This window comes from Embiotoca jacksoni, unplaced genomic scaffold (genome assembly GCF_022577435.1).
Source record: "Embiotoca jacksoni isolate LCO1_2020_lvr unplaced genomic scaffold, fEmbJac1.0.p SCAF_12, whole genome shotgun sequence".
Lineage (NCBI taxonomy): Eukaryota > Metazoa > Chordata > Actinopteri > Embiotocidae > Embiotoca > Embiotoca jacksoni.
Genome location: NW_027185252.1, coordinates 2,178,657 through 2,302,500, shown reverse-complemented (window position 1 = coordinate 2,302,500; position 123,844 = coordinate 2,178,657). Strand labels below are relative to the sequence as shown.

Below are 123,844 nucleotides of genomic sequence, written 5' to 3'. Positions count from 1 at the left end.
AAAATCAAATTCCTTTTATGCATAGTATAATAACATTATTCCGTTTTCTCTATGTGGTGATTTCAGCCCATTCTTGTCAGTGTTTTTAGGTCTAATTTGTCATTGTTGTACATTAATGCAGCAGCAAACTCAAATCATCACAAAAATATTTTTGGGGCGGAAGTGTTGTTACGATAAACTCAGACCCACTTGTATAGAAATGTGTCTATTCGGCCCGTTGCCACAGTAACGTTTTGGTGCAGTACCTGGATTACAGGTTTATTTTCAGAACATCATTTTCTTCAATCCTGAAGGGAAAGTCGTCTGAAATGTGATCTGAATGGAACGACGGTCATAATACGACATATCAAATTTCCAATTTTGGGAAGCAAGAGCGTCTCGCAAAACGTAGAATCTCTTGCAAAACTTTGAGCCTTTAGCTGCTGAGGCCACGACTGGATGAAAAGGAAGGAGGTGCCAGCGACTACCAGAAGCTTTTTAGGTGCTCTAAAAGTCTTTAGTTGGTCCGAGTTTAAGAACTGCTTCAGCTGAAGATGTCACACGTACCCAACAGTAAAATACCGAAGAGGAGCTTCGTACAACAACCGAGTGCACGTGACGCTGATTCGCGATCACTTCGATGACTAATTTGGGTTTAATGAGGCTGAATGAGGAGTTCCAAAGGACTGAGACTGTATGAACATGAAATACATCAATCTACACAGAGAATAAACACAAAATATCATCAAAAAAACGTGTGTTTGCAGCTTCTGGTTTTATACGTGTTTAAAAAGTGACCTGTCAAGTTATCAAAACCCCGCAGCGATTTAGACAGAAGGTATTCTTTTATGAAGTGTTTTTTTTTTTTTAGTAGCCATGCAATTTAACGAAGGCGAAGATTACATCAGAAACAATGGAAAAAGGAAAGCGTCTGCCTTCCTCTTCTCTGATCTTATGAGAGAAGATAGATCTGAGTCTGAAGAAACAGCAGCATCATTAACAGTCACCAGTGCAATGTTGGTATGCAGTAACAGCACAGATTGGAAAAAGATTAAAAAAATAAAAAAGATTTACACTTAAATGATGCTCCACCTCCGAATGTATCGTTTGATAATGAAACGCTGTAAAGAAGAAGAAAAAAACCAAAAAAAGTTTGTCGTCTTCATGTGGCTGAAATCGGAGGCTGGGACTCATTCACGGCGGTCACGCTGAATTCCACGAGTGTCGAGCTTTCGCGGTGGAGTCGGATTTAAAAACCGCTCATACAGCGTGATCCGCTTCCCTGTCAGTCAACTGTGTACTCGTTAGCGTCCAAACGCTCATATTTTTTATTTTTTTTATTTGTGTAATTATTTGCCAGAATTTGACAACAACAAAGAAAAAAAAGCACGCCGCTCTCATCTCGGCTTACACGCACGACCCCGCAGCTCCGTTACTGATTGTTCTGTAAACCAGACAGAGACGCACGTAAATGGGCCGTATGGACTCCGAGAGGCACCGCCAGGCCTTCACAGAAACAAGAGGAATAATTGCCGTCTCGACCACAAAACTCATCATAAATCACCAGCGGAGTCACTGACTCACAGGACGGTAACGGTATAGTTTTCTAAACGTTGGCAGGAAACCATCAGATAGCTTAGTACTCTTAGAAAGTGGATTAAAGTGGATTTAAAATGTTTTGGAAGCAGAAACCTTTCAGCTATGATGGAAAATATCCAAAACTGAGACTTCTTTTTTTTTTTTTTTTTTTGGTTTGTACCTAATTACTACACACGCACGTTCATATTGTGATCAGTGAGAACTGGCACACGCAACAATCCTATTATTCATACAGAGGAAGAGTATGAACACTTTGTACTTTTACTCCCAGACATTTAATATGAACCAAACTGAGCCAGTTATTACATTCCTCTCATTTACAAAAGCTGAAGAGCACCGAGGTGCAATATTTTACCTCACGTGAAAAGAGACACCTGTGTGAAGGAGAGAGGGGGGGGAGGGCGGGCATTTAGCATTTATTTTCAGTGGCTGTCGCTGACGCCGGCACGCCGAGAATAAAACATGAGTTGATCTGCATGTAAAACTGGGACTTTCTCTAAGACAAGCAAGAGAATATGAGAATGTAAAACCCTGAAATGTTTAAGCCTATTACAGAAAACAGCAGCAACCTTCCCTGAGACAAATCACAGTTATTGTGTTTGTTGTTGTTGTTGTTGTTGTTTTTTTTCGCGGGGGGTGGGGGGGGTTCAACATGTAAATTCTGACTTTAAGTCGGCTGCAGCGAAGCGAGTTTATCAGCGTGAACTGTGGAGGATGAGGATGAACAGGAGAAACAGCACGGCTGATGAGAGCAGACAGACACATCATGAAGGAACAAAGTCATAAAACGTTACTCTCTCTGTGTGTGTGTGTGTGTGTGTGTGTGTGTGTGTGTGTGTGTGTGTGTGTGTGTCTTAGTATGATGGAGCAGACTGTGAGAAGAGGAGAGGATTATTGACACTCTGCTAATCTCTTTATTCCACTCAGATCGACATCGCCTCATCACAAAAAAACAAACACTTTCTCACCAACCAACTTGTCCTCACACTTAAAGTGACTACACACACACACACACACACACACACACACACACACACACACACACACACACACACATAAATATCCATGAGCACCTGGACACATGGTGGACACAAGATGGGCCTTCTGCAAGGCAACGTTGGCCCAACGAAGTTATCAGGATGTAATACTCACACCTGACCACTAGAGGGAAGCATATCACCACCACAATATTACCTTGTCAGCGTCACAAGCTTTAGGAAGTCAAAACCATTTGGAAACCTACGAGGTTCGGGTTCATTAAAACAAATCCACTCTTCCTCTACGGGGTGAAAATCATCAGCAGCTAATGTACTTTGTCTTATTACCTAATGTATCTAATTATAGACTTTATATAAAAGTGGACGTAGCTTCCAGGTCTGGAAAGTGAGGCAGATCTGGAAGTGCTTTAATTTGCAATACCACCGAGGGGCCACTAGAGGTCGGTTCCAAAAAGCCTCCGGCTCCATAGACTCCCATTCAATTTCTCTCATGAAATATAAAGTCAATCAAGTTTTTCCACAAGTCCTTATGGTGTCATTTGCTACAGTCGCTCCATCTTATTAGTTTTCTGGTTGTCCATCTGAAAATATTGCCATCATTACATCGATATTAGGGCTCAAAAAACACCTTGCTGCAATCCGGTTTCCATGAAAGTAAGAATTTCTGCCTAATCTTTTATTTTTGTACAAATTCAACAACTGGAATGTTTTTGCAGCCTGAGTTTTTCCATCTTCAGATTTTTAGCTGCTGCTTTAATCATGATCAACACACCAAAGATTCACTGTCGCACTTCTGCAAAGTTTGAGGTTTTCACAAAAGACAGATTAAAAGCGGTTGAGATAGATTTTAGTACTTTTAATACGCAGGCATTCTGAAGAACTGAACAGTCAGTTCTGCTTACAACTCAAAAGTTTGTTCCCGTCCACTCTTTTAAAACCAAATTTGTAACAGCAGCTGTTATTCAAAACCATTAAATCTCAAGCCAAATCTGAAACAACCCCCAAAAACAATATATTTTTGTTTCTTTAGCTTTTAAAGAGCATCTCTTGATAAATAATCCAAACATCGTGTCTCAAATCAGAGAAGTGCTCCTTTAATGTCATAGCCAATAAATAAAGTATATAAAAAAATGTGCTTTTCATTCACATTGAATTCAACTTCTTCGAAGTGAAACTCCACCTGTCATTTTAAGCATACATGTCTTTACTTTCACAAAATGATTGATATGTGTAATTTAGACACTTCTTGTTTGGTCTTTGTTCACTGAACATATCCGGATGTGAGCAGAGAAGGTGTCGGGTTTTTCCTGCAGCGCCGTTATGCCACCGAGTCCTGGCAGAGTGCCGCAGCATCCCAGTGGATGTGGGGGACTGTGTCACGTCGCATTTTGCAAAGTCAGCCGCTAAACCTCGGTGAAAGTATTATTTCAAGAGTGGGATGATTTTGTCACGTAGAAATGTATTATATGCAGTTTTTTTTTTTCCTGTGCTTGTGTAGCACACACACGCACGCGCACACACACACACACACACACACACACACACACACACACACACACACACACACACACACACACACACACACACACAGACCAACAGGCCGTCACCTCAGTGTGGATCTGCCCTCGGGCGTCCAAGTCACTTAAACCGCCACTGAGCTTTGACACCTGAGAAGTCGCTCTGATCCGGTTTTAGGTGAATGAGATTAGAGATGTACTGGGTCACAGCAGCAGATAAGAGGTACTGCGTTGGTTTGATCAAATTAAGAAACACACACACACACACACACACCTCCTCATCCACACACTAGATGTAATTAAACTGAGTGGAAAAAAAAAAAATCTACACACACTCAGAAAGTCCAGATTATGTAGCATGACTCACTGCGATAATCAAGCTGTGTAATTATCAGCCTCGAGACATCTTGTCTAATCTGACACTTCACATCACAGCACATACAGTACACAGATGCACACTCACGTGGACCAACACACAAAAAAACTCTTGTAAGGCACTTTAACACCCTCCCTCACACACACACACACACACACACACACACACACACACACTGATGACACACTTATTCTACTACTTTAATGAGGACCTCTATCTTTAATACCAAAAGACCTGGGAAAAAAAAAAAAAAAAAACGAATCTCTTACAAATTTAATAACTCATTTTGTCTTTAAACAAAAACACACTCTGGTACAATTGTTTTGTATGTTTAACACACTATCATCTTATCACACTTGTCTACATTATTACATCATATTTTGTTCCATTGGGAAATAAATGCTGTCAGACTGAATTAACAAACCCTTACTATGACTCACTTTAATTTAATTTCCTCCCTTAAAGTGAGCGTTTGAGTGGTCAGACGGAAAGAATGCAGGAAAATGGATTAAAATCAAAACAGCCAAATAATAAATGTAGTTTCTGTTAAATGAAATGAAATATGCAGAGCAGAAGAAGTGAAATAATTATTCTGAGTGCATTCACACTCTGCAGCTCCACCCTTTTAAATTCCTGCTGGTTTTTTTTTTTTTTTTTTTTTTGCATTTTGTTGCATCATGATCCAGCATGCATGCAAGAAGCAGATTGATAACCAGTGAAACCAGCAAGGGCTGCAATGAAGACAGAAGCCAGTCCACCCACTACACAAGCTAATCTCATAAAAGTAACAGGGGCTCTGAACTGTCACAGTTTCTGTCACATGAAATTTGACCAGAACTGAAAATAATGTTTATTTATTTTTAAATCATTTTGTTTACACAAATTTTGGTCACTTTTTTTCTCCAATTTTCCAAATCCCAACACATCATAGCACAAATGAACCAGCTGGATGGTAAACCTTCATGGATCGGCAGCAGCAAGATACTTTTTGTATGTCCTCATGCTGCCCCCTTCTGGAGGAGATCTGCCATTACAATTTATAGATTTGATGTCAATAAATCTGCTCTAACAGTGAATCTCTGCTATGTTTAAAAATGTTATTAAGAGTGATTAAATTATTTTAAAAAAAGACAGAAAGGAGTGCAGGGGGAAAAAAAACAACTCCTGACCCCATGTTAGTCCAACTTCCTGTACCTTTTATATGCGGTTATATATTTGTACATGCTGAAATTATAAAGCCATAAAAGCTAGAATCAAAATCTCTTTATAAAAACAATATATATAAGAAGGGGCCCTTGGATAGGAATAACGCAAGTGTTCCCTTAAGAACTTACCATTTAATAAAATATCCTTTATGTATACAGTGATAATAAATACATTTGAAGGAAATGAAATTAACTCAAACTCATTTACCACATGTTGAAGCTGAAGCCTTTAGCGCCCCAAATGGCTCCAGGACAAATGTGCTGAGTTGGCGAGCCTGAAAAATGTAGGATGTCTATCAAAACAAGAGTCTGGACAGAGAATAAAGGACTTTGCAGCAGTCTTGTTAAAGCAGGGACGATGCTGCAAGTTACATAATAAAGACGACAGACAGGTCAGAGAGTCGGAGGATGATAACACAGACTTCCAGCAGGAGGAGAGTTGAGGGCAGTCGGTGAAAATTCAGCTCCTCTTATTTCGCTGTTTCCTACGTGCAGTGAAGTCGCGTCAGTCAGTCTGTTTCTATCTCTGCACCATAATGTCAATTATTTTATTACAAAGTCATTTTATAATGGCCATCAGCTGAGAGTCGAGAGCAGCGAGCAGGAAACACACGAGGTTTTAAAAGTTTTGATTCAGTGCAGGAGTTGGACAGTGTGGCTGTGAGTGTTCATATCGTTCTGCCTGTTCTGGGATGGATTTCTCCCCTAGCAGTTCAACAGTGTAAAATAGAGGCTAAACAATGAAGCCCTCTCTCCGTGGACACCAAATGCACTGGAGCTGCTGGGTTGATATCTCAGCACTATTCCACATTATCTGTGTTTTATTCGTTGCCTTCCAGAATTTGAAAAATACTCATATCAACCAAAAATGTTCTTAAAATGCGACAATACTTTGAGATTTAAGATTATCAATATATCTTGAACTAAATATAGAAACTGTGGTCATGTGGCTGTCGGTCACCCACCAGGTCGTTGGGTTTGAACACATCTGCAGACTTCCTCCTTCAATAAGATGAACCTTTGTGTTTATTTCTCTCTGTCTGCTGTCTGGCTGATGACCTATAATTGTGCTGAGTTAGCTCACTGCAGGTCATCACTCATGATGTCACAGCTCCTGGAAGTTCGAAGGTCAAAGCCTGACCTCGCAGGAAACCTGGAAGACAGACGCTCTGCTCTGTCTGTCACTCACACACTCTCACACACACACACACACACACACACACACGCGCACACACAACTTCGACCACGGGGCAATCAGAGGTGATCAGACGTTAGCATTGAGCTTGTATGAGACCCAGAAACACTCAGCCCGGTGTGAATCCAGCTACTTACGAAGTCCAAAATATAGATTTCAAGCACTTTTTTTCTTATAGTATGAAGCCGTGCTACTAATTACAGCTGTTAGATGTATTTACATTTTGCAGTGTTTTGTAACTTTCATTGATATTTGATTTGAGTTTAATGCCAGAACATTTTCCAGGTGTACCTAATAAAGTGGCTCCTAGTGGTGTGCAGTTCTTATAAATCCAAATATCGAAGAAAGAACTTGGGCAAACTGCCTGTTGAGTTCAATGTCTTTTATTATGTAGGCACTTTTCATTCACACAAATAAAACAATGTGGAAAAACTAAGGAATAAATCACATCATCTTCATTATGTTCACGTGGTTTTTTTTGTTTTGTACAGAAGAAAAAGAAAGCCGAGGACTTTCAGGGTTACGACAAACACCGTTTCACATTTCTCTGAAGCTTCTGAAGTCGGCGGGAGGAAAAAAAAAACACACACACACTCACACACTCACACACACACACACACACACTCTCTCACACACACAGCGAGCCGTATGACCTCGAGCCGAGGTCAAGTGGAGCTCTGCCTTGTGAGAGGCGTCCGGGACACTCGGCTATGAAGTTCACACACTTTCCAGAGAGGCTGCGGGCGAATGAATGAGCACAATGACACACGGAAAAGTGGGGAAATATTCCTGTGGATCAGAGTGCGAACAAATGGAACGGCAAAGTGTCAATAAATAACGTCTAAACCGGTAAAGAGGACGTGTCCAGTTGACTCGAGTGCCCGACGCTAAATCGCTTTTTGAGAAGGTATCCGCTGCGTTCAACCCTGACCTTTGACCTTTTTATAGAATTTATTTTCACTCCTATTTTTTTTTTTATTTAATTCCCATAATAGTAGAAACGTAAAGGCTCTGTGATGCGTTGAAAACTCCCCGGAAGCAGTTTCAGCTCAAAATGAACGTGACCGACGAGTGCTTTGTGACGTTTCTTGTTCGCTTTGAAAATCTCCTCTGACGTTTGATTACATATATGTTCTTAGTACGTTTACTGCGACTTCAGGCTACTCTGGCGCTGGGCGTGCCTCGGATTACCGCAGAGACCTTCCCAGCCTTTACTTATGTGCAGCTGACGCACCTTAAATTCTGAAAATAATCTTCTAGCAGCAGCATGCAGCAAATGTACAAGCAGGAAGCAGAAGGAAGGAGAGGGAGAGAGAGAAAAAAGAAAGAGTCCAGAAGGGGCAGGCGAGCGAAATATAAGCCGCTTCTCGATGCTACGGTCTGGGGAATAAAGGGAGAGACAGAATGTAGAGAGATGAGACAACACGGGAGGCGGAGAGCTTTTCCCCCCCGCGAGTCCTTCAGGAGCTCTTGTTCTCGAAGTAGTTCTGTTCGATGCGCCTGCAGAAGGACAGCAGGTTGTCGTGGCTCTTGATCCTCTCCGCCAGCTCGCCGCTGGTCAGCCGGGTGGTCAGGATGGTGAACAGGTGACCGAACACCAGCGCGTCCAGCTCTGTGGGCCTAAAACACACACGAACACACACACACACACACACACACACACACACACAAACACACACACTGTGTTTGTTAGAGCTAGAATCAAACCACCTGATACTTTTTCACCCAAAGGTGTATTTTATTTAATTTTGGGTATATAGCGTGTGTGTGCGTGTATTTATACATTAGTCTTTTCTCCTTTTTTTTGTTGCACTTTTCAAAAAAAAAAATCTATTTTTATTGTGTGTATTTGTAACTTTTTCTGACCTGTATTCTTAAGCTGCTGTGACGACTAAATTTCCTCACTGAAGTCTTATCGTATCGAAATGCAGATATGGTCAGCAATGATGCTGCTTAATTTGTTGTAGTGCACAAATTGCTGTTATTAATAACACGCTGGTCTTTATTTATATTCCCAGTGTATCACATACATTTATTTACCTCAGATTTAAATGAGAATTTGGAATTACTGGTAAAAAATAAGTCATTAAATCCACATATGAGACTTTATAAAGACAGGCTGTGGTTTTAACAATCTGTTTTAAGACATACTATATATTCTTAGGAGGTACTTAAAGAAGTTATTTTAGATGATTATTACGTCAGTACAGTATTAAACCACTAGGTGGCACTGCCGGATTTTCCCTTTCTGGCTCAGCAGCTATAGATCACAACCTGCAACAGATTCAGCACGTTGATGAAGTGCAGAATTACATCACCTCACTGGACACTAATACAGTTTTGTTTTTTTTTGGTTAATATCAACACATCAGTCTGGAATCAGTAAAACATACAATACTCACTGTTTGTTAAAGAAGTAGGACTGAGTTCCCAGCCTCTGAGAGAGAGCCTGGCAGCACTGACTCACATCGTCATAAACCTACGAACACACAAGAGGACAGAGTCAAAAACCTCGGAAAGTCTCACGTCTGCGATGAACTGAAAACTCTGATCATTTTTGTTGTTTTTTTCCCCTAAATTTGCGAGTAAAAGACCGTTTGAGGAGGAAACTGGAACGCAAACCCAGCGACCTCGGAACAATCGTTTCAAACTGCTCTGGGAATTTGGTTTTGAAACATTTTACTATTAAAAAAAAAAAAATAAAGTATCTGTGAAAGGATGAAAATACTTGTGGAAATGGTAAAATGTCATTTGCTCACCTGCTCCAGAGATTTCCCTCCCCAGCCGATGGCGTTCATCTTCCTGCGGACCTCCCACTGCTTCTGATAGGCCAGGACGTTACTGAGAGGCCACGAGTACGGACTGCTGAACCTGGGACGAGAAATCTACAAAAAAAAAAACATACATGTTAACGAGGAGACAATAAAAGACTTCAGCGAAAATATCTGTTCTTAAAAAAATCAAAAGACTCACACACCTCAGCGGCTGTCGCGTCATCGCACCACTGGATGTACAGCTGGAGAGAGGAGACCACACATGATTTTTGATTGTTTCAGATGTGTGTGTGTGTGTGTGTGTGTGTGTGTGTGTTTGTGTGTGTGTTTTGTACCTCAGCGGTCAGCAGCATGTTGTTGACCAGCTCCATGTACGCTTTCATCTCGGCTCTCTGAATGTCGTCTAAGCCGTCGCTCAGCGAGTGACCCTGAAAAACCCCAAAACAAACAAACACTCCGAAATTCAGTAAAAAAAAAAAAAAAAAAAAAAAAGAGTAAAAAATAATGCCAATAATGGGCAAAAATTAAGGTGTAATACAAAACAAAAATCTTTTACAAGTTTGATATCTGTCCCACGGTACCTTAGCTTTGGTGAATTGCACTATCGGTCCCAGTTCTGACACCACCTGGTTCCCTACGTGGATGAAGGGAATTTTGCCTGCAGGGGAGAAATCATGACATTAACTGTTAAAAGAGAAACTGCAGCTGCCCGAAGTGCAAAAAGTCGTTTCCAGTTACGACTACTGTCTGTAATTTTTTTATTGTTTATTTGATGTTCATTGTCGACACGTTGTAACCTTTCATTACTCAAAGGCTGAGATATAAATATCAGAATCTGCTTCATAAACGGTCAGATATTCAGCTTCTTTTTTTTGTTACTGGAAATTCGTGATCTGCCCCTCTGCAAAACTAATCGTGTTCACTTTGTATCTGCAGGTAAAACAGACAGTCGTTGACAAAATGTATTATTATTATTATTAAATTATGAGGAAATTGCTGGATCTGAAAATTGAAAGGTATATGAAGATTTTTAATTTTTTTTTTTTATCCCTTGTTGGGAGCGGCTACAGCACAAAACACGAAGGAGCAGGACAACAGAGGAGAGAATAAAAGTCTCTGCAGCAGCATGTGTACGAACCGGACGGTGACATGTATTCGGCGTTCGCTCTGCAGACCACCTCCACCGGCAGAGCGCACATCCTGAGGTAGGCCTGCACGGGAGAGAAAACATCAACAACAACATTAAATGATGATAGCGTTTGGTGACCATTAGATATGCAAGTCACACTTTAGAAACATAGACCGACATGTTGGCCGACAAGATACAGAGAACAAAATTCTACCTGAACAGCAAGAGACGAGGCGCAGTCCGACAGCAGAATCTGATCCTCTGTAAAAAACAACAACAACAACAACAAACCATTGTAAACAACTACATTAACAGCTATAGTGACAATTCATGAGGGGTGGAAGAAAAACAGCAGTCAAAACTTGATTTAAATAAAAGCCTGTATTCTTAGCAAAATGTTATATATAGTTATATATGATGTTTTCAGATGATTAATATCATTAATATCAGTTACTTTTAACTAATATTTCCTCACACCATCACTCCATATTATTTCTGCATCTGACTGACTTACCCTTCAGCTGTTGGTACAAGGTTGCATTTTCAGGCCAAGGCTCAGCAGCTGTCAGCATCACACACACACACACACACACACACACACACACGCGCGCGAGGTAAAACATTGGCTTATCAATATGTTATCTTGCAGTAGAAATTCCTTTATTTAAGTGTGTGATTAATGTAAATTTAAACCAGTGTAACCTTAATTATAATCTGTGATGACAGACACGCCCACATAGAGACGCAGACACGCCCCCTGTGCATCCTCCTGTTTACCTTCGTCTACATGAAGGCCCTCGTCAGCATTTTGACTCTAATGAAGCTGCTTATCGGCAAACTATTGATCATGTAAAAACGTTCAGGGTCTTTTTTTTTTTTTTAGACGTTCAGGAAGATTAATGTAAAGGTGAGACGCAGGTAGAGCAAAGAAAACACGACTCCCCCCCCCCCGCCCCCCCCCCCGATGTAATCCGGGTTATAACTCTATTAACTTGTAAATAACCCGTGTGAAATCCAATCATTTCTTCTCTCCTTAAAGACAGGTGCTCACTGCTCCCACTCATTGGGTTTGGAGGCTCATTTTCACGTCCTTATGGGTCTACCCGTCATTGAGCGTTGTAGTTACACCTCCCGGCCAGCAGTGGCGCCGATGAGCACGAACGGGAGGGAGGGGGGCGCCGAGCAGCAAATCTAACGGTTCAGAAGAAGAAGACGTCCGTGGATAAATTAAATAGGAAATTAGCTGCACTTCAGCGCGTAAACGTTGACACCTCCTGAACTGTTCCCCGCGTGAATCCGCTGCTTTACATGTTTTAAAAAAAAAATCAAACAACAAAAATCATCTTTATTTGGATTAAAAGTCCTTCAGTTCCTGTTAAAGTTCAGTTGAACCGTCGAGGACAGACAGGCATGCTAAAGGCTAGGCTAGTCTCCGAAGAAGCAGACAGGCGGACAAAGATTAACCCTGAACTCTCCTGCTTCGTTACGCGGCCAAAGTCACTTAAATGTAAGTAAATATATATATTTATATTTATTTTTATTTTTTTTAGGAAATGCTACATCACCGTCAACCTTTAAGATGACGTGGGCTCGCTGGCTGAAGCGAGCTCGATAAACAACAATAGAAGCGGGCGGCAAAGTCGACACGTTACCTGCAATCTGCGACACGAAGGCCTCCGCCGCAAGAGACATGGCGCCCTCGGAGTAATCGTACTGAAGAAATAGGAACTATAATGAGAGTTTTGGTCAGTGGTGCTGCATGTATGTTTAAGGGCAAGCGCTTGTTCCGCAGTCACCGACTTGGTCCGCCCGCGATTAATGTCCCCCTCCCTCCCCACTCCTCTCTGAGAAACTGTGACTCCAATTCTTTAGTTCCACTTTACGCCCGCGGCGGTTCTGTGTGCGTGTGTCTCCAACTCTCAATCCTGTGCGAATATACAGGCAGATAGGAAGCTGTATAGGTGTAGTGCAGTCTGGTGTGGCCACAGTTTAGATGGACAAAATAACAGGAACACCTATAATAATAATACTAATAATAATAATGTCTGACAATGACACATTTTTGCCCTAAAATGTTGATTGTTAATAGTTTTGAATCAGATTTGTTCCGACAAATAATTGTAACCTTTCCAAACGTTTACATGGGTTTTTTTTTTATTATTTTTATTTGCATAATTAAATACAGGTCTGTATTTACTCTAATTTAGTGTTGCATGTATTACATCACACATTTTTGTTAACCCAGTGGACTGCAAAACTATTTGTAATCAATTTTCATAATTAAGTTGCTTTTCTCTAACTGAGAACATTTCATAGAAATCTTACCAATGTCTGACAGATTTCTTCCATTGTCCTTTTATTTGTCCTCCTTCCGGCTGCAGTACTCGGTGCTACCAGCTGGGAGCGTTCCTGCTTCATCACAGTCAAACTGCAGGTTAGTGTGATATACAGTAAGTACCCTTTAACGTCCACCAAGCGCAAATGCATGGATCTCTACAAAATATAAAATATTTGTCATGGTATGCAATAAAAGGGACAAAATATAATGTTTAGTTTAAATCCATTAATAAAAAGAAGAAGAAATATGGCTTGTTTTCTATAGATAGATAGATAGATAGATAGTTACTTACTTTATTAATCCCCAAGGGGAAATTATTTCGCTACAGCAGCATTTATAGATACAGGAAAGAAATAAAATAACAGCAAAAAAATATACTGACAACATTTATTGTTGGGTTTATTTCCAATATTTCCTTTGGAATATATATTTTTTTTTAAAAAGATATATTGCTGGTGTTAATAATCACGCGTGTACACAGAATAGAATCAGATATCAAATTCAGGATTTATTGTTGACATTTATTTCTCAGAGCAGAGTGAGTCTTCTTCCTCTTTGACTATGATCTCAAACTGCTGACATGCAGAACTTCAAAAGCATTTTGTTGAGTGAATATCTGGGACATTTGTCGACCTGACGGTTGGTGTTTGTGGTGGATCTCCATGCATGTGATTGATATTCCAGGTTGCTCTCTGTCAGCCCCGTCCTGCCTCTCCTGCACATGTAACCCCGTCTCCACCGGATGCCACCAATTAATAGCTCTCAGCGCTCATTTATCTTAACACACACACACACACACACACACACACACACACACACACACACACACTCAGTCGTGTTTCCAGCACTTCAGAGGACTTTACATTGACTTACATTCATTTCCTTGCGGCTATTGTTTCTGTAAAGCTAAATCCCTCTCTAAACCTTTAAATCTTAAATCTTCATGCTGATAATTTATGTTATAAAGACTGTAAAGCATGATTTGGTTTCCCCCTCGCAGCATGGGTAATAAAAGTAGGCTACTCGGACACACACACACACACACACACACACACACACACACACACATAAAGGGTATTCCTTTAACCCTAAAATTACCTATGATGTTCCGGAGCTGTGCGCAAACGGTGCATACAAAGTGCATAATCACCCTGCAGAATTTTATATGCCAGATGTATATACATCCAAAAAAATCACAACAGGAACTAATACATTTACTGTCACAATATTTTACATTCCAGTACTTAAGAAAAAAACACACATGGCACCTCGAGTTTTAAATGTTTTACCACAATGCTTAATTTTGAGCTTTAATCAATGTTCCTACAACTGTAAAGATCACCTTTTATAATTTGCAACACAGTTTAGCCTAAATCCACCCACGAAGGACAATCCTCGCGTTTTAAATGCTCCTCAGCTGAACGATGACGCACGAGGTTTTTTTTTTTGTTTTTGTGTGTTGTCTCACGTCCTGACGTCCTATTAAATTCTGACTGGAGCCAAACAAAGATAATATATCCTTGAATGTTTACCACCTATATTAATATAGATAGTAAATAGGGTTTATTTTTCTTTTTTTTTATACATAGTGGCTTTCTTTGTTTAAGGTGCAGATGAAGAGCGTCAATTTGCCTTTCATTCATAAACGACGCTCGTAGTAATTGACGTCACTTCCGCTGACCCTCTCGCACCACCCCTTCCAGCCTCGAACAGAACAATAATCTATCCTCCGCTAAAATACGACCACGACACACACAAATATTCCGTTTTTCAGTTTGAAATATTTTTTTTTTAATTTTTCTCATCTATTGTATCAAAACATTTCCACATATAAAAATTCTTACACGAAGTTTTTTTTTTCTTTTAAAAAAATGAACACATAGTTACAAAAAGATCAGAGATGATGCTCGCTACAAAAGAATAAAATATGCCTCTAAATAATACAAATACAAAATAAGTACTGGCGAAGGCTATAATAGATATCAATAGCATATTAAACTGGAGTCAAAGAGAGAACATGTTTTATGGTGTTTCAGAGAGTTTAAACTTTTTGGTGCTGAATTAAACAACGAAACGTGTCAGAAAAGGTTTTTTTTTTTGTTTTTTTTGTTTTTTTTGTAAAACCCTGTAACCCTGAGAAAATAAGTTGGATTTACAGTCAGTGTTGTGCATTCAAAAGCTGTACCTCCAATTTGGTTGTTTTATTATTATTCCTTTGTACCTATAAATGCAGCTATTAACCTAATCATCGAAGGAAGAAAAAAAAAATCTGCACAATATGGCTACTTTCCTACCAAGTACGTGTTTTTTTTTCGAGCCAATTTTGGTGTTTCTGTTCTTCTGTTTATCTTTTTATTCCCTTTAAGCGCCAGTTTGTGGAACATTTTGGTAATGTGCATATTAATAAATTAGGCTATTTCATCTTTTTTTTTTTTTTTTAGGTAGCTATAATAAAAACCCTGTATTTGTTTACCCTGTAAAAATAAAAACCCTGTTATCTCCACCGAAGGACACAGTCGTTCATCGTGGGGGAAGGAGGGGGAAGGGGAGGGGAGGGGAAGGGGGACGACGACTCGGCACTGCAAGGCAACGTGCTTTTGCGCCATTTAATATCCGATGTCAAAATATGAAACAATTCCCTAATTGCACCAGAGAGATGTCAGACCATCTGCGACCTTGAATGTCAGACTTTCAGAGACATCCAGAATTAAATATCAGAAATTGTATGCAACATTTCAAAGTAAAACATCAAATATAAGATCATTAATAAAGCCTCGTGTTCGTCTATGGATGTCTGGCCTATTATTTTCAAGCAGTTTAGAATTGTTTCAGGACTGCTGTCAACCCTGGATGAGGTTGTTTTTTTTTTGTTTTTGTTTTTTTTGGAGAGTGAAGGTGCTAACGTGGCTACTACATTGTGCTTTCACACCGTTACGTTCACGTTATCGCTGCCGCTTCCGCTTCCGCTGCTGCTACTGCTGCTGCTACTGTTGTTGTTGTTGTTGTTGTTGTTGTTGTCCGTGGCTTTCTTGTTTTTGCTCCTTCCTTTGGTGTTCGGCAGCTTGTTGTCCTTCTTCCAGCGCATGCGCCGGTTCTGGAACCACACTTTCACCTGCCGCTCGGACAGGCAGAGCGCGTGGGCCACCTCGACGCGGCGGCGGCGCGTGAGGTAGCGGCTGAAGTGGAATTCCTTCTCGAGCTCCAGAACCTGCTGTCGCGTGTAGGCCGTCCGCAACCGCTTTGGCTCCGGGCCCACGTGGTTCGGATTAACTAAATAAGAACAGACGGAAAGATAGGTCGAATCAAAACCATGAGCCAATTTTGCATTTATGTATTCAATTACGTACATCTAATTTTGCTGCTTCTATTTTATTTCACTGCTTTTATTTATAGTTTTAAATGTAATATTAATATCGGGGTTTACATGCAATGTATATAACGTAGCCTATATTCAGTACATTTTTCAAAATAAAACTGAACGATCCTTAAAATTTAGCCTTTTAAATTCCTATTTAAACATTATTGCAGTTAATAATATTGTGGCTTCTTTTTTTTTTTTTGTGGTAACCTTCATTTGTGGTTGACCGGGAAGAGCTCCAAGAAACGATTTTTTTTTACTTTTAACTTGCAGCTTTTTGTTCAGCCTTTTTGCACACCAGATACACACCATTTTGTCCGTATGCACACACTCACACACACACACACACACACAAACACGCTGTAGCAGGGCCATAAAACTTTATAGGGGTTGTAATTCTCGCTGACTCTCACTGAGATCGTAAATAACGACCAAAAAAAAAAAAAAAAAAAACAAAAAAACGGCGCTCACAAATGGACAAAACACAAGACAGACAGACAGAAAGACAGACAGACATGAAGGGAGTGCGGCTGGCAGATGAAGACATAAACAAAGGAATTAGAAAGACAGAAATGATGGAGAAATGAAATCTCGAGTGTGAAGTAGACATGGACAGATTGAAATCTTCAGGTCTCCCTCACCATGAGCGATGTGCACTTTCTTCATCCACGGGTAGACAACAATAGGCGGCTTGTCCTTGTTCTGGCAGGCCGTTTTCCTCTGCACCTGAGCGGGCTTTGCACAGGTCATCCAGGCCTGGCAGTGCAGGTCAGAGACCCTCTCCTTACCGGGGCCGTCTGCCTCTTTGTAGACCGGGTAGGTCGCACCTTGGTGCTGCGAGTGGTCCTCTCCATCCTCCCGGTGATGCCCCTGCAACGAGTGTTGATAGCCGGTTTGTTGTGGTGTGTATGGAGGCGGAAGGGGCTGCACTGGCTGATAGCCCCCTCCATAACTACCACTGTCCTGGGGGTTGTTGTAATACCCCCCTTGGTCACTAAAATTACTGTAATCTTCTTCACATGGCGGGAACTGCGGCTCAGCATATTTACAGCTCACCACGTAGGACTCCATGATTGATTTATAGCGAGGCTGGTAGGAGAATACTAATTTTTCTTTCTCTCCCCTCTCTCTGTCTCTTTTTCCCCCTCTGGCATCAAGCCATCCTGCGGCTGTCAAATAGACGGACGGCCGCGCGGGCCACGTGACCCAGCGGCCAGCCAATGAGAGGCGACACTTTGGGTTGTTTATGTCAGACGTAATGGGATAAATTGGAGGAAAAAAGAAAAAGTTCATTATGGGGCTAATGAAGATTTGCCGGCTGGGAGAAATGACCATACAATTAGACGTTTGTGGACACTGAAAAATAACCTTAAAAATCTAACAAATTGTTATTCTGTAAAGTGTAATTGAAAGAAAAATTCGAATTCTAGAAATTCTAGAAAAATTATAATATCTATCTATCTATCTATCTATCTATCTATCTATCTATCTATCTATCTATCTATCTATCTATCTATCTATCTATCTATCAATCTGTCTATCTGTCTATCTATCTATTTTCTACCAATCTTTTAAATCTATCTATCTCTTTTTTTTCTATCTATCCTTTCTATCTCTATCTACCCTTTCTATCTCTATCTATCTATCTATCTATCTATCCTTTCTATCTCCATCTATCTACCCTTTCTATCTATTCTACATCCCCACCCCCTCCCACACCCAGCACCTATTCAGAACCCATAGACTGTAGATTTATGACTTTTAGCTGACTGACTTTTACCCCCACAGATGGCCGGGCTGAAAAATTAATCTCACCCATATTGAAGGACGGCGGGGCCATATTTGGCCTTGTGGCGAGTCAAAGGGACGGACAACAAAACGTGGCCGGTCAGAAAGGCCTCCGATAAAAAGAATGGGAATAAAAGGTTCCCAGACAGTGACTAGTAGTTGGCTTTGTTAGGGCTGGGGGTCAGGTCGAGGTGTCCCGTTCACCACCACCATCAACTCTGCTTTTTAAAGGAGGGGTGGCTAAATGCATTGCTTGGCTTAAAAAATGATGCTAAAGCATGCTGGACCAAAGAAGATGTGACAGGGGTTAAAAAAAAAAAAATGAAGCTGAATTAAGTTGGATGCCCCACCTGACAAAAGTGAAAGAGATTAGTTAGAAAGACGTTAAATTTAAGCCCTCACAGGAAGAAAGTCACTCGTATTAAGTTTATTTTTGGTCTTTCGGTAACGCTTTTCTGTTCAAAATGCCAAAGTCTTAAAAAAAAAAAACCTCATCTTTCCACTTGGGAATAGACAACAAATCCGTTATATCCTTCAGAATTTCATGAGGATTTCTTCTTTGGCTGCAGCTGCTCTCTAAGGTCTGAAGCTCAGCCAAAAACCTCTTTACATCTCCTGCCATGTACTTGTATTTCTGCCCTAGAAACTAGCTGGAATTAAAACTCCTACAAAGAGCAGAGGATATAAAAAAAAAAAAAAATGTTTTGGCTCGGCCGGGCCATCAGAAGAGCTCCTGTGGAGGTTGTAATGGGTTTGAAAGGTTCTGGCATGGCTGACAGAACATGTGAACTAATGAATATATGGCCTTAATCTATCCCATCTAATGACTCATTTGTTCAAACTAGCTCATAATGAATGACTGATAAGCCACCGGATAGGTCATAAATCTCATTTTTGTGGCAGTTTAAAGAACATTTCCATCCGTTTCAAAGCTTCTTTTTTCTTTTTTTTTTAACATAAAATAAGCAAAAGACAAAACTCTTTGAGGTGCCCTGAAGAAAAAGGCACTTTATTGGGAAGTGTGAAGTTTACATCATTTACTGGCAAACAAAACCTTTAGTTTCTTATCAGGCAGTTATCAACGTCATTACTGCAGCTAAGATAAAGCCAGATTAATTTTTTTTAAAGGCATTCACGTGCACAGATCTATGCAGAAAAATTACAGCCCGCGGAAGATGCAGCGGATTTTGAGTGAAATCTGGATCAGGTTTACGCGCACTTCCAGGACACACGGATCAATATTGTGTTAAGGTGCTGCAGCCAAATTGATGTTTTGCTTTTGAAACGAGACTTAACTGAGCAAAACCTTAAATGGATCCAGGGGGGATTAGACCCAGTGGCATCGTCCCATTTTATAGCGTTGAAAGAGGGACGACGTGACGGCTTTAACTTTCACCTCGCTGAAGCTACTCTGCGCACAAACCAAACACCCAAAGCAGCAAAGCGAAGGGCAGTGTTAGAATACAAAAGAAACAGAACCGAAAAGAGACTTGATCCTTTGGCAAAGGAAAAAGCACGAAAAGCAGCCATTCGGGTTTTTTTTTTTTTTTTTTTCCCCTTTCCCATGTCTCGGATTTTGACGGATGGTTAGTCATCGCCCATAGACTCCCCTAGAACCCAATCTGTGACCGAGGCAGCTCCACACACATTCGGTTCTACAGGGTATATATAGGCGAAGGTTCACGTCACGGCCGGCTGCTGATGACTTCTTTTTTGTTGTCGACAGAGATTTACACTCATAACGTCCTCGCTCGCATTTCTTTCTTTTTTTTTTTTTTTTCTTTCCCCTCCCACCGCAGAGGACATTGTATTGACTAATGCTCTGCCTAGAAATAATTACAGTACTTAAAAGCACTAGTCAACCTTCATTTTTAAGATGTGCGTGTTCCCTGTTGTTCGGCGTGTCATTGTATAATTTATTGAAACCATTAATGGATGCTGTAGCATGTAGCTCTCGACATCAATAACTCATTACAGGGCGTAGGCGCGTTAATTTTGATACATATGTGTAATTACTGTAAAGCAGTGAGATCATCATCGGGGAGACTGGCAGCCCCGGTAGCGCACCGCGCTGGATACAAGGTGGATATCGGGTTTTGGGGGGGATCTGTCCGGCGGCGCAGTAGGAGAGGGATTTACAGCAGGAGGGGAAGCTCATCTTCGTCATGTTAGACATGGCGACATGATGGGTAACAAAGTCCTTTCATAAATAACGAGTGGACAAGTGACGTGAAATGAAATGTCTCTTTGTTACTAGTAATTGAACTACACCGAGGTGTTAGAAATACGTTGAAATCCCGTATGGATGTTTTAAAACCGTCTCCATGATGAGACGTCGATCAGCACAGTGCAGTTTTCAAGTCTGACCTTGGTCGTAATGAGCATTCATTGCTCTTCCAATGAGCGCCAAGCCTTTTATTTGACGTATATGTACTTTAACCGGGGTCGGAAAAAGAGGTGTTATATCTAGAAACATGAAAATGAATGACTTGCTTTAGAAATCTGACTTGGTTGAACAGATCTTGGGACACAATGTCTGTGTCCCGATATGCTACGATACTATTAAGTATGCCAGAGAAAGATTTAGTGCCTCCCCAATACCTAGTGTGTGAAATGTAGTATGCCAAAAGTACCAGGATGTCCTACTACATCCGTTTTGTATTTTGCAGTGTGCAGGCCAGCATGCTACTCTGACCCACAATCCTTTGCGCAGGAGAAAGATACCTCACATCAACTGAGCCACAAAGAGTTGGAAAAAAAACAAAAACAAGAAAAGAAAAGGCATTAAAAAGAAGCTTACTCATTCCAAATCGCATCCTTTTCTCTTTTTACATCAAATGTAAGACCAAGAGGGGTCAAAAATTCAAGTCGCATTTTTATGAATTCATATTTCCCAATTGTATACGTACTTACATGCAAGAGTACATACTTTTTAAGTGTTGGTATTAAAAGTAGAAGGAAAAGTATGCGATTTGGGACGCAGGGTTTAATTTAGATGTTTGATAACAGCCATGCAGAAAACAACCTATTTTACAGGCGGTCAGCAGCGGATAGCTCGAACTCTCTTACAGTTTCAGCACAGCGCAGTCCAGCTTTACAGCTTTGAAGATGACAGCTGGTCACCTGCCAAAACTTTGCTGGTAAACAAGCAGCCGCAGTGCAAACGTGAGCAGCATTTGAAGCTCATAGTGGGTCCTTTCTGGCCTGGACCTCCAAATTGGACTAAAAAAAAAAAACAAGGATCGCAGGAGAAGATTTCCCTGCAGAGTAAATCAAAATTTCCCATTTCAGTTCCTACTGAAATACATTAACGATGGTCCCCAGCCCCCTTTTACAATTTTACTGTTCAACATCTGCTGTCAACAGCCGGCGAAAGCACCTACAAGTCCCATCCAAGGACGTTTGAATTCAAGTGACAGCGTAGACATGATTTGGTTATTGTTGTTATGGTGAAGACTGTTAACGGCGGGATATATTTTAAAGAATAACATACAGGATGAGATATGTTATTGCTTTATACCCCTTGTAAGTGCCACGCTTTACTGAAGGCCTCATTATCCTCGTCGTTTTCCATTCCCACACCTCAACGTCTTTATTCAAACAGCGTAATGTATTACCATGAATATTGCTGACATTTGTTGTGCATGTGTAAATTATTCGGTCAAGATGCCACAGGGAGTTTCTGTTTCCATTTCTTGCCTCGGGGCTGTTTTTTGTGTTCTGGCAGACGCTCATTCCTCCTGTTTACATGTACTAAATTCCCATGGCTGGCTGAATGAGTGGTTGGTGAAAAGTCAGAACCATTTGTTAACACAAAAAAAAAAAAAAAGAAGAAGCTGTGTGTGTGTGTGTGTGTGTGTGTGTGTGTGTGTGTGTGTGTGTGTGTGTGTGTGTGTGTGTGTGTGTGTGTGTGTGAGAGAGAGAGAGAGAGAGAGAAAAGAGCAGCAAAAAGTTTGTGTGTAGCTTGATTGGTTTCACATGAAACAGTGGGTAAGACAAATACAAAAGAGCTTTAAATCCTGAACAGTTCAGATCGATTTGGTTGACTAATGAAACTGAACCTTTCTGCAGATCCCAAACCTTTTCAGTTTAAACTATTAATCCACACCGCCTGGAAAAAATAAAAAAAATAAAAAAAAAATAAAAAAGGACTTTGACCTAAAACTTTCATTTTTCACAATTATTCCAGCCTTTAGATTCCTCTGCTAAATAGGAGTCAAAAACAGGAGTCATTAGCTCTCGCCTCTTGAATGGGGGCCTCCCCAGCTCTGAACTTTGGTGGACTTTTCTTTTTTTTTTTTTAAAGAGGCAGCAACAACAACAACGGAGTGATGTTTCGCTTTTTTGAAAGAGCATTCTTCTTTTAAGAATGTAGCCTAGCTGCCGTCGGGTCGCGGGGGGGTCAATCAGAATCGTTGACCGCTGGTTCACCGTTTCATTAGTCCTCGCGCTGGACAGGCCAACGCAGGGGCTCGAGCTGGGGACCATCCAGAGTTCACGCGGCCTGCGGGAGTCGCGAGCCCATTGTTCCGCGCGGTTCTCCCTCTCCTTCTCCTTCTCCCTCTCTCTCTGTTGTGTGTGTAGATAGATTATTGTTGTGCAAAGGCGAACGCTGCTCCGACATCAAAGGTTAAAGGTCCGTTTTTATATCCAAATATTGTCCACAAATTTGAATTTGAACAGATTGGACTGTTTTGCCTTTTTTTTTTTTTTTTTTTTTTTTTTTCTGCTGCTGTCATATATCAATTTTTAATCATTGGGAAAGTATTGATTGACGTCAGCCCCGGTGTATGTTTAATTACTCATTTTCACCCCATGTTGTCTCTTTGAAAATTCAAGCTGCAGACCGATGTTTTATATTGGATGCTTTTCAATTCATACATTTTCCTCCCAAGCTCGTTTTCCAGGTTTAATTTCATCACTCGGGTCTGCAGCTCGTATAACAGGCAGGTTATCTATACACCGCTTTTAAAAGAGACTCATAAATAAATTCGCCTTCTCATCGCGAGTTGGGTCTGTGGGATAAAGCCATTCAAGTTGTGGCTTTTCTTTCTTGGGGTCGTTTCACTTTTTCATCTTAGACAGGCTGACCGCCGGCTCACCCCTCCACCCCCGGCCCTCTGCCGGGTCAAAGCCGAGCTGAGAGCTGCTTTAACCCGGTTTAGACATTAACTGCGACCTCCAGCCCATCATGGGAACCCCTGTGCGCACCGTCTCGGACTGGGACCGCAAAATACACGACTGTAAACGGAGCAGATTATATGCACGATGAGGGTTTTTAAATCAAATCAGATGCTGCGCAAAGACTCACTGCAACCACAAAACCTATTCATTTTTAATGGAGCCATATTAGCCGCTCGTTAAAATCGCAGGTTCATCGTTTTATCGCTCTTATTAAAGTTTAATCATTCAACTATTCAGCTCCATTTAATGGCTCTGAAACTGATATTGCATTTTTTTTTTTTTTTATCAAAATACCGGATACCAAAATTAATTTAGCTTGCCTGGTTTCCAGAATATTATAAACTAAGTGTTTGACATTTAAAAAAAAAAAAATGCACTGCGAGGTATATACAACACAAATCATACAGCCTCTATACATAACAATAACTGTAGCTCATGAAAACCTTTAAAAGTCTGTGTAGAGCCTGCACAGTTGCACCAATTATACCTAATGCAGCTTGCCGTTTTCATCAAAAATAAAGAAATAAAAGACTTTACTGCAGTAACCTAAAAAGAATAAATACAATTTGAAAAATTATATTTTGACATTAACAAGTCAAATCCCAAATTTAAGAGATTTATTTCTTCGAATGTTTGCCTATAATATTAGAACATTTGCTGCAGCGTGCAGCTTGAGTCTCTGCTCTGGTGTTCTGCAGCCCTCAACATGATTTAGTCAGCGGTTGTTTCAAAGATTAATGTCACTCTTTTAATGCAGTGTATTTGTGTGTGTGTGTGTGTGTGTGTGTGTGTGTGTGTGTGTGTGTGTGTGTGTGTGTGTGTGTGTGCTTGTCATGCGGTTATGGAACCGAGTCCCCAGCTGTGACTGTAATCCAAATTTTCTCCCTGCCATAAACTGCTGCTTTATTCTCTCCTCGCTTCTGTTTACAGCATGTAGAGGAGTCCCAGAGATAGCTGCAATATTTAACGTCACAACAAAGGGCCATAACTCGTGTTAACGCGAACTGCGTTCAGATATAATCCACACAAACATCCAGCAATGCGGCGAGAACAGGACATCATTCTGAATGCGACAAAACATCCTCCAACCTGCAGACATGAACGGACCAAATGTCGCGCTTCGTCTCTGTTCCTATTATTATTATTATTATTATTATTAATATTAATATTATTATTAGGAATATTATAGTCCTAAATGGGAGATTATCATGTCAAAACGAGCATTAGCCTGATAATCCTCAACATCTGGAATAAGGTTTTGCCCGACTGAAGAACACGCGTGCCACATCGAAATCCTGCACACACACACACACACACACACACACACACACACACACACACACACACACACACACACACACACACACACACACCCCACACACACATACATGTACAAGTATACCGATATTATTGCACGTACAATGATTTTCTACAAAACATGTTAAAACACAAACCCCATAGACATTTAAAAACGAAATAAAAACAACCAAAGGAATTACAAAGAGTAGGTTGTTGGCATCGTGAGTAAAATGCAGATAAAAAAAAAAATTAAAGCTGACTCTAAACAGTCCTCCTTTAAATGAGAGTTCCCACGAAAGAGCCTTGAAAAATCCTAGACCTTAAAAAAAAAAAAAGATGCTTTAAACAAAATTATTATAATTATTTAGTGAATTGCCTCATGTATATTTTTAAGGATATTAAATGTTTATTAAAAGCACTAAAAACTCTTTCATAATTCTGCATCTCTGACAATTTGTATCCCTCCTGAACAGTTTTACAAATAATTTTTTGACTTTATAAACTCGAGATAAATAAGCAGAAATCTCTTAAAAGAGTTCAGTTCTTACCCTGAAACACGTCTTGAATTTATCCGCGATAACTCCGTGAAATTCACCGAATTTGATGTCCGGAATTCCAAAGACTGACTTGTACTCTCAGTTAATTAGATTATATATTGGACTACAGGTGGATCTCTCGACCCCTCACTCACTCCACCAAGGGCCTTTAGGTGGTCCCCCGACCACCGCTTTAATTCGGGGTACACTTCCCCCCCACCCCACCCCTCGTCCCTTTTGCCTCCCCCCTCCCCTTCCCCCCCCCTCTGCCCCTTTTTACAGTCATAACTTCATATCTGTGCCAAATATGAAAACAAGACGCACTTACTTTCTGCTCTGCTCTCGCGTTAAAACCCGATGTTTTGGAGTAAAATCCCCCGCGCGCAGCGGATCAAAACGGATTATTGGACGCGTCGCCGCGGTTCCTCTCAGCCTCACAAAGAGCATTCTGTTGATTTCGGACAAATATCAGCTACCAATCCCATCTGGCCGCCTGTCGGCTATTCTCTCTGAGTTATATTTTGGGGCTTGTCAAACCGCCGGCAATAAAACACACTTTATTACCGTCACGTGCTCAGCTTTTTTTTTTTTTTTTTTTTCTTCTTCTTCTTCTTCACTCCCACAAGGGTTCATAAATTATTAGGCCCCTGAACCGAGAGCCACTTTATTCGATAATGGCGCCAAAGAAAAAAAAAAGAAAAAAAAAAAAAAACTTTAATCTGTGGGGGTTTGTGCTGTTAAGAGATTTTTTTTTTTTTTTCTTTTAAATGAACCGTTTTGTGGTCGTTTCGGTTGCATTGTATTTGTCCACTTTTCGATTTTAATTTTTAGCAAGAGTTTCTCACTTTTTGAGGATACTAAAATAAGACTATTTCCTTCTAATTTACGAAGTTTTAATCGAATTATTTTCAGTTTTCTTTCATTGTGAACGGAATAAAAAAAACAACAACAACTCGTGCGTAATTTCGTGTGTGCGTAAAACAGGGAGTCCCGCATGCACGTTGGGGACCTCCCTGTCTTTTGCACTGCAGCACTTTCCTCCAAAACAAACTGAGTGAGAGAGAGAGAGAGAGAGAGAGAGAGACTGAACGCTGCTTTGCATTTTTCCGGATGTGTCTGGAATGCTGTTTGGAGCATTTGTTTCCTGCTTTGATTTCCGTAAATGGGGAGCAATAAAGCCATAAACCGGCCCTGTGAAAACACACCGCGGCTCCGCGTGTGTGTGTCTTTGTGTCAAGCTGGACACCGCTTTGCTTGCTTTAGCGGCTCTGCGGCTGCTGAGGACGTTTAAGTGTCAAAACAAGACGTTAAACCAAAAGTTACACATAAATATCTTTGAAAAAGACGCTTCGAATGACTCGCAACAAAACACGGGCCTGCTGCTGCAAATACAAAACCGCTGGCCTATCACTGAGAAGAAGAAGATTAATAAACTAAAATGTTTGCATTTCAATTTAATCAACGCGCATTATTGAGCATCTATCCACTGAAATGTAACACGTAATTCACCTTATTTTAATGTTCAACAGAATAACAGGCTTCTCTTGTATTTTTTTTTTGTTGTTTGTCTTTTTCAGAATTTTTGGAGAAATTCCCCCCAAACGCTCAGCAACCGCCTGACTCTTAAATATATGATTAAACGTTATTAATAATGTTGAGGCAGATGTTCATTGTTTAAGTACTTCACAGTGCAGAACATCTTTTCTTTAGAACAAAGCGTCAGCGCCGTTTTTTTTTTTTAAACCACAAACCAATTGACTGGATGATTTACTGCGCCTCGGCTTGGCGTCCTGCCTAATGACGCCTCCTAGCTGCTGTAACTGAAAATCACAACCAGACCGGCCAAAAAAAACAAACAAAAAAAACCAAAAAGGTCCCGGGACACAGAGAGAGAAAGAGTCCTTCTGGTCGAGGTGCAATTTAAAGCACAAGTAATCTAATGACCTCCAAACTGACCGAACTGGAGATGATGTCTGTACCTGAGTCTGGACGGACTGAGGCTGATTTAAAAGAGCTCCAATCTGTGCTCATGCAGTGCTGTAAAATGTCTCTACTGAGTCTGTAGCGCCATCTAGTGTTCAAAAGATACTGCGAGAAGCCAACAAAAGATGCAGCATTTTTCCCTTATCTTAAAAAAAAAAAGAAAAGAAATAAAAATGTTGGCCTCTTTGGCAGAACTAGTAGTATTTTCATTGGGAGCTTCCAGCGACAGTTTTTCTTATCGACAGTATAGAAACGAGTTTTGTTTTGTCTCGTATTCTCATGCAGATGTTTCTCCATGCAGGTGGATGCAGGGTTTGTTCTCTGAGTTTCTAGCAGCATCTGCAGTGTGCATCACATGTTTCTTGACTGTTACCGCCCCCTGGTGGCTCATAGTAACAACAGCACCCCTAGCCTAATGACTGAAGATATGTACATCTATTACCTGATTTATCAACAGTTACATCCTGTTTTTGTTTTTTGTTTTAATTTTCTGTTTCTTAAATCCACTTGGAAATTTGTTAATTTGTCAGAATATGAAAAAAAACCCGGATATTATCGAGTTAAATCATTGTTGATAGATAATGAAATACATTTTCACTCTTTTGTTTTCTTTAGTTTTACCTGAATCCGGTGAAAATTGCCAACTTCCTCGAGCCCTTCGGGATCTGAAAAAGATGGGTTTTTTTAAAAGAAAGAATCAGTTCAATGCAAAACGTTGAGCTTCTGAAAATGTGACGGTGTCAAAGAAGAGAGGCTTTTAAAAACCAGAAATGATCCTCGTGGATTCTCAAAATTCGATTGTAGTTTATTTTGCAGTTGTTTGCTAAAATCAAAACTCTTCAGGACAAACCTGCAGGTCGTTTTCAAGCTTCGTGTTTGTCTGTCTGAGTCTGAAGTCTTTTGCACCGTCCTGCAAGGAACAAAAAAAAGAGACGAGCTGTGTTTTATCTCGAACACACACAAACACATCTCACACCAACACGTCTTTGTTCCCGCCTGCCTGTCTTGTCTCTTTTCTGTCGGTCACCGCCTTTAATTTAATGTTTGCCTCATTCTCTACGTCACCGTCTTCCCTATCTCCTTTTGTCTCTTTGTTTCTCTGCTACACACACTGACATAAAAACACGCACACACACACACACACACACAGATTCCCTGCCGCATTGCAGTAGGTTGTAAATACTGAGTGCCAGCTGAGCTCGACTGAGCAGCACCGGTGAAATACTGTCTTTGTTTCTCCGTATCTCTCAAACACCCCCGCCCGCTGCCCTCGCCAAGAAAGAAAAAAAGAAACATCAAATTTGAGAAAAGGGAGAATATACTGTCTTTCTGCCGTCTTTGTCGCTCTGACACTTGGGCTGCCCTCATAAAGAAAGAAACGTCAGTGAAAACAAAAACATGGGGGGAGAGGAGAGGATTCCTTCTGTCCGCTTCTGTCCATCTGTCCAAGTCCGTTTTATGGTGGAGGGACGAGGAATTCAGTCTTTGGGGGCCTCGAAAGAATTCGGCGTGAGCGAAGATAACGGGACAAAGAGAATATAGATATTTTCTGATATCATACGTGCAATCAGAAAGCAGATTATCTCTGTGGAAACCTCATGGCTCTTAAAAAAAAAAAAAAACACTTTAAAACAAAAAGAAAATAATTTGCATAGTTTGCATTGAACTAATCATAAAGTTGTTGTTTTTTTTCCCACCTGAAGGACATATAAAGCTACACTGTGTCATAAATGTAGTATTGATAAGTGAAACGGACACACATTTATGAAAATGACCAAATTTGCACGCATGTGCGTTTTGAAGATATTTGGTAAAGTGTCTCCTTTAATGAGAACTGCTGAAGGCTGCAGGAAGCAGTTGGTATCATCCTTCTGCAATATGAAGTTGGACTGATTACCTCTCCAATGCATGCAGATATTGCACTACTATGGCATTTTTGACTCATAAACAGACATAAATGTAGGTATAGGTGAAGGTTTTCTGCAGCAGGTGTGGTAATTGTACCGACTTATTAGTAGAGGATGGTGTTGCTTCCTGCCTGTTTTTCCTTGTAACATTTTTACAGTACCCTGATGACTTCAACAGGATTCCTCTCATTTCTTCTGTGTGCAGACACATTAGAAGTCGTATTCATCTTTGCAATTATACGTTCTGATATTCAGTAATATGCAGCACACTGTACAGTCTGTAGAAAAAGCCTGCTTGTGGTTGAATTCTCCTATTTTGCAACATGATATTAAATCTCACCGGTCCATGGACCTTCAGAAAATACGTCATTAATGGATTCAATTTATCGTTTTCACGCCATTACAGCTGTTCAATAACAGTTTAATGTTTAGGGCTCAGTGTTGTTGGTACCTGTCAGTCTGCCGGACTAAATTTTTCTCTGCAGCATTCCCAAGATCAACAGACAAAAAAAAAAAAAAAAACGGAAATCAAATCAAATAATCGAAATTTCAGCCAGAAATCAGTAGAAATCCATTCTGTTTACAAAAATAAGTTTAGAAGAAAAGATTTAGACAATGGAAACATGCACAAGAAAAAAATGTGGGTATGTTTTTCACCACTTTCTTTTTTTTTTTTTTTTTTTTTTACAGCCATTTGGTAACCAACTAATTTTATATCCGATGTGTGTCAACAAATGAAGCCCATGTTACAGATTTTTACATGAAAACACAAAATTGAACGAATAAATGAAAAAAAAAAAAAATCGGATTTTACAGCGAAACAATGTAGTAGAGACCAAAAAAAACACACAAAAAAAAAAAAACCTGGAGGGAAACTGTTTACCTACCGATCATGGAGGCGCGCGGGGTGCCGTGGAGCAGCTCTGTGCTGACGAGAGCGCGCGAGGCGAGGTTCCCCGTGAGGGTGCGCACTGCACGCGCACACATGACAGTCAGCGGCCAATGGCGGCGGGCGTCGCCTCGTAAAACCCGTTTTTATGACCCGTGTGTGTGTGTGTGTGTGTGAGAGAGAGAGAGAGAGAGTTTGCAGACAACAACAAAAAAGGGAATCCGTAGCAGCTGGATTCAGGAGAAAGCTGCGGCATTTACAAATAAACAAACACTACGCAGACACACACACATACACACACACGCACGCACGTACGCACACGCACGTACGCACGCACACGCACACACACGAACAAGACCTCGATAAATCCATTGTAAGCAAAACAAATTAAAAAAAAAAGGCCCTTTATAATCCTTCTGCATTTTTATCAGGTGATAGTTTTCTTTTCGACCACAACGATGTCAGAATTTTTTTATGTAAACATAAAGCCAAATAAATGTCAAGCTGTGTCTGTTATTTATTGCAAGGAAGCAAAACGAAAACGGCATATACATTATAAATTCGATGCAGGCCTCAAACCTCCCCTCCCCACCCCCCTACCCCCCAAAAAAACAAAACAAACAAAAAACGAAATAAACGAAGTTACTCAACAGAAAATGTGTGTAATTTATAGAACAAACGGACTGTATTGGAAAATATCCAACTATCAAATTTCTGAGATCTTTTTGTGAGGTTATGCCTATTTTCTGCTTCTTTGTTTCGGTATATTATCAGTGTGTGAATAGTGGGACTAAAAATAATCGAAAAGTGGTTTACATTGTTTTTATGAGAATAAATTCAACAATCAACTATTACTTCAACTATTAAATGAAATCGGTCCTTTAGTTTTTGATTCTTTATTTAATTTTTTTCTGAACGGTATCAATAGGCTTGCTCATCTAATCTAAAATTCCTGCTTGATGTTGAAATATTGTCACAGAAGTACAGTATTCTTACTAAACTATTTTTTTTTTCAATTTAAACACAAATAATAAACTTTAAACCTATAATTTCATTTTATTTCTTATTTATTTTGACTGAGATTTTATTAAAGGGTAATCTGGGATATGTTGGACGACCTGAGTGGTGCAGTGATTATTACAGCCCTCTAACATTTGCTGCATGAAAAACTCCCTGTTAAGATTTGATCTGATTTTCCAGTTAGTGGTTCAGCCTATTTGTAGCTCAACTTTTTTTTCAATCCAATAAAATGAGCTAAATGTCCCAGTTCATAACGTAGGCCCATTTTAGGCTGATATGAAATTTAATTTTTTTGTATTTGGTTTTTTTTGAGTGAATTTTCCAGCCAATCATTTGTCTGCCCCCAGTGGCCATTTTGTGCTTTATAGCAATAAATATAAACACTGGTTGTGCTGTTTATGCTGCAGTCCTGTCACTTCACTTATTTTTTATTCAACCGAAATTTAAATAACTATAACCAGATTTGAGTGACTTAAAATTATACAAAACATCCAACATTATAGGTAAAAAGTTCCCGTCCAATTTTCAGCCTGGGTTTTAAACATCCCAGTGTGCTCTAATTTAAATAAACATTAATTTAGTCACCATATGCTCGGAATGCATTTACTGTGCTATAAGTTATGATTTTAAACTTCAGCTTTCTGAAAGGTCTTCACGAATGTGTCTTCAGAGAGATGTTGTATTATGTATTTCTAACATTTGTTTCCATTTTAATGGCGATGGCAGCCGTCCTTATTTGGGAGGTTATAGTTACACAAATTGTATGTGCTTACATTTGAGTTTAAAGGAGTCTAATAAAAACAAAAGGACGCCTTAAACAGTGGGGGAAAGAAAACCAGAAAAAAAAAAAAAAAAATTCAATTTTTGGTCTTTGTGCTTTTCTATTTTTGTTTTAACAAATTTGCCCCTTTTTTGTGTCTCTTTCAATAAATAGCTGTAAAATGAGACACTCAGAAGAGGGAGTTGAAATTTTAGATTGTAGCTATAGTTTTTGTCCTCATTTTACTGAAAGTGTCCTCCGTACAGGGTTGCTGGCTTTGAAGGCTGTGATTAGAATGCAGATCGAGGGGGAGTGCAGAGACCTCGAAAGTTTTATTTTGAAGAGCGAGCAGAAAGCGGAAGTAGCATCACACACCCTGCTCACCACGGGCCTATCCCACATTTACAAATTTAAAACGACGATTTGTTTCATGACATGAAAGATGAAAATACTATGAACTCAAATCGCAAATCCCCCTCCTCTTAAGCTACATGCATTTCCTAATATTAATTTTTAAAAAAAGCCTTTTGATTTATGATCAAGTCTTCAACCATTTTTCAAAAAAAAAAAAATCTGCGAACATCTGAAACAATTTTTTTGTTTATATATTATTTCCTGAAAGACTTACAAAATATTAACACAGCAGCAGCTGCATTTTCTGAAGGTAGGCTCCTTCATGTTTAATGTTTCATCTTAAATTCAACCGCAAGATGGTTAAAGGAAAAAAAAAAAAAAAAGGTTATTGTGTAAAACAAGCCTTTTAATTACACTCAAGTAAATTAACCTATAGTCGCAACTTATTGATGGCGGGCAGTTTGAACATTTTTCACTCTGGCAGAATAGGTTATATGAATTGATCTCTGATCAGATGTGCCAATCATTACACCATAGAACAGCCACGCTTTAATAACAAGAAATGCAACACTGCCACGCAGCGGACAAACTCTGTAACTACAGATTTGAAGTAACCGATTTTTTTTTTTTTTTTTTTTTTTTTTTTTTTTTTGGTGGTGTTTCTGTTTTTGAGTGTTTCATATTTTTAAATGTCCTGGTCCAGAGGCGTTCATTTGAGTTACCAGTCATCCTGTTGATAAACACATGCCTGATCATTTATTGCTTTTATTCAATAACTCCATTTCAATTTTTAAAAGGCGCGTATCATCACCTTACAGAACAGATTGGTCAATCATATATGAATCTTGGTAAATACTGTTACCAGCCTTAATAATACAAGAAATGCGTGCGTAGTAAACATTGATTTTTGTAATTATTTTGCATGTAATTTAATTATTTGGCCCAATGAGCTGTTGCTGAACCATTTAGGATTAATTTTATGTTTTTACAAACGAAAGGAAACGACGTTTAATCTGGAGAAATAATTTGAACATTATTTTCTGTATTTCAATTGCTGCAACAGAATAAATTTCCTTTCTTTAGTTCCCTGTTTTGGCCATATTTTATTTTGTGCTCCACATTTCATAAGAACTGCAAGCTAGAGGCCCTGAACGTATTTATATTTATAATTAGGGTTCGATTTTTCTTTTTAATTTTGCAAAACTAATTTCCTGTTTACATTTTATTGTCGTTACAAATACACACAGATACATGCAGTATAATGTCGCTGCATTTCTCTGTGCTTGGAGTGACGTTACGTGCATGGTTTAATTGTTTAAATTTGGTTATTCTGGTGGCGTCAATAATTAATACCTACATTCAATAGATAGGTCCTGTCATTCTTGTCTTCATCAGCTTGTGCAAATTATTTTTAACACTTAACTCTGAAGCTATTTTCGGTGCTCAGTCAGAATATGAGGCCTTTATATGCCACTCATACTGTGTGCGTAATTTAAACATGTTATACTTTGCAACATGAGAAGAGACGTCTCTCCCCATCTTTTTATAGAGGCCTATAAAAAAAATACTGTCGTTTGGCAAACAGTGGTCCTGACTGAATACAATCTGATTGTTCAAACTTGGAGGTCATAGCCTCTAATTTTGGGACAACAGGGCTACATTGCAGCCGGCGGCCTGAATTAAAGCGGGACAATCTGGATGAGTTTTAGGAAGAAGAACTATAAAACCGAATGAAGGACTCACATGATTTTTGGACACAAATGCGATTTAACCCCCTTCGTGTACTGAAATTCCCTGTGTTTTGTGGTCTCGCTGTCCAAATGTGACTGAGGCTGTCTGGTCTCATCCACAGACAATGACTTTAACATTTAGAAGGACAGTTAGGGCTGCAAGGCAGGAAAAGGGCGTCCAATAAAACCATATAGTCACGATGGCTGTCTGGGCTAAATGACTTTATGGTTCTCCGTGTGTGTGTGTGTGTGTGTGTGTGTGTGTGTGTGTGTGTGTGTGTGTGTGTGTGTGTCTCTCTGAGTTGGCGTGGGGTATGCGGCGGGGGGGGGAAAGTCACGTTTATTCTCCAAATGCATGCTGTTGCTTTATGACCCTGCAGTAGGGATGAGCGCGGAGAAGATTATATGGCCCCAATAAATGAGGGGAAACCACGAGGCGCTGCGCTGACTTTGACAAAACAAGGAGGCAGAAATGTCCCTCTGTGGACTGAAAACAGACGCATGCGTACCTGAGAGCAGCGACACACTTTGACGTTGAGACAAAACCGGAATAGGAAAAACATAATAATTCAGATTACTGGCCTATAATCCAGTGAAATGTCAACCATGACACACTGCTGTATTTTTTCTCTTACACAAACATAACGTGATATTGTGGGATAATAGCTCACTGGGGAAAAGATAATGTTATTATAATAAGTAACCATTTTATTGTAGTGTTCTCCGTTTAATACGATGAATAGCAATACGATTGTAATTTCATGCTATTTTTCGGTTATAGTAGTGTAACAAAAGGAGGCCGACATAAAAAAAAAATTGAATTGCAGTAGTAGGTTTGAATTATTATTTTCCTAATTATGGCCAGTTAATGTTAAAGTTATACCTTAACAGGGACTGCAGATGGGAATTAGTTAGTCGCTAAATCTGCTACAGAACATCCCCTCTCCTTTAGAGATTAATGTACTCTGTACATGGACCCTACTATGAATAAACTTAAACTTATATTAAAGCTGATAATATCACGCCTAAAAAACGGGAGAATCTCTTGCGTAAAATTGACACGCTTCAGTGAAAACAAAACAAAAACAACACAGACGCACAGAATTAACACTGATGTTGTAATACATCTTTTATTTTATTTTATAATTTTTTTTTTTTACAAAGTCACCATGAGCAGCTTATTCAGTTGAAATGACCGGATGAAGGCCTTGATTCTTCACGTCGTGACTTGCTGCTGGAGGCTAACATAGCCTGTTGTTTTTCCTCTTCTCCCACAGAGAAGCTGCGAGTCCATCTCGAGAAAAAAAAAAAAAAAAAGCGACAACAATTCCTTTTTTTTAATATCCCTCTAATATTTCTTCAACAGTTTATATTCTTAAAATGGAAATATTTTGGTTGTGCGTTGCAATCCGTGTAAACGATTTTACAGGGACTGAAGCTGTTTATTCCTACAGGAGGTAACAGTGAAACAGAAAAACAACCGACAGAGAGAGAGTGTGTGTGTGTGTGTGTGTGTGTGTGTGTGTGTGTGTGTGTGTGTGTGTGGAATACAGGCATGACCATTATCTGCACATCAGACCCACAGTATAACAACAGATACACACATATCAACAATGACGACAACAACAGCAAAACGACAACAAGAACAACAAATAGGCCCCATAAGGCTACATGCAAAGTTTATCAAAAACAAAAATAACAAAGACGTTTATTCTGTTCTGAGGAACAAAATGCTAAAAGTCCTTTCTGGTTAATATTTTCAGGGGAGACCCGGGTCTGTTGTAACTAAAAAAAAAAAAAAATCACACGTGATGTATCGACCTCTCAGACAGCAGACACCTGAAACACATCAGGAGGCATGTGGCAGGTTTTTATCCATTTTCTTTAATCGTTTGCATCTTTTTGTTTCTTTTATATGTAAAATTTCACAGATTTAAAAGCTACAAATAACTTCTATAAATAATTTAGGTTTAATCTTCCACTTGAGGCTACAAATGCAGGGTGTGTTGTATTCTCTAAGGATGGGGATGAGACATATTTAATTTCTGCACCAGGAATAAAAACAAAACAAAAAAAACAGCACCAACAGAGCACTTCTTAAAGCTGGAAGCAAGAAGTTTGTTTTCCTATTTTAAATACTGGCTCCTCTGGCAAATATGTCAAAGGATCCAACAAGGAAGAAAACTTGTCGTTTGTGATTCATTTCTGCACCGGAGTATTGTGAAACTGTGCTTCAGTTTAAAAGGAAGTTGAGTCTGATCTGAACAAAGGAGCACACCAGTGAATTTCATCACATTTGAAACCCATTTCACGTTAGTCACCTTTTGGCAACATGCTGCTGTCATTTATTTGTTTTACATATTTTCACATGTAAAATCTCAGCATCTGACGAAATTTCAGATCCACAAGTGAAATCTTGTTGTTTATGGCATTATTGACAGAAGCAATGAAACTGAACAGACTTGATTTCTTCCACAGCCAATGTGCTTTGTGTCTGAAGGTCAAATAACACTCAGCTATGCAGATAACTTCCCCTCCAAGTTCTGTTCACACTCAAACACTTGTCATGTATTTTAACTTTAAAATAAACAACACACCCTGCAACTGTTTTTCAGGCCCTGAGAGACGAGTGCTCGGTCATAAGATCACTCATGGGACTCGTCTCCTCTCTGATCGTTGCCTCTTCTCTTCTGTCAGGTTTCACGAGCAGGACAGTTGCGACCATAAATCATAAAGCACAAGACGGTTTATGTGACGTCAAGCCAGTTTCCAGTTTTAGATGCGAGAGATATGCAGCCGTATCAGAAACAGATGCGTTTTTTTAAACCCCGGCACAGTCTTTGATATGAACCGTGTGTGTCTGTGGTTCAATTTATGGATCTCCTTGTAAATGTTAACAGTTTCTTATTTACAACTTAAAAACTCTCCCCTGGTTGTCTTCATTTTTTTTTTTTTTTTTTTTTTTTTTTTTTGGAAACATGCAGATGGAAGATTTCTGCGCCGGTTCAGAGGATTGAACATGAAAAGGCCAAAAAGACATTTAGGTTTTATAAAATGCCTCCTTTTTTAAAAAAAAAACAGTGTTACAGCACGTCCCCGGTCTCCCCCTGTAGAGTTTTACCACCGCTGTTTTTCCAAGGCAGCCATGTTAGCTCTACAAATCTGTTGCTTAGTGACAGCTGATGGTTGCCAGTTGATGGTAAAGATGTTGGGCGTCTTGGATGGCTTTCCTTCACCTCCTCCTCCTCCTCCTCTCCTATATCCTTGGGAGTAAACAAAGCCTTGAAATCAGTCAGTCGTTTATACTCCTCCTCTCCCGGATCATCAGCTTCTTCATCTTCATCCGTCTGTTCTGGAACCAGATTTTGACCTGCCTCTCTGTCAGGTTTAAGAGTCCCGCCACCTCCAGGCGCCGATCCCTGGTCAGGTACATGTTGTAGAGGAACTCCTTCTCCAGCTCCAGGGTCTGGTGCTTGGAGTACGGACACCTCTTCTTCCGGGTCGATTTGGCATAGATCCAGCTGGCTGAGGGGTTTGCTGTGGAGGGAAGAAATGGGAGTTTTTTTTTTTTTTTTTTTTTTAACAACACCTCACACCAGTGTACTTACTTTCCTCTGCAGGTGTGCATGTGAGTGAGGAGTTCAAAGACGGACATAAAAATCAAAGAAAGTATTCTCGGGAACACCTTTTATGAGTCTACAATTTTTGGCTCATTAGAAAAAAAAACAGTAGCACATGTTTCAAACAAGTCTTCATAACTAAAGACTTTTTTTTTTTGCGTACTGCTCCTTTGAACAAAACCTTTTTTTTTTTCTTTTTTTTTCCCCCATACCCTCACTTTAGCCTTCCTGTACTTCAATAATTTAACATAATGTGACATGATGTAAAAATCTGAGGTTTCTAATTTAGCTGTAGGCCTTTTAAGATGAAAAAGGGATTTTTAGAAGGACAACAAGGAGCTGTAAATCCAGCAGAGTATAAAGAGCCTCAATCTGTGCTGATAAACAACCACACTGAGCCTCATTCTTACAATTATTAAACTGCAGTAGGGGAAAGATATTAAAACCTTTCGACTCATCAAATGTTTTTATTGGCCACTTACTAAAAAAAAATAAAACAGCCACAGAGTGCTGCGAAATTATGGTTCGACAAACAGCCAGCACAACAGCAACAAGTGTGTTGACACACCACTTTATAACAACAGAGGATACCCTTGCTCAAACTTTTTAATGATTTATTTAATGAAATGGACTTTGAGTTGGAAAGAATGTCCTGAAAACATTAATTTAACAATAAGTAGGCCCTCTGATGACAATTTCAAATGTTGTAAACCTAATTTTATGCACAAAACTAGTAGACATTTCTAGTTTTATGCTGTTGATACTAATAATTTTAATAAAAAAAAATAAGAATACTTGTTATCATTGTTATCTTAAGCCCAGTCATCATGTTTTTCCATGTTTGCCATGTCTTTTTTTGTGCAATTCAAACTTTTAAAAGTACATTAGTGGTTCTTAGGTTAATAAGAACCACAATAAGTAGGCTAATAATAATACAAAATAAAAGTTTACAGCCAAGATGTTTTAGGAAAGCTGCAAAAAATTAAACCTGCACAAGCTTTAGTAAATCATTTCAAAATTATTAAATATTTTGTGTAGATTTACCATATTGGTCATTTTTGGCAAAATAATCTTTTAGCATTCATTGTAATAATAATAATAATAATAGTAATAATAACAACAAGAGGCTCATTTACTTGCTGCATATGTTTGATCAGAAAAAGTCAGTGCAAGCCAACCTGCTCTTTTCCCTTTACTGACAAATTGCGAAATAACAATAGCACCTTAATTATTTTAATGGACAATAAAGTTTTACACTTTACCGTTTACAAGACATTTATAGGGCTATAAAAGTCATACACACACACACTCACTTACTTATACGCCAGAATCTCCCCCTTCTCCAACACACTCACACACAAACACACACACACACACACACACACACACACACACACACATACACACACACACACACCTGTGTATTGCCACTTCTTCGAGCTAATAAACATTCCTGAGTGGAGTGTATCTCTTTACCAGGGTCAAACTGCGGCTGTGTTTTCTTCTCCTCGTCCTCCTTCTTGGGCTCGGGCTTCGTCCCCAGCTCCTCCGCGGTCCCCAGCCGCTCGAGGACCACCTCGGCCGGGCTGGCGAAGCTGGACTCGTCGGGGCTGTCGCGTGACGGCGGTGAACTGTCGGGTTTAATTGCCTCGTACGTCGGGCTCGGGTTGGAGGGGTCACCCTGAGCGGGGAGACACGCGGGGAAACCGGACGAAACTTGCGACAAAGCCGGCTCCGAGGTGGGGGTCGCCCCTTCCCAGCAGCGGACGAACCTGCTGTCGGACGCCGCCGAGGATGCGAGGTGCTCGGCGTGGCTCTGATTCTGCGGGCCGTAGTAGGGGTGGTGGTGGTGGTGGGGGTGGTGGTGGTGGTGGCTCAGGAGGTGATGTGGGTGGAAAAGGCCGGGGATGGAGGCACCGGGGGCGGACTGCAGCTGCGGGGAAGAAGACGAGGAGGAGGTCGAGGTGTTCGTCCAGGGAGAAAAGCCGTTTAAAGTAGCTTTGTTGTTGGAGAAATGGGAAAAATCCGGGATGTGAGAGCCGGGGGTCCCCTCCTCCTCCTCCTCTGCTCCCCGGGCTGACTTTGCGCAGCCGGCCGTCGAACCCTGCAAGCCTCCCGGGATGAAATGTGCACCGTACGGCTCCTCGGTCTGGAGACCCATCATGGAATAATAATTCGTTAGCGACATGTTTATTTTATTATTTCAATAAAAAGTCGCTTAAGTGCGACTGTAAAACGTTAGATGGGCTGGTATAGTGGCTTACATCCTACCCTAAAATGGTAGTAATTTTTTTCCTGCCCTTACCTTCTCCTCGGTCGCCTATTGGTTACACTGCGGATCACATGGTTAGACTGTATTTAGTCAGTAAAGGAAATAAATCAAATCATTCTTTTGTGCTCAGATATGTGATAGCAGGCCCACTGCAGGAGGACCTGAATGTAGGCGGTTTATTTTTATTTATGTTTTAACTCTGGACTCGTTTTACAAGATGAATAAAAAAAAAAAAAAGGTTGACGAAGCCGTTTGAAGTGTTGTCGAGGTGCTTCGTGCCAAACCTCTTTCAAAGAACAAAATTAATGGCTGACACTGTTTCTGGTGTTAAAAAAAAAAAAAAAAAAAAAAAAACCCTCTTCGTCTCCTCACAGTGGAAGAGGGCCGATTAACGCAGGAGAGGTGCTTTCTGGCTTTTGGCTTCTTGTGGACAAAATATTTCCTTTGTATTGGATGGCGAGTTTATTGCTGTTAAATAAGATACTATAAATTCCAGTGTTGGCCACAATGGACAAAATTACTGTTTAAATATGATCTGATTTTTATTCAAGCTGTCCAGTGATTTATTTATTTTTTATTTTTAGGCTATTTGTGCTTTCTTGACTACTAAACAAAAATCCGTATTTGCGTGTTTGTGCAACGCCGGTGGATTTACCGTTTCATAGAGAAAGAATACTCTTTTTTTTTGTTGTTTTTTGTTTTGTTTAATCTTCCTACATCTATCTGTAGACATTTCACCATTTTTTTTTAATCACAAAACAACTGCTGATTTTGTGATCGCTCATAACTGACGTGTTTGCGGATAATTAGTGATTTGCTCCTCGTTCTGTTGCATTTGATCTATTTAGCATAACATTAGGCGAGCAAATAAATCTCAATCTTAATAATTATGATAGTTTCACAAAGAGAAGCAAACTAGCACAGTGTGATACGCAGCAATTAAGTCCTCACGCAGGAGCTGCTAAGAAAATGTAACTTGAAACCTTTGACCCATTGTGCATTAATTTGACCTTCATCTGTTCTGTGATTGTGTGACTGGTTGGAGAAGAAGATGAAAGACATGGTGGTGATGAAACTGTAAAACATAAACCAGCTGTGTTTTTTAGCAGAACTTCTTAAGGGCACATTGATGACCTGTGTTTTGTGCATCCTTAGCGTCACCTGCTGGCTGGGTGACGCCAAACTGCGTTAAAAATACTCCAGAGGAAGGATTCCCAAACTTTTTTAGGTCAACATTAGAGCAAGGACTGCATTCATTTATTAAGATCAGGTTCTATGGAAAATAATTTGAGAATATTTTGGTTGGATAAAACTCAACTTTAGTCATTTTAGTCATTTTATTCCAAAAGGTTAGAGTGAATTATGAGCAAAAACAAAATATCATTAAACATTGTGCAAACGTACAAATAGTTTTGATAATAATAACAAGATAATATTGCTAATGTTTTAGAAACTATCTGAAACTACCTGGTTCTTTAAGTTTTCAGCTCCAGCTTTGTCAGCCATTATACTTTTCAGAATAATAATAATAATAATAAAAAAAAACGTTAATATTTAAGCTTTCCTGCCCAGAAAGCCTCTGGTGTATTTCAGCATTCAGAGCACTTTAACGACTTTTTTTTTTTTTACTTTGCAGGTTGTAAAGTTAGTGGAATCTCTGATAAGTAGTTACAGAAACACATGAATCAGCACTTATAATTTAATTTAGCTCTGCTCCCTCAGGAGTCATGGCTGAGGGATGTCGTCATGAATGACTAAATGAGAGCTGTTGTAACCGCCTCTAGGTGGCGGTGTCATAATGACTGTTCTGGTAATGGTGTTGATGGAGGAGGGAGGGGGAGGGAGGGGGGGGGGGGGCTGAAGCTGCTGTAAAACAATGTGGAGTGTTTGCTGTGTAAAAGTCACTCTGGCTGCCATATAAATTTATATGACGGGGACTGTAAGAAGTGATGGGGAAGGTCCTGGCAACGTTACCCACAATGCACTGCCCCCCCGGACAGAAACCATGGAGATGAGCTAAGAAAATCTGTGTAGTATTATTATTGTAATATTTTACAACTACTACGTTTTGTTCTTCATCATCCCAATACATGCATGTATAGGCATATAACTTATATCTTCATACAACTTTCTTTGTTGTGTTTTAAACTTTTTTAAATGTTTATATTTTGTTTAAAAATGCAAAACTTAAACTACAACTATTTCTATAACACTATTTCAATGCCACATCTGTTTTTTACAGCCTGTACAATTATTAACTGCTTATATTTCACTGCTGCAGCAAGTGCTACAGCTGCAAATCCTGCTATTAATACAACTGCACATGCAACCCTGTTACTCCCTCTTCTACAACTATTGATATTGCTGCTTTTGCAATAAAATAATTGCACAAAGGCTGTTACTTCTACGACTAATTTGGGCCAAAACTGTTTATTCTCACCAATAAAACATCACAATGCTTTGCAACAATAATATATATACATATATATATGAATAAAAGAGTTTAAAATGTGCTTGTATAGTTTAAAAAAAGAAAAAGGTGCAGCAGGCTTGTTCTTAGTTTATTGTGGGTCATTAGGTTGAATGCCTTTAGTTCCAACCAGAAACACAATCTCTCCTTTCATCTCTTTCTTTTTGACATCACACACACACGCGCACACGCACACGCACACACGCACACACGCACACACACACACACACACACACACACACAAAGTCACTCTGAGCTGAGTGAATGTGTGCGACAAAGACAGAGAGAGAGATAGCAGACCGTCTGTATTGCCCCAATAAAAGTCCTCCAGCTGAGGAAGTCACGATGGAGTGGTGTGCGGTGATTTGTTTGCGGTTCAAGGTTTATTAGCAGCCTTGGACTCACCGGGTGTTTCTGCCGTCTGGTCCCCGAGTTGTTCAAAGTCGGAGACAGACAAGCTCTGCCCTGTACCTTGGCATAATTTCTTTTACACAGCAGCACACCCGTGCTCTGTGCTGTTGGATGTTACACTTTTAAGTATTTTAACCCCGAGGCCACAAGAAGCTGCTTAATAAACTCTTTTTTTAAAATTTTTTTTAGTTCGTTTACATTCTGAGCACCACCAAAACAAAATGTGAGCCGCTTTAATTGTGCTTCTGGGTACACTTCTTTTTGCTGCAAAAGTAATTACACATGACATTAACTTCACTTTATTACTGCACAAACACATTAAGACAAACACTCCATGTGAGACCTCAGGCAGCGCTGTACCAAACTCCCATTTTAAATGAAGCAAAATTTGTGTAAGCGCTGTCTTATTCCAACAAATTTGGAAAATATCTAAAGGGGGTTTGCGGCACCACAAAGAGGCAATTTTTTTTTTTACAATTTATAATTTCAGTCAGACTAAACTTAAACTCTACAAGTCACATAAAGTTGTTGTGTTTTGTTTTAAGGTTTGAATATTTCAAAACGCAATAAAAAAAAAAGTGCATTTAAAACCATGAAATTGTATCACAAAACTTTCATAACTTAAGATTCCTTTTAAAGTTTTTACATAAAATCAAACCCCTCCAGACATTTTCGGAACAAACATCTGTTTATAAAAGTTCCTCAGATTGTAAATATTTTACATTTCCTTCATGTTTCCAAGTTAAAATCCAAATTGTGTAAAGTTGCAAAGAATGCAAAGACACACTTGACACAAAAATAGCTGTAATAGTGCGTCATTTAACATTTAATCCATTTTAACGCATCCTAAAGAACTTTACACTTCATCAAAATACACCAAAGAATTCAGGTTTTTTTTTACCTGAAAACCTAAAAAAGGGAAAATTCTGACCAAATCAGTGTCGTTCAGGAGAGAGACTAAACCTGAGCTGTGGGTTTATTTATTTGTGTTCTTTTCAACTTTATTTAGGTCTCTGTTAACCTGCCTGTCGTGCTGTGACGAAGGTTTACAGATGATTGTCTTCCTCCCCCGTCTCTCCTCTGTCCATCAGAACAAGTGGTACTCTGAGTAGAACTGAAGTCTCTCTCTGTCCAGCTTCTTCTGTTTCATCCTTCTGTTCTGGAACCAGATTTTCACCTGTCTGTCAAAGCAAAAAAAAACAAGGAAAGGAAAATTACGTTTTTTTTTTTTTTTTTTACCTTTGAACTTCTTTGTATTGTTTAACCTGAGATTGAGTTCATTTAAAAACATGATCATACAAAAATACAGCAATGATGCAGCTATTTTTCCCCCCCAAAATATTAGACAATAACATGTAATCTGCACAAAGTTCATAGGTTTTTTTTCTTATTACTTATTGCTTATTACATTACAGGATCCACACATGCCAGTTAAATAGGATAAATGTGGTTTAACAACTAAAACAATCTGATTAAGTTTTTATTTTGCAATGTAAAAAGCTACACAACTTCCTACATCTCATCATGAATCGTTAACGGGGCTGCATATTATTGATTATTGCCAATTACTTTCTTTATTAATCGTTCAGTCTACAAACAGCCACATATCTTCAAACCACTGATCCGTACTCTAAAAACCCCTAATTCCTTTAAAAAAGTAAATACAGTATCCAAAAATGATGTCTATAATAATATAAAATGGAGAAAGCAGGAAATAAAAACACATCGAAGCAACCGAAAACTAACTATATGGCATTTTTGTTAATTACAAAACAATTAACCATGTTATCAAATTAGAATTAGTTTTCTCTGCTATCTACTAGTTCTGCCTACTTGTTGTAGAGCGTTTTCTTTTATTATCCCAATGAGTTTTCCACTGTTGACTCTAAGGCCAAAGTTTAAACAAGGTTTTGTCCTTCCAGAAAAAAAAACAAAAAACAACAAAAAAAAACTACCATTTAATATTCATATGAATTACTTCCATAGGAAGTAGGCTATTTATTAAAATTGATGCATTGCAGCCTGAAGTTCAGGTTGATTAACACTTGGTGAATAATAACCACCAAAATTGACCCCAATCTAATCCCAACTGGAGAAAGTTTTCACGTGGTACTTTGGCCAGGTTTAACTGTGCTCCTCAGTCAGTCCAGAAGAAGATACTTTTTTATTTTTTTATTTTAATGAAACAAAATGTAATTAAGGAAGTAGGGCTATTAAACGGTGCACGCACCGGTCTGTGAGGTGCAGCAGGTATGACAGCTGTATCCGTCTGTCCTTGTTGATGTAGATGTTGGTCAGAAACTCTCTCTCCAGCTCTCTGATCTGCTGCTTGGAGTAAGGGCAGCGCTTCTTCCTGCTCACACGGCTGCGCTCTCCTGGAGACAAGGACCATAGATGGGCAGATATATGAATAGAAAAAGCAAAAAAAAAAAAAAAGATCAGAGGAAGATCTCTATCCACACTTAACATTTCAACTCACTCACAGCTCATCTACATCAGTCTGTTCATGTTTACGGTTGAATTAATCGGACTTAAAGTGAATGTAAAGGTCTCAGTCAGTTTCAGAAGTTAACATAACCTCCATGCTCTGTGGATATATTTTGTGAATCGATGCCGTCATAAAACGTGTTCACATTACACTGTATACGTTCAGATCAAATCCGGGTTCTTTTTGCGCCTACAACTTCGGTTGTGGAGACCAGTATGAGGAAAACAGCCAACACAACATCTGGAAACATAGGCTGCTGTGGCCGTTAGGCTTTATGTAGCCTGTTTCAGGTTTGGGATCGATTTGGCATTGGGTTTTCTTATATTTAGGTCATTAAATACATACAAGTCCTGCATTCCATAGTTTGGTTTTAAAAGACGAACTTACTCTAATGAAATACAGCCTGGCCTCGACCTATATGCAGTATAGGCGTACCCCTCAGAAAAACTTTATAAACGGCTTGGCTGCCCAGTTTTGGTCAATCATGGCCCCTTGACAGCGTGTCAAGCCCCAAAAGTGATCAAAGTTGATCTTTCAATAGCCAACAAATACAACAATCAAATGAAACGCACGACCCCTGCCTGCAAGGCAAAACCTCTCAAAACTGCTGTGGTCTCATTTACAGACAAAACTTTTTTTTGTTTCATTTTCGTTAAAAAAAAAAATCCTATTGTTGTGTGACTCGCACTCACTCGGGCCATGGCCGCAGTGTTCCCCACTGCCGCTGGACAACAGCGCATCCTCCTCGCGCTCCTTCCCGGCTCGCGGTGACTCTGACCCCGCCCTCACCTCGCGGCTCTCCCCGCGGTAACAGCTCGTGCGCTCGGTCCGCCTCGCCTCCTTCTCCCGTCGGTCCCCAGGTGAAAACTCCGCTCTGGGAGTCACTCCTTCCTCCGCGTACACTAAAAACGGGTCGAAAACCGGTCTCAGGATTCCGCCGTGGCCCGCCGGTGAGAGAAGGTGTGGCTCCCGGATGAGCGGTGGATGTCTGCCGGAGAAGCTCCGCGGATTTAACGTCTGGGCGTGAAAATGAGGAACGGAGGCGCCGTAAACCGCCCCGCCGCGCAGACAGCAGTCCCCCCTGGTCCTGAGTATCGTCACCGCCGGGGGTGTTAAACCACGGAGCTCGTGATAAACCGCTTCCCCCGGCAAGGTGAAGCGGGCCGGGGGCGGAGGGATGACGGGGAGGCCTGCCGGGTAGCGGGTCAGTTTGCCCGGAGGAAGATACTGCTGGAGCGGCTCGCGGTAGCTGCAGCCCCGGTACTCCAACGGAGCTGTGTCCATTAAAAACGGTGGAGTGGTGGAGCCAAATCCAGACTTTGACATGTGGCTACACCTGGATGAAAACATGGATAATTACGCAGCAAATGACACCTTACTGCCCCAATCACAGCAATTCTAACGAGTATAAACTTCATAGGAATTAATAAAAGCCCTGGAAGTTAGAAGATGTGACCGAAAGGCCGATTCCTACATCTCTTCATCGCCACCAGAGACCACAGTGAAAAAAAATTAGCTTTCTGCAATGAGAAAAACAGTGTTTGACCTTGAGCATTGCCAGAGCTGGGTCTTCTGAGTACAATTAACTAAACCTTACATGCTGGGCTGCATGTTTTTACAGTCAGGCCATGTCAAATCCAAGCCTGCATGGCCAACCCCAAACACACACACACACACACACACACACACACACACACACACACACACACACACACACACACACACACACACACTCACATGTGCACTAAAAGTGTACACAGCTATCCTTGTTAGGACATTTAACTGACTTCCTTTCACTGTGGACAACTCAACTCTAACTTCAACCATAACAAATTCATATCTAACCTTAACCATGACCTCTCAAATTACTTTTCTTTTTTTTTTTCTCATTAGGATCAGGTCTTGACAAGGTGTGTGTTTACTGGAAAAGTCCCAATGAGGTGACAAAAACACACAAAAACACACACACACACACACACACACACACACACACACACATACACACACACACACACACCACTAATACAGTATAAAACAATGAATCACCAGGAGAGGAATCTGTGAAATAATCATGAAAAGTCTTATGAAGAAGAGTGTGATGATATGCATGATGAAGATCTGTTTTACAAGGCAAACATTCCCCTTTGCATGCACATTAATTCTCTATGTATGGACGCAAGTCATAAGACTTCTTGAGGGTTTCCAGTTTGTAAAAGTACACCTGGTGTCCAAAGCAAATTTATTTGACCGGGTCCAAACAAGTCAAGACTTTAAATACCATTTTGGACGTATATAAGAGTGGCTTAGTTTGGGGATAAATGATGTTAAAACCCAGGAAGAGTCATTTAAAAAAAAAAAAAAGAAAAAAAAGATTTGTACCCTCAGTGTTCATCCATAAGTCAAATTAAAAGAAAACATATGCGATTTGAAAATAAAAGCTTCTCAGGGTCTACTTTGCTCCCTTTTATTGAAATATTGTGGCTTTCCGCAGCACACCACAACACTATTTCACATTTTTGAGGGCTGATTCTGATATTCCGCTGATGAAAATATAAATCATTTTTATGAGTTGACATACGAAAGCATTAAAAAGATCAATGTTTTTTCTGCTGAACTGCGTGGCTTTAGGAGTAATTTTTCAACGTGGCTTAAAAAGACTTGCACAGTGTTTTTCAAAGAAATGTATTTATTTAACCCTGGAAGTCATATTTTTTCTCTTATATTTGATTAGTTGGTGGAGTTTTTTTGCTTTATTATTAACCTCCCTTTTAAAATACACAATGCCACACGACATTTCATCATCTGGCTAATGAACAAAGGGATGTCCCGGTTGCAACATTATCAGTATTTAACCTCGTAATTGCACCCTGCGGTGCAGTAATGGCAGCAGTAGCACGCAGAGAGACAGTTACAGCAGCAGCAGGAGCTTTGGAAATAGGTTTTCCCACATTTTAGAGGCCCATCAGCTCTTTAGATACAGTTGTTGTTGTAGAAAACAGCTGAACAGTCGTCCTCAGGTTGCATCTTGGTCTATTCATTTTAAAGTACAATATGTAAGATCTTTGTAGAAGGAGAATCTTGTGGTGTGAGGGGATTTTACAATTTCCCCGCCTAATAAATGAAAATGTCTAATCAATTTCAAGCATTTACTCACGATGAGGACATCTCATTGTGTGCTGTATGGAGAGAAATGTCACTGACAACTTAAAGCCTTTAGTCTTTTTGATGTTCACATATATATATGCATATATACAGACCATATAATATGTTTGATTTTGACACGCGCTTTGATCAGCCTGTAGGCATTAATTACATTAGAAGCATAGCTAAATATGCTTGTGGACTGAGATAATTGCGGCTCAGAAAATAATGTCTTCTTGAAGGCAAATCAACTTTTGCAAATAAAACTCTTCACACAGTCAACACGTTTAACGGTGACAAACATCTGCAGTCGTTCTGTGAATCCAGCCTCTTTGTTTACTGAATGCTTTTTGTAATTCAAACACAAACAACCAATAAAAGTTGGTGGATCTGCAGCCCCCCCCCCATTCCTCCCCCCCAAAGATGATTTCAAACACTTCAGATTTTTATATGATGCCATGTATCAATCATATCAATCTCAGGGGAGAAATCACAGCAACTTTAAATTTAACTTCCCCAAAAACAAAACCTGAAAACTGAACCGGTGAGTTCCTCCAAAACAAAGTAGAATAAAAAAAAGGAAACTGATTTCTCTTTGACTCCTCTTCCCACCTCGGTCTTAATCCGCTCTGGATCATCACCTCTCAACAACAAAAGACAGACAGAGTGATGTGCACCAGGACGGTTGGTTTACGGACTGAAACCTTTTTGTGAGAGTCTGATTGATGATCGAAAGCATTTGCAGCCTCTCCAGTAGATGTAATTCAACATCTGGAGTGGCTTTTTTTTTTTTTTTGTAACAGTAGCCCTTTGTTGTGAAATGTGATGCGAACTGGCATCGTCCTGGTGTTGTGTTGGCTCACTGTTTATAGTCAGGCTCATTTTTAGTGTGTAATTGTAACATGACAGGTCAGCAGTGAAAAGCAGTGTAAATGTTGAGCAGGGATAATGGTGTTGTCATATTTGTGTGCTTTATCTATTAAAATGATCAGAAACAGCCTCCTTAAGAAAACAATACAAGCTTTACGGGGATAGCCTATATGCCAAATGAAACACACACTTATGGAGATTGATTTCAGTTTTTCTCAACAGTTTTCTTGTTTTTGACTTTCTACATATTATACTCTTAATTACTGCAGAGCATCACTCTCACCACTCTCTGCTTGACACCCAGAAACACGCGTGATGGCCTCTAAAAAAACATCCAAATCCAATCCAAACCGCTTCATACGGCGACCCGGAGCGGTCATGTGCGCTTTGCTTGTGGGTGTGTTTTGCAGTAGCTGTCAAGTTAAAATAAGTAAAATGAAAGAAAACCGGAAGAGGATCAAACAACCAATTAAGGTTTGTGCCTTTGTGTTCAATTAGATAAATTATGACGAGCGGCGACATGTAAGAGCGACAGGAAATTATTGAAAGTATTAGATTTGAGAAAATTACTGGATTTACATCCAAAACAAACGTGTTCAGGAAGTCCACCCCTTCAAAACAAAATTGAACATGACTCCAGTCTGGAAATATCTTGTAGGCTACAGCCCGCAGGCCTGCTATTTCAAGGCCATTTGGACATCTTGGCTACCTTTTATCATTATTAGTCATTTTATTGTCATTATTATTATAGGCTTTATCTCCTATACTACTAGTAGCCTAGTATTAGTAGTAGCTGTTTGAGATTTTTAATTAATAGCCTATTCAATGAAGAGGCTTTAACCTAAAATCAAACACATTTTAAATTGAACTATTCAAACATGAAATCAATTAAACCAGGTATCCCCATTATTCCATATAACGGTGGCTAATATAAGGTATGTGTAACCTAAATTATTAAAGTTTTGTCGGTGCAGTCTCATGTTCATGCACCGCAAAATCGCAATTTTTGTTGTCATTTTGAGGACGTTTTTTTTTGGTCATAGGACACAAAAAAACAACAACAACAACAACGGTGCATTGCATTACACTCAGCCAAATGTAGCTTACACACCAAAAGCAAAATAGTAGGCCTAATTTGAAAAAAAAAGAAGATTAATCGACACGTTGTTTGGTGTGCCAAAAGAAAACGAAACAAAAGAGTAAATTAATTAAATTGATCACCCCACAAAAAAATTGCCTGTGCATATTCACAAATTATTGAGTATGCGGAATAATCTTTCTTTTTCTTTTTTGACGGACACACGTTGACTGCCAAGTCCAATAAATAGTCTGCCCCTCCCCCCACAAACTCAAATGTCTTTGAACCGTCCATTTAAAAGGTTTAGTCAGCAAAAGAGAAAGCAAATGGCTGCTGCAGGAGGCCTTTCATCCTCACATAGGCTATACGTGGAAATACATGGGAGAAAACGTCAGCATATAAGGTCATCAAACAGTAATATCATGCATTTTTGAGAATTTAAATGAAGAAATCGTAAGAACAAAAGATCAATATTGAATTCAGCAATAATCAAATGAATCCAGGCTCCAAAGAAGCGGATAGATCACAATTATCGATAACAGCAGCGTGTTATGGCCCATTTCTCACAGATTTTCGCGCTTGTTTGATTTTTGATGAGTTTTAATTTTTGCCACACTGCAGAACAAAATCGGCTGGTGTGTATTTGGATTTTTAGACATTTAGTGCTCAGACCAGCCTGAGTCTTATTTAAAGCGACAATGAAAGCTCGCGGGATTTTATTGTAGGCAAAGTGGGCTTTAAAAACCTCCATCTCTACTTTCACGAAGAAACAAACAAACTCCCTCGAGTTCCCTTTTTTTTTTATTTTATCGTATTTTATTTTGTCAAACACACATGATGTTTGGTGGTTTTTTTTTGTGTGACTTCGCTGCATCCGTTTGTCTCACACACACACACACACACACACACACACACACACACATACACACACACACACACACTGTGTGTGTACTTTGTGTAAGTGGGGCACTCGAGAGTTGGAAAAAGTCCCCACTGTTCATTTTCATTCAGTGTTTAATTTATTATGGGTTAATGAAACGGAAATAACATTAGCATCAGGATTACTCATCAGCTATAATATATATCAACGGCTCAGGTCTATCTTGAGCGAGTGTGTGTGTGTGTGTGTGTGTGTGTGTGTGTGTGTGTGTGTGTGTGTGTGTGTGTGTGTGTGAGAGAGAGAGAGAGAGAGAGAGAGTGACTGCGAGGAAGAAAGAGGGAGAGGGAGCGGGTTGGGGGTGGAGAGAGAGAGAGATAAAGAGAGAGAGAGAGAGTTTTATTAGGCTCATAACTCTTCAGACTCCAGAGGAAGCACGAGGCATTAAAGTTGAAGGCCAAATCTCTGCACACTGCAGCCAAATCTGAAACAGCTCAGCTGGGAGTTGAGAAAAGCTGCTGAATATTAGCGAGATGCCTCGGAACTCACAACCCTCTTTACGATGTGATAACAGTGAACGCACCATGGAAACGTGTTGGAGGAGCTGAGCTGAGCCCCTAAAGTGTTTCATTCTGCAGCCCAGAATTTATTTTATGTAAATAACTCGGTCCTACATGGACTTTAAATTCATAAGGAACAATCTTAAAAATATTCACTTAGCCTCTTGTGTGTGTGTGTGTGTGTGTGTGTGTGTGTGTGTGTGTGTCATCACAACGTAACTAAATAAAATAGGCCTATATTTCTAAATCAGCTCTCAGTTACCACCTCACTGAATCAAAAAGCCCACATCAAATAGTAACACTGCGACATCTAGCGGTGAAACATGGACGTACATTACAACCTTTAGAGTTAATGGCATAGCGTTGTATTTATTTCTCCACGAGAACCCAAATGCAGAAGAGGATAAGCTTAACTTGCACTTATACCTGCAGCTCCAAAATGTATTGTGAGTATTTTGCATCACTGGAATCACTTCAGTGTCATGTTTTGCACTTGCTTTGCATCATTTCAAGTTCATTTCGGTGACATGTACTGCGCAATGCATGCAGTGAAGAGTGGATTTTTTTTTTTAATTTTAATTTTTAATTTTAATGTAACTTTGGATTATGCTGCTAGTGGCTGTTAACGTATGAATGAAAAATATTTCTTTTGTTCAGAGACAAAGACAACACTGAAATCTTCTTGGTTATTACTTGATGAGATGAGATGAGAAATCACACTTTATTCATTCCCAGGAAGGGACCTGTTGGGTGTTACAACAGCAGGAAAAATGTAGGTTAAAAAAAAAGAAATACAAAAAGGTAAAATGCATCAGACAAAAAAAAAAAAAAAAAAAAAAAAAAAAAAAAATTAGTGGACTTGTAGTCCATCTATTTGTATGTATAAAAAAATATATATATTATTCATACATGACTTCCTATTTCTAAGTTTTTTTTTTTTTTTAATGTTGTTGTTTCACCTTATTCCGAGACTCACACAGAAGCTTGAGCCTCTGATATCTTTTCAATATTTTTGCTGCATCATAACACGGGCCGATATTCATTTCTCCCCCCTGACAACTCAATTAGTTGATTAAACTGCTAAACATGGCGAAAATAAAGCGGAGTCTTCGTCTGAAGACGAATTCCAACGAAACGGAACGGAAAAGGACTACACCGCAAAGGACTCTGGGAAACGAATCATCCGTTGCTTCCCCCCCCCCCCCCCTCCTCACCCAACCCTGCTTACGTCATCCTCGGAGGGGGGTGGGGGTTACGTCGATCACGTGTCTCCGCGCCACGTCAGACTCCTCGTGATTGGCCAGTTGTAAGATGTCAGTTGCGTTAGCAGTGTGCCGTTTGCTCGTTTTGCGCTCCGACTTTGACTGAATGAGCTGCTGACGGAAACCCCCCCCCCCAAAAAAAACAACAACAAACACCGTAAGTATTTTATTTAATCCAGATATGAATTCGAAAAAGACCAAAAAGAAGATGACTAAACCGTAACGGACAGCGTCTGCTCGTGACGTCGGCACCGATATGTTATTGTTGCAGCAGCTAGCTGTGTTACGTTAGTTAACGTCCCCTCAAGGTGTTGTCTGTTTTATTTTTTTTAAAGTTTTATTTCAATGGAAGATGTCTAACTTCACCGTATCCTGCTGACGTCCGTCTGAACTCAGTAACTTGGGTGTTTTTGGTGGGGCAGCTGACGTTGTTGCTATCCTGAGAAATGACACCGCTCATTGAGGAAATATCTTTTAACTTATACGTGAGAAAGCTCAAAGGAAAATCCAGTTAACTGCGTTGATGTCTGGGGGACTGAAACCTCAAGTCCCTTCTCCACCTTTCGAGTACAAAGAAATAAACCAAACCATTTTTTTTTAATGCAGATCATTAAAAAGACAATTATACGATTGAGTGACATCACATGACAATTATATGATTGAGTGACATCACATGAGGACTCAGATCACGTGTTAAAATAACACTCACGTTATGATGGGATATATCCAGTCAAAAAGGCTTCAACACGTCCGAGTATTCATCCAGAAAGATCCAAAGAGAAAAGTTTTTTTGTTTTTTTTGCTTGATATTTGACAAAGACCGTATTGATTGTGTCGTACTGAATTTTCAGGTGATATCTGTGTATTTTCTAACTCGTACGAGGAGCCATAGGAAAAGATTTACCTCCGTAAATCCACAACAACAGCAAGTGACCATTGTTTGCGATTCTGTAGGCAGCCTGTTAAATCCTGTGATTATGCAAGTGTGTGCAAGTACGTTGGCAGCCTCTCGTGCGGTGTTTAACATCCGCAGAATAAATTGCGTAACGGTAAGTAAGTAAGTCAGTAGACTGTGTGCTTTGTTTACCCCGAAACACGTCGCTCATCAGAGACTTTCTGTTTCCGCAGTGAACCAAAGAAACCAAAAGGGGAGACGGCTGCAAGTTTACAGATATGGGAGCTCTGATATCCCGATGGAAGGTGAGTGAGTGAGTGAGAGACGAGGTCGGTTGAATTTAAACAAAACTAAACAAGTTAAAAACGCGTATTTAAACACAAGAAAGTGAAATAAATGCACCGCTAGATGAGAATAATGCTGGAGTGTCGGGTACAACATCCTGGGACTGACATTGATAAGGTTACAGTTCATCACGGGGATTTAAAGGTGTTGATTATGTAACATGGGACATAATCATGCGGTGTAAATGAAATCTTTCAGTCTGTTCCAACACATACAAATTGAGATCATTTAATTCAGTGTTTGGTCTTTGGCTGTAATTACAATTGATAAAATTTCAGGTCTTCAAATCTGATGCACTTCATGAGGTATACATGTATATATATATATGTATATATATATATATATATATATATATATATATATATATATATAAAAAGGCTAAATTGTCTGACCGCTGCACCCGAGATAGATGAAATTCATGTACTATTTTTAGACATACCGGAGAAGCCAAAGGGGAAGAGAAAGGAGAGAGAGAGCGAGAGAGACAGAGCAAAACCCTCTTATTCAGAAATGTGAAATTACACATCATGTTTGCTTTTATTTACATGTAGCTCAGATATTAAATCAACAGTAATCTGGCCCAAGTAATCCTGTTTTTCAGTGACAGAGTTGATTGTTTGCTGATAGACTCTCTAGTCTGTTGGCTTTGAGTCGCACTGGAAAGCTCAATGCTAATAGTTCTGATAAAGCTGATGATGATTTTTTTTCCCTGATCTTTATCCCCAATCCAGCCAAAGCCAACCACAGTGGAGCAGCTGGAGAACCTGGATAAGGTACTGACTAATCATTCTGATTAACTGACATTTTAATGAATTCAGGGCTATATATATATTTTTTTTTTCTTTTCTTTAACTCTGTAGAAGACTGCAGCTTTAAATAGCCTTTTAACCTACATTTGTATCATCACAGGAGATTAAAGAGCTGGAGGAGTTCAGAGGCAAAAACCAGCGTTTACAAAAGGTAACGTCAGGAAAAAAAAGCCATACAGTGATGTAGTAGAATTGCACTTTCTTTGATTCCTCATCGACATGTTTGTTTGTTTTGTTTGTTTGTTTGTTTGTTTGTTTGTGTGTTTGTGTGTCTGTCTGCAGCTGTGGATCGGCCGGCTGCTTCTCTACTCATCTGTCCTTTACCTGTTGACCACTCTGATCGTCTACTGTCTCTACCTGCCCGAGCAATGGCTGCACAGACTAGCCATGGCGCTGCCTTTCTTCTTCTACCCCGTGCTGTGAGTGCCCGTATTGATTTTCATCACGCGACATTATAGATCTGTCATTTTTCGATCTGGTACAAATACCTTCGATTTATCATTGTACAAATATGATGTTTAATACTCGTTTTCCTTTTTTCCAGGGTGTTTTGTGTTTATTTTATTTTTTTTTTGGTACATGAATATGCTTGTGTTGAATCTGCAGTTTGATGATGACGTCCACTTATATCTCTCTTTCTTGGCATGTCTTTGTCTCTTCACCAGGGTGTGGTTCATCAGGAAGTTATTGATTTTCCTCTTTTCCAAACGCACTGAAAGAAACAGTAAGTTCTCCGTCGGACGTCCATTAAGCTAAAAGCTACAGGCTTTTTTTTGGATTATAGAGACATTTTTTGACTGTCCATTTGTAGAGAATTCTTCCCATACTCTTTTAATTTTTTGCTATACTTAACATACATACTGCTTACAATATCAAAGACCGCTGCTATCTGATAGTTGAAAAATGAACCTATGAAACAAATTTATTAACCCCTGGATCAAAAAGAAATTGTGGTTCAATGATATAACACAAACTCATCATTTTAATAATATATTAAGGAAAAACGAGTTCAAAATGTGTTTTTCAGGTCCGAAGTAAATGAAAAGGAGATTGAATGAAAATTAATTGACTGAAGTTATTTATGTTTCTCTTTTAGGTGATAAACTTGAAGAATCGAAGGCTTCCAAAAAGAAGATTGTAAGTTTCCAATCCTTCACAGTGAAATAAGTGTGTTTCTCATCTTTGCCATCAATGTACAAAATTGGAACTGTTTTCCTTATGGAGTAATTATGCAGTATTTCTGAATTTTTGTTTTCGTCCTGTATATTGTTTATCATCTTAACTTCTAGTTTTTGATAGCTCAGGAAGAATCATTCTGTCCTTTGTTTATTCTCAGTGCTACTTCATGTTTTAACCAAGTAACTGGAATTACTGTTATATTATTAAGTTTCCCTGGTTTTGTGTTTGCAGCTGGAGGAAGTGATGGAAACCGAGACGTACAAAAACGCTAAACTCATCCTGGAACGCTTCGATCCCGAAGCAAAGAAGAAAGCTGTGAGAATTTGACACGATCTGTTAGTTTATTTAGTTTCATCTTCTACTGTGTCGTTGTTTTGTTTGACTTTTTTTTTTTGGCTTTGCTGTGTTTTTTTTTTTTTTTTAGGAACTGGAATCGACTCCCGTGCGTTCTCAGATAACTCCCAGGCCGGGCCAAGGTACGACAGATCGTCACATTAAACGTTTGCTGAATATTTGACGGGTTTCAGAAATTATGTGAAAAGGATCCACTCGGCAAATTCTCGCCTCTGAAAAAGAAACAAATTCTGGAGTGAATTCTTTTCCTCCGTTGCAGAGATTCGACAGAGAGGGGTGCCGATGAGACCCATGCCGATGGGCACCCCGACTGGAATGGCGATGACCCCCCTGCCCGGAGGACGCCCCCTGCTGGGCCCGGGGGGCACTCCTGTGGGTAAGAGGACAAACAGCGTCACGTATCCGAGTTCATAAGGCTCTTAGGTTCCGTTCCAGCTCCACATAGCTGACCTCGAGGGCTCGCCAGTTGCGATTTGTCTCCCGAGGAATATTACAAAACAAATCTCCGTCTGTGAGGGTTGGTAGGAAATCCAGGTCACGGGAAAAGTACGAAGTCAAAGGCGACTGAAACGAACAGCGAGTCCCAGTTGCCTTTCGACTTTGTACTTTCAGACATCAGTCGGTTTCTTTGTCTCGCGTTGCTCTTCTGACAGAACCTGTCCCTCTCTCAGCTCCAGGAGGACCACCGGAGAGTTCCGCTCTGTCTGCCTCTGTCCTCTATGGGGCGATGCCCAGGTCCCCCTGCTCCCCGATACCAGGAGTAGGTAGGTGGGAAGGCATTGATGCATGGAGTTTGTAAGACTTTGATTTAGGAACCACCAGTGAAAGTTGAAAATTGTACTGAGTCTGTCAGAAGACAATAAAACCCTGAATCTTTCTAAGATATTATGTCTTAATTAAAAAAGAAAAAAGAAAAAAAAAAGTAGTTGATTCTTCTGTATCTGTGTTAAATTCCATATTTGTGGACCTATTTGCAGGTATGCACCCTCCCGGTCCGCCGTTAGCGAGACCCATTCTGCCCAAAGACAGAGGAGCTGTGGACCGAGTCATTGAGTACCTGGTGGGGGACGGACCACAGAACAGGTGAAGACGTCTTTTTTTTTTTTAAATTTAAAAAATTTTTTTTTAGATGAACTGACAGGGAACCTCTGTCAAAGTGAATTTCTTGTCACTTTAACTATATGCAAATATTAGCCTGCCAAGCCAAGCAAGAGATCAGCAGAAGACTCCCTGGATTTGTTTATTGGACAGAAAAATGGCAACAGAAACTGCAAAAAGAACAAACATCATCTGGCAAATCACGGGCTAAAAATCGACAGGCAGGTTAATGAGATGTAACTTTTTACACAAACAACTCCGGAATTTACAAGTAGTCCGTTTCCCTCCTCGTCCGTCTGTCCCTCTTGTTTCTTTCAGATACGCGCTGATCTGCCAGCAGTGTTTCTCTCATAACGGCATGGCTCTGAAAGAAGAGTTTGAATATCTAGGTAAGGTCAAGAAACACACCTGCATTTCTTTGAGGAAAGTCTCAATTTAATAAGGAACATTTTTGTTTTAGATTAAAAAAAAAAAATAATTGTCTTGATTTCTCAGCATTTTAGTCACTCATTTCATCACCTATAAAGAATAATCAGAACCCCGGATACGGTCTCGGTCGGGTCGATGAAACCATATGTACACGTGCCTAACTGGTACAGTCCAAAAAAACTGATCACAACCAGGATACCTACGCAGATATAAATATTATAATTATCAACCAGTCTAGTCTAAATACTCTGCCTGTGTCATACTTGGTAAAATGATGCCGTTTCTTCTATAATTCGTGTTTCACTTTCTTGTTTTCCCGTCTCCCTCCCCGCCAGCATTTCGTTGCGCGTACTGCTACTTCCTGAATCCGGCCAGGAAGACACGCCCCCTGGCTCCCAGGCTCCCGGAGTTCAGCTACGAGAGGAGGCTGCGAGCGGAGTCGAGGTCCCCCGGACCGTCACCGCGTTCTGGGACGGACACGGAGGAGAGCGCGCCCCCTTCTGGAGGTACCGCAAAACAGATACACACGATCCAAAGCCTGACGGGGTCTAAATATGTTCATGCATACAATATGCTCAATATGTTCACACACTCGGGCAGAACAGTCAGATATTGTTTGAATCTGAGATGAGAAGAGAATCCAGAAAACTGGTTCAGATTTGACTCCATAACGTGAAAGAGACTTGCACACGTCCTCCCACTCTTCTGTGCATCTTCGTGACTTCTTAACTTTAATGATAACTTTTATCCTGAAGTAGTTGTTAGTGAACAAGGAGCTGAGGCGAGACACCGCCAACTTCACACAGAGCCACACATTGACGTTGTTACAGGAAGCAACTGTTAAAACACTTTTTTTTTTTGAATGAATTTCTCAGGATCTTTGCTTTTAACAAGATGAAACTAGTTGAAAAGTTGATTCCTGTAGCAGATCTGGGTTTAGCTCAGCGCAGTCAGCTTTTCTTTATCGTTGTCACGGCGATGCTAATAACCAAACCAAATGTCTTGGCTTGATTTCTTTTGAACTGTTGCATGATGGCATACGAGTTGATGAACGTATGCTTTAGTCAAAGTGCTGATTGGAGATGATTTCCCAAATTGATCCCGTGCATGCGGGAGTAAACGAGAACAAAATAAACACCGAAACAATAATCCCCCCCTCCCCCCGCTATCTCCTCCTGCACTCTCAGATCTGATGATTCCCCCCCCCCCCCCCCCCCCCCTCCCCAAATGGGTCAATTTTTTTCTTTGCAGTAGAATCCATAACAATGTAGAAAGCAGCCCGATGCAGTTTTAATGGAATATCAAGTTCAACAAAATGGCAAAATAAATTTCGAATAACATTCAGTCTTGTTTGATCCACGTCTGGCCTTCACGAAGTGCACAAAATATTTGTTCTGTCTTCCTCATTAAGTGATTTGTACTCGGGTCTGGATGGTAAATGTGTAAATTGTCTGAAGAAGCGTAACATTTTCTGAACTCGTGTTCACCTTCACGTCCAGCAGAGGTCCGATCAAGTCGCGTAAACAAACAAAAAACAAAAACAAATATATTTTGTGCACCGTGTCATTTGTTGTCTGATCAATTAACCCCAATTCAGACGGGACACGTGCAGATACTTTTTTTCGGGGAGTTCGGGTTGTTGTTCATTCCGTAATTGAGAAATGCATTCATGATTCCCACCTGTACACACATCCTGTTCTCTGCAGCACAGATACCTGCGTTTCCGCTTCTTCTCGTCGCAGCGGGTGAAGTGTGTCACGTGATTATCGGCCATCTCCCCCCTCGAAATATGAACCCCGTCCGAACGAGGATCAAATCCTCCTTTTGCCCGTCTGGACCTTCGATCGTTTTCTGTGGAAATGGAATGAATTTTACTTTATTTTTAATTTTGTTTTAATTTTTTTTTTTTTAAAGAGCCAAACTGAATCATACTAACAATTTTATGAAATATCTAATAGAAAACAACATGTTATTGTTTTGATTCTGGAAACATAATTTACAGTCTATTACATTCTTTAACCTGTGTATCTGGACATCTGAGCTTCAGCTGCTGATTTTGATGATGAAATGTTTTGTGTTAAACAAAGACAATCGCCAGCTTTTTTCCTTTTTGTTCGAGTCCTGTTAAATTCTGCTAATCTAACCAATGGGAATGTTGCTGATTTGCTCTGTGATTGATTTTCTACTCGACAACCAAATTCATTTCCTCCCTCACTCTTCCTCGCTGTCGTCGTCTCTTTGCTTCAGTGGTTGCGCAGACGTCTTACGCTCGCGTTGTCTTTTTATTTCTTTCCTCAGATGAGAAGGAGATGGGCGAAGACGAGACGCCCACTAAAGAAGTCGAGAGCGAGAGCCAATCGGAGGAGCAGCCACGGAAGGAGCAGGAAGAAGAGCTGGTTTCGCAGGAGGAGGAGGAGGAGGGCGAGGAGGAAGCGCAGGAGGAAGCGCGGGAGGAACCGGCGCCGAGTCCCAGCGACACCTGCGAGACAGAATCTCAGCCGTCGTAGATCCAGAGTGTCCAGAAACGGACCGGAGACAGACGCCTGATTGTTCTGCCCAAACGAAGAGGTATAAACCACGGTAGACCCGCCGCTTTCAACGAGCAATATTGATGGACAAGTCGGTCGCCAACGACAGTTCAACGACTCCTTTTCAACAGCGAACTTGTCCAACAGTATTGCCGTGAACGACGCCGGTCCCGAGGAGGCGGGTTGGTTGACGGGGACGGCGTCAGATTGATGATTGTAGTTTTAAATCTTAAGGCTGCTTTCTCAAAGGAAGTAGATCGCTCTGTAGGCGGCTGAACCCCCCAACCCCCCCCCCCCCCCCCCCCCCCCGACATAGTTTAACACGCTATGATTTACACTGCAAGGTCCTTTTTTCTTTTTCGGTTTAAGGTAGCTGGATTCTGTCTGATTTGTTAAGGAAAAGGTTGTTTTTTTTTGTTTTTTTGCTGGAACTGCTGGTTCACTCATGGTTTTGTCATCAGGTGCAGCAAAAACATCTTAAAATTATAGTTGTAACAAAAAAGTCTCACCTGTCGGACAGCGTTGGAGACACGCCCCCACCTCCACCCCCCCCACACACACTCACATCTCCGGTATCAGATGTGTGTGTGTGTGTGTGTGTGTGTCGGGTCCCAACACTGTCCGACACCACATATCTGACATCCTCAACACCCAGACGAGCATCTGAAGACAAACCTGTCGTGAACCAGGAGATCATCTCTTGTGTTTACGGTACGAGCGTACAGGTACGTGTGGCTTTTTCATTTTCCGTATTTAACCCTTCGTCTGCAAAGTTTTGTTGTTGTTGTCCTAATATAGTAACACCGCACAGCTAAGTTAACTCGTGTTTTACACAACGTATTTATCCTGCAGAACTTTGAAGTGAAATAATGAAATATGAGCAGTTATCCAGAAAACTACTTGAAATCGGTTGGAAGCGAACGTGCTGAATTTTAACGGCCACAAAAGCACAGGGATAAACCAGAGAGTGTGTGTGTGTGTGTGTGTGTGTGTGTGTGTGTGTGTGTGTGTGTGTGTATCAATATTTACATCTCCAGGGAAGAGAAAACAGGATTACACTCCTACACAGAAACAATCTGCTGGAAGTCGATTCAATGAATTCGATAGACTCTCACTTTTTGAAAGATAATGGCCAATCATTTTTTCAAGTTACATTCAGTTTCGTTTGTTACTTCTGAACACGTGTGCAAACAATCGGTGGCACAGCTCCACGTGTGCTTTATGTTTCTGCGTGAACTTTTCTAAACGTGCTGAAGAAGCCGAGCCCGTTATTCAGTGATCATTTCAGAAAATACGTGAAAACGGACAAAACACGAGCCAATTAAATCGGACGGTTTTAAGAGTGTGGCGTGACGAAGCGACCCCGGTACGTTGGAGTGAATCCTCATCAGCGTCGGAGGATAACGTTAGTGTTGGGAGCAACGAAGCTAAGCTGGACCACTAAAATATCCGACGAGCAGAAGAAAACTCGAGCTGAAACCGCCGATGTGTTTATTGCCATTCGTTAGTTTGAAGACTCCAATTTGCCAAATGCATTGTTGTTTTATTTGTATTTCATGACTTCATTTGCACTGAGTTTCATTGTTTTATCTATTTATTTGGCCACAACCTGTAAGTTCAGGTGTCGCTGCACTGCTTTTAAACATTAAACATTGTACTCGCAGCTATTTAAAAGTTAAAGGCCTGATTTTGGGTCGTGCAGATTAGCTCTCGTTCGTTTTTAAATGTCCGCAGAAGGCAGCTGGTGCCGTCTCTCTCTCTCTCTCTCTCTCTCTCTCTCTCTCTCTCTCTCTCTCTCTGTGTGTGTGTGCCTTGGTTACTTTATTGGTTTTACAGTGTAACCTTCATTTGTCCAGCAACTAGCACTTAGTGTTTATTTAAACAGCAAACCAGGAGGAATAGTGAGCGTCTATGCAAATGTAAATAGGTTTGTTTCACCTGTGTTGTTAAAGCTCTGGTCCCAAGAAACGCACCCACGGCTGAGCGGGCTGACGACACGACGGGTTTGGATAAAAACCGGTGTTGAATGCGAAGGAAAGACGGCTGCACGAACTGAAAGTCTTCTGTCTTCCTGCTGTGACCGCAGCGCGACAGTTTCAATTTGATCCGGTTATTTCCTCTCACCTGACAGCTTTGTTTGCAAAAATGTTACCTTGTTGAATGCAGCCAGTATGAAGAAGCTTTTTTTTTTTTATATCCCCTGATTTTAAATACTGGTGATACGAATTCAAAAAAGGTGAATTGAAAGAACATCTCTGGTCCCTTCGACAAGTTGTCTCCTTCACGCGTTACCCGTTTACTTTGCATTTGTAGATCTGCTTCGCTAGATTTAATCGGGTGCATTTCTGCCAACGCTGTTTGTCACCACGTGTGCGCGCGGTACGCCTAATAAAGTTTTTCCAACGACGAAAAGGAAAAGGAGTCGTCGTGGTTCTTTAAAATGCTGCCGCTGTCTGCTTCAGAGGTTCATTTGGGGGAAGGGAAACTTTAGAACTTCTTCTACGTGGTGTTCTTTCGTTTTAAAGTGATCGTTTATCTGGTGAAACGTGAATATTAAAGTGCACAATCAAGACTAGATTATAGCCGACTATTCAGAACATGTCGTGAGATATTTATATACATTTTTTTTTTTTTTATCTTTTGTGTCACTTTTTGGACTATGACCTTTTTCTGAACTGCCATGCTGTAAGTGGGCATCGAACCCAGTTACTTCTCACTGCTCTAACCACTGCGTCATACTACATACATACATAGCATGTCATCCGAAATATGATAAAAAAAACAAAACGTCATACTATAGCATTCAAATGTATTAATGGGATTTTGGGGGATACAATTTGTGGTAGTTTGGACAAAAATCCAAGAAGAATTAGACTCACCCTTTATTTTTTCATGGATTTTGTTTTGTATTGTTGTTGACCTTTGGTTTGGTATCAGTACGACTGCATTTACAACACAAAGCCGAAAGGTTTACCCTTAGAGGGCCTCACCCTCCATGAACCATGTGTAATACCCGAGCGGGGCTCGAACCCGCGTCCTCATCGGGTCGTTTCCAGCTCTGAAGCGGCGTCGGAGACCGCCGGACTATCATAATAATAATTCCTTGAAGAACAATAGGGCTTTCGAACCGTCGGTGCTCAGGCCCTAACGACAAGAAATAAAATAAATGGAGTGTTGATATTGCTTTTATTTTTCACTGTAATCCACATCTACATAACTGCAAAAAAAAAAAAAAATCCTCACTATATCAGTAAACTGAATAAAATACATGGTACTTGTGTTGTTTTCAGGAATCACGGCTGCGAAATAAATCAAGTTGCTTGTTGAAACGGGCAGCAACACGGCAGCTGTTAAATTTAACGGCAAGTGAGAAACTCCACGTCTCCATAATCTCTACGTCCACCGGTGACTCCACCTCAGGGTGGATAGTTTATGAATTGTGTCAGATGTTTTTAAAAGCAGCCGATCAGTTCAAACTGATTTTTCTTCGGAACAAAAGCAAAAAAAAAAAAAAAAAATACATTATCTGAAGTAGAAAAGACCCTAAACCAATAAATAAAACTTTCAGAAGTCAAAACGAGAGTCGTGGCAAAACCAAATTAATAAAACTTCCAGGACGGAAAGATATCTTGCCACGACCGGGACAACATTTAAACATTACAACATTTAAAGAGACCTGAAATCAAGCTGCCAAAAAAAAAAAAAAAAAAAGGAAATAAAAAAGAAATAATTCTGGATTTACATCCGATAACAAATATAACAATAAAAACCCAGCGGAGGGATGGCAGCGGTCACAAACTGTCGGAAAAACAAAACACATTTCAATATAATGTTGGTGACAAAGAATAACTTCAAGTACGATCCGTCTCCATCAAAGCGCCTCGTCGTTCCTCTGAGATGCAAATACAACAAAAACTCACTTATTCACGCGTTAAAAAAAAAATAAAAATCCCCTCGGTCTGTTGGCGTGAGCGACCGACAACAAACGCTCCTCCGGCGGTCTCATCGGATCGCACACGTTTGGGCTTTTCTGTTGTTTTCACAGCGTGTTGAGCTCGATGAGTCTCCCGGCGAACACGCAGAGCGTCCCGATGATGCACACGGCCATGAACACGCAGAGCAGGATGTGGTCCAGCACCATGGCGACGAACTTCCACTCCTCCGCCGCCTGGAAGGAGACGGGGACGAGGAAGGACAACTGACTTTGGACGTAATTTCATTTAAAGTTTTTTTTTTTTTCATGACTGCTTTTTTACTTGAATCCCTTTTTTTTTTTTTTTTTTTTTAATTGGTGATTTCATCTCTTACGTTGTTGGATTCCTCGTCGGATTTCATGGTCTCGGCGATGTACTTCACTCCTTCGATGGCGCTGCGGACGTCTGGGTTTTTGATGATGGGAGACTGGTAGGTGACGCTGGTGCGGGTGGGGTTACCTGCAGGGGGAGAGCGGGGACACCACGGAGGGTTGTTTCGTGTTTTACTTTTTAAAAAAATTTTTTTTATTAGGGCCCGAGCGCCGATGATGCTTTGAAAGCCCCGTCGTTATCCAAGCGATTATTATGATTCTCCGTAAACAACTGCATTTTTGGAGGCTTTATACGTGCAGTCATACTAATACCAAACAATACAAAACTAAAAAAAAAACTTACGTAAAGTGATTTGCCTTTTTGGAGGCTTTATCATATTAAAAAGTGGATACGCGTTTGTCTCCCGGCGAAAAATTTGGTATTCTAGTGGAGTCGCGAGTGGGCGTGGCCAAACGGCTCGAGAGCGCCCCCTAAAGAGATGCCCCGGCGGCCACATTTACCTAAATTCACCAAATCCGGTGGACACGTGTATCACACCGAGACGCACAAAAAAGTTACATTGCACCGTTACGTCAACTCGACAGGAAGTCCACCATTTTGAATTTAGTCGCCATTTTGGCCGATTCTGACACGTTGTACTTTGTCGAACTCCTCCGAGGGATTTTGTCGGACCGACTTGAATTTAGTTTCTATGGATAGAAAACGTGTTTGGGATTGAATCTTATCAAAAGAATTCGTGGACACTGGAAATGACACTTTTCATACTTTCACGTTCCACGTCGAGCTGGTTGATCCCATGAACCTAAAGTCGGGTCACGATAACCTAAACATGTAGTTGACGATATCTTGAAACTTTCATTCGACTTTGTCGATGGGCGTCGCCGTGACGATGCGTCAAAGTTTGGTGTCTCGCCGTGACACGGGAAGTTGATGTTTAAGGTCGAAGGATGCTTGAAACCTCACGAAACGTGTCACATACATCCGGCGTGATGAGACGATACATCTGATATGTGTTTTGCGAGTGGGCGTGGCCAAACGGCTCACCAGCGCCCCCTAAACTGCAGCTCCGGCACCTAGTTTCACCTACATGCACCAAATTTGTTGGACTTGTGCATCACACCGAGATGTACCGAAAAGTAAACCGCATTTTCCACAACGACCTGAGCGGCCAGCGGAGGCACACGACCGCCACTCATCCCACTTCGCTCGTTTGGAGACGTGTCTGACCTGAGATGTCCGAGATGTCCATGTCGGTCGGGAACAGCCTCTTCTGCCGGATCTCCTGACTGGGACGCTTCATCGTGGAGAAGAACATCATGTTGGGAATGGTTTCGATGAAGACCTGAGAGGAACGCAGAGGAGAGGAGGCTGTCGACTAAATTCCTTCCTTCCCACACGAATTAAACTGTAAACCAACAAAAAAAAAAAAGCACGAAACCTTGCGGATCCACGCCGGCATGGTGTGCGTGCTGGGGGAGCGGTGATGCGTGTTGATGACGATGACGGTGATGATGATGGACGCGATGACGAACACCATGGTGAAGAGCATGTACTTCCCGATGAGAGGCACGGCGCTCGAGGTGGAGGGGATCAACTCGACGATAACCAGCAGGAAGACGGTCAGGGACAGCAGGACGGAGATGGAGAGGGTCATCTTCTCACCTGCGGACAGAAAAGAGATTTTTTATAACAGAGGTGACGATGGATTCGTCTGAATATGTATAAAAGAGACATCTGATTACCTCAGAATGAACCCGAATGCTTCGCTGCATTGCCGTTTACTATAAATCCCCTATCAAGATTTTACCCGTGATCCAAACACTCCATACGTACCGGAGTCGGTCGGCAGGTAGAAGACCAGTCCGGTGAGAAAAGAGAACAGCATGCAGGGAATGATGACGTTGACGATGAAGTAGAGAGGCAGCCGCAGCATCAGGAAGTGGTAGGTGATGTCCAGGTATGGCGTGTCGGGGCAGCAGGTGTAGTAGACCCAGTGTTTCCAGCTCCTGTAGTCCTTCAGCACCCATTCGCCCGACTCCATGAAGTTACTGAGGTCCGGTCGATCTTTGTCCTGAAAAAAAAGGACCCCGAAACCTTTTAGTCATCCTTCTTTATCGGCCGAACGTACGAATTCCAGAGGTCGACGCGAAAGATTCCCACTGACTTGGTTGATGACGACCAGCAGGCCGTCGTACGTCCAGGTGCCCAGCTTCATGCTGCAGTTCTGCAGGTCGAACGGGAAGTGAAGGACGATGATCTCGCAGTAACTCTTGAAGATGGCCGGAGGGTTCCAGGTTATCTTGCCGTTGTGCTCCAGCAGGACTTTGGTCTCGTGGATGATGGCGAAGTCGCCGTCGGCACTGCGGAAAAGAAGGTAAAAGATGTGAAGGTGAGAGAAAGCTCCAGTGTTGGTGCGTGTTTGAGAACAAGAGATAAAGTGTGTTTACTTGTTGTAAAGCACCAGGTCGGGTTTCCAAATGTCGGTGGAGGGGATTCGGATCTTTTTGATGCCCCCGTACTCGTCCGGTTTCCACTTCAGGTTCACATCTTCCCATTCCTGAGGGAAAACGTTTGAAAAGCTTCAGATCGTTTGGTCGACTGACGTGCTGCTAAAAATCCATTTAGTTGTTTTATTCTCATTTGCGCATTCATTTATTTAATCCCAACGGTTACGACTGTGTGTGGCAATAAAATGCAACTTTTAAATAGCCTGAATACAATTTTGTTATCAGTGTCATGTCGCTAGTGTGAAAAGCTCTTATGACCAGATCAGTTTACTTTCTGCTTGAACCTCTCGAGGAAGATTTCTTCCAAAGACTTACAAAAGGAGGTAAGTAAACATATATTTTTTTTAAAGGGTCATCTACTGATATATTTTGAGAATTATACTCCTGCGTGTAGTGATGTATACGAGGTTAAAGTTGAAGTTGAAGCATTCACTTAAACCATCATAAAATCAAGAAAAGAATAAGGTTTGTGCCTTCAGGAGGTGAAAGGAGTAAAATTTATTGCACTCAAATTGCAGGTAAAATCTGGGTTAATGTGATTTACAGAACAAATCGATGCAGAACAAATAAAAATAATTTTAGTCAGGCTTTATTTACATTTCTAGAATTTAGCGACTCGCCCTTTCCTTTTAAAAATAATCATATTGAAAATTTAAATAACAAAGGTCATGCATTTGTGATGTGAACCAGGTAAGGTCAAAGCATTTTAAAAAAATGATATATTATACTTGGCGTGTATGACGCAGTAGAGGGTTTTTAATTTGAAATGAGTGACTTTCACCCGAAACGGATACAGGAAGTCACGGCATTCAGCAGACCAATGGTGTAATTTCAAGCAGTCACGTGGTATTCACTCGACCAATGATATATCTCTATTACTTTCACAATAAGAGGGCTGGACCTGGGGTTGGAGCCAAGAAATCCAAACAGTTATTATTTAGGATACAGAGATTACGTGGACAAAAACACTGCTAGTGATATTATTTATTTGTTTATTTTTTTTAAATATCGGGTCCAGAAATATGGCCTGGGGGATTTCCAAGCATGACGTCACATTTACCTGTCTGAGACGTACGTTACTGGTCACAATCTGGTTCACTTCATCCTGCAAAGAAGACAGAAAAGCAGTCGGACACAAGGACGCAAGTAGGTCTACATCTTCACGACCAAATACATTTTGTCTGCTGGTTTATCACATGTCAAAAACAACGAAAATACCATTCACCAATTTCAGTAAAGTGATGCGCGTGTGCGAGCGCACGCGCCCCTTTTTTGGGGCGATAGACGCACGCGCGGTCAAACCTGCAGGTAAAAGTTTGTTTGTTTAAAAGGTTTGATGAGACTAAAACACCAGCAAAACCGGAAATGTTTGTTGCTGCCTTTCACTGAACTGCATTTGAGGTTGTCTTAAACTGCACTGCAACTTTTATGCTATTTTATTATTTTTTTTTTAGCTTGCTCAATGTTTTAATCACAGTTTTTAATCCTTTAATCACAGTTTTTAATGCTTTAATCACAGTTTTTAATGTTTTAATCATAGTTTTTAATCCTTTAATCACAGTTTTTAATGTTTTAATCATAGTTTTTAATCCTTTAATCACAGCTTTAATCACAGTTTTTAATGCTTTAATCACAGTTTTTAAAGCTTTAGTCACTGTTCGTAATTGTTTTTAAATGTCCTTTTCTTTTGCCTTATGTTTTGATGTTTTTAATGGTTTAATGAGAAGCACCTTGAATCGCCTTGTTGAAATGTGCTCTACAAATAAACTTGCCTGGCATTGGGAGGAAAGACTGGCAGCTTTGCTTGTAGAAATGCTCTTTTTTAAAAAATTTTTTTTTTAACAATACTTGTAATTTTGTTTTCCGACAGTTTGTGGGGAAAAAACTGGACTCTGAACCTGACGAGAGAGGAGAACACCTTTTTAACAGCTTTGAAGGCAGAGCTTGAACCTGTATTTCAGCCCTGAGCATCATCCTAACCGGCCGGTGAAGCTGACCGGAGGCGCAGAAGGAGACCTCCGAACAGTAAGAACCACTTGTTTTATTTGCTTTGTGCTTGTTGTGTGGCTGCCCTGCCGTCGCTGAGGCTTTTATATTTGTTGTCTTTCGTTTGGGTGAGGTGAGGGCGTAACCTCTAGTTCAGGGGTGTCAAACATACGGCCCGCCGGCCGGATCCGGCCCGCCGGGGGGGTCCAGCTCGGCCCGCCGGATGACTTTGCTAAGTGTGAAAATTACAGAAAGACATGAATTGCATTTCTATGAGAACATGGAGGTTTATGAGTACAAACGTTTTGTAATTTTTTTTTTTAATCGATCCAGTAATTGCTTCAAAAACGGCGTAAATGCGACGTCTGCTCCGGAGGCAGCAGCGCTCGCTGCTCGGGAGTCTGCAGAGGAGAGCCCAGGCTGATGTCTGAGTTTTTAGTCTTTATGTTTCTAGTTTATTGTAGAAAGACCTTTTTAAAACAGGGTTTATCGTCCAAAAACCTTCACCAGCGATTTAAACATAGAGAAATATTGTCGTTATGGCTGCGTTATTGCGCTCTGAATTTACCGGTCTGGCCCACTTGAGATGAAAGCGAGCCGTATGTGGCCCCTTAACTCAAATGAGTTTGACACCCCTGCTCCAGTTGGTGGCCTCCCGCCTTGTCGCATCGGTTTTTTTCTCATGAACCGAGCGTGTCTTGGACTCGTGTGGGCAGTCGCCTCCGTCTCGCGCATCCCAAATCGCCGGCTGTTTTTGCAGCAGGCGTGCATTATTTTGGCTGCATGGGCATCACGTGATGCAACTGGCGCTGTCGGTTGTCTGGTCTGAGTCGCATCGCACTTCCTTCACAGCTTTAGAACAAAAGGAGCAACAAGTGCCATCGACTGACTTGAATTTGATTCGCTTGGTCTTTTTTTGGCCGCCGTGCCGCCGCTGAGCCCGTAACTCCGTTTCTTTTTGTTCGGGTGGCGTAACGCCGTGAAGCGAAGACAAGTTCGGGTATAAACTTCAATAAAGATGGCGGCCTGTCACTTTGTTGCGTGGTGTGTCTTCGCTCTGGTCGTTTTTACAGCGTGTCCAATGTTCCCAAATCCCTGTTTGTTTGTTTTTGTGCGTGATTTTGGCTGCAGTGCCATCGTGTAGTTGCACCTGTCTGTGCTGCATCACGCGCTCCCTTCGCTTGTTTTATGTGCTTTGTGCTTGTCTTGTGGCCGCCGTGCCGTCGCCGTGCCGACGCCGAGCCTGAATGCTTGTTGTAACTTTATTTCTTTTGATATCGGTGGTTTTAAATGCTTACGACTTTCTGTTCGCACTGTTTTCCCTCCGCCGACACAAAAAAAAAAAAACATGACCACAAATGCGAGAGGAAAAGGTTAAATACACGTAAAGATAGTACTTTTGCATTAATGGTATCAAAACAAACTCTAGTAGATGCTTTTAAAGTAGTAATTATATTTCAATTAAAAGCATTTTTCACACCAGTGCCTCACCTTTTTTTTTTTTTTAAATATAAACCCCAACCGCATCATGTATTGGACGAAACTAGAATTATTTCCCAAAACACGACAGTTATATGAACATTAACGAGGAGACGCTGCGGTCAACGACAAATTTCATCCAAATAAACAAATCCATTGACTTGTTTTCCGAACAGTGAAAATATTTGCTCGTTTTTCGATCAAATTTTTGGTGTAAATAATTGAATAAATTACATATTTTATTAAAAACATGACGGCAGCGCGATTTGTTTTCTCCCTGATTGTTGCCAAGGTAACGGATGATGCCGTTACTTCACCTTTCAGATCAGCGGCGGCTACGTTGTGCTTCATTTTAGTAAGTCGACTGTCTTTTGCCCGTTCAAAACAACGGGAGCGTTTCTTTTGTTTTGGTAAATTCCCCAATAATATAAGTATTTTTCAAAATGTGAATGCATTTGCGGAGTGAAACCAGAATCGCAGACTTTTTCTGCGTCTTCTTGAGAGACCACAAGGACAGGAAAGAGTGCTCTCACCACGCTGATGAGCTGTATGAGCTGCAGTCCCACGGTGACCACCACCGCGTCGCTGAAGTGGTTAACGGGACGAACCACTTTGTTGTAACCGGTGAACAGGTTCTTCACCAGACGGGTCTCATCCTCCGAACAGAGTGCTGGACCTAGAACATACAGGCGCATATTATCTTTTGTACAACATAGAGACATCAGAAAGACAGACGGGTGGGGAGGGAGGTGGTGGTGGTGGTGATCAGATGAGAGAGAGGCAGGGACAGCCGCAGTCCGAGCGACCGGCATTCCTCGTGGGTGAAAAGCCTCGTCGCCGAATGTCCGCCGTCTGCTCCCGCGAGTCGGCCGGTGAACCCAATCGGAGCGCTAAGAGGTTGTTTGGGAAAGACCGGCCCCCTCGGCCGACCCGTTGGACATTAAGTCGGGATCAGGTGGAGTTCACAACGGTCAGACGAGCGTTTATCACCTCGTCACACGAAAGGTGTTTTCCCGCTAACGGACTCGTAGTTTTTTTTTTTTTTAAATGACGCTGTTCCTTCCAGATGAGCGCTGCAAATAATGCGATGTGTGTCGCTATCGCCTGGACCCGGCAGCATTCGTCGGGTTCTGATGAACTAGACGCCAAAAAAAATAACAAATCCACTTGTTCATTGTTTGGGTTTCGGCCCGTCTGCGGTGCTGTCAAGTCCAACTTAGTCCTTCTTGGATCCAGTTTGGTTTTAAACCCCCTTTAGAGCTTTTGCCGTTGTGTGTTGAAGGAATTTAACCTGTGTGAACTTAACGTGCAGCCGCACTGATACTGAATTCATGAAGCTATCGCTTAACGGTAGATGAAATAGACAAGTTTTTAGTTTTTTTGTTTTGTTACCACAGGTACTCTCACGGTGGTTGCCAGGTCGGCCCGTCTTGATCTATTATCTGCCGTGTCGTCGCTATTTCCGAACGCCGAGTGGAACCGTTGCGTCACCTTTGTTCTCGTAACCGTAGTGAACACGTCATGTCATTTTGTATAATGTGACCCAGCAGGCTTCCTCCAGCCAAGTCACATCGTTTGCATGTTATTTCGGGAATCTGCCCGGCGAGTTACAGTCGGCCTGAACTCGGCAGGCTGGGATCTTGTTTCATGTGACCAACAAGAGCAAAGGGCACACTTGGGATCGTTGTGGTAGATCAGGACGAGTGTGGTGTGGCGTTGCAGTGCCGATGTTCATTTTTTTTTTTTGCTGTCCGCTTGCAAACCCATCTGTTGTCCTGCGAGCACGCTTTGATCTGGCCACATACAAAAATAGAGCGGGGGAGGCGGGACAGGGGGCGAGCCACTTGGAGCTGTCAATCACTGCCCGCTCTCAAATCCCGTTTCCGCACGATACCTAACTGCCACTGCAAAATGACAAACCGACTCTTTTTTGTTGTTGTTGTTGTTGTTTTTGTAGTGACGCGCTCTAGATTAGGAATAGAAGTAACAAACACGGAGGCGCGGACGTTATTTTATGTTGCATACGAGTCCACGACGACGTAGCGGACGTACGAAGCGAGCTTATGACCGAATATCGTAGACCGAGGCGGGCGAGGTGCTGAAAAGAAGCCCGTTGGGCGGAGTGAGTCAGCGCCGTCACTAATGCGTTCGCTTCGCCTTCCGGAGAATCGGTGTTAATTCTTGCATCCAGTCAGACTTATTTTAAAGTGTAATATTGACGTCTGCAGATAGTTCACTCTGTGATCACTCACACACACACACACACACACACACACACACACACACACACACACCTCACTCAAAACACAGAATATCTCCGGCTCAATTGTGTTACCTTAATTTGTTTATTAAAATTATTGACGGTCGATAGATTATTAGTTCTCACTGAATATATATATATATATTTTTTGGTACTGAATTATAACTAAACATTGGTGTTAAATAGAAAGACACTACATCTGAACAAAATGTTTGCCTCATTTAAGTCGGTGCTGTTTTAAGGAACGCGTGAAAACGAGTGATGCCGTGAGAGTTTTTCTGTTGCAGAGAGCTAAAACGGTTTTGTTGTTGACCTTCCGTGTGGATTTGACACCTTAATGAGACTTTTATGTTTGGCCAGATAATTAAAGGAGCAATGCCTGAGGAACTTTCACTGGAGGGAGAATAAATAAAAGAAAACGTGCTTCGACTCGTGTTAATCCGGACCTTCCAGAGATCACGCGTCTCCAAGATCAGAACTTCCACACGATGAAAAATTGTCAGTGACTTTATAGGATTACTTTATAATTCTTTACAGTGAGGACGAGTGAGATTTCATTTAACTGTTTAGGCTTTTGCAATCATAAAGAACTTTTTTTTAATCTTCGTTCTTGATCGTCCAGATATGTTTCTTTGTTCACCCGACTGTATCGGTAACATTTGAACTGAACATGATTACTCCAAAATGAGCTGCTGAACAAATACGTGGCACATTTTGTCTTGCAAAAAAAAAGGTGACATGACAGGCCGCAATATAGTTTACATCGAAACATAACGTCTTCTGAAATTGTTGATTTATTTGACCCGAGACAAACCTTGAAATACAGACGCATAAACTCCAGGTTGTAAATATATTTCAAAGTGAACACGGAGCATCCGGGAACGAAGCCTTTTGAATGATTTACTGAGCGCCGTCTTTTTTTTACATTTTTTTTATTGCGCATCTGCAGTGATGCAGATAATGTCCGACTGGTGGCTCACAGGCTGCAGCCATTCATCCCGACGGCCCGCCTCTACATCTGGTCACGTGTGTTTTCATAAAAGCTGCCGGCGCTCAGATCGCCGAGCTGGGAAGGAAAATTTATTGTAATTCGTGCTGGAATTAATAGACAAGTAATTCTCCGGTGCGGACGCGATTATGAGCTAAACACTGATTCGCTGCGGAGGAATAAGAAATGACGGAAAATGACTCGTTTGTATGAAAAAAGATCTGCAGATCGGCGACTGTGCATGCGCGTGTCAGGATGAGGTCACTCTGCATGTTTCAGCTGTATGTCCCGCTTACAAGCCTTTCCAGGGACGTTTTTTCTTTTTCATCTCGCATGTTTGCATCCAGGATAATATCTTCGTGGGGACGATCTAAAGATGTTTGTTTAGATCTGGCGTGTTATTTTGTGAGCGCGTGATCCGTGCGGACGACACCGGATCGTTTTCCTTATGTTCCTTCTGCCTCGCTGTATTCGCAGCTGATCGTATGTTTTCTTTGAGAGACCGCCAGAAGTCTGTTGTTTGTCAGAAGTTTGATGTTTGGTAGGTTCAGTAACTGAAGTCGTGATCTCTTTGACTGCGTTTTCACTGCTCGCCAGATAAACCAGTCACATCACTGTGTAATTGACCGTCTTCCTGTCAAAGCAGTTTGCGCGACGGGTGTGTGGGGTCTGATTTTGAAAAGGAATCGGTGGGTGAAGGTGAAGCAGACCGTGAACTTTTATTGGCAAAACACTTGCACGATAGATATAGAAAGCAATTAGAAAATCAAGAGAAGATCAAGCATAGAAAAAAAAAAATCTGTAAAGTGCTCCATGTTTTTCGGTGTTTTAATTCCCCTCCTCAACAAAATATGCGACCTGTCGAAGTGTCCTCGAACAAAAGACTCTTAAGAGCATACCTGCTTGCTGATAAATATAAATCACTCTTCAGTAAATGCCTTAAATGTGACTGCAGTGAGGAATGCTAACAATGCCGAGCTGCTTTTTCTTCGGGTATATTTGAAGGACAAACACCAACACACTGCCACAGAAGGGCTTCACACAGAAAACAACAGGCTTTTTAAACTGTGCAAATTGTCCTTATTTTTATATTCACATTTTACTCTTGCATTTCTTAAGTGAATTTTTTTTGTTTTTTTGTCATTTCCACTCCACAATATTGTAGTTCTCCCTTTATTATCTCTGGTTGTATCATCAGATCTGATTTATAACGGTGTTGGATTTTTATAATTTTCTTGCATTATTGTGATGAGTCACTTTGTCAAGTGTTCAAAAATAGCTCTTTTTATCTGGTTGTTTTATCCGTAAACTTTTTCTCCAGGGATTTTTCTGAGAATGTAAAATATCGTGGTTATATTTTAGTACCGTTAAATATCATTACTTCTACTGCAATACGTAAGTGGCCTTCCCCCCCCCCCCCCTCTTTAGTTTGTGCTGGAGCTGTTTTTTTTTTGTTTTTTTTTCCAGGCCGCCGGGCCATGTGTCAGGAAGCTGTCTCCTGTTTCTGAGCACGGACACTTACCACACCAGTTCACTCTCTGGAGAGATTAGTACATAAATCAGAGGACAGGAGACATAACTTGAACAACGGGCACAGTACTTTGCTCCAATGTTTATCACACAGGCCTCATTGAAAATATTACTGACTTCACAATGATTTTTTTTTTTTGTAAAAAGAAAGCCCGCACGTTGATTTCTAAATAGTTGAAGTTGGTGAGAATGAAGTTAAGATTTGTAGAAAAAAAACAAGCCAATCCTTCTTTTCTTATGGTTTAAAGTACCTTGAAAAGTCAAAGTATCAGGACTGTCTCACACACACACACACACACACACACACACACACACACAGAAGAAGACTTACCAGAATACACACAGACAATCCCCGCCAGCAGGATCTGGACCTTCGGCAGGTTCATATCTCCGCCAGACGTTTACAGAAGCAGCCCTGAAATCCACAGCATCCGTTCGAGTAGTGTGTTGATGACCAGCCGGCGGGTCGCAGCCTTCGCGTCTTCACTGACTTTTACACGGACGCATATATGCACTGAAGCTGCAGCAGTCACTTTACAGCTGAAGTGAACACGGGGAAGGAGGATCGTCCAGTATGTGAACTCCAGAGCTCTTGTTTCTCATGCCTCCCCCTCCCCCCTCTGCCCCCCCGCCCCCACCCCCCCCCTCCATCTCCCCTCCCCTCCCCTCCTCCCCTCACCCGGCAGCATCCCAATCTCTCAGCACACTTCAAGGCAGGGGAGACAGCTGGGATTGTGTGTGTGTGTGTGTGTGTGTGTGTGTGTGTGTGTGTGTGTGTGTGTGTGTGAGAGTATACTCAAATCAACATATTTCATATACGCAGGTTTTTCTGAGGGGAATGACTCACACACACACACACACACACACACACACACACACACACACACACACAGTATCTTCTTCACAGTAGCAGACAACAGTCAGAGACAAAGATGGACAGCAACGGAGGCAAAAGGACAAACAGACGGACAGTTGAGGAGACGGAGACGGAGACGGAGAGACAGAGACAGGGAGGCAGACAGGAGGACAGCTGACAGCTGATGGAATGAGAAGCATGTCCACACTTGCTTCTACACCGTCACACGCACGCGCACACACACACACACACACACACACACACACACACACACACACACACACACACACACACACACAATGCATGGCATGACAGGAAACTCACCAAATGTGTGTCAGACTGAACCAACTGACCAGTTGTGAATCTTGCAATAACAACAAGGGTTTAAAGTTTCACTGAGTCTTAATGTGGCATTTTATTTAAACATGACTCAGTAGTTTTACGCAGTTGAAGAAATACTCATCGGCCAGTCAAGGCAATTTATTACAATCTTTGTGAGGTGGTTTTTATGACTGTTGTAAAAAAATCTCTTGCTTTTTCTCTCATGACTACTTTTTAGCTGTTGGTGCGCACACAGCGAGTTTTTTTTTTCCAGTACTTTGAGTTGTTCTTCATTGATTAATGGATTGGTAAAAGAACAGTCAAGAGATTAATAATGTATGGGTTGTTCTAGCAAGCCAAGTAAGATGACATCACTTGAAAATGCTAATTCTACTTTTCTTTGATAATAACATGACAATGACAACCGTTATTAAAAAAAAAAATTATTTGCCAATAATGACTGTAGAAAGCAAACTTTGAATAAACTGTCATATGTCTGAAACCGGGCTGTAGCTGTTATGTTGCTGTTCATCCACAAGAGGGCAGCATTCAGCCGAGGACTCTGAAGCTCAGAGCATCAGGTGAGGCACAAATATTACGACGACGAGATGAGCCCACAGGTTCGTTTCCTTGTCAGATTTACAGAGTGAAACCAATCACATCTAACGTTTATGACACCTCCGAGATAGAAGCTGCTGGAAGTGGTTCAGGCTTTTAAGTGGGAGCAGTACTCTACTACTGTTATTCTAACAGCAGTTTGGCTGTTTCTGATACACGAACCAGAATCCTGACCATTGCAAATAGTGGCGGAAAGCTGCTTTTGCTCGTCTCCTCGCATGATATTTATTCGACATGCCTCCAGAAACCTCGTCTCAGATGAGCAGGTTTTATGACGGGATAAAGCCGCTATTAACAGCTGTGATGCTCAAAAGTTTAATGTAGCTCAACCGCTGAACTGGAACGAACCGCGGAATAAAATATGATACCATTATTTTTTATTTCTTTGAAGCAGCAGGTGCACGATACTTTATGCTTATAGTCTTCAAATGTTAACATTTTGTGTAAAATAACTCATCGATATAGAAGTTATACCTCATGTTAAATTTGTACCAATGTTTGAAAGGAGAGTGGAAGGGAGACGCTCCGAGTAAATTTCTTTAAAAACATCCGTCCAAACACATGTTAGATGTAGGATATACTGCTACATAAAGTTATGTCATTTCTTGTTTTTAAAGCTTAGACTTTATGACAAGTGTTCATTGATAATTCACGTGGTTTTGGGAGAACTTCCTTTCACTCTCATGATCTCTTCGACCTTTTCCATGTTTGTTTTCTGTGATATCGAACTGAAAATATTGTCATTCTGACTGAATCTGTTCATTGTACCGGTCGGTATCTCGCTCATCATTTAATTCGTCACCATCAAGACTTCTGCAGCTCTTACCTGACCCTTAGTGTCACTTGTTCATTTCTGGAGTTGGATTTATTCTCGGAGGACTCCCAGATTACAGTACATTGACGTTTGATAATGTAGTTAGTCCACAGGAAGTCTCACTACACAAATTTGTATGAGATAAAGACAAACCTGAGTGAATCGGTTGCTGTCCACACTAGATGGCAGTATAAGACTAAGAAATACAGCCCAGGTCATACGGCTGGATGACATTATGGATGGTCTGCACTAGAATTGTGTGTGTGTTGATACATGCTCGGTCTGTTTGCTTCTTTCTTTCCTTCTGTTTCCAAAGTACGCCTCTCATCTGTAGTCTTCTCTTTCAAATTCTGCCTCTTATTGTTTAAAGACAGATTATTTCTCTTTTAAATGACTATATCTATATAATGCTACTCGGGTCAGAAATCCCCATGTACTAAGTTTACTGTACCTTTTAAACAGCTTGGAAATTTGCCGAAAATAGTTTGGAAGCTTCTTGTAGATGACATCAATTCGAGGTATCGGCTTGTCTGAAGTATTTTGTGGTTGTAATTCTTTGAGCATAATCCTCATTATTCTGCATAATCGTTTCCATTCATCTTTATTAAAACAGCGGCATGAAACCAACAGAAATATAATATTTCCGTCTCTTCCACCATTTGAGCTCCTTTATGGACGTCAACTCGTTCTTCTGGCTGTGGATTAATGGCACATGAGCGGAGAATTAGCACCACCAACTGTTTATCCTGAGGCGCTTAACTTTTAATATTCTACCAACGGCATTTCTGACAAGCATTTATTGACATTAACAACCTACAGTAGTTGCAAAACAAAACGCCACTGCCAAGCAGCATGAAATTAACACAAAACGACATCATTCATTTCATTTATTTGTGAGACAGTCGTCAACTAAATCGTGATGTTTTTGACAGCCCCGGCTGGCGTATCTGTGGATGTATTTCAAGGCCAGCAGTACTTTAAAGCTAAAAATCTAAATAAATCAACCATGACCTCCAGAAAACATTTTGCGCATCTCCACAAGTCTTGTCCATAATTGGGAGCAATTTCTAAATGCCTGAAAGGTACCATGTTGCTTTAGGAAGAGGGTACAAAAGTATTTATTCCACAGTGAAAATGATGCAGTTATCAACATCACCTGAAATGCCCCTTCAGCAAGGAAACGGCCACTGCTCTAAAACGGCCATAAAAAAAGCCAGACTATGGTACCTCAGTCAGTCCCCAGCTACCTTTTAGATGGGTACACCACTGATAGGCAAGGTGTGTGTGTTTGTGTTCCTCTGATGAACTGATTATTTGACTAAAGGGAGAAATAGTAACAAATAAATACTTTTTAAAAAATTTTTATAGTAGAAAGCTTAATTTGATGGTTGTGGCTGTGTGTTCGACTGCCAATTTTTTTTTTTTCACCAAATCTGTGCCAAAAGGGGTTAAACATAGACTTCTTTTTCTTCAAGTTCCTGTTTTAAAAGCAACCACAGTGAGGATGTGCGGGCACCACTTCACATAGTAGAATATGTTAATATGTGCCTTCACTAGTCTGAACTGACATTCATCCTTTATAAATACAGCTAACTGTCAAAGAAAAGAAACGACCAAAGTAAATTAGGGCTATTATCTGGGCTGCTACACCAAGTCACACTGTTATATTATGACAAAAAAATATGTCTAAATAAATCTGTAGTTTGCTGAAAAGAGAGTTGAACTTTATTTCTTTTTCTTCTCTTCATTATCTTGGCTGTGTGTGTTTTTGTGGCTCCGGTTGTGCTCCGTGGTTAACTCGTCTTTAATACTGCATTTACACAGCAATTTATTCAGGAAAATTAAAGGACTGGAAAGAGTCCAGGCACAAATTCCTGCATTTTTAATTGATTAGAGTGTGTGGAACTATATTGCAAATGTGCAGTATATTTGCTTAATATGAGGTTTTCTCCAGAAGAGGTGTTGATGTTTCCACAGCTGTTGAATGAAACCAGACTGGATCACTGAAGAGGGGAGTTGGGAGTAAATTCTTCATCTTGAAAGATGCTCAAAGATAAACTCTTAATAGTTTCAGATAAGAAGAAGAAGCAGATTTCTGTAGCTGGCCGAGTAATGTCTGTCGAAGAGCTTAAATTCCAGGAGGTGGAATCTGAAAACACCAGACGGGAATATGTTTAACATGTGCTGAATGGAAATGTGCAGGATTTCGAGGTCCCTAATCTAAAAGGGGACGTACGGTACGGACCTGTTCATTCAGGCTGCCCTTCACTTCATACCTTCATTTATTTATATATTTAGCAATTTAAGGTAATTATCACACTAATGTAAGGAACGGACCGAGCAAAGACAAAAAGAGAAAGACGTATTGTGGATCATAACCCTGAACAAGTATCCCAGGCGAGAATAACCAGAGATTTTCAGAATTAAATCTATTTTAAGAGGCTTTGTAAAAGGCCTTTGTTGTGAGACACCATTGGGAGATTGAAAGTGTCCTTACTAGGCACAACAAATCTATTTCCTCCTGTGATGGTCTCTGGTCTCTGTAAATGTGGCTTTGTGCCTTCAGAGCACATGTTATTTGTAAAGATCTTCAAGTATATTGAATGTTTTTTTTAAATACAGTACAGTGGAGAGCACAAACAAATGGAAGTTGTGTAATTTTTGAACACATCACCAAAGAGATGAAATATGTCATGTCACATTTTCCAGCCCCCCTTCAGGGAGGTGATATTACTTTGCTGGCCACAGAGCGGTATCTGTGAATCCAGGGGAAATCTAAGGTTAGCAGTGTGTCCTTCAGCAGGTTGGGATTCCTGCTATCAGGTGTAAATTGTTGGCCGCACGGAGTGAAATGAGAACATGGAGTCTACTGATGAACTGGACACCATAACGCCATAAAGCAGACCGGCTTGTCTGACTCGGTGTTTTTGTGGGTCTGTCAGAACCTCTCAATGAAAAGTTTTCCTCTTCGGATCCCTAAATTCATACATGACATGTTCCGAGAAATGATTTATTCAGATCGGGTTTATCCTGTACATGAAAGTATTAACATCAACATGTAAGATTTACGTTATTAAGATTCTTTGGTATTAATACTTACAGACGTGTCTGGACTGCTTCCAGGGATTTACTGTTCGGTTTATTGGATTACGCACATGTACAAAAAAAAATAAAAAAAAAAATCCACGTTTCTGGGTTTGACACCAGTGTCATCTGTTCCATCGTAAAATACATCATTTTAAACAAAATGTGACTACCTTGATGCTACATCTGGAAATGAATTGGAACCTCTTCGAGTCTGACTTGCTTTATTAGGTTGGATCATACAGTGGATAGATACTGAGCACAGGTCTGCTATCACCACATTAAACCATGTCCATTGACAATATTGGTTTTTTTTGGCTGTTAATTCATAAAGTAATATAATTAGACACATATTGGAAGAAGTATTTTACCATTTTTACCACTTTTTTTTTCATTAACAGTGGATTTAACAGAACATCTGCTGTGCAGTGAGGCCACCCTCGACTTCCTTCATCCAGTTGTTAGTCAGTGTAACTTGGAAATCAGTGGATTTGTACAGTCACACATTCCAAGTAATGTTTCGGGGGAATGTTGTGGAAACGGCCACTAAAAATTCTTCCGTCTGACTTTGGCTGCATGTGTTTATATTTATTTCCACTGAGCCGAGATTCATTCCAGATCTAACAAATGTCAAGGAGGGTTTGGATGTTATGAACATGAGAATGTGTTTGTATCCCGTGGACAGTGAATGAAATGGACTTTGTGAGAAACATGTGCTCGGTAACTCAACCCTCGAACTCCACAGCATGAAGTATTGACTGTGGCACAGTATGAAAGTGGAAGGAGACAAAAAAGACGGGAAGAGAGATGTAATTTTGTTTCTGTTTGAGGGCATTGTGCCCGATTCTCCTCCCCCGTGGCTTTGCAAGTTGATAGTTTGAAGTTGGGAAAAAGAAAAAAAAAAAAAAGAGTCTCACCTGCTCTTTTGTTGAAGGGAAGTAAAGTCCAAATGCAAAATGTCCCCTTGAACAGGCCCCAGGTGAGAGACGATCATTTATTAAGTCCCCAAATGATAAGAGCCCTAGTATATTTTAATTAGCCTGGATTCTTGGTTGAGATACTATATTTACTTGGATTTTGTCCTTGTAAGATGAGAGGACTCGTGTGTTGTTAATTTACCTACATTTACTAAGTTCTGCTCCCTGGTGGATTTAACATAATGTGACCAATTAGATGACGACAACATGACGTTTGTTTGGTTTTTTTGTTTTACGATTTAAACTGGTTTTATTAGAAAGCCAGCAGGTGATGCTCCACTGGAGTTTTCTGCTGCTTCTGGGTCAGTTTGATATCAAAAGGTGGACATATTTCACAGTGCATGAAAGAACACACCTTCGTGATTTCTAAATATTGCAGTATACTTCACTAATGTGATCAATTTATCAGTGACTAGCTTGTGAAGAAAGTAAAGTACCTTGCAGGTATCGAAGCCTGGTATTTTCCTCAGTGGAAACCAAATCAAAAGGAAAATTAACTTTGATGTAGACAGAAACACAAGTCTAGTTTTGATAATGTTGCATCGATCGGATGTTTGATGAAATCTGGGGGGGAACAACTACAGTATACTGTATTTACGGGGTATACATACACAGTTCACGAGGTTATAGAAAGCTGATCGTCAGCTATTATTGTTTACCTGCTCTTTTACCTGCTTGTTTTTGTTTTTATCTCTGTAGTTCATTTTAAATAATAATAATAAAAAAAACTCCCATATTAAAGCAAACGCAGCTGAACTGACATTCAACTTTATTTCTGAGCTGAATCTATCGCTCACATTTACAGACACACACACACACACACACACACACACACACACACACACACACACACACACACGTATCCACACATGCACAGATGTGCACGGACAATTTATGTGATCCATAAAGTACACAACTAGACCACAACAGGACTTTTTGCTCCCATAAACTCTCACACTGGGGGTCAGCGTGTGACCTGTGTATAATGGGGTCGTGACCCCTGCAACCACTGTGGAGAACTCATCACGAGCCGCTGAGCTAAGTATAACTGACAGGGCTGGCACTCTGTCTCTCGCTCCGTCTTTCTCTGTCTCTCTCAATTTCTTTCTCATTTCCTCTGCCATAATATTGTACGTCATTAGGGAGGTCTAATTGATTTTTATTTCAAGTTAATAGAAAGGTGGTGACGGTATGGATCTTTTTCTTGTGGTGGTTAAAAAGCTTTTTGTCTTTTTTGGGGGACTTTGGAAAATACATCCAGCACTTAACATGTTCTGTGACTCTTTATCAAATTTCCCGCGTTGTAAACCGTTACGGTCGTTGTTAGCAGTCCGACAGCAATCCCATGAGGCTTTGGGCTGCGAGTCTGTCAACCAATCAGAGGCTGTGTTTCTGAGTGGGCGTGTCTCGGCCACCTCTGTCTCGATTAAATAACACAAGAATTGACCTCATTCTCCTATCAATTGATTTATAGCATACTATTAGTGCAGCACACAAAATAATGGGTAAACTAGCTGAATAGTGTGTACCAGAATAATATATACAAGCACACACACCTATAATTAGTCTAATTAATAATAATCAAGACACCACACAAAAGAAAGCTGAAATGCCTGAAATATTTTTCCCCAGAAGTTCCCCATAACATATGGATGGAACACAGGTCAATGACGATAACAGAACAATTATTATTGTGTTTATATATCATGTCACACACACCATATGGACCCCTGTAACTTTCATTAGAAGAAATAAGAAGAAAAAAGGGGTGATGACGACAGTAATGAGTTAAATCCTGGCATCACTATTTAGGCAAATGTTGAACCGCGAAGGACAAACTTAATATTCAAATTTTTTTGTTTGTTTTTGGTCGAAATGACCATCAATCAATCAAGTTAAATAGATTTCATCCCTTTGGGTGTATTGTGGGGTGCATGAACTAACTATTTTTATTTTTTTTTAATTTTTTTTTTTACAAGAACAATTTTGGTCTGACATAAAGTTTTTAGCAAAAACGCACTTCCACTTGAGAATATATAGAAAAGCACTTGTCTGTCTCCTTGGAGGGGGAGAGAGAGAGAGAGGAGGGGGAGGAGGGGGGGGGAAGGAGAGATTTTGCAGAAGAGGTGGTGCAGAGAAAGCGAGAGACATGACAGCGAAGAAAGGGAAAAGAGAATTGTTGTAGAAATCCTCTTGATGTTTGATATGGATGCGTTGTGATGTTCCACATTGTAAAACCTCACCTAGACACAACATCTCCCCGGGGCTTCACATGTCTGCTCTTCTCTGTCGGGCCTGCTGATCTATTTCTGTCCACCCGCCTGTCTTCTTGTTTGCCTATTGTGTTTGGGAAGGTGAGATCTATGAAGTGAGAAGTTCAGACAGAATTGGGCATGTGGTCAAACTATTAACTGATTTGTTGGCATTCATAATAAATCATCCAAACCACTATCATTTTTTTTGGTTTTTTTGCCACTAACGCAGTAAAAATGTAAGACTGAGATGTGTCTGTATCGTAGACCGTATATTAAAGTGGACGAAGCTTCCGGCTCCGGAAAAATGAGGCCGATGCGGAAGTGCCTTAAACTGCAATACCACCAAGGCCACTACAGGTCGGCTCACGTCACTGTTGGTTTGCTGCTTGGTTGGCGTGTCGCTGGTGTTCTCACACAGTTTAGATAAAAGATGGTGTAATATGTGTACCATTTTAATGATATAGAACATTTTAGACTCTACTTTTGAGAACATAATAATAGTGAAGAGTTTGTTTTAAATACGTTACAGTACAGCATGTTCTACAAAGCAGGCTACACAGAGTCCAAAACATGAAGCTGTGCCAGACCTAAACAGTGACATTTATTTGTTTGAATGTGGCTCAGATCCAGTCAGAGTTCAGAATAAACCCTCTTTTTGATGTCTGTGGCAGTGAAGTTTGCTTCGCTGGGCGCCTGCCAACAAACCGTCATCTTGTAGCTTTTCCTGAGACCACTGGAGTCCGACGTCGGCCGGCAACCACAGTGTCCGAGCCCCAGTCGACCTCATGATAAACGCAGGCAAACTGTAGGGACATGTGCACGTCAGATGGGCAAAAACACGCCTCGTCTTCTGTAATCTGCTGGAAAGCTGTAGGGCTAAATACTGAGTAACCTTGAGGAGTTTGATGCCAGTGTTATGTATGTCTTCACCCCCGCAGTGAGCATAATTTAACTGATTCCCCCGGAGCACATTAGCGATGCGCGGCCGGGGTCAGTTCGTTTGACCCGAGCCGTCAAACGAACAGCATGTGGCGGAGAACCAGAGGAAAAAAAACTCTCAGCGAAAAACAACAAACGGCAGACGAGTGATCTTTTTATCTCTGCACAGAAAAAAAAACTGGAAAGAGCGAGTGGAGAGACCAGAGATAGAGAAAATGGAGAAACAGAGATAGCATGTACAGGAAGTAAAAAAAACTAAAAAAAGAAAAAAAAGACGGAGAATGACATCCTCACATCTTTTGTTGTGCAAAGCAAGAATTGGACGAAAAAAAAGTATGAAGGACTGAAGCAGTCGGCCAGTGATGACAGCAAACAGACAACTTTATCTAACCCTTGAAAAGAGAATACGAGTGGAGAGAAAGACGGAAACAAAATAGTGACTGAAAACTAGTAGCTGCACATAAAAAAAAAAAACAGTAAAACTTGGCTCATCTGTGATTCACTCACGGGGACAAAAATGGAGAAAAGGAGGGAAACAGAAGGAGTATTACGGCCAAAGAGAGAATTCGGCTCCAAATACTTGGGAAAAAAAAAAAAAAAGGGGATTATTTTGTGTTTCCTTGTTACACTGGCTTCCTCAAGGCTGTTAAATTGGCAAAATAAATCCAGCTTACCCAGAAAAGATGACGGCCAGTCTGAGATTTATCGCGTTTGCATCTAAATTCCTGAAAAACACCAAACCATTTGTGCGAGAGGAGGATTTAATCTGAAAGCGACCGTATTTGATTTCTTTTGTAAGATGTACGGCCGCTTCCAAGCCGTCGTTTCCCTTTTTGTCGCGTCAAAGAAAGCAATCAAGCCCCAATCACGGTTTACAACACACCTACAAAGTCCAACCTCTTGTAGAAAAGACTTGTTGTAATGTGCGTTTCCATCTGTTGCCGTCTGAATGATGTCCCAGCAATAATAGTGTTCAACCCTCTGATGCCCACTGAAGCAATCCCCAGAAAATCCCCCCCCTTTTAGTTTTTTTTTTTTTCCCAGAGCATTTGGAAAATACCTCCCTGTGGCTATGAGGGGTGAGGGGGAATTGAGGGGGGGGGGGGGTTACCCTGTTATAGCATGATAACTGAAATCAGAAACTTCAAAAGGCCAAATTTACACCCCTTCAACATGTTATTATGTGATCAGTTCAGATATTTCTTCCACAACCTAGAAAGAAATTGTCTTTATTTTGACACATATCTAATGGCTGCTCTCTACCACATGGTTTGTATTTTGTGTTTCCGTCTCCCTTGTCTGAAGACGTAGGAACAATGTGTTGATCATTTATAAAGTGAGGCTCCAACCCCCCTCCCCGAATTACCTCTCCGTGCAAACGATTCGATGTTGTCAAACGCTGTCAGAGCGATAATAGCCTTCACCTTCTGAGGATGGGTTAAAAAAAACAACAATAAAAAAAAACAAAAAAAACCCGCCTGGCATTTAGCTTCTCGGGAACTGTAGAGATTAAGAAGGAACAAACATTAAAGCCTCTTATGAAGGCAGAAATGACTAGTGTGTCCTAAACAAGCATCTCATTAAAGCAGAGAGAATATGAGCCGCGGTGAAACTTCTTTTTTTGAAAGGTAGGACTGCACCGGCAGTGAGTCTGGTGTTTTCAGCATTTAAGGATTAAGGCTGTCTTAACATGAAGTGAGTATTTCTTTCTGAGTAAAACATTTCTCATCGCATCTCTGCTCCACCTTTCCTGTCATATTAATCTGTCACTAAGGAATCCTTTCTTTCATTTTTTTCCCCCCCTCAGTCCAAAGTTGATAAAACAACATCCTAAAAAAAAAAATAAAAAAAAAAATTGCATTTTATTGTGACGTAATCAAATTGTATGAAAACGCTTCTTTATTTTTTTGCTCGGTGAAAGTTTTGAGCCGTTAATGTCGTGGGAGTGGCGTCACTGCAGCACTGCAGGGCTCATTTATACTGATGCTCTTGTTCCACGGCTGCATCTCTTCCAGTTTCTTGTTATCTCCCTTTCGTTCCTCCTTTTTTCACATCTCATCTCCTTTTTCTATCTCCTCCACCTCCTCCATCTTTGACGCCGTTTTCCTCTCGTCTCTCTTTGCCTGTTTGCAAACCCGTCTCATCCCTCTCCCTCCCTCTCTCCGTGTCATCCTCCCAGTGTCTGTGCTCTAATCCAGCTGTCAGTCATCTTGTCATGGTGGTTCCAAAGTCTCATTTCCTGGGCAGGAATCCATTAGCAGAGGGCTGCTCTGCTATTACCTGCCGAATTACAGAGCTGTCCCTGACAATTAGTCGGAAGACGGGGGACACCAGGCGGTGGTGGTGGACACGGCCGTCCTGACAACTGGTACCCAGCCAGACGCTGGCACACGGGGCCCAGAAAAACTGGGGCTTTTCCGTGAGCGTGTATTCCCCACGAATTATTTCAGGGAGTTTTGACTCCATGATGGCGACCTGGTTAACAGGGAGACCACTACATAGAATATCGGTGTTTCCAAGAAGGAAATATTTGACCGCAATCTTTGACTGTTCACGTTTTTGGTTGATTACCCATCTTTTTATTCGCCAACCTTGTTTTAGGGGAGCTTCACACTTGCTGATCAGATTGCAGACAACGTAGATATTAACAGTCCTCCAGAGATGATTCCCAGTGATATGCGTTACCATGACGGCAACACTTCATCCACAATCTTATCTTGAAAACCAGTGGCTAGATTTGTCAGTACTTTTGTAACGCACTCATTGGCTGTACATAAAAGTGGACGTAGCTTCCAGGTATGAAAAAATAAGGCAGATGCTGCAATACCACCGGGTGCCACTAGAGGTTGGCTCCAAAAAGCCACCGGCTCCATAGACTCCCATTCAACTTGGCTGTTTAAATTCTCAATGACAAGTTCGTCCAAATATGGTCATTACCGGCTACGAACTGGCAAAATGGCGCCGGCCAAAATCCGAACTCGAGGATTCATTATGGCCGTTCACAAACCAACGAGTCATCACTGTTGGTTGCAGCTTGAACACAATCTAAATCCTTATGGGGTCAGATTTAAAGTATGAAATAGTATTTCCTGTTTCTAGAGGTAGAAAAAGCCTCAGATTGTAAAACATATCAAATAATCACATAATTATACAGATGCAACCAAGGAACAAGCTCATTTTTCTTTGAATAATGTCATAACGCTTTACATGGTGACCTTTTAATCTGCAATGCTGTAGAAATAAACCAAACAATGCTGTCTTTGTTTTTCAGGCTTTGAAACATCACCAAATCAAATTTTCCAAAGCAGGCTTGTCATTTTTTTTTAATTTGAAATGAGATGGTTGTAATCCCATTGCATCTGCTGCTCCCCAACTTTTGTTTCCACGCTCTCCCAGTCGTGTTCTGCCAACGTAACCTTTGATATCAATTTTCTCCGAGTTATGTGTTGATTGCTTGCTTTCGCTGATGTGAGGTGTGATGTTTATATAAGACCAAGGTTGTCTTTTATGTCACCAGCACAAATGAGTTTCTCATCAGGTCTTATTTGTTATGTTTTTATTATTTTGCTTCTATTTATCGAGCCTATATAAAACTTTAAAAAAAATGATGCAGTGGGCATCTATTTTATTATTCTTTAAATATACTTTTTATGAAATGGAGGTTCTCACTGGCTATGAAAATACCATAAAAAGGATAAAGGATGGATAACTTCTAGCATGTCTATAACTCTAGTTGGCGACACCACAGGCTACTTTTAAGAGGCACTCTTTATTTTACTCAGAGTTCAGTTTATTTGTCATTGAAATAAAACCAAGCCTGTGAAAACCGATGCCGGTCTCGCACCATAATGACATCAGCCAGTCGGCCCACCTTTAGTCCCATTTTTACCTTCATGGATCAGTCATCCAGTTGTACTGGACACTTCTAGATTTACAAAACTGAAATTAGTCTGCAGAGTAAGTTTAAAAAGCCAAAAGCACACGTTTGCAATGACTTATGAAGATGGTGTTTTCCTCGGGTTGCCGTCCTTTAATATCTGATTAACATTCCTACCCAGCCGTGTTCTGTCAACATGTGACTGTTTGAAGCTGGATCAGACAAAGAGAGCAGGCTGGACATCGGACCTTTGATCTCACTGCACCGTGTGTGCATGAGTATGTGTGTGTGTGTGTGTACAGCGAGAGAATGAGTGTGTGTGTGTGTGTGTGTGTTTTCTCCTCTGGTTATTGTACATTAAAGAGACACACTTGAGAGGAAAAGGACAGGTAGAAACTGGCCATTTCATCTTAACCTTGGATAAAGACAAAAGATATATATATAGATATATCTATATATATCTATATATATATAGATATGTATACACATATATATATGTATGTTACCGTCTGAAGAGATCATTGAAACTGCAGCCTCAAGTCTTTTTGAGTGGCAGAAGTGCAAATGAGTAAAAAAAAAAATAGGAGACTTTACTTTTAGAGAACAGACAGTGAACATATTGAGAGAATGAATTGAGGAATGAGAGGACAAGAGTGAAGCGTTAAGGTGAGAAACACAAACACAAGTTGCACAAACACACAACATTTTACACAGACTATAATTAGTGAGTAGCAGTCTGTTGCCATCTTGATTGTAGTTTTTAAAAAAAAAAAAAAAAAATTTATATCTTGCGAAATACCAAGTTTGTCTGTTGACTTGTGTTGGTTTTGTTCTGGTGAGAACTGGTTGATCCTCCTGTACCTGTTCCCACCTTTCCTCTTCCCTGTGGCCAATGTATACACACTAACCTACACACACCCCTGTGCATCCAAGTACCACCACCAGGTGACCGGAAAATAGCATCGCAAAACATCTCGCAAATTAATGCAACACATTTTTACAGTATTTTACAGGGAATTATGGAACGTTGTGTTTCCGGCCCGCCGATGAACAGCAATTATCTCCTGTATGTTGATTTCCATATATGCAATGGTAAAATAACACAAACAAATATGCAAAAAGCACCTGCAGCCATACAAAACTGTCTAAAAGAAAATCAATAACTAATAAAGATGGCAAAATCAGAAGTTGCACACAAGTTTTGACCAGCCAGAGGATAATGAACTGTGACTGCACTTTTCCACCCGGACTAGAGATTTCAACCAGCAGCCAGCTTTTCCTAAGGCCGAATTTTAAACCACAAAGAGAGCAAAAGTCTCTTTTTTATGTGTGTATGGAGACAACCCGAGAGCCAAAAAAATATAAGACAGCTCAGAGAGAGCTAGGAGTGGAGGTCATTTTCACCCAGCCGTGTCCAATTGGCACTCTCAGTCAGTCGGAATCCATTCCCCTAGCATTAGCTTCCAAATACATCATACCGCTGCGTGTACGCTCAGGCTAACTCTATTTCTACTGGAAACATTGTCCGTGTGTGTGTGTGTGTGTGTGTGTGTGTGTGTGTGTGTGTGTGTGTGTGCGTGTGTGTGAATGAGTGTGTTCGGGGTGGTGGGTGGGGGGAGGGGAAGGGGGGGGGGGGGGGTCGACGACACCATTTGTACTGGTTTTGTTGTCAGCAAGGGAAATAAGCATTTTCATCATGTTGTTGTCCCATTCCGTTTTAAAAATGATATCAGGACGTCATTAAGAGCCGACCCATTCTATTCTATTCTATTGCACTCAATCCCCCGACATCGGACAGATTGATGGTACAAACATTCCATCACGTCTCCGCCGAATCCAAATTACACTTCAGGTAAAGCAAAGGCAATGGGGTCAGCTTGTAATCTGCTGAAGCATAATCACTCTCATGCATAATACAACGGTCTTGCGGCGTAATAATAACGCAGACGTGGAGATAGCTAGTTGCCACGGGCAATCGGTTATTTGCAGAAGACATTTCCATTCGACGTTTCAGGTGTTTGACTGATACTTTTATCCGGATGTGCTTACAGTAAAGACGCGGGGCCCAAAGGAGAGGCGGAAAAACTGCATATTTAACGGGCTGCAGTGAGACTGATTTTACTGTTATTAACTTTTTTATTCTTTCACAATTTAATTTTTTACATTTCTTACAGCAATTTTCCCCCAAAAAAACAATAATGATTAATGACAATTTCAGTCAACTCTGGGGGACAATTTTTAAGAAATGACAGCTCGGGATGCGTGGTGTCGTTAAACAAGGTACCATAATCACAAATACAGGGGAAAAAAAAAGAGAACGCTTGAAAATGGTAGAAAATGAAAAAAGACCAATAGTTTTCAAGAACAAAAACAGAAACGCGTAGACTTTCTCTATTTCATGGTCTCGTGGAATCGTTTCTGACTCGAGCACAAGGCCAATGATGGCCAGGGGAGGATGGGAGAAACAAACCACGCTGTATTGGTAAAGTAGGCTACGATCCCAGGTCAGCCTTTTCTGTTGGTTTCTTAGTGGATAAAATGTCAATAACAGCAGAGCTCCTTTTTACCTGAAGGCCAGACATGTGGAGGAAGAGCTCCTTGAACTTGATTTTGTTTATCTCGCTGTCGGTTTTAATTTGTGTGGAAATGTTTTGACCCCCGTGCTTCTCTCAGGTGTGAGCAGTCTGTGTTGTACTCTATGTGAAGTGTGTGTTTCCTTCAGTGATGAGAGTCCTTTTGTTGGCTTAGGTCTACGAGGGCAGGCAGGGAGACCTGCACACACACACACACACACACACACACACACACACACACACACACACACACACACACACACACACACTCATTCTGTCCACTCTTGAGTGTAACTGCCAATGAATGTGTTGTTTAGATCCCCATTCATTTTATTAGTGTGTGTGAGCATTTACCTTTGTGTGTGTGTGTGTGTGTGTGTGTGTGTGTGTGTGTGTGTGTGTGTGTAATGGCCAAGACCAGCACACTTCACCCTTTGAGTCGTTTCTCTCTGATAATTGCAACCCTTACACTAATTTCCACTCGCTGTCCTGGATTTCAGTAGAGCTGCTTTTTAACATCGAGGTCCTTCTTATGAGTAGGCAGGAGAGTGTTGGAGAAAAATAAAAGAGAAGAGTCTGGTTGAGCTAAAACTAAAAGAGGATGTCATCTTCATTGTGGGTCTGTCCTCTGTTAAAGACATAATCGTGCTTCTTGCCATAACAAACACACACCGGTTTCATTTCAAAGTCGATCATGGAAAAAGTCAAAGCATAACGTGCAGTTCTTGCTTCAAACTGTAGCTTGAAAGCCATTTCATTCTTGTGCTTTGGGGGAGCGATTATATTTGTCAGAAATATGGCAAGTATTATTGTTATTACAGCGAATGTCCTAAAGAAATGGAAAAAAAAGACCCAATAAATGTACTAACAGTTATTGACTGTTTAGTCACAGTTTGATTTGACTCGGCTCCATAATCAGTCTCTCTTTCTGTTCCTCATGTTCCTCCTCGCCTTTCGGTGGGTCTTTCCCTTCAGACCTTTTTAACCATCGCGTAACCCGGCAGCTGATCGGTTACTCATTCTCCAAGAGGTCCAATCCTTTAGTCTCAAGGCTGCCCGGTTCCCCCGGACTTCAGCAGCCTGTCTTTGTTTTGTGTTTCACGGCGAGTCTCAGCCTGACCTTCTTTTCTTCCGTCTGTTTTCATGACTCTGTGGGCAGCTCTTGTAAAGTAAAGCGGTGGTGGTGTGTCACAGAAGTGTCTGTATGTGAAACACCTCCTATGGAAGGGAAGTTTTCCATTAGATGTAAAACCCCCCTCCCAAAAAAAAATACCTATATTCTCAACCAGAATACTTCTATAAGTGTCACTAAGTCAACCTTCAGTATGTATTCTTGCCAAGAGATAATTTTAATTCTGCAAAAACTGCTATCAGACACTTAAAAGGTACCTTATTATTTGAATAAAGCTCGTGGAAGAGCGGAGACGGTAATCGCAGCTCAGAGAGTGTAAAGCTCTACCTTTTCTAAAGGACATCGGCACGAGATCGTAATCGGGCTTCAAAAACAGCTTCTAATTCCGGTTTGCCAAACTTTGCGTCGAGATCCGAACGTTTATCGCGTTCAAAGATGGCACAAATTTTCCTGTTGAAGAATCGTCTCTGAACTGCTTCTCTTTCTTGTTATTCTCAGCTGTTTCTTTTCATGTGGGTGTTAGAGGGAATCAAAGCTGAGTGCTCCGCTCCCAACACAGTGATCAGTGTTTTCATGGAGACCCTCTTTGATGCTGTAATGAGCCCGACGTGGTAGGTTATTATTATCCGGAGTGACGGCGAGCGGAGAAAAGATAGATGGAGAGACGGGGAGGGGGCGGAAGTGAAAGCAAGTCGGTGGGTGGCGTGTTTGGAACTGTTTGTCTGAACTCCACAGCAGTTAGTTTGACTCATCAGAGTAGATGAGCAAAATGCAATTTTAACGTGTAATCATCGCGTGGAGACTACATCGAAGTCGGTTTCTATCTCAACCAATTTGCAGAATGAAAAAAAAAGATTACTCTTTACAGAGTTCCTCCAAAATGGCTGCAGCTTGTATTTTAGTGTTTCATCACTGTGTTCCTACCTGATAAAAGACCTCAGAGCAAAATAACAAGTCCAAATCTAGAATCTTTTTTTTTTTTTTTTTTTTTTTTTTACCGAAGCAAATTGTGCGTCCATGTTTATTTCAACAGAAAATGGATTTTAGGGTCTTTTTAGCACCAGTGGATTGTGATGATCCCAGTCAGCGGTGAGAAGAGAAGTGCAGGACAGAAGAAAGAGCAAATTCTGACATGTGGGACAGATTGAAGAAAGAGACGGAAACAGTGACGTAGAGAGAGAGACTGCAACAAATAGAATTCAAGAACAATCCTCAGCAGCTCCATGATAAACAGCTCTACACTTTAAAAAGCAGTGAGCGGGATTTCTTCAGTGTGTTCATGCAGGATTTGGAGGACCACTAGTGTTCCCATTAATGCTAGATTATTGTTAAACCTGCAGTGTGAAACTCTTACAAAAAAAAACAAACACTGTCAACACCTGCTTACCTAACGGGCTTTGCTGAAGCCTACTATAATTAGAGCTGTGAAACGGTGAATAAATCGTTTTAAATATCACTACAGCCATCAGGGTTTGACTCATTTGGTCTGATAACATTTGGGAAATCTACAAAAGCCACACGATTAAATCATTTTCAAAGTTAGCAAGTTCACCAAGTTGTTGGGTTTCTCTAAAACACTGTGAGGTCTTGGACTTAGAAAGCAAAGTCTCCTGAGGTCACAATATAATTGAAATGAAATAAGTATTGCTACGTGACATTTCGGCAGTGTAGTAAATGCAAGGGCTATTTCAATAAACTTTTACCACAGAGTATTTTGGAAAAAAGCTTTTCATAAAGTGACAGGTTTTATGTCTGTGTTTGTGTCAAAATCGGAGCCGTTTTACTCGTGAAGGCCCTCCTGCAAAATCAGGAATATCATAGATTAAAAAAAAAAAATAAATCAAAGGGACAACAGCATAACCTTTTTATAGACTCACAAACCAATGCATTGCAACCAAATAAGGATGCAGATTCATGCACAAGACGAAGTCAAGAGCTACTCAGTGCGAAAGTAGTCAAAGTAAGTAGTTTGCCCTTTTTCTCGCTCTGCAAGGTTGCAGTAATTAGGGGTGTTTTTCACCAAAAAGCAAGCGGCGTTATTATTCCAATTGGAGCTGAAAAATCACCCAGTAGCACTTTACAACGTTATGCAGAGTAGGAGGAGGACAAGGGAGCAAAAGAGAGGCTTATCTGAATAAAAAGCTCTTATCATGTTGTTTCCGCCTCTCAAAGCCATCACTGCATCCCCAAGGTCAACAGCTAAATAAATGTCTTCATGGGGGATGTTTGACAGTTTTTTTCCCCCCGCAGAAATCTTGTCCAATTATGCTTTTTCTATTTCTGTCAGGCGACATGATACCTTTAATCTTTACCTGCTGCCCTTACCCGCCCTGTATGTTTGTGTTTCTGTCTCTAACACGGGCAAATTTATTTGGCTGTTTCACATTTTCAAATTCTTTTTAATCCCACGGTGGCGGTGCAAAGCTGCCACAAAGCAGCAAGGTCAGCTGTTTTATTATCATTCGTACGTTGTTCTGTTGTAACTCATCAGCTGTCATTCCACCAGCTATAACTCTTTACTTTTTTTGTTTTGTTTGTGTTCTGACACGGAGACCTTCATCTTTCCCTTCAGTGGCATAAGTAGGAGGCGAAATTCAACCGCATTATTTAAACTCCCTTTTGTTTGGAGGAAAATCACATCAGATGCACGTCACATGTTCATCGTAACCACCTGCTGTTTTCCATTAAACCTATATTCTGGGACTTTTCCATATAAATGAATTTAGTTGTATATAAATGGCCCGATAACATTTATAAACTTTACGAAAGCCACACGATCGCATTATTTTGTTCTCATTCGAGCATTCGGGCGAAAGCAGAAGTTAACCGGCTTGACTCTGGTGTGTTCGTGTATTCATTCAGCAGGTGTGTGAATGTCTCCCACCTGATTTGATTGTGATCTTTTTCAAATAAGTTGATTAAATTGTGTTAGATTAAAACCTATTTGATCACAATCTGTGGGAATGTTATTCAGGAAAAAACAAAAATCCAGTATGCAGCAAGTGGACAGACCTCATTTGAACATTGAATGTAGTAAGTCCTCGTCTTCCTCTCTTCCTCTTCCTCTCTAACAGTCATTTTCACCATCATCCCCATCAGTCTGTCCCTTACTTCTCTCTTACACTACAGATATCTTCACAAAACAACAGTGTAGACACACACACACACACACACACACACACACACACACACACACACACACACACACACACACACACACACACTGAAACACAAACAAAACCTTTTGCATGCACACAAAAGCCACATCGCTTTCAAAGCTTAGCTGAATCCTGCTTCCATTCCCTCAATACACACACACACACACACACACACACACACACACACACACACACACACACACACACACACACACACACCTAAACCCTCAGCTGTGCCTGTGTATAAACACCAGCATACGCAAACACAAATGTACACAACCTCTCTCCTCCTCCCGGTAATCTCTTCTTTTAGCGTCTCCTCTGTCCTATTATGTGTGGATTCTCCTTCTGATGGGAATTCCAGCAGCGGCCGCACAGAGAGGCCGTCTAATTAGCCATAGATGGATGACTTCCAATGCAAGTAAATGAGCAAAGATCTGCCGGTGGACAAATCATTTTAACCCCCGACACAAGAAATAGGCCAATCTAAACACAAGCCGGGGGGAGCCACGCCCTGGAATAAAGAAAAACACATTTGCTGGGAGGCTGCACTCGGGAGAGCAATAGTGTTTTTTCCTCCTTCTTTGTGGCTCTGATCTGGTCTTTTCATGGCTGTCAAAACAGGTTACGAAGACCAGAGAACAGTTTCTTTTCAGTTGCCATCTCACTTCATCAGGACCAACTTTAGAACAAAAAAATGCCAACAAACTAATGATTTTAGAAGCAACGCAAAGCAGCCGTTAATGGCACAGTTGAATGTCCTACCTCCTAGTAAACTAGGTTAGAAAATCTGATTGTGTTTTTGAGCTGAACTCAGGCTTACACCAGCACAGCCAAGCAACCAGCTATTTGTAGTGCAAGATGTAGCTACAGTTAGAGGGAAGAAGACCCTCCCAGGCTGGCTGAGGTCAGACAATTCGCTTGAATTCATTTGAACTTTAAAAACAAAAAAGTGGATGCTTTTATTATCCAAGGACTAGATCCGACAAGAAATCTGATTGGTCAACTGTTGCTTGCACGGTGGACCCATATTTGCACCACGTTGTCTGTTTTTATTGTTTTTTTTGTTGTTGTTGTTGTTGTTGCATATTTATGCTTTCTTGTTATGTCCATTTATTTTGCAGTTTTTCGATCCATCTGTATGTCACCTCTAAGAGTCCACTGACGTGACTGATGTTTTTCCAGTTATTAGTCATACCCCGCGTGTTGCCACGGAAACGGCGATTGAAGTCACAAAAGTTTCACATTTTGCGAAAATATTTATAATCAGCATGTTGTAGAGTGTCAACATTAAAGCAGTACATACTGGGGTTATGTGAGGAAACCTGCATTGCAGGTATGGTCTCTCCCGCCGTCTCAGGGGATGAAAAGTCCTTCTAGAAAAGTTGAATTAAAGCAGAATTAGCAGACTGTGAGCCGTCGGAGTGATGCTCTCAGAGAACCAAAAGCTGTTAGTGGTCCTTTGGCCCCTATCCACTTCTCTAAAGCACTGTTTAATACCCCCCTCTCTATTCCTATATCCATCCATCTTTCACTTTATTCCCCTCTCTCTCCGCCTGCCTTTACACCCCTGTCCTTCTTTATGACTCCCTCTTTCCCTCTCCTCATCCATTACTTTATCCTCTATTCATCTGTCCTTTGACCTCTGTCCATCGCTCTGCCCATGCATCCATGATAGACTGTACAAAGCCTTGCATCTCAGGGATTACCTCCACAGATTTCCTCTCCCCTTCCCTCACTCTGTTTTCCTCCTTTCATGCCTCTTTTGCTCTCTACGGCTCTTTATTTATTTATTTATTTCCCCCCCTACTCTTCTTTGTACCATTTGCAGCCGCTCTCTCTCTCTCCCTCTAACCGACATCTCATTTCCTTTCTCTCCACCGCTCTATCTGCCCCGCCGACTGTCCCTCAGCGAGTAATCTCTCCGTTTCGAGGGAGGATTGTTGGGCTGATGGAGAAGACGCAGAGCTTTTTGGTTAATTCTAAGTGAGGTAATCTACGGTGGGATGTGGAGAGTTTGTTTGTGGCTAAAAAAACCGATATGATATCAGATGAAAAGTCGCTCATTTCAGAGGAAGAGGAGTCCAAAAAGAGAAGAAATAAAAAGGTGGCGATTTTTATGAATGCAATAAAGTCCTGACAATAACGGGTACTCGGCTGCAAGTAAACGTTATTGTGAGGTAGTTTACCATCATCGGAGTATGTGAACCAATAACCCCATACACTCAGTCTATATTTTGTTAACAAAAACCTTCAAATTCAATTCAAGTAACACTTATTGTAAACTGCTTCGCACAAGTCAAGTCATCAAGGTTTCATTAAGCTACAACAAAATGACATAAAACTTTTACACTTGTTTTCTTAAATATATTAAAAAAAAAGATGTATGAATGTACAAAGAGGCGCGCCTCAGAGTCGCCTTGAGTGTATTGAAAGTATGACTAAAACAAATATAAAGATCAACATGGCAAACAGTGAAATGTTGCCAGCCACATGATGGAAAGTATTTTAGGAAGAATGCATTTCTCTGTTAGGTTTTTAACAGAATACAAATGTGATTGAAAGGAATTATTTTTTTTATTTTTTTATTTTTTTTGTATCCGTTTGCATTCAGCAACCTTGTGCATCGAGAATTAGAGCCGGATTATGTTAATATTGTCAAGAATATCGTGGAAAAACCCGGAAATATGGAGCTGATATTTAGCGCCTGTACCTTCCACCTCTGCCGGGTTAGGCCTGCACAAGTAGACCTTATCTGTGAAAACACGGAATATTTTTTTACCAACACAAAACTTGAACAGCAGCGTAAACGATGAGCAAACAAAAGCGATTGGGGTTTTGAAAAGTGGGGAGCGGCTGTGAATGAATAAACGCGGCTTCTCTCCTACTTCCTGCTCAAAATCTTAAGCAAAATCGGCAAACGCGCGCACACACTTTTCCGATGTTAATTTTGCATGTGCTGGCTGTGATCGATGGATATGCGGGCTAATGGTTATAAATGCATTAGCGCCGAGACCTAATCATCCAGACACACATGCACGGCCACAGACATTTGTGCACTTTGTTGAGAAGAGACGCACACGTCAGCTCTCTCTCTCTCTCTCTCTCTCTCTCTCTCTCTCTCTCTCTCTCTGCCACCCTCCAATCGTAATCTACTTCGGAGCGGGGCGAGCGCCGCTTTCCTTCCGATTCAATTTCCTGTTGAGTTTTACTTCATTACTAAATCATGAACCGCCATGTTTACAGACTCACGTGCCACAGATCCATCACACACGAGAGAAAGAGTGGAGTCATTTGTCAGCGAAGCACGAAGAGTTCCTGCGCTCATTAAAATTTGCTCTAAGTTGTAATTAATCAACACAAATAGGATTCCAGGGGGAAAAAAAAAGAAGAAAAATTAATACTCTTAAATATAAAATCGATCTACAGCCATCTTTCCTCAGCCTGTTGCAGAGTTTACGAAGTCCTTTTGTAGTTAAGTAGTTAATGGGGTATAGAAAACCTCGCCGACCTTGTCCTCAACTCTGTCAGTTCTTCATGCTGACAGAAATGTTTCTTTTTCTTTTGTCCCCGAAATGAAATTCATGATAGAGAGGCGTGTGTGATGTGTTAATACGTACGCACTGTAATAAATGTTCATTTCTAAATGTAAGCGCTGCACTCGCCTTCAGAACTCAATGCCGTCACAAGAAAACAATAAAAGTGAGAATAATTCCTTATCATTCTCTGACTGGAATAATTGGCGACCTTGACTCGTGTTGAGCATTGAAATATTCCATTTTGTGAAGTGACCCCACACATTATTTGGGTCTACATTGTGGTGATAAATTGAACCCACGAATAAGTTCTCTTGCAATTTTACTCTGTAGAGATGCATGATATTTGATATTTTTCCAACCCTTTTGGCTGATTGCCGGTGCACATATTCTCTTTGGTCTTTACAAATACTTTGTAATAATCGCGAGGACTTTTCTTAAGAAGGGCAATTGAATTTGTAGTGTTGAAGGAAAGCGATGTGGCTCCTACAACGCCGACCAATCATTGCAAATAGCAACTTTGCTATTGTCAAACATATTGTTTTACCGTCTGTCGTGCTCCGAGCAAGAGGTGCAAAAATCATCCTCTCATGCATTTAGACACAATTCAAGCCGTATTTTTGTCAGGCTCTCGTATTGGCAGGGATGCTCACTTTGGGCTAAAGCCTGTATTTCATTTCAAAGTCGATATCGGCTTGCACTGATGACGTGGCGGTATTTCCATCCTTCCCAAGTGCTCAGTGTGACTATTAGCATTCTCTCTAACTTTTATTTTTAAGCCGCTATCTCAGTCAGTTCCTCCTAAAACTGAAACCCAAAAACTACAAATAAATAAATCGGAAAACGGCACGGAAACGGTTGAGGACATGAATGGATGATCACCGGGTCATCTGCTCACGGATCATAAGCCATAAAGCATAAGTATTTCATTTCTCCCAGATATAATCCAGCCTTTTCAAATACAAATCAACAGAGCATTGTTCAAAATAAAATACAAGGTTTTTCTCCTGCAGCCCCACAGTGGCAGAGCTGGATTTTTAATATCAGACTTTTGTTTGCATATGTAATGCCATCTAAGCTCATTGTGAAAACTTCAGATTAATGTCTGAGGCTAAGATGCGGCTTGAATTATAACAGAGAGCAGAGGGAGAGAGAGAAGGAGATAAAGAGGGAGCGAAACAAAGCAGACACAAACAAATAAAAAGACAGACAGGCCACGGGACAGAGACGAGCATTATCATCAGAGTATTACTGTACCTCATAGGCTTACAGGCATGCAGCTCTGACAGCTCTTGTTATTGATAGAACAACAAACTCAGCTCGGTGCCAAAAAGAAAAGGTCACATTATACAACTTATGGTTTGGGAGGCGAATATGTCACCTCCAGAAGTACACTGAAAATGTCAGGATATCATTCCCAATTCACAGTTAGTGTCTTTTATGGAGGCGTCTGTGTCCACAGCCGTTTGGACGCCGCTGGTAACTGAGGATTGTGGGAGCTGAGCAAAACATGTGATAAAATAAAAAGATGACGTCAATGGAAAAAAAGAACACATTGTGATTAGTGATTATGCCCAGAAGAGGGAAATATTAAGCAATACTTATTGTTTATTTTGAAAATAAGCACTTCAGTTTAGTAATGAAAGTCAATTCGCAGTTCTGTCGAGCTGCTCAGTCAACCAGACGTGTGCTGCTCAATTTAACTGACAGAACTGCAGAGACAGCAGTCTTTTCACCCAAAAATTCAAAAAAGATGAGGGGATGAAGACAAAAAGAGGAAAGAATGACGGATGCGGGGAATGTACAATTTGTTTTTTGAATACTTACAAATTTGAAGGACACAAAGTTTTGTTTTTTCACATGATTTTAGATGCATGCGTAACATGGAAAGCATTACATGGTGCAGAAGTGACTGAATGTGCACGCGAGTAAAGACTGATTGTATAGAGTGTGCATATAAATCAGTGCCTGTGTGTTTTTGTGTTGCGTAGGTGTATAAAAGGCCGTTCTAATATGTTCCTGGTGGAGAGATTGAATCCTGTGCCTCTGGCATTAATCACATTTATTATAAAGTATTAAACATTAATCACTTTTAGAATTACTCAAACATGGAGTCAGGTTCTCAGGGTGCTATTAGTAAAGTTAATTACAATTCCTGGAATCATAAACAAACAAATAGATAAGTCACGATGAGAAGTTTCACAATCGGGGCTGGAAGGTGAAACCGCTCCGAAAGGTTTTTGGTCAATAGTTGGTAAACAAGTTGAGTTCAGAGTCTTTTATTTCTTTCTTTCTTTTTACATGTGCAGAAATAAGCAGGACAAAGGAAGATGGACTGGCCCGCTCAAAATGCACACATACGTGTGCTTCACTTATATCAAACAACATGTGCAAAGACTTTGAGGTTAGTTGGAGTCGTCTGTAGAGTTCCAGTCTAGCTGCAGAGCTCTTCATTGCACTGAGACAGCACTCCTTAAAGTGATGAACGACTCTGCTGTTTTAGCTATAGATCTTAATGCAGCTGTTGACAGTGTTGATCATTCCCTCCCGCTCATCTCAACCAAGCATCAACTGTCTCGAAATCTGACTCGGCGTCTCTGCCGCCCGCTGGATTCAAACCTGCGCTTTCAGTCATCGTCTTTATTACCGCGGTGATTAAATGCTCCAACATCCAGAAAGTGACGAGGATAAGACGGGTATGCAAATTATGAACAACTTTAATGTCGCAGTCATTGACCAAATTAATGATCAGTAATTGATCTGTCGTTGAAGCTTATCTTTTTTTCGAAATGAATGAATGAACTTGCCTGTTATTTGGCAAAACGTTTGCTGATTAAACCTTATGAAGAGAAAATAAAGAAAATGATTGTATCATTTCGATTCTCATTTCTGCAACTCGTTCTCCTCTTTGTATTCAACAAACTGCCAAAAGAAATAGAAAATAAATGAATAAACAAATGAAATGCATCTTGTATTATATTTGATGAAACTGTCTTGTCTGACTGAATGCAATTTGTTTTTATTATTTACCAATTGATTCTTTCTTACGATGGAGTATCAGGTCTCCATTAAAGAAAAAATAAATAAGAGGATGATGAATGTTCTTACAGTTTGCTATCGAGCATACATTTTTAATTTCAATAATAAAGTTGAAATATAATTTTGAGAATAAAGTGAAATTCAACTGCTCGCATGAAATAGCATTTCAATATTAAAGCACAATTTATGAGAATAATCCTAAATACTTCCTTTGCTCATGTGATACATTTTGACTTTATTCACAAAATCTCATTTTGACTTCATTGTTAAAATTTGTACTTTTTTTCACAAAAGTAAAAACAAATCTTCCTATTTTTTTTTTAAAAATTCTGGCCCTAATACTCAGTCATACAGTGATCAATTGGTTTGATTTACATCATTAATTTAAGACATATACTTAGATTTACATTGAATTTTTTTTTTTTTTTTTAAATTTTTTTTAAAAAAGATTGTTCTTTTTAAGGGTCTCATGTTTCAAGCATTCATGCTGCATTTCCCCCCCCCCCCCCAGCAGCTCAACATCCTCTGATCCTCTGGTCTCAAACCAAATGTTCCTTCATAATAAACAATGATCCTGTCTCGTGAAACACAGCAGCAAGCTTCACCAAGTTGATTTCACACATAGCTGCCTTCGATACTGTACATATTGCTTGAAAAAAACCCAAAACAATCATTGTTTCTTTTACATAAGGCCTTAATCTTGGAAAATGAATCTGCCTTGTGGTTTACTGTGAAGTGTACACACAGCAGCCCAGCAGAGACTGACTGTGCGGGGCTCCTCCAGCTGTTTAGCATGCTGACTGAAGTGTGTTGTTTTTGTTATTAGAGTTAATTTCATGCTTTGTGAGATTATTTCATATAGATGAGTTATGGCCACATTTTTCTATGTAGAGCCTTCTTTCATGTAGTCATAGTTTTCCACATGGGAGCTCAGATAATGCAACTCTATAAAACCTTCTTAAAAGTAAACAACAGGCAACAATACAGATGAGAAATTTGAGTTTCTTCCAACTAATGACACTGTGAGGGTTAAGCTTTAATGTTTTGTCCATAAACTAAATAACATTGACAACTAAAAAGTATCTGGCATCTTCAGTTGTCTAGTTTTCACCAGTAGTTTTAAAAACTCAAGGATAATCATTTTATCCATTTGAACATTTTATCTTGTTTCACCAACAGCCAAATCGCTTTTCAGTTTACATCACTACAGTCTATCCTCTCGAGCATCACACGGGATCGTTTCCCAACATATTTAGGACACTGTGATTTCAGACCTACCTTGGTGTGACCACATTGCAGCATTGTACACCGTTGATCATGCAGTGTTAATTCATTGCTTTGAGCAGTAGGTCGGTATCTCCGGTTCAGCAGGAGTTGGCTCCGGTCCTATCTGTCAAACAGAAATGTTTTTTTTAGGGAAATTGTCAGTTCCTCATCTTCCTCAGTTGATGCGCCTCGCAGGGTTCCCTCAGGGCTCATTTATACTCCCGCCTCTCTCTACATGTTGTCTGTATGATACTTTTCCTGCAGCTGTCTGCTCTGCTCAGGTTGGGCCTACTAAATTTAGTGAACTAAACCAAGTGACTTAAATTTGTTGGTGTAGACACAGTTTTGTACGTTTGCCATTAATAAATCACAGAAGGTCTTCCAAGTTCCTCTTTTACGGTCTTCCTTAGAAAATTTGCTTTTACGCCTCCTGCTGCGCTGGAGTTTTCCTTAGTTTGTTGTTTTTCTGTAAAAAGTCACATTAGGAATCAAAGCAATAAATAATCCATATGGAAGAACAATCTGTACCTGACAAATGACATGAGTTAATGTGAATTACTATAAAATCTTATCAACATTACTTGGCAGCCCAATGATCTGTACTTGAAGGGCAAAAAAAGACATCATAGGTTGGGACAGGGAATGGATTAATTGATTACTTGTTGAATTGTGACTGCCTTTGCGAGTTTGTATTAATATCATATCAATAGCATACTTTGAAAATGCATGCAGAACTGGCAATTTCATTTTTGTTTCCCTGGTAGTTTAACCAGTTCACATTACAGACATCAAAATGACGGATTGCTGAAATATGATCGATAGATTTGTGTTGCTCGAAGTCTGGCTAACTGAGCAACTTTCCTTCCTAGGGAAATGTGAGGAAACTCCAGCTGTGACTCAGCATAGGGTTCACCCTATGATCTGAACAGTGTAGATTTGGATCATTCTCAACAAGTACAACACTTGACACGCTCTCATTTTCTCCCAGCAAGCCTCCAACAGACGACAGCTAGCAGGAAGCGGCAAAGGTTAAAATCAACACAGTCAACCATTTTCTGTTGATATAATCAGAAATAACGATATGAATTCACTCTTTGTGACTCTTATAGATCACCGATCTATTGTTCAATGCATTCAAGGTGTTATTTTCATGAAATCATGTGACTGGTTTGTAATTATACCCACTTTACCCCAACCTCCATTGTCTACCTCTATCTCGGTTTGTAATTTCCTGCACGTTTCAGGCTGACTTCAGGTAATGCCTGACAGTGGACGCCTGCTAGATTCATTCAGTTATGAATCATATAGTGGTGGGTAGACAAATGACATTGTAACAGAAAGTGAGAATGTTTGAAAGCCACTAAATGGATCCATAATGCGCACTGTTAATACTTCTCCTTTTCTGCCTGCTGTGGCTTGAGTGGCCTCCTCCTGCAGGGGCCTGCAGTCAGGAAGGGTTGGTAAGGTAATGTGCTGGCATCTGTTTGAGCCTCTACGGACACTATAAATGACAGCCTGTTGTCATTGTCTCTCAAACTCTTCTAAGCTCCACTTGTTTTTAGGTCTGGTTTGTTTGACCCTTTTCTGTCCACCTTCAACACAAGCAAACACATTTCTCACTCATCCAGGCATTCCACTCGCCACCGATGCAACTCATTGTCACACCCCATGTTTCTTTTGTAAATAGTTATGTTTGTTTATTTCAAATTAACCGGAGCATTGGCATTTAAACCTGTCTGGTCTCCCCTCCTCTTTGTCACAAGCCTTGCGCCGGCTTGTGATAAATGGGGGCTCGTCCGGGATATATTTGTTGTTGGTAGTCAATTAATTTGTGCTTTTCAGTTAATTATGACTGCACTAAGTTGGTGTGTTGCCCCCCCCCCCTCCCACCCCCCACCCCCACCCCTCCTTGGCAGACAGTCAGACAGACCCGCTATTTTGGGAGGATGAAGGTCAGGTTGTTTCGTTATTTCGCTTTATGGGTGGTTTGTAGGAGAGTCTGGTAATTGGTCCTCTTTTATTTCGTTAATTATGGACTTCATGAGGCCTGTTTAGGGACCTACTGGAGTTTTGTTCATTTTAACAGGACTACTTTTCCCCTGTTAGGCTTGCCAGTGGGTTTCCCTACGGGTGCTCGTGGTGTTTCAATTATGCGGCGGCGAAGGTGGGTGGAGCTTTTGGCTCGGGAGCACCTCCGTGGCTGTGAGAGGGTCGCCAGCTTCCTGGTTGCCTTCTTCACACCGCTGGTTTTGTGTGCATAATTTCCCCTCATTACATAATTTCCCCTCATTACTAACCGCACGAAGAGTCGGGGTGAGTTAGCTAGTTAGCTCCATGGTTGTAGTTGGCATAGGTACAGGGATGGGTCTCTTTTGTTATGTTATCCTATGTGTTCCATTCAAGGTTCGTTCAGAAGTTTTAGCTGCTTGGTTGTGAGGATGACTTCACTTGTAGATGTGTCATGAGGCCGCCAGAGGGAAATAAACCTCTGCATCAGTATAGTCCTGTCTCACTCTGACAAGTCTCTAGCGTCGGCAGTAAGGTCAGAGTTCACCATTAAATAGTGTTGTGACATGTCTGAGGTTTTGTCTGGTCGCTTTGGTGGAAGCTTTGATTCAGGGTTCGGTTTTCTTTGAAGATTTTCTAGCTGCATGTGGTGTTGGACACTTGTGATGAATTCATTCTGAAGAACACAATGTGCTGCAAAGATTTCAACATGTTTTATTTTTCATAAATCTTCCGTGAAAGTACACCTTTAACAAAAGACATTGCAAAGTACATTGCCAGAATCTAAGCTTGTTATTGAAGTGTTTTATTGCTCCTTTCCAGCATCTATTAGAAAGGGCGAGAGATCTGTTGTTATTCTAACTGTATACTTTTGGCACTTCGCTATATGTAATTTAGTTATCACAAGTTTTGCACGTTGATTTATCAACAAATATTAAACATGTTTGCTTTTGTACTCTACTGCAGTAAATGCTACCAAATAACGATGAAATGGTAATTGTGAGCTTTAAAAAAGTCAAAGAGAAGACAACAACTGAATCATTTTAACTTGGCGACCTCATAAACCTTCATAAATGTTGTTTCTTGGGAGGAATGCAGCAATAACAGTGCTGGTTTTTTTTTTTACTGCTGGCAATAACTTTGAAAAGCCACAACAGAGAGCCTGACTCGCTGACTATGGAAGAGAGCTTAAATTTCACTGCTGCCACTGACAAAAATATTCAATTTGCATGTATTTGTACCTAAGCTAAGAAAAGAAAGGTGAGGGGGCAGACGGAGGAAAAAAAAGGTTGAGGAGGAGGAGGAACGAGAACAGAATGTGTGCTTCTTTATTTTAGCCAACCCGTCTTGTGTTTGTGAGGAGAGGATGAAAAGGGTTTGTTTGTGATTAAAGCCGTAGATGGTTGATTTATAAACCATATCCACTGGACCGGAGGCAGTATGAGAGAGAGAGAGAAAGAGATGAAAAACAAGGCAACAAATAAACAAAGTTTTTTTTTTTTTTGCTGACATAATTCTGCTTGTCATCTTGAACAGGCCAGCTTGGATTCCTGGTGGTTACTTGTTTGATGAAGGTCTTTTATTTTTTTCTCTGCCAGTTTGGCTGCAAATTGATGTATTCCATTCGTGGTAATTCAGTTAACACAAACTAAAACGGCCAAAGAATTTACAGTTACTTTGAGTGACTGTAATGTTGTATTGATTTAACGTGACCGATACAACATTGCAATCAAATAATCTGCGACAGATTCCGAAATGTATGTTCGAGATTTATTTTCTTCGAATACTCAACATCAACACTCACACTCCACGTATCTGATGTTGCTCAGTCAGTCCCCAGATTTGGTGATACTTTTTTCACCCCGGTTTCAAACATCAGATTTCTACACAGTCAAAGAGGTAAAAAGTTGTGTGTCCTCATCATATTTCTGTCATGAAATCCTAGTGGGCCGCTCAGCACCTGTCGTGTCTGGCTGCTGAAACACTGCCAAGCAACGAGTCACCACAGTGACACAACTCAAAAAAAGAAAAGAAAAAGAAAAGCAATGAATCTGCTAACAAAATGAGATTCGACTGGGGGTTTCATGGATGATTATTCAAATCATCAGAGTTTAGTTGGCAGTTTTAAAGCTTGTAAAAAAAAACAAAAAAAACCCAAATCTAAATTCTGTTTTTTGGCCCAGGGTGTAGTTTTCTTGGCTCGGAAAGCAAAAAGGTTTTTGACAGACGAGGCTATGTTTGTACTTTAAAACACTGAAATATGTTTATTTCTCATTTCTCTCTTTGTCATCAGATTGCTATTTGACCACTAGCAGCATCAGGATAATGAACTCTGATGACACTTCCTGTGTGCGTTACCTGTCACGCGCTGCACAGCTGCGGCTCGGTTGCGAATGATAAGTTGTAAGCAAAAAGCAAGCACGTGATTTTTGTTTCCCCTCGTTCACAGCGAATTCGCGTCCGCGCAAGTTGAAAATATTTTACTCGAACGGCCGTAACCCGAGGCGAACATTCGATTCGCGTTTGGTCTTGAACGCGTCTTCACAGTCAGTGTTAGGTTTCCAGAAAAGATGGTATATTTAGTCTTAAACCTCCAGTTTGTAACTTATTAAGATTTTAGAGAAAGCCTAATAAACATTCACATTTTATTTTGAAAAATTAGTCTTAGAAAACACAGAAGAACTTTGTTTTTTTTTTCTTAAACTTGCCGATGGGATTTGTTTTCTTGCTCGATTTTGTGCAGTTTTTTTTTAATTCATTTTCTTTCACTTCAATATCAACATGTTCACATCATGTGTCCCATGTGCCAGACATGTGCGTTGACAATGTGATGGATGTAATACATGCAGCAATAAATCATCACTGCATCACTACAGATAGAGCGCACGCACACACACACACACACACACACACACACACACACACACACACACACACACACACACACACACACACACACACACACTACAGATGCCAACATGACAAGGCCAGATGTATCTGTCTGTTTGATGTTTCATGGTTTATCCAGATGGGACAGTGCTGGGAATGATCAAGTAAATGATCAAGAGATGAGACAAGATGAGAAATGGAGGAAATACGGAGGGGAGAAAAAAAAAAATCCATATGTGTTTGTATGTAGTTGTGAAAGGGAGAATGAAGCAGAAATAAAAAGCTGTATAATCATCTGTCTGTGATTTGTTACACGTGAGCAACAGCTGTGTGTGTGTGTGTGTGTGTGTGTGTGTGTGTGTGTGTGTGTGTGTGTGTGTGTGTGTGTGTGTGTGTAAGAGTAAAATCAACATGATGGGAGCAGCGACAGCACTTGAGCTTCTTTGAGTTTATTGAAAGTTTTTCCCGGCGGTTGTCAGCTGAGTGTGGAAGGTTTATGACTGGTGACGGTTTGTTGAGGAACATCACATCAGATTTAACTTAATGTCTGCATTGTTACAGGAATGTATTAGAGCCACCTTAAAGAAAAAAAAAAAAAGAAAAAAAAGAAGAGGAGGATAATTTCTTTTAAATTTTGCTTTCGAGAAAAATGGCGAGAATTAAGTGTAAATTAGATTTCATGATTAAAGTCGAACTGTTGAGAAGGACGTGTGTTTTGAGCTCTGACGCCTGAGCTCCACACCTTCTGAATCAAACAACTTAAATCAGTGGTCTTTATTTGTCATGAGACAACATATCCTCTTCGTACTGTGCGTAGGTGAAACCATTGATCCCCTTGCTTCTGTCCATTTCCAGATGTTTCTGTCTGCACAAATGCAGCCACTTCCCCCAAAGTTTGTGTGGTTGTTTCTTCTGAACAGACGAAATTTTCAGCACGATCTCTTCAAAAGTCCTGAAACTGTGTTTATGCGCTGAAAGAGACATCACTTCGTTGTTATTTAAAATGATTCTGAAGTGCAATTGCACGAGTCAATCTACACGGGGCATCTTGTATCACTTGCTCAAGGCAAGTAGTTTGGATTAATCTAAAAAAATTGGACTTTAATATTAAAATGTAATTCTATTCTGGAAATAAAATCTCGCTTTATTCATTGTGACTTCATTCTCGAAATAGTATTCCAACTTTACTCTCGAAATTCTGACTTTATTCTCGAAATTTCCACTTCATTCACGAAAGCAAAATTAGAAAAATATCCTTGTATTATTTTTTTTCTTTAATGTGGCTCTACAATCTAATAAAATCCATCGTAGGGAACTACCTGTGTTTTTGCATGAAATATATATTAATAGCAAATGAACTTGAGTTTGAATAAACTCAACTTGAACTAAGGTTCATTTAAAACATCTTGCACCTAATTGACCACTCATTAGTACTTTAAACCGGCAGTTATGTTTTTCTATATTATAAAACACCTCAGATCTACCCTCAATTTCTCCCATCTCAGTTTGACACGTTTCTGCACAAATTGTTTTCCCCATAAGATTTGAACATTTAAGTCTTTTGAGAATGACATTCATTTGAAATGCTGATGTTATCCAGTACTATGTTTTGGCACATTGTGGTGCAGGATTCAATTGAGGTTCAAACTGTAGATCAGCAGATATTTTTAAGACCAGCAGTGATGTTTTATGTCTTGGATTTTTAAAAATCCAATAATGATTTACACCGACACCTATCAGCCTGGATGATTTAATAGCTTAGCTCCATTTTTAAGCTCACAATCTCGAACCAGCAGGTAATAAACACAGCAAATCCCGACCACACAATCACAAAAATACAGTATTTTGATTATTTTGAGGTTTTTAATATATAGGTATGCCATCTCCTGCATCTAACTCCATGTACTACGTCGCTGTGAGGGCTAAACAAGCCTCTGTTTCAGTGTGTTGCTGGCTTTAAAAGAACCCAGTGAAGTGGTGTTTGTTGAAGAGTCTCCTCTGATACGGCAGCCATGTATAGAATGAGTCTGTTGATGCATCTGTTCCTCTTTTTTGTGTCCATCTGTCTTTGCGAGTACACCAACGCTAGTCTCAAAATCTCTCAGCTCAGTGTGGAAGATTGCCTGTCCTTGTTCTGCTGCTGTCTATAACAATAAAGGCCGGCTTTAAACGCTGTTTCCAGTGGTTGCTGTTCAACAGCACATAAGATGTGCTTTTGAAGAGACGGCAGCTCGAGCTAATGAGATTCATCAGCATGGGTGACCTTCACGGAAGATATATTGTGTCGCAATTTTGACCTTTTTTCCCGGTTACCCTTTTAATTGACTCTGAAGTTTAACTGACTAGTAATGGACTTCCTCAGTTTAAAAAAAAAAAATAAAAAAGTATCCGTGCCATCAATAATGAAATCATGTCATTTTTATAGTGTTTAAAGTTGACGTTTTAAATACCTTTCTTCAGTGGCAACAGTTGCATACATATTGTGTTGTTTTGTGAAGGCATACATTCCTCTATACATATTAGGCCACTGGCATGTTTCATTTAACCCAATTAAAAGGCCAAAGCACACTCTTTTAGGAGCCAAAGCTCCTATTAAAAAGAAAGAAAGTTGAGCTGCTGTTGGGAATCGTCACTTCAGAGAGAGACATTGACTCCTTTAGAGGTGAATTCATCTGGCTTGGGACCCATAATACATTAAAGCACAGACCTCTTTCTGTCCGCACAACAATAGTTCTGGTCTAATGAGCCTGGTTCCCTCAGGTACCTGCGAGGAATTCAACATATATCTGGAATACAGAATGAGTATTTAATGATTCAATCATAGCTGAAATGAGATTATTGACTCTTTACATAAAGGAGCATGCTCTCTCCGTCACCGTCTTCTTATTGTCCGTGTCATGTTCATTGGAGCCTTTGAATATCAGAGCTGGAGCATAAATTTGCAGCCTCGCTGCTGCTTTGTAGTCTTTGAGAGGTGAAGTGATCAAAGCACAAAGACCATGAAAAGGGCCATGTCAGATCAGTAGGAGCGGTGAGCGTGAGTTAACCATTTCCATGCTGCAATCAATTGAAATTCAGATTTTGTAAATGTTTGCGTTAATGGAGGTTTTTTTTTTTTTTTTTTTTTTTTTTTGTGACCGTAAGAGTCAAATAATTTTTGGGGAAATGGTAGAAAACTGTACTGAAAACAACTAAGCCACTACTATTGGTAAAAAAAAAAAAAAAAAAAAAAATGCTTTGAAAGCAAACTCTCCACCTATGACTGAGGGAAATGAATAGAGAGGCAGTGGTAAAGAAGTCAGATGATGATTTATGAAGAGAAAACAGAGGAGAGAAGGTTAATGAACACTATTCTTAGAAAATGCTAGCTGGATCCCCCCGATGGCAAAATGTAATGGGTGATTTTTAACCCCGTGTTATTTAAATCAAAGCCTTTATATCACTGGATTGCACAGGGTTAAAGATATTCCATGGAGGAGTTTTCTAAATATATGTCCGTCCTATTTAAAAATCTTTGCGTGAACAGCCGGCAGTGCAACATGTAACAGAAAAGACGCACACAACACATTTCACACAATAAATGTGAACTGAGGTCCAGTTTGTTCCAAAGTGTTCAAATTTCTTGGCAAAAGGTACAGAAAAATACAACTTTGGGAAATTGTCTTCCCTGTAAGCGATATATTTGTAACGATAGCAGAATAACCTATTTCTCAGGAGTCTGTAGAGAATCTGCAGCAGCATTTTATACCTCTTAAACAAATCTTCTCAAGGCAGAATTTCCAAGTTTTCATACCTTTTAGAGAGAAATGGTGTCGAAGTAAAAAACAATTAAAGTATCCACAATTGCGGATGTTTTCACACCCTAAGAAGCTCATTCTTTTTCTGATGTAGTGGACGTAGCAAAAGCTCAGGCTGTAATGTTTTAACCCCCATTTTATTGTTTCTTTCTAATATATTTTAAGCTATTTGGATAATTGTTTTACCTTTAAGTATTTGTTTACATGTTCTTTTTGTGTAACTTGGCAGCGTGGACACATTGCGGTATGCTCCATTATATAATGATATATCTTTGGATTTAGGCTGTCGAATCTGCTTCCGTCTTCAGGTAATTCATGTCTTCATGTAATCCCATACCGACTCTAATGTAGAAGTCAGCGCTCTGTAGGGGCCGCACCATCTGCTGCAGGACTACTTCCTCTTGTCGGTAAAGATCGTTCTTAATGGCAGTCAATTCAGGGTTGTTCTCGCTGGGACAAATCAGATGCCTCCCCGATGCTAATGTGTGACGCCAGGAATCTTAACATCTTTTTTTTAGAAGCTTAAAATATATAGTCATCCACACTGATGTTAAAACAAGAGTCTTATATTTCAGTTTGAATACATCTGGGGTTTTGTTTTTGTGTAAACCCCTGGGATATTTGACGATACATGACTTCCAAGGGCATTAGAGCTTCCTGCATAAACAGAGTTTCTCTTTTTTATGAGGACAGTGTTGGTATTAGAATGAATGGCTGTGATTTACAGCCTGTGATTAGCTGATGAATGGGGAGCACAGTCGCAGAACTAAAAGCCCTCCAGCCAACTGGAAGAGTCAAGATAATCATACAAGCTCAGCTATTTAATATCAATAAAGTGGATATGAATTTCCTCGTCCTGAAAAACAAACAGAAATGATGAATCAAGGTCAGAATTACCATTACAGGCATTAAATGTAAAAATGTTATGAATAATTCAAGACATTTGTTGTTGCAGAAAACCACAGTATCTTTATGATTGAAGCAGTCATATAATGCCATTTATATAATTCAGAAGACCTCTTACTGTATAGGTTTACTTGACTTGCAAATAGGGATGATTTTTTTTTAAGTGATTTTTTTGTAAAAGGTGGCCTTTACTCACCTTTTTAGTGGAAATAAACGGTCTTCATGAAGACTTAACAGACTTTTCATTCAGGCTTTATCTTTAAATGTATCGGTAAATACATCTGAATCATCTCGCGAGTTGTGCTGAAATTCTGAAGTTACTTATCAGCATCATGAAAAGTCAATCACAAGTGTTTTCATTTTATATTTTGGACATGCAGCTGACATCTATGTTACTCTGCTTACAGTAAGCATGTAGTTTAGTGTCTTGCTCAAGGACTCACGGTAGAGCAACACTTCAAGTTCTCTTCTCATCACACAGGATGGTTAGAGAACAGTTAGTGTTAGTTGAGACACACTAACAGGATGTGCACCCACGTAATTGTATGAACCCGTTCTGCTTGTTCTTCAAATATTTTTTTTTTTAATCTATGTTGCAGTTCAGGATATATCAGGGGAATATGTTTTTAAATTTTTTTTTTTCTAAAAAGTTAAAGTTACAAGTCTGTGTGTGTAAATACTGTGACTCTCAAAGTACATTTTTGCAAGAAACTTCCAATCATTGAGCTTAAACATCTGTTACATGCTCCATTAATGACAGACGGATGGAAAGATCTCACAATCTGGAGCGTAGATTTAGTTCACTTCTGCATTCTGGGTCAATTTTGCATTAAGTTGAGCAGCTGTAGCGTCATATTTTGTTCATAACTTCAAGAACAAAGTCTTTTAAACGCTCTCTTTCCTTTGGCTGGCTGCTTCTTCACATCAACAGCAACTACCAACAAAAAAGTCAAGTCGTAAATGGAAGATATCTCAAGCAGAACTCCATACATATCCCCTAAAACATTATACACCGACTCACTGAAAAACAGATGCTCCATTTTCTTCTCCTGCACTTGATATGACACTTTGATTAACTGGAAACGGGAAGTGACGGAAAAGCTCTTTGTCTTTATCCTTTCAGCGCAGCCTGCACACAGATCCCGATTTTTCTGGTGAGCGAGAAAGGGGAAAAAAAACAACATTCAGAGCAGCCGGGTTAGACGAGTTTGAAAAAGGCATCGGTATTCTGTAAGAACACCCAAATATAAAGAACAGAGCCATATGTTTTAATTAGCCAGCCGTGATGACTGAAGGTAATTTGAACTAATTAGACAGCAACCAACGCAGAAAGTATCATATGATTAAATTATCTATTTCTGACGATTGAAGGTGCTATATGTTTTAATTAGCCAGCAATGAAAGTGTGAGGATATATGTTTTAATTAGCACGGTCTCCTGTGGCCTTAAGGCCTCGGGACTTAAACATTAGGTACAGTGTTAATCAAACCTGTAGAAATGAGACTAATTGTTTTCATACAGCTGTTCTCCTGTGGCATGACGGAAATAATCCTTTCAAATCGCACATCTCTTTCTTTCTTTCTTTTTTTTTTTTATGTTTCAGTAGTCAGGCACAACTAGCGCTTGTTGCCCTACTTTCATCTGCTCCCATGTGACCTGTGGGTTTCAGCAGGTATACATACAACCCCATAAATTCTAAAACTGTTGCATCCTGTTTTGATTTTCACAGGAGCAGAAGAATCAGCCACGTGTAAATTTGTGGGACGGAGATCTGACAGTTTCCCAAAATACCAAGATGGATCCTGTGACTCTCAACACGCCTGTAATACTCCTTAATCCCTGAATAAATCTAATTATTTACCTATGTGCTTTACTCACAAAGTAAAACTGAAAAGAACACAAACAGAATCTTATTTCTGTTGCTCAATGAATTGCAGCACTTCTACTGTTAACTTTATTTCTTTTTATTTTGCACAAATGTGAAAAAACACACAAAATGTACAAAGATAAATACTACACAGTGAAAGGGAGAGGCAAAAAACAACAACAATGAGCTCATTTGAAGCCTCCGCCTATAGATAATGTTAAAAGTTCCCAAAGTCACAAAGTATATTTACAGAAATATTAGGACTGCATAAAAATACTCTAAAAACAACAACAAAATATATGTGACAACCAAAAACCATAATATCAATATAAAAAACGTCAAACATATAATTTTCTTCTATACAATAGTGGGAATTATTTTATTTTGCATGCACAAATGCTTCTGTAAATTACAAAATATACTTTGTAGAAGAATTTCCTAGAAACCCAAATTAGAGAAATAAAACATGATCAGTGTAAAAAAAAAAAATAAAAAAAAAATTGTATTACCGTAATGTCTGTAAAACAACGCTGGTGACTTCAAAAGTTCCACGAAATGCATTGAAACGCGAAATATACATCAACGACTTCACATTTATTTGTGTTTACGCTTCTGACAACCTCTTGCCATATTGGCATTCTGTCTCATTTTGTTTCTTTATTTAACTTTTTTTTTTTTTTTTACTTTTGTGTCAAAGAATTTTGAACTTTGTGAACTTTTCTTTTTATAATTACAGATGTGTGAGGCTGTTGTCTATTCAAGAGTAACATTACTTTGAAAAGTAGTGGAAGACGCCACTTTTAAATTCCGATGACAGCAGCAGGTCGTTTTTGCTGTTCTATGAGCACGTTTACTTCACACATTTCCAGATACTTCATGAAATTATTACACTTTCAAAAAGGGTTGTTTTCCTGACCCGATCCTGGACTTGCATATTGCAGCAATAAGTGCATTTTGTGTGTTTGTTACCGTATTTTATGTCATCAAACATGTCTTTTAGACATCCTAAGAGCATTGTTGAGTCAGTTGAGGGTAACTATCTGATATTCCAACATCAGTCCTCACCTCTCTTGGGGCTCCTCATTGTTCGTATTATGACAGTGGAAAATGTAATTTTGATTCAGAGCGTATATTCTGAATCGCTGAATCATTTTCCATGCTCCAGTTACGCTTTTCAACGATCTGACTCGTGAATGACACAAAAACGAATTTGTCATCATCGTCATTAGTAGCCTGAAGTGCATCTTCATTTACGGAGGTGTTATCAGAATCCTCCAGTGCAGCAAAGAAAAAGGCTCCTGGGAACTAAAGCCGTTACCCAGCATGCAGTGTCATGGTGTCATGTCGCGAAGACAAATAAACACAAATAATGTATCAGTCGTGGTTTAAACGGAGTTACAGTGAGACAACAATTCCACCATGAAGTGAAAGTAGAAATTAAAACATTGCCCCTTATAATTTATAGCATAAAGCAAAAAAAAAAATTATATTTCTCAAAAAATTAGAAGAACAATGCCTTGTCACTCCTTTCTTTTTTTTTTTTTTTTAAATCATACTGGATCATACTGTCTTTACCTAATTCACACTTGACAGCACACAGAAGATGTTCCTTTCAATAAGAGAAGTCTATTGTAGATTTCCCGATATAAACCACTGAATGAAATGGATCGAAAAAAAGGTCCTCTCTGGGCCAATGTTTTGATTAGCCGACTTAAGGTTTGTCGTAATTGAACTGGCGCAACGATTTGACGAGTTAAACATCAAACTCACCGCTTACAACATGCAGTCAAAATCTGGATCAAATTTACATCCAGCTGGTGTAAAAAAAAAATCACAGCTGCTCGCACTTCCTTGAGTATTCCATCAGAATGACCATCTTTTTTTTTTTTTATTGGCAGAGTTGCAACACATTTGCGTCGTAGTGCTTTTGTAAAAGCTGATGTCAAAAATGTGGTTTCTGCAGTGTTTTTTTTTTTTTTTGCACACTAATGCAGCAAAGTCTTAAATCAATCAAATGTTGACAGAAACAAAAGGAAACGTGGTGTTCGCTCTGATGGATGGACCCATCTCAAGTACGTTTTAACTCTCTCGAGTTTAATTTCCATAAAATAAGGAAATGAGCTGAAACCACTGGCAGCTGGGAAAGTACAAAGACACGCATTTAAATATGTATTGTTAATTGTAAAGCAGTGATATTTGGGATTTCAGGTTAAATGGACTAAAACGGGCATAAACACCAGGCTCGACCGTTTCACTCCAATTAAGACATAAAAGATGGGAAGCAAAATCAAGTAAAAGCAGGGAGCCCAGTAGAGACATGATTTATCCAATCACCTAGTGTATGTTCCAGGATTTGTCCTCGCATGTAGAGAAGTTACGTAAGAGAGAACCCACGTAAATATCCATAGGCCTTCATTATGTCAGAGACAATCTGCTGTGCGTGTGCGCGTGTGCGTGTGCATGCATGCATGCGGCAAAGAGTCGTTTAGTTTTACTGTTTCTGTTTCTTTAACAGGGTATGTTGTGGGCTTCATGGGTCCTAGAGACGTGCTTATTATCTCATACACACACACACACACACACACACACACACACACACACACACACTTTCTCTTCGTCACCTTCTTTCCTGTGGAGCCGGTTAAATTGATATCAGCCGTCTCAGCCGTGTGTTGCCGTTTGTGGTGTCTTGTGGCTCTGAGAGAGAAAATGAAGACAGAAACGGAAAAAGACAGAAGTGGTGAAGAGATAAGAACATAAAGAAGAAGCAGTGTGAAAAAATGACTAATAATGGAGCGGAAATTTAAAAAAAAATACAGCTTTTAAGAAAATAGAAATAGAGAAAAGAAAGGTGGTAGACTCTGCTGTGCCTCGTTACAAAAAGCACCTGGTCTGATTGGATTTCTCTCAACACTGCTGATATTTATAAGTTTGTAGGCGAGATCTTCATTCTGCTGTCACACAAGTTTGGACAAGTTTTATTTATTCTTTAAACTCTTTCATGATGAGTTTTGAGGATCGATATTGAGGCTTCTTACACCAGCCCATCTCCCATCACAACCAGGATTTCTTCCATCTCCTTCAACTGCAAAACAACACCTCTTCAAAAAACCCCAAAAAACTAAGAAAATAATACACAAAATGTGTGTATTTATGGCGTTGGGACACAAACCTTAGGAAAAGGTTTCTTTTCACAGTTCTGTTTTTGCCACCTACTTGGCTCTGTTTAGTCTCGTCGGTATTGATTGTTTGGTGACTGCTTTGAGGTGTCTGCCTGTAATTTCACCTTTTAGACTCCCACTCAGCTGGACAGCTGTCAGTCTGATGAAGTACATGGAACCGTTGTGCACAGACATTTTTTTAAAGAGAAGATTTTTCACATCTATCCCTGTTTTTTTCTGCCAGGTGTTCAGTTTTTTATTAAATATGCCTGTTTTAGAATCTCTTACTGCAAAATATTACAATATTTCTGAATTACTCATTTTGAACTTGACATCACGGGCCATTGGTTTGTGTTTATCTAATTCAGTCGAAGCTTTTATTTAAATTTTCTGGTCGAGGTGTCGTTTGCGGTTGGTCATCTTTTGCCCCCCCCCCCCTCCCCCTCCCCACAAACTTTACTCTACATCTCTCTTACATCATGCTGCCATATTCCCTAAACCCAGCCCACTTTTGAGTGGTCCAATCAAATCTGTAGGATCTGAATTAAACCTCTCTCCTCACTATTCTCCTCCAACACGATCCGCTTTTTCTCGTCAAGTTGGTCCATAATGAGTTGTGGCCTGCCGCTGCCTAGTTTTCTCTCCTCCTTTCTTTCCCCTCCACTCGCCTGCAATGAAGTTCGTTGTTTGCATTGACAGTTGTGCTCTTTTCTCAAAGGGTAATGAGCTCAAGCTAACGCGCTTGTCAGTATATAACACATACGGCCGGTGTTGTATATTCAGACCTCTGCGGCTACAGTCCTTCCTTTCATAGTTTTATTATTAGTTTGCAATGTTATGGAATTATTAGAGCCCGTTGACAGCAGAAGCCTCGATTCATGTTAATGTGGGCAGAGATAATTAACATCAGAGGTCCCTGAAGAAATGCCAGCGACAGTCAGACAATAACCGCATTACCATATCTTTGGCGTATTTACGCTGATGGAAAAAGGTTGTGAGAAATAATTTATTGTGTCAGCCTTGATGAATTTTACTGCCACACAATTTGTTTTTTTGGTGCCTACAATTAAGAGTCAACATGGGAACAAGAGCTAAAAATTCAATTTCATAGGAATTTAAAGGAATAATAGCAGGGGAGGCGGGACGGGGATGGGGGACAGGGGCGGGGGGGCGCTACTGTTTGTGGTAATATGACGGTAACAAACAGGACAAATAATAGTGACAGGGAATACTGGTGCTGCTAATGATAATAATTTGGATAAAAGAAAGAAAACAGATGTTCTCGTTTTCATCAGCTCGCGGACGCAAATGATGACAAATGGCGGCGGTTGTGGTATTATCCGTGTCAGCCGACCCTGTTGCTCTGTTCAGGGTGTAATAGCAGGGGATAATAGCTTTTCAATTATTCATATTGCCCCTGCGCTCTGTGGAGAATACTGTCACACAGCCACTATATGTCTTGATCTAATTAGCTGGAGGAGAGACGGAGCGAAGAGGAAGAGTACAAAACCTCCCCCCCCAAAAAAAAAACGAGGGAGAGGATGGAGGGGAGGGCGAAAGGTGGAGAGGAAAAGACGGGAAGATACCAACACGAGTGTGGAAGTGGAGTTTTTGCCTGGGAGCTTTGTAAACACTCTTCAAACAGTGTTTGTTGTAAAATAATTTCCTGAGTCGATGGAACTTTCTCTGCATGAGTCTTATATTCTGGGGATTGTGTGTCGACTCGTGCTACATTCCCAAACATAGATGTGTGCTTTCGAGCCCTGCTCGTCACAATGCATCATAATTTTACACTTTCTATTCCTTCTGCAGCCTGCCGTCCTCCCGCCCCTCCTCCTCCTCCTCCTCCTCCTCCTCCTTGTCTCTGGTGCAGATTAGGTCGTTACAGTAGTGGCCACGTTCTCGTATGAGATTTTGTCTGAATAATTTTTTGGTCTCTTGGATACTCATGCAGAGATGACTTGGTGGGGGGAGTTTGAGCAGTCGGCTCCAGCGACCCCGACACGTCCTCTTCCACCTCGCTTTCGCTGGCGTGCTGGTGCCGGCGAACTATCTTTGGCAGTTTGAGCTTTTATTTGGGCGACTCCTGACATCGACTGTCTCTGGTTAACAGTGAAGTAACTTTACCAGCGTGTTAAAAAGCAGATGTTTGGACCTGTTGTGGCAACTTCGTAATTTCAGTCCAATAAGTGAATAAAATAAAAATAACAGCAGCTGAATAATACCAACAAAAGCTAAAAATATGAAATGACTAATTCATGTTAGTTTTTGCTTGTCAAATCAATCTAATATCCACCATGACATTACTGATTTCAGAATCGGAGAAATAGAACAACTACAGTAACTGTTGAGAAGAATATTTTGACAGATGTCCTCAGGAGGAATGCTGGCCAGGTACTGAGAGTTTTACACTGCAATGACATTTGCATGTCTTTATGAAAACTATTGTTTTTATTTATTTATTTATATTATTTCTTAGGGATATCGAATTGGATGCTGCAGAAATGTATGCTAAGGCTGAGTTAAAAGACAACGCACGCTGTCTTGGGCCCTCCTGTACCACAAACCCCTGGCACAGACTCCCTTCACAAACCATTACTTTGTTATAAGCACTGACACCTTTCTTGTAAATGCAGGGAAAACAGAGCTGACACACAGACTTGCCAAATATATGTTGTTCGTTGAACTTAACCAGAGCCGACAGGTTGAAACCAGCCCAGTGCCGACAAGCGGCCCGACTCTCGAAAACACTGCAGAGGCACGAGTCGGAATCAAGTCTTGGAAGTACGCTATAAATAATAGAATAAGGGGAAAATACGTTGTTATTAAAGCAGATAAATACCTACAGTGCACACTGGGCTGATTGGCAGTCACTATTTGTAAAATAAAGTTAAAATCCAGCTAAATGAATTGGAAAGCTTCTATTTGATTCCATTTCAGTCTATTGTATTCTATTGTATTCCATTCCATTTTATGATATTGTTTTCTATTGTATTCCATTCTGTTCTATTCTATTGTATTGTTTTCTATTGTATTCCATTCTGTTGTATTGTATTCCATTCTATTGTATTGTATTCCATTCTGTTCTATTCTATTGTATTCCATTCCATTTTATTATATTGTTTTCTATTGTGTTCCATTCTGTTCTATTGTATTGTATTGTTTTCTATTGTATTCCATTCTGTTCTATTGTATTGTATTCCATTCTATTCTATTGTATTGTATTGTTTTCTATTGTATTCCATTCTGTTCTATTGTATTCCATTCCATTTTATTATATTGTTTTCTATTGTATTCCATTCTGTTCTATTGTATTGTATTCCATTCTATTCTATTGTATTCCATTCCATTTTATTATATTGTTTTCTATTGTATTCCATTCCTTTCTATTGTATTCCATTCCTTTCCATTCCATTCCCAGCCCCTTAGTCCCCTGCTGATAAATGAAGTGGCCAGTCAGGTTATGCTAATTGATGTCTCCTTCTTTTGCTTCCTTCCTCTTTTCTCCAAAGTTCAATTACATTCATCCACTGCCATCCATCACCGGAATGAAGCCGGCTGTGGGGCAAAATTAAATGTGCCAATTTCAATTAGGCAGCGTCAGGCAGTGCAGGGGACAGAGGTGACTGTGGTGGAAATTGGTTAGTGGAAGGGGTGATTCAAAAGTGAGTGGGGGGGTAAGGGGGGGGGACTGCTCTGAAAAGTACGCTGCTCTGTTTATTTATGTTTTATCCCAGCCCAAATAGTTTCAGTGAAAAGTTAAATTTTTCTGCTGTAGATGTGCCTTGTAAACTAATTGGTGTTGGACTGCAATGTGGGATGAATTACGTGCCAAAAAAACCCCACAACTTATATTTTCAGTCAAACTTTTGTCAATATATTGAGTGCTTGGTAAATGTCTTCTATTGCCAGACAAGTGAGAGCATCAACGGCATGAAGGAAAACATAAAGATAACTTTTGTAGCTCCGCGGTAGCACCAGACGCAGGTTGGTTCCTTCGACCGGGCATTTGTTGCTTCCGGCACGACTTGTAACGTCACATCCACGTCTTCGGCACACTTATATGAAATGGCGCTAAGCGCCAGCATGGAGTACAGGCACGCCACAAGTAAACAAAGTACCTCGTTGGCTGCTCGTCACTGGGACAGACTGGAGCAGCGCCTCGCGAAAGACGTCTACTCGGGTGGAGTTCACGTGAGGAGGAAAAGCGCGAGTTTATCTCGGCGAGCTCCGATCTCGTGAGATTTGAACTTGTGCTTTATAATTTTTTTTTTAAACAATGAGCTTAACAAACATCAAATTACATCACGTTGAAACCAAGACTGTTCAGGAAATATTCCATAAAACGACGGCCGTATTAGTAAACACTGCAATTTCATATGAACTAAAATGGAACACTCTTACGACGCTTACAATTATAATAGCAATATATATATAATATAGTATGACAGTTTTCTGATGGAGAGATTCTGTGCTGAAATCTTCAGCAACACAAAATCAATAACGTACTTGCAAAAAGGCATCATGCATGTGTGATGAAAACCTGAGACGCGGGGGTGCAACGAAACTGTTGGAAGAAGAGAACGAAGCGTGAGAAACAAAACAAAGCTGATGATGGAAGGAGGCTGAGGAATTCATCGCGGTGGACGATTAATCTCTTTCCATGAGGTTTCCCTCTCTTCACCGAGCATCTCGAGTCTCACCGCCGATGCCAAAGCCGACATTTAATGGCCGTCCCACATAACACGCGTGTTCGCAAATTCTTCCCCGAAAGGCTTTTGAAAATGTCGCCGTGATGATTTAAAAAGCTTGAGATGAAGCTCAAACACGTGTCTCAGCCTCATGTTTTCACACAACGTAGGAATTTTGCATCCCCCCCCCCCCTAAAAAGAAGAAAAGATTAACTTTTTTTTTTTTTTTTACACGCAAGAATTCAATGTGCCAGCAGTTTGAACAATGAAGTGCACGCCAAATGACAATGCTCGGAAAAATGCAAGTAGCATATCAGCGGCTTATTAACAATTATGAACTGTGGAAAAAAAGCATTTACAGGGGATGAACTGAATAACAAGGAAGAGAGGCTCATCATGATTTACATGAGCTGAAATAAC

General features: G+C 40.5%; 6 protein-coding genes across 8 annotated transcripts; 1 reads left to right on the top strand and 5 right to left on the bottom strand.

Moving 5' to 3' along the window:
* Positions 1-7,236: 7,236 nt before the first annotated feature.
* Positions 7,237-12,583, bottom strand: mtx2 (metaxin 2). Its single transcript, XM_069144198.1, has 10 exons — positions 12,425-12,583; positions 11,287-11,334; positions 10,987-11,033; positions 10,782-10,854; positions 10,225-10,301; positions 9,979-10,071; positions 9,847-9,885; positions 9,629-9,754; positions 9,272-9,348; positions 7,237-8,489 (listed from the first exon to the last, which is right to left on the bottom strand). The coding sequence occupies exons 1-10, from the start codon at positions 12,462-12,464 to the stop codon at positions 8,330-8,332; spliced, it is 780 nt and encodes a 259-aa protein (XP_069000299.1). The 5' UTR covers positions 12,465-12,583; the 3' UTR covers positions 7,237-8,329.
* Positions 12,013-63,780, top strand: lnpk (lunapark, ER junction formation factor). Of its 3 annotated transcripts, none has more exons than XM_069144195.1 (16): positions 12,013-12,279; positions 13,154-13,206; positions 54,096-54,167; positions 54,939-54,980; positions 55,117-55,167; positions 55,299-55,435; positions 55,682-55,740; positions 56,113-56,153; positions 56,427-56,510; positions 56,620-56,671; positions 56,809-56,925; positions 57,221-57,313; positions 57,527-57,632; positions 57,966-58,036; positions 58,412-58,582; positions 60,375-63,780. In XM_069144195.1, exons 3-16 carry the CDS (start codon positions 54,141-54,143, stop codon positions 60,581-60,583), a joined length of 1,260 nt encoding a protein of 419 aa, XP_069000296.1. In that variant the 5' UTR covers positions 12,013-12,279; positions 13,154-13,206; positions 54,096-54,140; the 3' UTR covers positions 60,584-63,780. The 3 variants fall into 3 exon arrangements, with proteins under 3 accessions (XP_069000296.1, XP_069000297.1, XP_069000295.1); XM_069144196.1 differs by having other exon boundaries at positions 13,154-13,222; XM_069144194.1 differs by lacking the exons at positions 12,013-12,279; positions 13,154-13,206 and adding an exon at positions 53,006-53,124.
* LOC138195036 (homeobox protein Hox-D4b-like) lies at positions 16,034-17,539 on the bottom strand. The gene is made up of 2 exons (XM_069144098.1): positions 17,110-17,539; positions 16,034-16,380 (listed from the first exon to the last, which is right to left on the bottom strand). Exons 1-2 carry the CDS (start codon positions 17,537-17,539, stop codon positions 16,034-16,036), a joined length of 777 nt encoding a protein of 258 aa, XP_069000199.1.
* LOC138195113 (homeobox protein Hox-D9b-like) lies at positions 37,211-39,726 on the bottom strand. The gene is made up of 2 exons (XM_069144197.1): positions 39,015-39,726; positions 37,211-37,455 (listed from the first exon to the last, which is right to left on the bottom strand). Exons 1-2 carry the CDS (start codon positions 39,724-39,726, stop codon positions 37,211-37,213), a joined length of 957 nt encoding a protein of 318 aa, XP_069000298.1.
* Positions 43,779-46,505, bottom strand: LOC138195035 (homeobox protein Hox-D11b-like). The gene is made up of 3 exons (XM_069144097.1): positions 45,872-46,505; positions 44,922-45,066; positions 43,779-43,872 (listed from the first exon to the last, which is right to left on the bottom strand). Exons 1-3 carry the CDS (start codon positions 46,503-46,505, stop codon positions 43,779-43,781), a joined length of 873 nt encoding a protein of 290 aa, XP_069000198.1.
* Positions 63,777-76,189, bottom strand: chrna1 (cholinergic receptor, nicotinic, alpha 1 (muscle)). The gene is made up of 10 exons (XM_069144192.1): positions 75,993-76,189; positions 71,417-71,559; positions 68,479-68,523; positions 67,359-67,468; positions 67,076-67,271; positions 66,745-66,982; positions 66,350-66,573; positions 66,139-66,253; positions 64,913-65,037; positions 63,777-64,772 (listed from the first exon to the last, which is right to left on the bottom strand). Exons 1-10 carry the CDS (start codon positions 76,045-76,047, stop codon positions 64,644-64,646), a joined length of 1,380 nt encoding a protein of 459 aa, XP_069000293.1. The 5' UTR covers positions 76,048-76,189; the 3' UTR covers positions 63,777-64,643.
* Positions 76,190-123,844: the final 47,655 nt, after the last annotated feature.

Excerpts from the sequence above, each read along its gene's own strand:
- mtx2 (XM_069144198.1), bottom strand. The coding sequence starts at position 12,464 with ATGTCTCTTGCGGCGGAGGCCTTCGTGTCGCAGATTGCAG. Across the intron at positions 11,034-11,286 it reads CTTGTACCAACAGCTGAAGG|AGGATCAGATTCTGCTGTCG; the intron begins GTAAGTCAGTCA and ends TGTTTTTTACAG. Across the intron at positions 9,886-9,978 it reads ACATGCTGCTGACCGCTGAG|CTGTACATCCAGTGGTGCGA; the intron begins GTACAAAACACA and ends TCCTCTCTCCAG.
- LOC138195036 (XM_069144098.1), bottom strand. The coding sequence starts at position 17,539 with ATGGAGTCCTACGTGGTGAGCTGTAAATATGCTGAGCCGCAGTTCCCG. Across the intron at positions 16,381-17,109 it reads GAAAGTGCACATCGCTCATG|TTAATCCGAACCACGTGGGC; the intron begins GTGAGGGAGACC and ends GTTCTTATTTAG.
- LOC138195113 (XM_069144197.1), bottom strand. The coding sequence starts at position 39,726 with ATGTCGCTAACGAATTATTATTCCATGATGGGTCTCCAGACCGAGGAG. Across the intron at positions 37,456-39,014 it reads ACAGCCGCAGTTTGACCCTG|CAAACCCCTCAGCCAGCTGG; the intron begins GTAAAGAGATAC and ends TTCCCTCCACAG.
- LOC138195035 (XM_069144097.1), bottom strand. The coding sequence starts at position 46,505 with ATGTCAAAGTCTGGATTTGGCTCCACCACTCCACCGTTTTTAATGGAC. Across the intron at positions 45,067-45,871 it reads ACACTGCGGCCATGGCCCGA|GAGAGCGCAGCCGTGTGAGC; the intron begins GTGAGTGCGAGT and ends CCTTGTCTCCAG. Across the intron at positions 43,873-44,921 it reads CTGCTGCACCTCACAGACCG|ACAGGTGAAAATCTGGTTCC; the intron begins GTGCGTGCACCG and ends TTGCTTTGACAG.
- lnpk (XM_069144195.1), top strand. The coding sequence starts at position 54,141 with ATGGGAGCTCTGATATCCCGATGGAAG. Across the intron at positions 56,154-56,426 it reads AGGCTTCCAAAAAGAAGATT|CTGGAGGAAGTGATGGAAAC; the intron begins GTAAGTTTCCAA and ends TTGTGTTTGCAG. Across the intron at positions 58,037-58,411 it reads AGAAGAGTTTGAATATCTAG|CATTTCGTTGCGCGTACTGC; the intron begins GTAAGGTCAAGA and ends CCTCCCCGCCAG.
- chrna1 (XM_069144192.1), bottom strand. The coding sequence starts at position 76,047 with ATGAACCTGCCGAAGGTCCAGATCCTGCTGGCGGGGATTGTCTGTGTG. Across the intron at positions 68,524-71,416 it reads TCATACAGCTCATCAGCGTG|GATGAAGTGAACCAGATTGT; the intron begins GTGAGAGCACTC and ends TCTTCTTTGCAG. Across the intron at positions 65,038-66,138 it reads GGACATCTCGGACATCTCAG|GTAACCCCACCCGCACCAGC; the intron begins GTCAGACACGTC and ends CTCCCCCTGCAG.